Source organism: Mchenga conophoros, linkage group LG7 (genome assembly GCF_057382185.1).
Source record: "Mchenga conophoros isolate Kocher_MC1m ecotype Shallow Benthic linkage group LG7, M_conophoros_male_GT1.1, whole genome shotgun sequence".
Lineage (NCBI taxonomy): Eukaryota > Metazoa > Chordata > Actinopteri > Cichliformes > Cichlidae > Mchenga > Mchenga conophoros.
The window spans coordinates 5,290,296-5,412,387 of NC_140532.1; the positions used below are offsets into that span (position 1 = coordinate 5,290,296).

A 122,092-nucleotide genomic window follows, 5' to 3' on the forward strand; every position below is an offset into this window, starting at 1 on the left:
GAGGTCACGCTGCAGATGAGCGAGAACAGCAGTGCTGTCCTTAAAAGATATTAGAGGGGAGTGTGTGTCATCTTCTAAGTACAAAAAAAAAAAAAAAAAAAGAGTCAAAACTTGGCTTTAGGAGTATCATGTTGCAAGGATGCGAAAGATAATTTGACTAATTGTTACCAGAAAAGCAGAAAAGTGCATCTCAGGATCATACATCACTCTCCCCAAAGAAGGAACATCACATATTGCTTTGCTTGAATTTGTTGAATGTGTGTATTCGTTTGAGTGTGTGTTCATAAATACCATACAGCAAATAATAATAATAATTATAATTCAACAAAAGAAAAAAGAAATAAATCCACAAAACATTATATTATTTCTCATTACCAGAATGAACCAATACAATAAATTAAAACTATAACTAAACAGAAGTCCATTAAAATTGCTATATATATTCATATTGTATATATAGTATTCGTCTGTCTGTAGTCAGCCTCTCAGGTGCATGCTCAGTGGCGACCATAGGTGGTGACTGGAAGGAGTGGGAGGAGGCTCAGAGGGGGTCTAATAGCGAGCTGAGGGGTTATTAACGCATACCCTCATCAGCATCCTGAAACCTCAGTCCCATCACGCTGTTAACACTGGAAACAAGGGAACAAAGTCAGGAAAGGCGCACTGTGCTTTAGGAGGGGGAAACACTGCCCATTCTTCAAATAGTTTTTCATCAACAAAATGCAGAGGATCCTTCATTGTCAGGGTGCAGTACCGCCTTAATATTAAGTCCTTTGGGTCTCTCTGCCTTGTGCTGTGGCGATGTGAGGATATGGTGCTGTTAAGGAGTCCTTTATTGTTTTCCCTGTAGTAGGCAGAGCCACTGGGAAGGGGGACAAACGTAGCCGTGCGAGCTTATGAGGCTTATCGAAACCGGGGTGAAGCGTTGGGAGAGAGAACATCAGGCTTGGCTCAAATCACAAGCTATACACCCACTGAAACACGCTACGTTTGACCACAGGCAAGCAGTTTGTGTCTCAACTCTGTCAAAATAAGGGAAGAATTCTATATATTAAGGATGCAACATTTGCCCTGGGCTGTTTCATTTTGTCTGGGACAGAGCTCATAAACATAAAGAGTTCAGTACCTAGATTTGTCCTCTTTACCTCCCTCCCCCCCCAAGATTTTTCTTCATTTTTGTACAAGAGTTCAGGATGGTTATGGTCTGCCAAGCACCACATCTGAGGCTCTGTCTGTCCAGGTGCGAATGCTAACCTTTTCACATTAACGCTCAGCTTGCATTTGTCCTTCTCTCAACTAGAGTCTTTAACACTGTCTGTAAGGGGAGCTTAAAAAACCCCAATAACAACTCCTCGGCTCCACCTTGAATGTCCTCTTCCTGTGCTCCCTCTAACTAGGTCCATTTTTGCCCCCAAGGGGCAGCTCTGATGATGTCATTATCTGTCAGGATACCTCTATGATCTCCATGCTCCCAGAGAAGCTTGACTGCTTCCCAATTTTCCCCAGTTCTTCCCTGGACCTTGTCTCGGAGATGCCCTCCTCAAACTCCATCTGACAGCTGCGCCGCTTGAACTGCTTTTCAGATGCAGCCCCACTGTGACTCGAGCTGGTGGACATTGTCACTGCTGAAGACGACGAAGAGTCTCGGAGGTCTCGCTGCGTCTGTGGTGCTGACGGCTTCTCCCTCTGGGATTTGTCTCGTAACCGCACACCTTCGCTACACCCAAATGCCACATACGCCGAGCTGCTACCGAACCTCACCGACGACTCCTGTCCCCCTACCTCTCCTGCTCCCAGCTCCATCTCTCCCTGACCACCTTCCTCTGCTCCAAAGTGCCAGGGAGCATCTGCAGTCGGGGTGACTGGAGTGACGGGGGTTGTGGCTTGGACAGTGTCTCTGTGTTTGGTCCACATAGCCCCAGAACCCACAGTGGGCAGGGAAGGTAATGAGAGGAGCAGGGAGCCCTTTAGGTTTTCTTCCAGGCTGGGGCTCTTGTGGTCCAGCAGCAAGTTGAGGGACTGCGGAGGCTGCCGTGGTTGGGAGTGGATCGGCGAACTGCTGCAGTTTTGTTTGGTTTTTCTTCTGGGTCTGGATGAGGAAGAACCAGAACGATGGACTCCTTCACTTCCACTGAATCCCAAGCCTCCTATGCTGCCCCCACTGCCCGGTGAGGGGAATGGTGAATCAGAGGAGCTGGGGCTGTCAAGGACGGGAGACTGAGAACAGACACCATTGGAGATGCCTGTTCCTGGGCTGTCAAGCTTGCACAGCTTGGGGACGTCTTCAGAGTGTGTGGGTGCCAGGTTGGGGCAGTGGGGACTGTTAGGGGAATAGACAGACTTAATGTCTAGGGAGAAGGAGCGTTTGAGTCGATTAGTGTCCATGATCCTCTCTGCAGAGAGGTGCAGGCCATTGAAGCCTTGCTGGAGAGAGGTGGGTGACGACAGCTTGGGTTCCGGTGGGATGCGTGGCTCTGTGGTGGATGAGTCACAGTTGCTATGATGACCATTCATCTCGAAACCTGTGATGACTCCGTTAACCTCTGAATTCTGCTTAGTGTTGTTTTCAGATTTCTTGTCATCGGAGGTTAAAGCTTGGAGTAATCGCAGGCCCTTCTCAAACTCCAGCAACTGACCCAGGAAGTTAAAGTTGGGGGATATGGACGGTCTTCTGTCCTTTACGAATCTGTCAGCAGAAAAAATAAAAAGTTTGAAAAAAATAGGACACAACTAAGCAATTGTATTCTGAAGTGCGGTAATGGTTTTATAATAAATCACATCTGAATTCCTAAGATTAAATAAATGACCTATATAAAGGGTGTGAGCCCTTTTACTGATTCACAATACATAATAGTGTGCCAGACTTGTCCTGACAGGGCAAAGCTAAGCCTTTTGTATAAACTACGCTTGCTGGCAGGGATCTAAGAATTAGATTCCACCTGACAACAATGGGATGTCTTTCTACTGGTACTGACACCTTAGCTCAGCTGTTAATGGGTGGGAAGTGCAGGTGTACCTGTAGGCATCATCTGATGATAGGCCCATTGTCTTCATGATGTATGCTATGGCGATGGTTGCTGAACGTGAGATTCCAGCCAGGCAGTGCACAATGACTCTGCAGTTTGATACCTTAGCTTTGTCTGTTGATAGGTGGAAACAAATAAGTATGAATATATAGAACTATATGAAAATACATGCAACACTGCATACCACTGACAGGTCTCCTTTTTAGTAGGAAGACTCGGGAGAAAATCAGTGTCTACTGAATAAAAACAGACATATCCTGAAAGAGTACAAGGGTTCATCTAAGCAGACAGTTTACCTATATTACATGTGCATGGTTACATAAAACACAGAACATGCCCTTACCTATGAATTCGTTCGTTTTGTCCAGCCATGGAAGTAATTTCTCACAGTAGTTGTCATTTACTGGGATGCGCATGAAATGGCTTTCGCTGATAAAGTCTGGCTTGGGGCAGGTGTTGCTGGCATTCAGCACATAGGTGATGCCATTCTGAGCCATCAGATCCTGCAGAGAGGGACATGTACGTGGTTTAGCATCATGCTTTATTGCGAGTAAGAGCAAGTCAGACATTCTTTACTGGCAAAATATCCAAAATAAATGATACCTTATTGAGGACGTCTTTTTGTGATCCCAAATAGAGGTGAGGCAGGATGCGAGTAGGCCCTACGTTAGCTACAGGCAAGCAGGGCTGGGACAAGCTCATAGGTAGAGCAGTGGCGGGCTTCCCTTCACACAGGCCGGGGAAACAGGAGGAAAAAGCTGCAAAGCCTCCTGCAGGGAAAGAAGAGATGGAGAGAAGCGGTTAGGCATATGAATGGTTTTCCATTTAGACACACACGAACACACACGCACTGGGAACTCTGCAAAGACTTCCATCACGAACACTGCACCATCATTAGCAGACGCTCAGTAGTCTTTAAAAGGTGAATCTGGGCTACAAAGTCTGGGTCCCTTTAGAGCAGCAGGAGCTGGAAAAAAAAGGGGCTCTCTGTGCTTCTGTGAGTGAGTTACGTTAACTGCTGGGTGGCCAGGAATGCGCGTCTGGCCCTTTAAGAGGCAGGCGGCTCCACTTTTGGCATATGTGTATGCGTGCGTGTGTGTGGCTCCGTTTCCTGCATGAGCTCATGTCCTGTAGCAGAGCATTGCGTCAGGCTGAGGGAATGAGAGAGGCCACAGGTGCAGGGCCAGGACAGAGGCCCAGTAACATCTCCACTGACAGCTGAAAAGCACACACACACTAATGCATGGTCAAACGCACACCCACACACACACGACAGAAGACGAAGAAGATATGATCTGAAGAAATGATCTCATACTGTTGCGGTCAATATATCCCAATATTCACTCTCACTGACATTAACACACTCTCCACTCAATTCACACACACACACACACACACACACACACACACACACACACACACACACACACACACACACACACACACACACACACACACACACATACTCATTAATAGTCTGTAGTACTGCAGTTGTACAACTACAGGGAGGGGGACAAGGAAAAGAGGTAGGAATCTTCTTTGGGTGCTGACCTCGCTGAGGAGTGTGGAGAGGAGAGGGAGTGCTTCAAGGAAACCTTGAGTCCCAGAAAGACGATTAGAGCCTAATCTAGGTTCAGCCTTCCCTGACCCAATCCTGGATGCAGTGCATGCACACACCTTAACACACACACATACATACACATTCACTTAGTGAGAGTGAGTGAGACATGACATCACTATCCCCAAGTAGCACACACAGCACAGTGCAAGCAGGACGCTGCCTTCCCCTGTAACACACACCCAGCTGCCCTACTCGAGTAACAACAACTGGCAAACAAACAGACGCACACATGTGGAGAACACAATTTCATGTGCGTGCACCCAACAAACAGGAGAGCTGCGTAAAAAGGTTGTGCAAATCCACAGAAGATAGCAGCTTTTGGTATGTGGTGCTATTTCACAACAGCACAGCTTTTGAGCGGTGAGTAGGCTGGGTGCATCCCGATGACCTAGTGCTATTCTGGGTGCAATGTTCCTTTAAGAGCAAAGTGAAGAAGGCCTGCCTGTTTCCAGCTATTAATGGCAACCAGCGGAGCGATGACATCAACAGTCCACATGGGTGGTGGAGTGTAGAGAGGCATTTGATGCAGAAAGAGCAATCGGATAACTTTCAAGAGGAGGCTGAGGGATTGCTGCCATTACGGCAACAACTCTATGATCAAACCTTTTCTTGGCCTATATAGCGTAGACTAAACAGACAGAGTGTGGAGTTCACACTAGACTGTTTCTCAATAGCTTCTCCCCTTGCAGCAAGCCTACGGGCAGTGCTACAGCACTGATAATTGATAAAGCAGAGGGAGGAAGGGATCTCTGAAGAGTTTCTTTCCTGGTTTCCTACTTCCCAGGCTGCTGGTGAAAAAAATTGCACTACATATAGCATATACTGTATCTGTGTGAGGGAGTGGTATGTTCCTGGAGACAGTCGGATCAACAGGAATAGCTACATCACACAGCAAGCATTTCCTTTTGTATGTGCTTACATTGTTAGAGAGTTGTTAGAAGGACTGAAGACAGGACATTCCACACGGTCTGTGTGTTTATGTGTGTGTGTGAGTGTGCAGGGAAATGAACACACGAACAGAAATATTCTGAATTGACTGAACTGATAATTGTAGTCCCGACTAGTGTAGCACGCCTAATCTCGTGTTAAATAAACACAAAAAAAGCACAAAGTTGGGCCAGCTAGAGTTTGCCTATGAGTGAGTAAGGGGTTACTGGCATAAAGGGTGACTGAAGTCAGAGATAAGAAAGCAGGACTGCGTGTGCCTTCCGGCTTTTCGAGTGCTATTACAGCGACATTACGTCAACACAATTACAAACACCTTCCTTGTAGTCAAAGCTTTACACGGTTGGTGCTAATGGACATTAGTCACACAGGAGATAGCGTGTTATTGCCACCTCGTCACCTGACCTTGCTCTACTTAGGGTTGCCAAGACAACAAAGAAAAGCAGTGTTGTTGATGACAATTTGCTTCCCCTCACCGACACCACCCTGCTCCAAATACTGGTAAGAAACAAGGGCATATGAGCACACTGATTTACGCACACATACACCAAAAAACCTAAAAGATGTGGCCTCACATTCTCCATTAGAAAAGGATGACACATCCGTTCATTCCTATCTAAGCACACATATAAACATACTGTACACTCACACTGAGGTCACTGAAAATACCCTGTGACACACACCAGCCCAACTGTCTGTGAAGATGACATCAGAAAGTCAAATGGGAGAGATGAGTTCACCTTCATGATAATCAGCAGAAACTGACACCCTGCATTAAACTCACGAGTTAAATTTCCCACAGACATACCAACCTAAACCTACAGTTTTGTTTTTGTGGAATAAAAACCAGAGCTTCTCACATTATTGTTCAAACACTGAAATCATGAAACCATACTCTGGCAGGATGTGACTAAATTCTGAACATACTCTTTAAAAGAAGAAAAGAAAAGAAAAAAGAAAAAAAAAGCAGTTTGGGGAGTAGGAAAACCCACAACCGGGAAAGAGGGCACTGTGTCGCCATCGGCAGCTCTCAGCAGTGGTGACTTCCTTTTTCCGTTTTTCTCTGCCCACTTCATCATTTAAGCAACTGCTTATTTTCCTCTCTCTTGCTCCGTCAGAGGCGAGCACTCAGGCCTTTCTTTGTTTGCCGGCAGCGAGCAGCAGTCCCTCTCCTCTCCCACATCTAAATTAATACCCAGCTTTCAGTATGAAGGCATGGGCTATTGTTTCGCTAACGTGAAAAGTGTGTATGTTAAGCAGATCAAATTCAGACTCTTCAGAGCTGTGCTGCTGCAGAAAACTAAAAGATGAATGGAGGGTGGAATAAGCGAATGAACAGAGGCACACAAAACACCTGCCTAGAAGTTATGGTTTAATGGGATCTCTGCTATTACATCACTGCTGTTCGTACAATTGACTTCCTTGCCAACACAAGCTCACCCCCTTTCTGTGTGTGTGTGTGTGTGCTTCAGCCTCCGTTTTACTCTTTTACTTGTCTGTTAATGGAGTAGGGGGGGCAATACACAAAGCAGCCGTGTTCATGCACACAGACAAGCTTTCAGGCCCAGGGGGTGGGGGGGGGGGGGTGGGGGGGCATTGAACGACTACCCCACTCCCCCTCCATCATTTTTCTCTTTGGCTGATATCAGGGGAGACATGACGCCATCCTCTGTGCCCCTCCAGCTGTCCCCTCCACTATGAGGGGACATTAGCATCTCAATGTACCCGCTCCCCTCCCCACCTCACCCTCCTCACATGACATCATTGCACACATGTCCCACTTCAGCTCCACAAAGGCTGTGCTGGGGCCTGACGATGCAATGAAAGTGTGTGCGCTTGTGTGGGTTTTTGTGACAGAAATGTGTAGACTGACAGAACATGGGTGAGATAGTAGGATGAGGTCATCGTTTTCATGCACAGCATCGGCTTTATGATGGCTGCGAATGAGAGCACGATATTTACGTCATATTAGCTGACGGTTAAACTTCATTGCTCTTTATCTTCCTGGACAGATAGCAGGAATATTCCACTTTGATCAACTGCCGTTTCAGCAGCACCGTGTTACTGCAATAAAAGACCATAAACCACCATATAATTTAGCCTGCATTGACAAATCTATTTCCACAGAGATGTGTTAAAGTGCTCAGTACCTGTGACACATATAATTCTATTTTCATCTGCTGATGGCAAATGTGTGATCCCCCACCCATCCCAGCTTTCTCTGAGTACATGAATTTGACACTTACAGCAGCAGAATCTGGTTGTGTAGATATAACCCGTACATGCACATGTGCACATGTGAAGAGTGACAGGTGCAGATAACTGCTTTGAGCCGGTGCTCTAAAATGCCCTGTGTGTACCGTCTAAATAGACGTACATCTGTTATCCAAAAGGTTCAACTACAAAACGAGCAAATTAATTTGAGCAAATGACGAGATATTTTGTGCAACGTGCACGATGCCGTATTGTCGTATAAAAAGGATTTTTCCATTGCTCTGCATTGCCTCATTGCTCTGTGTGAAAAGGTGTTATGTTAAACACCTGCAGTGCACACTGCACACATATTGATAACATAATCTCCACAAGACACCATTCTGCAGAGAGAGCGAGTGAGCAGGAGCGAGAAAGAAAAGCCAAGAGCAGAGGAAAAGAAAGAGAGAAAGAAAGAGCCTTTGTGATAATTTTACATCTCAATGACCACAGGCTGAGAGAGCATGAGCACTATGTCATACCATGGGTCACAGCTCTCATCCACTCCCCCACTAGCTCTTTTTCTCTCCTCTTTTCCCTCTTCATCGCTTCTCATCTTCATGATGTCATCTTCTTAATCCCCTTTCTTCCTATTCTATACCTCTAAACAAATTAAGTCCAAAAACAAAAGATGGGACAGCAACTCTCAGGTCTGGCTTGCTACGCCTAATAAATTCTTTTTTAGCCTGATGTAGAATCCCATCTCTCTTGAAAAAAAAACTCTTAAAAATTCACTTCACTGCTATGTTTCGTTCGGATAAAGCTTGAAATGGTAAATACCTGACAGTCCACTGTGTGTACTCATCTGCAGCGCACAAACTATTATCAGTGGCTTTCCACCTTGTTCGCACCTTTTCTGCATGTATTCAGCAATCGTGCATTTCATAGCCATGCAACTCAATGCATATCATAAATCACATTCCATCTTCTGCATGTATGCCAAACGCACAGGACTTCAATCCAAACATGTTGCATCTTATCACCTTGCACCCACACAGACACACGTATCTCTTCTCCTCCAGGTGAATACACACCTCGAAGCTCTCTCCCCTCCTTCATCCGGCGGACCCTGATCTTCAGCCTCATGTCTGTGTCCTGCAGGTCCGGCCAAAAACAGTCCTCTGCTGGGGCAATCACCACATCCAGAGGCATCCCCCAGAACGCACTCTGTTCTCCTCAGAAGAGTGACAAAGGTGAGCCCACTGAAAACCCCAAGTCCACAAAACTCCACTCAAGTCAAGTTAGCTGTTCCAGCTGTCCAGCCGGTGACCCTCGGCAAATGGACCCAGCAGAACAAAAACTAGTCCAAAATGTCTGTGGACACGCTCCTCAAGTCAACAAATGGCCAAAATCCCATGCAATGACCACAAAATTCCTAAAATTCTCCTGCGTCAATATTTGGTAATTCTGTGGTTTTGTGAAGAATGGTGACCACAGAGAGTGCCAGAGACAAAACAAAAGTGAGTAGCCTGTAACGCCTGTATGTAAACGCCAGTTGTAATCTGCCTGCAGCTGGTTTACAGAGCGTCTGTGTGTTCCTCTGAGCGCTCTCTCTGTCTCTGTGAGTCCACAGCCAGAAGAGCAGCCCACTATTGTTGTGCCGCTCCACTCTCCTTTCCTCTCATTCGCTCAGTCACTGGCTTACACTCCTCCCTCTCCCTCCCTCCTCTCTCTCTCTCTCTCTCTGCGAAGAGGATGACGGAGCTGCACTCTCTCCTCGAGCTCTGGGGGTGAATGAGCTCACTTGCCGTGAGCTCAGACTCTACCCAACCTCCCCTCCCTCCTTCTCTGCTACCTCCCTCTCTTGTGGAGCCAGTGCTCCGTCATAGCTAATGTCTAAGGCATGTAACCACATTCCTTACTCACCCAGCAAATATGCGGCCACCTCAGGGGCCTAGCTACAAAACAGGCCTCTATCAGGGTAGGATGGAAGCTAAACCACAGCTATCACGCTGTTAACAAACAGCTACGTTATAGATTTAACTGTCTTTGTTCTCAATGAAAGAGAGGAGAGAGATAATGCTTGGCTTTTGGAAGCCTTTCACTGACTGGCGTTACTTGTTTTTGTAAATGCCGTCATACATAACAAACAGAAATATGCTTTATTTTTATTTTTTTTACATGAACCGTTTTCCTGTTTTCTCATTTAATTCATTTGAGACGTTAGGGATGATTACCTGATGATAATTATATCATATCTACAATAATTAGACTCCTACAGCTATGCAGTACTATCTATTACTGAGTAGAAACTAAATACCTACATTAGGTTGATTGCCTTAAATGTACTGCATCCTCTTAGCACATTACGCTTACTGCAGGAGAGGGAATTAAGGCTGTGCGGTGCGCTGACAGCTGATTTGTCTCTCAAGGTGAGGGAATGTATGTGACTTCACCACTTTTCCTGCACTGGTTCATGTCTAACATGTTTGTGTTTGGACACTGCGATTTTGTCTGGAGGATGTGAAGGTAGCCAGGCGAGAAGAAAGAAAGCAAAAGCAGAGCAGAAGTATGGAAAAAAGAAAGAAATGAAAGCAGACAAAAGAGGAAGGAAATACTAGAGGTGATGAAAAGACCAAACAAGCTCGTGGTCAGCCAGCCACCATCCATTTGACAGGCCACAGACTCTTGGTACTATGGAATGACAAACACGTGGGCCACAAGTCCAATTATGGAAACGAGGCAGTAAAAAACTTCACAAAACTACTGGAAGAGACTCAGTGTTAGCAAACTGCGATGCAGGTACAGCTGTTTGTCGAGTTATTAATATGAGGCTATTGTGTTTTGTGCGTTTCTGCAATAAGTCAGAGCATATACAGACTTGCTTTCTCGTCTTTTTAGCACACGTTTATGCCAATCAACCTTTGGCTGAAAATAATAGATGTATGGAAACAACTATGTTTAGGCCAGTTGACCGTCCTTTCTATCTCTTCTGTCCCGTGCTGAGACTTCACAGTGCACTGATTACATTCAAACTAGGTCAGATGGACTTCAATGACATTAAGTCACCGCACTGCTCCAAAAAAAAGAGAGCGAGAGAAAAAAGGCAAATAAGCTTATACAAGATGTCCAGTTAGGGGGCCAGCTGCATGCTGACTGACCTCATCTCATCACTGCAGACCCCTGAATGATCACACATGGGTGAGAACAGCTTTACGTCATCCTCTGTTCAACTGCAAGAGAGGGCGCGAGAGGAAATGGGCCTAATGATGAGCTTTGTGAAAAATGCAGACACTGGTTTTGGGAGAGTGTCAAACTATGAATAAACACACGTCACCCCACAATCACCATTTTAACACACACTCATGCACTGTTCTCCCATTTGCATCTGAACAGGTGTGGCATGCCATGGTGGTCAGCCGGGGGTCGCTACGCTTTAAACCCACAGATCATCACCTCAGTTTGAATCCACGCCTCGGCTTAGTTGTTCTGGCTGTGTGGCTCGAAGCCATAAAGTAGCTTTGAAACACACGAGGCTCTAACACCTGCAAACTCTGAGCAGTGGAAACCGACAGCAACAAAACAAAGTAGCTGCTGGGTGATACCATGCTGAAATACCATGCTGTCGCTCTCTTTATACTCCTCTCCTCCTCCTCTGGTCCTCAGCAGGGTAACAAGGCTGAGAATAGTAGATGTGTTAATTAGAGGATTACAGCCAAGATGCTATAAATGACAGCCGGGCCTTCTTTATTGACTGCACATGTGTGCCCTGCAGCTACAGAAATAGGTGGGATGGTCACTTTGCTCGCCCCCTCCGCTGAGATTCTCTCTTAGATTTAGAGCATACTTTTATGGTGCAGAGCTTGTTACTAAGGCGACGCATGTTTACACACACATACATACACAGAGCCCAGCCAAAACTGATAATGAGCAGTTGGTATGGGAAGGAAACGGAGAAGGTGGGTAAAGGACGAGGAGCCCTGGGATGTCCGAACTGACTGGGAATGCCTCAACAAGAGATGGTGGTGTTGGGTTGATTGAAAGGAGAAACACGACCTTTGCACCTGACAACTGTAGAGAGTTGTGAGGATTATAGAGCTTGTAGTTCTGTGCTTACATGTTGTAAATGTATCATAAATGCAAACATACTGCATAGTGCAGGGTTCAGTCTGAACTCTAAACCCCTTTAAATGTTAAATAAAAGTCTATGTTTATTGCCCTTAAGTTAAAAAAAAAGACTAACTTAACTTTTGCCGTGAAATTGGTCGGTTTTGCACAATAAACCAAATCTTTATTACTAAATAAAAGGTAATTACTGCACGTACAAAGTTTTACTTTTCACCACATAGATAACAAAGACTAGATGGCCTATGTGGCCATAATAGGAACATAAAGATAAATTAGTTAATATTCTGAATCTTTCTTTCAATTATTTAATAAACTCTTTGAAATGTCTTTTAAAATATTGAACTTTTTGAAGTTAAGATAAAAGCACTAAAACACATTCTAGGCACTGAAAATGTATTAAGCTTAAATTATGAATAATTTGATATTAATAGTTAATGACTAATTATTTAATGGACTGAATGAGTCAACTCTACTCCAATATTGTTCTCTTTTATAACTCAGTATAAAGTTAATATATGGGTTTTTTTTGCACCAGCACAAATTTTAACATTTATCACCAGCAGCTCATCAAAAACGTATGACCGTAAACTCTGTTTGAACTGAGTTGCTGATACAAATATTTTCTTTAATATATTTTGTCAGAGCCCCCCTCCTTTTCCACTGAGACAGGCAGCAACAGGAGCGTCACTCTACACCGTGGATCATCTGTCAGGATATCACAGGAAAGAGAGACGTCATCCTCTGGATACGGCAGGTTAGGCTGATGAAGACTGTCAGTTAATGCATGTGTGTGTGTGTCTGTGTGTGTGTGAGAGAGAGAGAGAGCGGGAGAGAAGGATGACTGGTGCAAAGGTGAGAGAAAGGAGAGACTAGTGCTCCAGGGATAGGAATAGAGTAAATAGTTATTTGTGTCTGTGTGGGTAAATACAAGTTTATGCACCCTTGCACAGGTGTATGATCACTGCACATGTGTGCATGTGCGTGTGTGTGTGTGTGTGTGTGTGTGTGTGTGTGTGTGTGTGTGTGTGTGAGCAAAAATGTGTTGATAGTGCTGGTTGTCAGGGGATCAGTAACAAGGATGCTCTTGCAGTGATGTAATGCCTACAGGAGAACACAGCTGCCATGCCTGGGGGGTGAGGTAGTCACCAGGGGAGAAAGAGGGGAGGATGGATCGAGGAATGGAGCAATTGAGGGAGGGGGAAGTGCTGAAGAAGAGAAGAGGAGGGGGAGATTAAGTCATGGGAGGATACTGGCGAGGAAGAGGGGCTGTTTGAATCAATAGGGAGATAGCTGAAATGATGCTGTCATATTGCCAGGGGACATTAGAAATGTCACCGGTATTGTGTGTGTGCTCATCTTGACTCTTTTTCAAACATCTATAATTGCACCACCATTAATCTGCACACACTACTGAAATTTTCTGTTCAGCTTTTTAGAACAGAAAAGTGTGTAAATATGTGAGTCTCTCAGACATATAGAGAAGCTTTATGTCTTCGTTACATATGATAACATCAAAAGGGTTGAGGAAGTGAAAACAGGGAATCGGAGGGAAGGGCAGGTGGTGGTTCTTAGATGCAATCGAGAGAAGGAAGCACAAGATTAGGGGTGCACTGATGCACCACCTGGTCATGTGTGAGGCTGGGCATGAGGCAGTCTGATCTCTATCTGCACAGCCTCGAGGGATGCTAGCTCGTAGCACTCATTCGGCAGACCCCCCTACCCTCCAAACAACTTAAGCCCCTGGAGAAGCTCAGAACCCGGGGGTTACTGCACCAGTAAATCTCTCTCACTGGCAAGAAATTAGTTTAGACTTACTTTTAGACACTCACTCAAGCATTTCCACAAAGTATAAACACACACAGACACACAAAACGGGGAGAAGCTAAAAAGGGTAAGCTATCAAGCACACCAAAGGGGGCTTTCAGGACCAGACGGGTTTTCATAAACCAGATGAACTACTTAAAAATACCAGTTTGAGGTTTTGAATGGTGTGTGTGTGTGTGTCTGTGTATGCATGTGGAGACAAAGGGGGACTGTTAAGTTTCAATATGAATCGCTGCTGGCCACTGCATGTGTATCTTGCGTGCATATAAAGCCTGTGCATTCACTTTGAGTGCATATAAAATAAATGTTAACTTTATCTTTATACAGCGAGACAGCTTACAGCTGTTTTCTGCGGTTTTATATGGATGAATAATGTATGTGTGTGTGCAAAACAGGCTGAATATGTGCAGAAACCATGTCCATGACAATACAGTAATGAAAACATGAAGAACGCGAATGTGTGCGTGCATTAAGAGCACACACTTCACCCTGCTCTGATTTCCCCAGAGGTGAGTTTGTCTACACAGGTTCTCTTGAGTAGAACGGATGGCTATTTCATTCTAAATGCAAATGGCCTGAGCTGGAATGCATAGAATAACACCCCTCATCTCTCTCATTGTCTCTCGCATGTGGTATCAGTCTTATAATGGCGATACTGTGAGAGAGAGGAGCCGACACCAGATCTGTTTGTTTTTAATGGGCTTGTTTCACTGCTACGTGCAGACAGACAGGCAGGTCTCAGATCAGTTTAGTGTTAATTAGCTCCTACCAGCACAGCAGGCAGATTGACAGATCCACTGTCCTCACAACAGAGCTGGAAGCCACGCCATCTGCTCCTCTGTTAGCTCAGCGTCATGTCTACCTGTCTTACAATTAACTCAGACAGTCTCAGGCTGTACCAGGGCATCTCTCTGCAAACGATATGCTGTGCCTGTCTGTGCCTGTCACTGAGTGGTGTTTTCAGATTAAGTGATATTCTTTAAGAGGAAAACTACTATTATCTCATCAATGTGTTAGTGACTCCCAGGGTTTCTTTGACCATACTGAGGCATATTAGAAATGGAAAAGTAACACAAATCAGCTTATAATTCAACAAAAAGACAAAAAAAAAGAAAAGAAAACAAACAAAAAAAAGTATGTCATTCTTCCAGTCAATTCCCCTCCTGGACAGAGATCCGTCACAAGGCAGGGTGTAACCTGCAGACTGGATTTGGGTGTAGAGGACATGGTGACAGCGGCTACTGCAACACCCGAGGTCAAGGTTAGTTTTTCCGGCCATTACATGCCCTGGACACTGTGTGCATGTGTGAATGTGTCACATCCACAATGCGACAGTGACATCACTCCGTCAGCTACAGAAGAACAATAGGAAGGGAATGACGTAATGCCATGGAAGGAACTGGGCAAGCTGTTTCTGCGTGCACCACTGTGCCAACACCTACATCATGCCGTTTAATCATCTGTAAAGCTGGTGGGATTTCTGAGCTTCCCTTTTACTTTTTAGTCCAAATACAAAACAACAAAATATAGATATATAGAAGATTGGTGTGCATACATGTTCTCTAGACATCTTTTTCTTTTACGCTGGGGAACCCTGATGTCACTTTATCAGAAACAGGAAGTAGTTACACAACACAAGAGGAAGTGGCCTCTCAGTGCTGTCCAGCCTTCATCTCTGTATGTGTGTGTGTATAAGTGAGTTTTTTGTGTGTCCGCAGAGGGGGAGATATGAGGAGGACTGAGAATGATCACAAACTGCTGCATACCTCAATCTGAAGGTTTGGATTTGCCTGGAACTCCAAAATTAGCCTGTTGCTGTGGAGATAGAAAATCTCCCTCTTTTATCAGGAAACAGCAGCAGCCCTCGAGGTTGAACCCAAACATTTCAGTGTGTGATCAGCATGTATTTACGGTAAAACGACCTGTGTTACAAGTCTGTATACATACCAGGAAAAGTGTTAAACCACACAGGATTTAAAGTATCAGCACTGTAACAGGCAACTATTCTACTCCTCTGCTACTAGTCTGGAAAAGAAGAACCTTTCTCAACCCTTTTTGGAGAATAATTAGCAAACAGCATATTAAAGCAGATCATCTGGTGCTATAAGTTTAAAGGGAACAAAGTACAAGTCTGCAAAGACATGGACCTTGTCCACACAGTAAAAGTGGAGTCTTTTCAGTAGGTAAATAAGGAAGCAGCTCTGTGGCATGCCAGAGATAAAGTGCATCAAAGACAGCCCAGTGATAAACAGGAATCCACCATTGTTCCAAGGAATGACGTTATGACAGGAGCGGCAGTGGGCAGTCCGAGCATGAATGGAATCTGGTGGATGCAGTCCAGGCCTCGGTAGGATAAACTAGCATAATTGTTAGCTACTCCTTTCCCTTTTCTTCTGCCTTTGGAAATTTCCACTCCACATGTGTGTCAGAGACGTCAGGGTAAGCGCCTCAGCGGTAAGCTGACGGTGTAGCAACCAAACTAGCGAATACTTGGCCCAAACTCATGATGAGGTTTGAGTTATGAGGTGCTGATGGGGGTGAAGCGAGCTTTGGGTAGCACACTGTTCAGCTTCAGCTCCTGTTGACCCGATGTGTTGACACTGCCTAGGTAACAGTTTCAACAAACTATTTTTATCCCCTGCTGGATGAATGTATGACCGGGGGCAGGCTGGGACGTTCAAAAGGCCTCTAGATAGAGTCTAGAGTTCCAATGCAGCAGGACACAGAAGGTATGAACAGACTGTATACATAAACCAGCTTAAATACCTATACTATAAACAAGTATGTATTTAGGTCAACGTCACAGGATTTTGCCAAAAAGTTTACCAAGAGTAAAACATCAAAAAAGTAAGCAAATATTAATTCTGCATGTGTAAACAAAACCCTAATTTAAACCCTTAATGGTTATTTTTTACAGTCATGTTTTGTCTTTGCCACACATGTTATTCTGAATCACTGTGAACTTTATGTTAATTTCTTCCCACGATTAAAGTTATTTTAATTCTTCTAAGCTTAAGTATCAGTACCAGAGTCTCATTCACAGACATATCCACACTACTTGAAATTTATGCACATCTCTCCCATACCGGGATCTGGGAGAAACCTTCAGTCTTCTCCTTTGCATGTCAAAGTATATGCGTACAACAATGTGTTTCTCTTGTGCGTCTGTGTGCGTGTGTGTGTGTGTGTGTGTGTGCAAGGGACTCGGTGATGGAGGAGAAAAGGAAGAAGAGCAGAAGGCAAGCAGAGCAGTGAGATCACGTCATGGTGGAAACATTTGGCAGCAGCTCACATAAACACACGCACACACACACACACATGCGCGTGCATCACACTGTGCACACACATAAACATGCACATATGCTGGCCTGTTTTTGTTCTCCCAAATTTAAGGGAAAGAAGGGGAAAATGACATCAAGCTCATCATGTGAGGCCAATGAGACGGACGGGGGAGGGGGCGAGAACACTGGCAGAAACAGAACATTGTTACATAAAATGCAACTTGGTACTGACCTCCTCTGGGCTTTGTTACCATATTTATGTGTGTGTGTAAGAGTGTCTGTCCACATGTGCACGTATTTGCAAGCTTTCTTAAGTGTGTGCACAAGTTAAGGGTTTGCCCAATATCTCATCAAGGTCATTACCTACAAAGCAGAAAACTGAGCATTATGTCACTGTCCAGTTAGAGGGCTTTTCAAACTATGTCACACTTTTCTGAGGCGGGAGGTGATGTCATAGATATTTTATAGCCTTTATTCTTTGACCTTTGTGCTCCCGCGGTGCTGGCTGGGGTGGGGCCGGTATGTGTTGTGTATCTACAGGCCAGGGTGAGAGCATCGAGGCCACTGGCGCCAGATGTGACGACCGCAGGAGTCTGGGCCTAAAAATAGAGCTCTGTTCTCAGCACCATGAAACAGAAGAGAGGAAGGAGGAAGAGGAGGAGGAGAAGGGTATGGGTAAAGCGAAGTAGAAGTAAGGGGGAAGGTAAAGGGGGTTGAAGGAGAGATGTAAAGAGGACTGCTGAGGAAGGCGAGGTCATTGAGAATACTGTGTCAGTTCTCCCTGGGGACGGTGAGCTCACCTCCTAATGGCACCACTGGCTCCTTCTCAATGAAATCATTGATCTGCTAGAACTCCCATTGGCGTAATTGAGAGGTAGGAGGGGGACGTGGAGGGGCAGAAAGGAGCAGAGAGGTGCAGAAGGGGCAGGTTAGGAGGTTAGTATACACAGGAAAGAAGGGGGTGACGGAGAAGCTGAAGAGAGAAAAGTTGTAGGTGGGGAGAAAAAAATGGACCTCAGACACACATCCACAATTAGTCTGCAACCTCTGACCAATGATAACACACCTGGAGGCATAAAGCAGTAGGCAAATGTCATTCAAACACTGTTTACACAACTTGATCGATCACGTCATTTTCCATCACACGTTTATCTTTAGAAGCCGACAGAACCCAGACCCCCAAGCAAAACTATAAAACTTTTACAGCAGATACATTTTTAGCAGTTTCCGATCACATAAAACTGGTGATCCGCATCTGTTGAAGCATCTCAAACACACATGCGCGCTGCAGGTGTCCGCGTAAATTGTGTGTGTGTGTAAGCAGTTTCTTCACCTCAGGCTTCAGCTTCAGAAAGGGAGACTTCATGCTGGGCTCCAGAAGGAAAGAAAGTCTTTCATTTCTGTGGAGGCTCACAAACACCGAGCAGTGCGACCTGTCTCTCTGAGTGAGCTCTGTGACCACACAGGCTCTGACACGCACACGCATACTCACGCACACATTCAGGATGAAATAAGGAGTATTACCTCATCTCCTCAATTGCTCTCATTTGTCTATTATGTCTTTTCTCACACAAATACTCCAAAACATTGCCTCATACTCATTCGTGCTCTGCTTTATATGCACATATTCATGCACGCACAAAAACATGCATGCTCACAAACAGACCTCCTTATGTAGCTCATTGGAATGTCTGAACGGCTGCATTGTAAGGTTGTGCCTCCCATGATTACCTCACCTCTTCAGCTTCTCTCTAATGTCTGCACACACACGCACACACACACGAAAAACACTCCCCACACTGTTGTATAACAGCACACGAGAATGAGCCGTAACTTACTTGACCTTTGTACCCCCGTGTCTGTGCAATAACACCCTAACCTGATGTCATCAAAGCCCAGAGGAACACAGCAGCTCCTGTATGTGTCTGCATTATTTACAATGTGCATGACAAAGAAAGTGCAAGTGAAAGAAAATGAGAGAGAGGCACCTTTCATCTCCTGATACCTCCCATCAGTATGTCACTGCCTTGTCTCTTGTGTGCTTTTGCGTGGGAGACAGAAAAAAAATCAAAAACTGTGCCCCAGATCACATGCTACAGTATATAAATGAACTCTTTTCAATGCAGTTCATAGGACTCTGTATCAGGGACAACACTGTCCATCTACTGGACACTTAAAACTGTCGTGCAATACTAGAATAGCATAACTCATTTTGTCACATTTTATTGTGAAACAACGCAGTTTGATTGATGTGTGTGTCTTCAACGGAATGTGAAACAGCACAAACCTGACGAGGCCTGTTCATCTGTGAAATCACTCAAATATTCACTGACATCATCGCCCTGAACATGTCAGTGAATATTCTTAATTCACCTATGTAGCGAAATAGTACAATTTTTTTTAAAAGCTATATGAGAGTGAAAAGGCAGCAAACACTTCAAATTTAGGATTAATACACTGCAAAACTTTATTTTCCTTTGGCCACATAACTGTTTCAGGATTACCTCTGCACTATGAGTGCAGTCAAGTGCTGCCACTATAGACTATTTAGACATGTCCCTTGTCCCTTGTCACTACCTCATTTCAGTTGGTGTCCCCTTTCTCTCCTTTTTCCCTTTGACCTAACGGTGTGGTGTTTTAGTAATCCCACGAAAAACACTGGCAGATGGTGCAAGAGAAGATTAGAAGGAGTCTCACACATTAGAAAACTCTGTAGACTCACACATTACATGGATGACATATACATCTGCATGTTCCCGCACCTTCATTTCCTCTTTATGACCCAACTGCTGTGATGGTGCTTTTATAATGCTATTTTTGCATGTGTTTAATTTCCTAATTTCTAGCTGTCACCCCCTCAACTTAAAGTACTTGAAAAAAAAAAGGAAAAAAATGTGCTATGAATAAAACATATTGTTATTTTTATCTCCACCTCCCTTCCACTTGAAAACACTACCCAACTCTCTTTTCATCCACAGCTCATGAGTAGCCTTTTTGAAAGTTCTCTTTTTATTCTGTCTTGCATATTAGACTGCTGAAACTAGAACACGGCAGCAAAACATTTCATGCTGTCAGTTCTATAGCGGGGCTGCTGTGACGTATGACACAGCTGGCATCGGCTAACATACCACCTAGCCCCACACTAGCAGGGAGTGTTCAGCGTTGTCTCCAATTTGGCTGTGTGCTTGCAGATTGGTGGGAAATGCACAAACTTTAGAGCCACTGGGGAGGCAGCTGGCTCCAACCAAGTGATGATCTCTCCCTCTACACACACACACACACACACACACACACACACACACTATCAGAACTCTGAAAAAGGCAAGACGCATCAGCTTGAGCTCCAACTGGGTGAGATCACCACTGTGTTAAAAATACAGCTGTCCTGAGAGAGGCATGTTTCTCACAAACACTTTCACGCAATCAATGAAGTAGCATAACCTTAACCTTTGTGCTTGCATGGATTCACAAGGACACTCTCCAAGTACAACTACATCCAGCGTGAATGCATTCTTTAATACCGGGTGAGAATCTGCATTAGTAATTTCATTCACAAAAACAATTGCCCTTTTGGGACAATGCTACCAGTATGACGTTTTCCACATGTAACGACATGGTGTGCTTTCCAGTTGATCAATTACTGAATGGTGGAAACCTGAGAGGGGTCACAGATTGTTTTGGGATCAATATGTTCCCAGAGCATTCATTATGATTGTGTAACATTTCATTCAGGCAGCTTATCTGGCATCTCCTGTCTTCTCCTGTCTTATTTCCCCTAGTTGAAAGGAAATTTACGTCAATAAGCATTAGGTTTAAAAATGCAAAAAACATAAATCCCTTTCAGAAATGTTGCCTTAATCTCCCTTTGGCAAGCGTCTGCATAACTGACATTTAAGGTAGAAAAATCAACCTCCCCTCAGACAGGCAGCTTCATAATTATTCTCAAATTCACCCTGTTCATCCCATTTATGGATTCTTTTCATCTCGCAATCCATTTCTCCCTCCTTTACCCACCCACATTACCCCTCACTGGATTTGCACCAGTGCTACACTCTGCGTAGTGTGTACGTCTGGTGTGAGGCTGAAAATAAGTCCTCAGTCAGATATGAGGTCACCACGGGAATTATTAGTAGCATAAATCAGAGGTTCAGTAGAAGGGAGGTGTAAAAGCATAAGGTGGGCGGAGAGGGAGGTGTGAACTGGGATTATTTTTTTAAATTTGGGAGACGGGAGTAATGCCAATTAAAGTCAAGAATGAGGAGGCAGAGACAGGACAAAAAAATAAAGGATGGACAAAAAGAAGCATACGTTTTTACTCATTATTTAATCCATTACTTTATTTTGGGTGGGTTTCATTTTTGACATCTTCGGCTTTTATTTAACAGTAAAGTACAGAGAGTGGATGGGAAAGCAGTGAGTGAGTGGGAGGAATGGCTGGGAAAGGCTAGTGCATGTGGTGGCCTTTGGTCATTCACAAAACCAGGTGAGCAACTTTTTACTGGTTTTTAGGAGGCAAGTGTGACATCTTCAAATGAGTAATTCTGTCAAACCAGTGGCCCATTTCGAAAAATAGTTTTCTTGCATGCTTGCTTTCACTGCTCTGTGAAGAGCTCGAGATCCAAGATGGCACATCGTGACCCCTGACCTTTGAACTTTCTCTGGGCTCAGTTTGTTCACAAATCACACATTGTGCCACTGTGGGGTTTTTTTGTAACAGAAAAGACAAGCGTCCTTTTAGACACCAGGCACTTTGTTGCTGCAAACTGTGCAGACGCAATGAACAAGAATGCCCGTCATCCCCAATTATAATATAAACATTGTCACATTAATAAAGGCAACTTAACAGCAACACTTAAAAATCCTGACAAGCATATCCTATTCTTATCTCTAACACCTTCACACTGATGCTTTTTTCCCCACATAAGCAGATCCCACAGCAATCGTTCACATAACGTCATAATGCATGCAGGCACATGCATGCAACACCACCCACCTGCATGCATGCACTGCAAATACAGACAAATATTATGTATACAACGCTGCTGCTAGCTCCACTGACCCCAATATTACAACCACCCAAACAAAAGCGGACGCCATTGGCTGAGTCCTACAGGAGAATATTCTCTGCCACTGTTGTCGTGGAAACAGCAGAAAAGCGGGGACAAAAATGGAAGAGGTGTGATTCCTCTTTTTCTTCCTCTGTTGAAGAAACACAACGAGAACGAGCCGAGATTGATAACGAGGAGGGAGCTGCTGACAGGGGGTCCTTCAGTATTAACAAAATCCCGGCTTTTCAGTAATCAGAGAGTGTGTGTTTGTGTTCGTGTGTGTGAGGCATCAAACGCGGTCGTGTGTATGCACTTTGTATGCACGGGTGTGTCCACCCAAAGCATGCGCTCAGTACACTTCTGTGACAAATTGTAGAGGCTGTGTGCTTTCAGGCAATCCTAGGCATCCGTGAATGACTCATGAAAAAAGCACTAATCTCCCAGCGGAGGGAAGAGGAGAAGAATGGGGATGCAGAGAGAAGAGCCGAGATTTGCAAGAGCAGCATGCCTCCGCTGCCTCGTTTCAAATCCTGACTGAGGCAGATTACACTCCCCATTCTGCACTGACATATTTGGGACAGATTCATAAGCCTCGGCGGGCGGATATGTGTGTGTGTAATATCATCCCTTAAAAAGCTACAGCCACCACAATCAAGATGTTATTAACTCAACGACTATTAACAGTCTTGGTGGGGCTCAATTATAAATCTCAGTGTGCTTAGTGGACACTACGACAGGGTAATAACTGTGATAAATAAGGCCAGAGGATTGAAAGTTGAGCTTCACCGTTACTGCAGAGATGCTGGGTAAGGGGAAGAGTGCAGGGGAGTTTACTTCCCCTCTCCCTCCTGGGCTCACACATACCTGCAAACCTTACACCACGAAGTCAGAACACTAGTATAGTGTTAAGAAATGGGGAACTGACTAAGGGCTACATTGTTGTCCTGTTGTTCTCATGAGTGACATCTGCTGATCAAACTGTGCAACGACAACAGTGCACCTGTTCGGGCTACAATAAATAGCAGTGCATACACACACACACAAAGGAAAACAGGCTTTGAGATATACAAAGTCTGCTCTTTCCCCTTTTCTTTTGCACCACCACCAACACCACACATGTCTTACCGGTGAGAAGGGAGACTTTGTGGAAGGTGCCCTCCAACTTTCCCATGAGAATGTGCACAAAACCATCTTTGGACAGATGCCCTGCTTCTTTGGAACTCTGGTCATAAACCACCACTTCCTGCTTCCTGCCCAGCTCAACCTGCACAGAAGATAAACAACAAGGAAGAGAAGACAATTGATTATACAACAAAAATATCTTGTGTCAAAGCCAGCAAGGAAGTACAAGTTAGAAAAAACTGGAATTTCTATCTAATTGGCATCTTGGGTAATTTGGGACTTGGGACAACCCCAGCATTTGAATCTATGACATGTATTCAAACTTGTGGGTGGGGTTTGAGGAATATTTTCTTTCGCCTGAGTAAACCCAGGCATTGTAAGAGGGCATTCTGATGGCGCAGTGATGGTAAATGAGCTGCGGCAGGGACCAAACCTGTTTCCTCAAACACCTGACCTCTGTGCTGCTTTCACATTTTCCAGGAAGAAGCAACAAAAATAAAAAATAAATAAAAAGGAACTCACAAACACACTACTGGGTGTTTTGACAATAAACTTTTACTGGTGCCTGTGACTGCAACAGTAAACAGCAAGCACTGCGCGTGCTTATAGTTATAAGATAATGCACAGGACTATGAATATTGCATTAGGGTAGGGTATTGCACTGTTCAGTCATAATGTTTTGTTTTGGACAAATATGAGAAGGATGATTGCAGTAATAGAGGATAAAATCATGAAAGCTGGCTGCATAGCGAAGGGCGTGGACATCCAGTGGCTTCATAGTGATGCTGTTTATGTCAGATTGGGAGAAAGATGAGAGGATGTGAGCATGCGCTGATGCGACAAAGTATTTCTTTGCGTGTGTGTGTTTGCATGAGGGAGCATGTGCATGAGGCTGCACACAAACTAGCCAGACTGTGTTCATTCTCCATGTTGTCAGGCAGGCTTTGGTCACATGACCATCAGGCAGCGCCTACTGCAGCTATGAATCACTACCTCACTGAACCGCCACTGGACAGGAGACGGGAGAGGGAGCGGGAAGGAGGGCCAGCTACAGGGAGAAAAGGATGGAGGGGGATTGGGGTGAGGTGTGGGGGTAACTACACATTGGGTCAGTGAACAATAGAGACAAAAATTGAGAAAAAGAAAAAGGGGACAAAAAAGGAATTTAGGAGATGAAACAGAAAACGGAGAGCGGCGACAATGAAACGAGACGGGTCGTGAATTCTTTGTGTACCTCAGTAAACAACAAAAGCACATCATCCTCATGTGCAAAGTGTCGCTGAATATCTGCTAGCTTCCACTTCCTCAATGTCTCTTTGCTCTCTGTGCACATGAAGGCACAATGGCGATGACAACTCATGATATACACAGCTCCACAGTGCACCTGGAGCGCGTTTGCTAATGTTTCTGCTTACAGAGCAGCTGTAGCAGAGTGGCTTGGAAGACTGCCAGGCAGGTGATTTAGACAGGACAAGGTCAGTCTCTGAAGCATGCTAAAATCTCACTCTGGCTTAATAAAGGCTGACTTAGCTAAGCCTGCCTGCATCCAACACCAATACTGACCTAAAAGAATGAAAACCTGGGGTCTCGTTTATAAAACAGACTACCCATTATAAGCTCTCAAATGACTTATGACAGGGAACCATTTAGAAGTGGTTATTTACAGCAAAGCCTACACTTGATGTGTGTGAACATCAATATCTGCAAAAAAAAAAAAAACCCCAACAACATACATGATGTGATATTCTATAAATAGTTCATCCAATGTGAAGGAAGTAACCAGACCTATATTATGGGATTGCAAAAAGACACTGACAATTAGTGCTGGTTAACATCTTATAGCGACAAGCAGCCTACTGTTAACAGCTTCATAAATAATCTGCAACACAGACCATCAGAAAATTGCAAACACCCTGGTTTCTTTTTATTCTATTTATTAGCATTGCGATATTTAGACTTCTTATCTATATCACCTAAAGTGGTTGCAATAAACAACTGTTGCTAAAATACACTGCAAAAATAATAAGATCATGGTTTGTGTGCAATGGAGCTATGAGGCCATCTGGCCCAGTATACACTCACGTACAAAATATCAACCAGATTAAGATCAAAAAAAGAAAGAGCCTGGAGGTGATTAGCATTAATTTAACCGTAATTAAAGTGCACCATTTCTATGATTTCCTGTTTTAGCATTAAACTGCCCACAATGCACAATTTGTTATTTGCCCTGCGTCTCTTTGTCTTTGTTTTAAATTCCCTGCATCCTTCATCCTAACTAACCCTGGATATTTTGGCTAATAATCCTAATGGGATCAGATCTAATTTGGGAGTCTGATCTCAGTGCCTGAGGATTACAGGCCTTTAACCGTACAAACGTGCGTTAACACAAATATAAACACACCGCTCAATGCACACTTTGGTGTTGTTTATCAGCTGCGCAGTCTAAAAGGTTTACTTTCTAATGTGAAAACATGGAATGAATCTCATAAAGGAAATACTGTCGCTCTCTGTGAAACTACTGTGTTCATACATTACATAGAAAACATCATAATTAAATACTTTTCTCAAACAACCACAGACACTGCAGTTGCATTTTTTAACATTTTATTTTCACAGGTTTGGTGGTACTACCACAATATAGAAAATAATCTATAAATTTGCTGCAAATGATAAAATTAAGTGACAGTTAAATGCCATTTTGATGACTATTTTTTGATAAATTAGATCTCACCTTATTCCCTTATAAGACGAAAAGGAATGTCTAGATTTGTTAGAAAGTATAAATGGCATAACAGATAGAAGAATATTACACCAGATGCTAAAAACTACCCATCTGGCTAAGCATGTGAAACACATGGAGGTTGCTGCAGTGCTGGAGGTCAACGACCCAGGGCTGGGACTTGCTGTCAGACTGCAGCAGTAGTACAGATCCCTCATCCCTCTGCAGTGCTACAGCATCACTACTATTACAGTACTGGCCCAGGCTCTCTGACGCATGCACACTGCAGGTAAACAAGGAATGCCACTAGCAGAGAGGAAAAACAAGGGATGAAGGAACAGAAGAGGAAGCCAGGGAAAGGAATGCCAAGAAGGGGGATCAGACGGAAACTTGAGGGAGGATTAGATATAAAGCAAGAGAGAGATGGAGGGACAGAAGGTAGCACTAGCACACCAAATGCTACAATCCTGCTGCACCCAGGTCTCTCTAAAGGAGCTGGAGACCGGCGTCACAGCAGAGAATAAACAACAAACATGAGAGGCAAGATGCATAAAAGATGAAATTCTATTAAATGAGATACACAGAGCTAGAAAAAGGATAACATTTGACCCTGAAAGAGAAAAAAAATGAAGGGATTGGGCAAGAGAGTCAGAAGTCCCTGTACACTTCTAACTGACCCTGTTATAAAATATGTAAGGAGTGGAAGAAAAACGAGGTTGGAGACAAGGCTGCAAGTTAGGGCATGGACTTTGTGTCAATGCTCCTCTGAAGGAACAGTTTGTATGTATACACACACACACACACACACACACATAATGAAAGATAACTGATGGGTAGCTTGGCAACAGAAGATATCTATGAAATAAGGGAAACGCTGTCCTGCTTTACGGTAACAGTTTGTGCAAAAAAGTGACATACAACTTCCCTCTGACCCCTGTCTTGCTGCTGACCAGTGACAAGGTCAGTGCTGAGTGGGAGTATGTGTGTGTGTACTGGTCTGTGACACAAATCTAAAAATGGACCCACATTCCTGAAGCACAGTCTGGGTCCCCTCACGGTGTCCACTCTGGGAGGACCCACACAAAACAAGAGGAGTGCGGTACGAGCCATCTTCAGTTAACAGTAAATTCTTCAGTAACGAGGAGCTGAAGAGATACAGGAAATGGCAATTACGAAATCTCTCTTTAAAAAGACAGCACAGTGAGCAGGAGTCAGAGTTTGTCATACTGATTCACCAGAAAAAAATTAAGTACGTACCACCCATACGCCTATCATTTCAGTTGGTTTCTGGGTACATTTCTAACATTATTTCTATGCCGATGTGGCACCAACTGGACCAAACTTTCAACAGTATACACGGTATATTGCATGTACTCTAGTGTCTCCTTTTAAGTATTCAATAAGTCTGTTTAAGACCCCGGCTCACAGGTGCAAACTACACCTCTCGCGACTGTCAAGCTACCACCCTGGGGATGATGATGTCATTGACTGAAACTGGCAGCTGCCACCTCCATGTATGCTTCAGTAGGTGTGATATGTGTGTGTGAGACACTAACAACTGTGCTCATAAGATGTGGAAAGAGGTATATAATATGGTTCAACCTGGGTTCATAGATAATTTAGATTCTAGCCTTAGTATGGGGAATAACTGTGAAACATCCTTTAAAGTAAAACTTTACACCTGAATGAAAGTGAATCTGACTGGGATGTGGGTATGTGGCATGGTGGCGAAAGCTCCTGACGGCTCTGTGCATGTGCAGTGTGAGGTCATCCCTGATGATTTCTGAGATGTGGTCACCTGATCTGGTGTGGTCACACCTACATGTTGGTGAATATCAGGGATCCTTTAGCACACAGACACACATAAGGCCCTGTTCAGGGTACACATTTATATACAAGTGAATTTTTATACTTTTACATAAAAGTTTGTCTGTCTCAGTACACAGACTTCATTTTTGTCTGTAAAGAAAGCATTCATTCTCTTTATGTGGTAACACCTCATCATCCTCCCAATTCTTTATATAATGAAGTCATGTTTTGTATCCCAAAATCCTCTCACATGAACTCACACTAGAGTAAAGAAATATACATATATTATATTTTCTGTAATTGTTAGTTTTACTTTGTGATTAGATCTGAAACTATATACAGATTATGACATGTGTGTCTATGTTAAACAGTGGGATCTTAAAAGCAAACAATGACTCAGTGCATGACCTCATCAAAGCAAACATATGACATTATCCATCTCTGTAGAAACACCACTGCTGGCTTTAGCATTTCTGTTTAAATTCAGATAAATGTGAATGAAACACACGGAAATTTCCCATTTTTCCCATCTGGGTCACCTGGGAAATAACCAACACAGAAATTCATCATCTATGTTCTCAGAGTCCACTCTTGCAATCATGGGAGATGACACATGAAACACGTGTGATGTCCTTGATGGTAAAACACAGTCTGTGTCAGACACTAGATGACAAACACTTTTTGATCATAACAAAGTAAATAACTATTTCCTCTTTAGATGCACATTTGATTTATTCATGAAAGTGTAACTTTTTTCATGCAACACTGAATTAAGCATGAATTAAAGTAAACATGCTGTAAGAGAAAAATGGGAAAGTCACCATTTTAATAAGAAAATCCTATAAGAGAAATACAAAAAGATGAATTCTTGCAACTGTAGCTAATGAGATTTATTTTTTAAATTGTCTTTCCATATGGGGTTCCCTATCATGCATCATTACAGCCGCCTCCTAACCCTTGACATGGAGGATAAACACAACATATGGTGTGTCATCAGTGGAATTGATGGAGATCTTCTACATTGCATAAATCCATTAGTCACATGTTATCTCTCTCTGTTTGGCAGGACACTCAGCCGATATCACCAATTAAGATCACAGACAAGATTACAGCCTTTCTTGGCTTTATTGCTGCATGCCCATTATACCAAACAAAAAGAATCAGCCTATTGTTCATTATCATGTCTAAAATGTTGGTATCACAACAGCTGGAGAATATTTTCAGGTGTAAAATGAATGTTTCCATAAAGGCATCACATTGGTACGGCTGCAGCTAACAATTATTCAGTTATTTATTGTTTTTTGATTATACAGTGAAATTGGAGAAATATGTTTAAATCTGTTTGCATAATTTCTTCAAATTGCCTGTTTAGTCTGACTAATAGTGCAGAAATCACAAAAGGAAATCAGCAGCATTTAGAAAGCTGAAAGTGACTGTTAAGGGTTTCACTTGTTGTCATTCGACTTCCCAAAACACTTTTTCCCCCTCTCTTGATCTTGATTAAATGTCTCAACCAATCAGTTAATACCCATTACAGAGTCCAGTACTGGGGAATGGCTCAATATATTTATCAATTTTCTTTTTTTGGTTATCTATTTGTGCTATATTGATTTCAGCATTATTCTATTTTGCAAGCAGAAATCCTAAATTTTACAAGTTCACCCCGTCACATCTGTCTTAAACTTGATGCACTACATCTTGGTCAGTGTGCTGATACAGCTGGTTTCTTCACTTTACATCAAAAATGCAAAAATCAGCTAAATTTTCATCTGGAAACCTACTTGTGGTTATAAATATTTAAGTTCTGCCACATTAACAGATTTGACAGCTCATAAGTGCAACGTATCTATATGCAGGCATGCTATTTCGTTTAACAAAAGCGTGGGGTCCATGTCTATGTAGAAGAGGAAGGGTGCTTCCCCAGGCTGGTTACTGGTAGTGAAAACCTCTGGTCCATCTGTCAGGCCTGCCTGGCCGGCTGTCCCTGTCACAGCAGCAGGGATTAGCCAGGCTTAAGCCAAGAAACCAGCCGCCTGCCCTCTAGCCTGTCGGAAAAGGCATGAGGAAGCCCCATTTCCGACTAAGCCTGCGCTCTCCCAGCAGAGGTCGTCCATCATCTAGCCTACTGTGTCCAGTTCTCTACACCTACATTAATAGAGAGCATTAATAAAAGGAGCTATGAAGGGATGGAACGTGAAAGGCAGAAGAAAGAGGACACCATTTTGTTTGCTGCTGTTCTGTTCATTCAGCTCAGTTAACTGAAGCATTGGGAGCTTCGATGAAAGAGAGTGAGTGCAGCGCCTTGGGGGACGCAGGCTATTAGTTCTCAATGGGATGCGAGGCGAGAGGCAGCTGGGGAGGAGGCGGAGGCAACAGCCCATCCATGAATACTGTCAATGCTGCTCTCCTGCTTCCTGCATTCACTTCCCATACAAAGAGCCACAATGGTGTCCTTTGGCGTTTTGGCTGGCTGAGACAGCTCCTGGAGATGCTCAGAGCCATGTGGGGGGTACAGACGATGGTGTGTGTGTGTGTGTGTGTATGGGGGGGTCAGTCGGGAGCTGGCTTAAACACCACACAGCCAATCTGCACGTGCCCAGCCCGCGGCCTGCCAGTGGCCACACAAAAGGGATGATGTCATGCTTAGCCAATAACAAAAGAGTCTGGGTCCGTCAGGCCCTCCTCTCTAACCCGGCTAGTTCCAGCTTTATCCAGCCTAGCATTAATCGCAAGCCTTATCCTCTTTACTGGGGGTGGGGAATGGATAATAACAAAGCAGGCATGGGACAACACTAGACAGTGAGAGGAGAACTGGAATAAACTAATAAGAATCGAGGTGGTTGCGAGCAGCTGCAGGCTATGGTTGCAAAACAGACAGACAGAGCTGTCATGAGAATGAAAGTGAGCGAAATCAGGAGGAAGCATGGCTCTGTGGGGTGCCACAGTGTGAGATCTGCCAAGCACAGAGCCCCACACAGAGATGAACCCAGAGACGGAGCACAGAAACACGCTCTAGCGCGCTGCACTCAGGGCAAGTAATGAAACTGAAACTCTGACAGTGATCCAAAGCCTCAAATAAACATTTCTCCAGCAGCAGCTAATTTAAATCCATCGCTTTCTCTTTGTTGTCTACATCTCTAGTGTTCAAAAGATTTTATTTTTGGGTGTGTAAGATCTCGGCTAAAATAAAACCATTATCGGAACAAAACTGGATCTTTTGGTCGGAATAATACAAGTATTCAGATACAGAATCTTCTGGCTGATAATGGTTCATGTTAGGTGAAAAGGAAGGCATGTGGGGTCGACTCGCATTAAAGCATTAGAGCCAGGGAAAAACAGCAGGTATATAGGGACTCGGTTAAATATCCCAGGTGCTATTAGTGGAACTGAAGTTCATTTTACCATGTAGACGCTGTCTGTCATCTACAAATGCAATAAAGTAATAAAGTCTAAATATTTGCCTTTTTTTTGGGAAGTGATGTTTTTAGTTATGAAAGATGTACCAAGCAGGTAAATACATGTCAGCCAGTTTGGGGCTGACACACAATGGCATAAAATGGAAGCTGGTCATAAATCACTCTTATAAATAGGCTCAACAGAATAAGATGAGTGGCAGGCCAGACAACCAGACCGCCTCCTGGCAACCAGGAAGTAGAACAACAAAAAAGAAGTGTGAACTGCCATTCTGAGTCACGCCTAAAAAAAAAAAATTCACTCACCTGGCAAGTGTCATGGGTTGCTGTGAATCATTGTTTTATTGCACTGGGTGTAACTAAAAAGTTGAATATCTAAAAATAACATTTGAAGCCAGGAGGCAGAAAATCATCTCCCATGTCCTCTACAGCTTTTTTGCTTTCTGTATTCAGTCAAGTAAAACTGTTAGCTGATGAATGCATGCGCAAACATGACAGCACAAAAAGCACATACCGCACACAAAACACACTGATGTCAACCCTCCTCCTCTCCCCTTGCTCCCCCCCCCCCTCAGAGATCCTTCAGTTTCACACAGAGACTAAAAATACAGGAGTCAGCATGCCGCGGCTGGACAAGCCATGGAAAGAAGGCTGTCATATTCAGAGGAGAAGTCATGGAAACCAGAAGGATCCGATTTCAGGGCCACTGATAAACAACAAACATACAGTATGCGTGCCTGCCCACCAAATATAGCATCCACTGATGTGCTTGGCTAACACAGAGGAGGCTAGTTTGGAACTACAGTGAAACGCAGGTCAGACTGTTGGTAATAATCTCATACAGCTGGCGTAAAGTCAGCATCTTGCATGACGGCACTTCAACGGTGTGACAGCGTGCTGACAAGGGAACCTGAATCTGAGACCCCAGGCTCAAAGAAAGTCCTCCTATATCAACCCACTGCACCTACTGCATAATGAAAACATGCTACAAGCAGAGCTGCTATACTACTAAACTCTAAATGTGAGCAGACGAACAAACAAAAATTTGTAAATCACCAAGGTGTGCTTGGGACAAGTCAATCAGTTGTTTAAAGGAGTTATTTCAGTCTGTGGGTTGAGGGAATTTATGAAGCACAGAAAGCACTAAATATAAAAACGCTAACCATTTTTTGAAACACTCAAATTTTTATTTTGATCAAGTTCAATAAGAATATGAATACCACTCATGTTCTTCAATACGAGATCAATATGAGTTTCGTAATTGTAAAACTACCAGTATCTTAAATTTGGCTTGGCACAAAGACTGCACACAGGGGAAACGGCTAGTTTGGCTCTGAGCAAAAGTGACAAACTCCACTTACTGGCACCTCTAAATCTCAGCAGTTAGCATGCTTTGTCTTATTTATTTGTGAGAAGTGTAAAAACATACAAATGACCATTTTAAGATGTTTTAAGAGTAGATTATGAAGCAGGTAGGAATCAAGTGTCTCACCGTTATCAGCAAGGTAGGAGCTTGGCATAATGTCAGCTTGGCACTTAAGTGAATGGCTCTCTAATCACATTCTACCACCCAAAAAGCATCAGCTGTCAGGTAGCCTTAATTGAGCTTTAACTCACCTTCACTTTGCCATTGGGTTGAAGCAACTCAGTGACAGACACTTTGTCCTGCTGCAGCCGCCTCTTCACCAGCTTTGAGCAGCAAACGTTGACCGCGCCTTGTACGTGTGACGCATTGTACTCAGAAAACGTCCTGCTGTCAATCACCAGCAAGCGGCCTGTCCCTCTCTGGATGAGGCTCGCCAGGCGCTTGATGTCCATGGCGCTCTTCTTGTTGGGCCCTTTCTCCCCTGCCATGATGTAAGACGGGCTGAGTGGTAAGCTAGGGTCAAAGACGTGGGGGTGAGGGGTAGTGGGGTATGAAGAATGAGGGGTAGATGAGAGAGGTGGAGGAAGGAGGAGATAAGGGTCAGTGGAGAAGGGCTACCACTGGAGCAGACGCTGGGAGATCCATGGTGCCTAAAAGAAGAAGCGACAAAAAAAAAAAAAAGGAAAGAGAATTAAGTAAGCAAAGCATTCATGGAGAAATGTAAGAACGCGACAAACATGTGATCATAAAGGGCACATGTTGGTCTAAGCTTCACTCAATCACTCCATGGCAACAAATAAAGCCCTTCAAACTCAACTGCTGCAAAGTCACAACAACGGATCCATTTCACACACATTTCCAATCCTGACTCTAGCACAAGAATTCACACGTACTTTTGATCTTTTGCATTATCTTTTATTAGCAGATATTTAGCACCTGGCATTTTAAAATAACCACAGTGCTATAAAGATGAATACAAAAGTTATTTAAAGACTTAAAAGCTGACCGGATCATCCAACGAGATTTAGCAGTCCTGGGATCTGAAGGAATATCACACATCCGAAGACAAAGACTTAAATTCGACAAGTGTGAGTGCCTGTGTAACTGTGTGAAGGCTGGTGGTTGTTGACCGAGGGTCTCTTGTGCAGTAGCTCGTGAAACAGGAAACTGAGAGCGTGCGATAAATTAAGCCAGGGGAATTCAAAGAGCAGGTCTGGACACAGGCAGAAGGCCTGTGTGACATCCTGTGCGTGTGTGTTTGTATGTGTGTTTCAAATTAACCATCCACAAACTTGATGAACTGCCTCCGTCTATCCGTCACTTCTAATCACTCTGATCTCCTCCGTGCTCACATTCACCACAGCCCTTTTACCTTTAACATGGGACACACACACACACACACGATCAGTCGTTTATTGGGGTTGTGAGAAACAGCATGTGTGCGCGTGCTAGACTGCACATTACAAAACCACTGTGCCATTTAATTAAGTCAACATGCAAATGAAAAAAAACCCAGCGTAGTTTGAGGTCCATTTCATTGGTCAACCAGGTGTCATGCGACAAGTAAAAGGTCAGAATGTGAATGCAGCCATGTTGTTTTATTCATCTACAGGCACGTGGTGTCATTAAAAATGAATGGGCCTCTTCTCGCTTACCCCAAAGCGTAAATGGAGGTTTAAACCTCAGCTGAAAAGGAAGAGTGTGAGTGACAGAGGTGCAGTAGCCAAAACAAAAACGATGATAAGGCTATGTTCCTCTTGAGAGGATGGGCAGAAAAGAAAAACAGTTAACAACACTGGTGAGAAAGTGAGAGAGGGGGTTAAACTGGGGAGGAAATGTATCTAATCACTTGTGTCCTGCAACTTTTCACCTGTGGTCTGGCAGCGCCACAGAGGGAGGGAGTAGAGCGAGAAAGGAGAGCTGTGTGGAGGTAACGAAGGATGTTATTCAGCCAGGATCTCTCCAGCCTAGCAACTTAGCCAGCTCAAGGTGAGGGAGAGGGGATGATTGTGGAGCAGGGAAGAAACAGATGAAGGAGAATGTGGGTGAAAAATCAAATCTCACATGCAGACGACCACATCAAACATATGACATGGAGGTTGAGTAGTGCTTCACTACAGCCTACAGCTCGTCTCCTATTGACTTGTAGTCTGCTGGATGAACTGAACATGCAGCCGATGTACACATGCTTTCGCTGCCTGGCAACACGCCTGATGCAAGAGGAGCAGCACAAGAACATGAAAGAGAGTCTAGAGAGACAGTAGCAACTGCTTGCACTGTTAAACAACAAACTGCTGCTGAATCAGAACGTAGATACCGGCAAGCATTGACATAGATAAAAATTTAGATAGTCAATGAAGGTTGAAGGCAAAACGCCCACTGGCTTGCACAACATATAAAACACAGTCCACCTAAGCTTAGCTGATCTTTTCTTTAACTGAAAAAGTGAATCCCAGTTTATGTGTAACTAGCATGCTGACATAACTTCACATTATAAGCATCCGGATATGCTTATAATATCCGGATGCTTATAATGTGCTTTCTACTCTGCAGAAAGCTTTGCTGCAATACCAGTTTGCCCCTGTACAAAAAACATCCGCTGCCACATTACAACCTGCCCCATCACCTGTTATACCGTACCTTATCTGGCAGGAAGCCCTTCGGTCGTGCAGCTAACAACACAGCTTCGAGGGATGTGAATCTTTTGCTGTCTTTCTCTGTGTCCCTGCCGCTGCTGAGCACAGCATCTGATGCTGCATATGTCTAATGGCGACTGCTCTCCCACCCACCCAGTCTCACACTTTTTCCTCTCTGAATCTCTCCTTCCTTCTCTATCACTCTCTTTCTTGCTTTTGTGCAGTGAACAGAGATGGGGAGGGGATGAGTGTGCAGGTTTACATGTGTGGTAGTCAGAGACGGAGCGCTCTGCATCTTTATGTCGCTTGACAATTGTCCCATGGCAAACTCAAAAAAATCCCGCTTCTATGGACAGAAAGGGGGTTGGAATAAAAGGTTAATAAGAGAAAACAGCAAGAATATTGACAATAAAATATGAGAAAGGCAGAGAAATTAAAAGAAGCAACACAGCCATCCACGTGATTACTCAGCATAACAAACATCGCCCATCTCCTCATGCAGAAAAAATGCCCCTCCACATCACATCCAAGCAGGAAAAAAAAGGAAGAATCATTAAATAAATAAATAAATAAATAAAATAAGCTCCTCACACTTAAGGAAGCAGCACTAGGCTGTGATGCTCCGACTGAACAGAAGAAAACAAGCAAAGAGAAGAGAAAGCAGAGAGACAGACACACTGTGTACAGGCCTGGAGCAGATTTGGTTGCCATGGAAACAGCCCAGGCTGGGGTGATAAGGGGGCACGAGAAGGGTGATTGTGATGGGATGCTCACTGATGCTGATACAAGATAAAGCTAAAACAGACAGTGGAGCTCAAGATAGATTCTCCAAACCTGAGCTGTATGTGCACCTTTTATTTTACTCACTTAAAAGAAAATGACCACAAATTAGCCTAAAAGCCACCGACCGAAATTATTTTAATATATTTCTATCTGATGTTTCCTCTAATGTAGCCCAAAAATCTCACTGCTTTCCCAAAAGCAAGTTCACACAGTCAGAAGATCCACACAGACCAGGTTATGCAGATCCAAGGAGTCAAAACAAAATAATTACACCACGACAACTTGCAGAGAAACTAGTCTGACTGGTCAACTTTGAGGAAATTTTTACTCCAGGTGGGATTTTTTTTTTATAAACCCTACACATCCTTCGGATTTCTGGAAATATTAGCTGTAAATGAATGGTACCCAGAAATTTGACGCCCAGCTGTATCTCTTCACCAACCAGTCAACTTGCTGTTCACATGCAAATTTGGCGAGACACACGTAAGTAATGACTTTAAAGCAATTCAATAGGTAAGCACAAAGATGAGTGTAAACACTTCAGCATGCAGCCAAATATGATGTCAACTCAAATCATCTTTCTTTCTGAGTTATGCTGTTGGATGATGGCCAAAAAGGTGTTTTTTAAGGACATTATGATGTCACTGTTAAGGATGGCTATTGAGAACCGGTTCCAAATACTTCATGATCATATGCCTTTGAGCTCCACCTATCAATGCTGGTGTGGTTTTCTACATTGCAGAACAATGACGCTAAAGCAGTGGATCTTTTCGTAATTCCTCCCATTCAACCATTTGTTTATACTATGAAAACTTTAGATAATAACACACTGCGTTGACGATAAAAATCCTGCGCTGACCGACATTTCTCCACAAGGAAAATTGATTAGACGTCAACAAGGAAAATGATAAAGAATCAGGGCAATATGCAGAATTGATAATGGTGAAAATCTTATCAACATCCCTCCCTAGTCACAGTGGAACTGACCTATTGGATATAACTTGTCATCGCGTCATCATTTTATGCTAGTAGGATTTTGTTGTGTTTTCTAATAATTAAGGTGCTTTGTGAGGTCACAGTGACGTCTGAAATCTAATGAACTTCCTCCAGACAAAGACAATTAACAGACTCCCAATCAAACATCAAACAAATCAAACATTTTCCCCTCTTGTCATGCAAAACACAGCAACACAAATCATTGACAGACTCTACTGAAACGGTTCAATAAAAGACTGATAACAAAAAAGGTTGGTGCATATTAACATCAAGCTGAGGAAGTAACTTTATCTCAATAAAATGGGCAACACACGCAGGTGTATTCACAGCCTTTCACCATGGGGTGAACATGAAGGGCCAGCTCCATGATGACATTATCAGACATCAGGGACAGAGGCAAACACAAAGAGAGTAACTGGAGGGCAACCAGTGGTGATGTAATACCATCCAGGTTATTCATTAACTCCCTGCATAACGTCACCTGCGGCCACAGCCTTGAGTAGGCTGATATGAAGCGAGCAAGGTTCGCACAATGACAGGCACGACTGGTTTGTTTAGACCACAAACAATTACATCACCAGTGCATCTTGTGCCCTTTAGTCTGTGCAGCAGGCCCTCTCATGAACTCAAAGTTTGCATATATATGTGTATGTAAGCTGTCTGTCTGTCTCTCTCTCTCTGGAGTGTTTCACTTACACTTTAAAGGGTGACCACAACAAAGCACTGTTCAGCAGAAGTGGAAAAAAAGACGAACCGATACAGCATAGCATCGTATTATTTTTATCAAGCCACGGACACTAATTCAAGCAACATTACATCATATTTGCTCAACTGAAAAAGGCATTCAAGAATGGACACACTTGGCTTAGCTAATAGCTCAGTTACACTAGTAGTAGTACAAAAGCTGGACAACAACCTTGTATCTGCCAGAAACAAAACAAACCTGTGGTTGCCTTGTGATTGTACTGGATTCTTTTCACATTCTGGGACCAATTGCAACATGCTGCTTTTTTCAATGAACATAACATGAGTGGACTCGACTCAGCTGGCTGCCAAACAGATGTATTCTGGTTTTATTCATATAGAACAGGAAGGTAGCTAAACACAAATGTGAATTTCTGCTAAATGTGTTTTTTTGTCTGTGTAGACAGTAACAGATTGATAGCACACTGACGCTGTCTAATAGCAACAATTATGGCAGATTTTAGTGACAGTGTCTGTGCTTTCCTGCTTTATCTTATTGGATTAACTTTGTGGACATAATTTGCAGTGAAATCACAATCTATGCTATTGAAATATTTACCCTTTCAAAATGCCAAAAACTGCAATAATATCAGAATATCAAGTATTCTGATATTATTGTATCATGGGATGTCTGGTGATTGCCACTTCTAATGAGCAGGTACAGGATCACCTGTTTATAGTGGAGAATTTTAGTAGAAGTTCTTGCAATTGTGTTAAAAGGCAAAATATTAGCATATCATGCAAAATCACGACAGAATGAATAAAAGTATTGTCAGTTAAAGATTAATCTCTTGGTCTGTACAAAGGCCCAAAACAGTTAGCATTATAAGCAGTGTTGTTTTGTCTCACAGTCCAAAACCAAAAGATATCTAGTTGACTTTCACCGGTGAGAACCTCCGACTTGATTAAGAAAATACTTTATCATTAATTTTCTGTCAGGTAAATAAATGAAAGCATGACTGTTGTGAGTTCAGTGGCATTCACTGCTTTTAGCTATACAATAAATGTAGTAAACAATTAATTTATAGCTGTAATCAATTATTATTGTGGAATTTAAAAAGAAACAGTTATTGGCACACCTTAAATCATCAAATTTTTAACAATGCTTACAATTAATGGTTAATAGTTGATGATTGTCTAACCCTGAGTGTTTACCACGACTAATAACCAGTGTAACATGCTGTTGCAGCGGTTCTGTCATTTTAAAAAATCGATTTCTTGGTGCAGCTGGACAGCGCTATCATATTGTAAACAACACATCCAAGCATGAAGCCTTCCGGCGTCCTCTCATCAATACTCCCTCAGTGCACTGACTGCTGTAAAATGCAGGGTCATACATAGCTGGGACTACCCCCAGACTCAACTACAACAGCCACATGATAGGTAATGTAAATGTAAATAATATCGAGAATCTCTGATACAAAAATACATCGTCAAATAAATATAATGTGTACATATAGAAATGCTCTGAAAAATCAAATCATCAGAGATGGGGGCGCACATACACATACACACACAACACAAAAACAAAAAACAGACAAGACGTTGTGTATCGTTTACCAGCGTTCAAAATGATGGAGGCTGAGCGGTCGCAGCGCACTACAATAAACCGACCTACATTAGAAATAAGAATAGACTCCAGTGAGGACAGCAGGCACTGCTTTTAAAAAAAACGCCGGATATAGTCAGCATCAACTATTGTTATACCCCACACTTACAGAGAGGTTGTTTTGAGTGGGAAACCTGGCCTGGGTTTGTTATGACGCGTGGATATGTCCGCATGCGAAAATGAGCCCTCTCCATTGATCGGGAAGGCTGTGATGACTTTAACCAGCGCGAACATTAAACAGAAAATTCGGGAAGAAACCTAATACACCTACCTTACAATAGGAAACCGGCACAGCGATTTTTTTGCATCCCAATAAAACGATCGATAACTTGAGCATGGACGAGGTTTATTCCCATTATGAGACGGGCGCGCACTTAAAGAGGGGGGGAGGAGTGCGAACTGACGGGCTCGCCGCAGCAGCAGCGAGCTGGGCACGAGCACAGACAGCGAGCAGCCGATTCAAACAAACAAATGTCCTTTCTTGCTAATTGACAAACACACTCAAGCACTCACCTCGGGCTCCATGCGTCTGCGGTGTGTTATTCAACTGGCCTCCATGTGTGAGGGGACAGTGGCGGAGTCTTCATGGGGGCTGGCCGGTGTTTACTTGGCGGTGTTGCGGGGTGTACAGTAAAGACCTCAGCTGACAGAGGATGACAGCGCCAGGAGCAAACCAGGCATGAAAGCGCGCGGTGATAGGCTACAAACGGCCTCCTCAGCCGTTCAGCTGGCTCGTGGAGAGCAAGATTAGCTTTACTAGGCTAGGTGAAGGCTAAAACTGTTAGCTGTTATTGTGTGTGTGTGTGAGGAGGAGGAGGAGGGGGGTGGTTAGGTACGGAAGGTGCACTTTAGCACTTTCATGAACTAAAGCGATGAGGTCATGGTTCAGGAGGGAGACGGGAAAAAAGGAAACTGTGAGGTTGACGTCACTTCCAACCAATCAGCGGCGACGGTTTAGGACTAGGGTGACGTCAGTGATCTGATCTGCGAATTAAAGGGACAGTCCGGCTTTTTTTTCTTTTTTTAAAGGAGACGGACTCACGTTGAGTGTGTGTGTTTTTTAAAACTGCCTTACACACAGAAAAAACAGGGATAATATGAATCTTTATTTATTTCCTTATTTTATTATATTCAAATAATTATTATGAAATACAAATCACATAACACCTTTTAAATGTCTCATTTTGTTTTATTTTTATGTGCTCCTTTCTGTTTCTGTTTCTCTTTTATAATAATAATAATAATAATAATAATAATTTATGCCTTATTGAGCAATATTGTCTCGTTATGTTGTAGGTGTGTTTCAGCTATTCTGCCTCATTTACGCTATGTTGCTGCAGGTTATCCTTATATGTTTTGGCTTCTGCGAAATAATCATTTCCCCCGTTTTGGGATTAATAACGTGTATTCACTTAGACTACACTGCAGTCTGATCTTAGAATTTAAATGCAAAACAATTGCAAGTCATTTTCTTAAGCATTAATACAGTTTTGCAGGGAACCACTATATCTTTTTTTATTTGTAAGTTTTTATTCTATTTTACTTTTCTGAATTTCTTTCGGTTCGTTTCCTGAGGTTAGGCCTACGGTAAAAATGTAGAGCTTTAAAAAAAAAAAAATACAAAAAATTGAAACTAAATCCGAGACAAACGATATGAGCATGCAGCTCAGACTCGTGTCTGTGTTACTTCATAACAAGTAAAAGCCAAATTTTGTAAAAGTAGATTTTCTAAAACAGGCTCACCCAGTGTTAGCAGCCCTGGATGGTTGACTATTACTATTATTAATATTTCAAAATCTATTTCGTATTTGCTCTTCGTCATGGACCAAACGATTTAAGCTGAATTGCACTTGCAAACTACTGAGCTGCCCGTTTCTCTTTGTGAAAGATACAGGCTACGCTGAAGTGTCATTTGGATGCCACTGATTTAATTTTGATTATGTTTTTCAAGATAGTGTTTTAAAAATAATGTGCAAGAAACGAAAACTGATCGATCTACAGTATCGCATTCTCACTCAGCCCGGTTTCTGCAATGAATGGATGATTGGTGTTTGAATTCACCGCCAAGTAAATTCACTGAATTCATTGAATTCATCAGCTCTCTATTGTTAGATTAAAGCCTTTGTTTTGTTGCTTTGAACAATCTGTCAGCGAGCAGTTGCCTGCAGGGAGGTTTGGCAATGTGTGTCATTTGATCGCATATACTGACCCCTAGCGGTGAACGTGTGCGATTGCAGCCTGTCAGCATGAAACCAAAAAAGACTGGGGGTGGAAAAAAGACTGATCAGATGATCAGGGCAGAATAACTCTAAAAAAACAACAACACAAATTCATGAAAATCTATCTTTATTTGGATGCAAAAAGTCACAACTTAAAGCGATACTGTAGCAGAGGAGAGGAATACTGATTGCTGGTTGGTTGTACGTCTGACTGTTTGGCTATTAAGTTATCCCCATTTTGATCTTCAGAAGAAGTCCAAGTAAGCACGGACAACAAACACTCAAAATAGAAGCTTTTCAATCAAGTAGACTGGAGATTATCAGAGGATTATGTCACATGCCTGACAATACACTGTAGCCTTTCTTGTCTGTCTCAACCAGGTGCTGCTGTAAAAGGTCATTTTGGCAGTTATATTCTCCCGGCTGATGTCTTATTTATAAAGCGGTCCGAGCCCACTCTGGTAAGTTCATCCTCTGATAACGTCCGGGGCCACTGATCTGAAGCGTCATGATAGTCAAGATAGAAGTTGTTTGACTTTTTGTAGAAAACTGTCTTCACTGTTTTAGCTGCCTTACACATAGCGATTATTTCTCGTGTTGTCAACTGAGAGTGGCCTCGAGTCACAGATAGAATAGAGTGGGGACTGTGTGAAAACTCAGTCTGAGGTAAAATTCTCCAAGAAAACGATAAAAACGTACACAGAAAGCAAAGCATATTAAAGCAAAGCCTAAAGACCTAAAGTAATAATACTGAACATAATCTATTTATCTTCTGTACTGTAAGGTAACTTAGGTAGTTGTCACATTTTGTTCCGTTAAATCTTGCAATATAAACCGATGGTTTGATCCACAGTATGAGCTACATTCCATCATGGTGTAAACGGAAATATACACAAGGCATCTACTCGAAAGGATTGTATCAAAATGTTCTAAAAATATCTCTGGTTGGTTTCACAAAAGCAAACTGTATCAAAAGCATTGGCCGAGAGCAAGCAATAATAATAGGCTTAAACCCTTTTACACAACAAAAAGCAGGACAACCAATCACGTCGCTTTGATTGTGGACCTATGGAGTCCCATACAGCACATGCAATCCATTAAACTCAACACAATCAAAACACAATACAGAAAAAAGAACTTTTACAGCTGAACATCGGAGAGACAACCTTTGTTGGTCTATTGTGCTTCATACAGATTAGGCCTGGCCTGTCTATACAACAATCATGGGCTTCTTACTTCACAGATGTGTTCAAGCTACTGTTTAAAGCAGAGGCATTGCAGAACTTGAAACTCTGAGGGCAACAAGCTTCATGATAGAAAATTGGACATTTACAAGAATATCCTTATGTTTATGGTGTATTGTTTATGCAACTTTTTTTGTTTTTTGCTTTCCTCTTCATTACATCCTCCCGTGTGTGTCACTGGAAACGTCGATTGTGCACAATGGATTCTCCGGAGCTCCTGCATTGATTTTTCTAATGGTGTGATTCTATTTCTGGCCTCTGTCCCCTCAGTATCCCTGGCTCTGTGACGCCTCTGAGTTAACGTCTATGTGGCCTTAATGCAGAAGTTGTTTACTGTAAACATCATGGGCCATGAGGACTGCACAGGCAGCATGGTAAAACTGTAATACTGTAGATTGCACAGAAATCCTAATTAGTAGTGATGGGTCGTTCGCGAACGAAATGGCTCTTAGAGCCGGCTCTTTGACGTGAACGACGCGAGCCGGCTCCTTATCGCGAGCCGTCACGTGGGTTTTCTTTTTTTTTTTTCTTTCTCTCAGCCTCTCTCTCGCACTTTTTTTCCGCTTCACTCTGCACGCGGGCCTTGTGCTTTATGCTGGGCAGAGGGGGGAGGGGCGGTAGTTACACTCAGTAGCACAGGAACAGAGCCAGAGAGAGAGAAAGAGAGGCAGGGACAACAACATTAGAAAGGTATAGTAATCATCCACAACTATTTTCAGTTGCAGATGATAAAGGATTGAGAAAGTTTATTCATGCAGGTCCATATGACAGAGAATATGCATGTTCTTTTAGTTTTCATATTATAATTTATATTTAATTGTGTTGTGGTTTGCAGTGTTTTGTGTTCTTTTCACTTTAAATTTGTGAAAGGAAAAAGCTGAAAATTTAAATAGTTAAAAGTTGAAATGTGAATAGTTGATTTTTGTATTATATGATTTATTTATTACATTTTATGTGGAGTGAATAAATAAAAGTATATTTACGGTGGCCCCTAGAGACAAAGCACATATAAACTTCAAATCACGTACAAACTCTGAAGCATGTACAAACTCCAAAACACGTAAAAACACGTACAAACTCCAAAACACGTAAAAACTCCAAAACACGTAAAAACACGTACAAACTCCGAAGCACGTAAAAACTCAGAAGCACATAAAAACTCAAAACACGTACAAAAGACAACAGAAGTGCTCCAGGATGCTGGGCGCAGTGTTGAGCCTTTGTTATCTTGTGGCTACACAAGCCAGCAAGTACCAACGACCGGATTTGGTGTGTGGTAATAACAGGTAAATGAACTTTTTTTTAAATTATTTGAATATATATATGAGTGCCTGTGTATAAATACACAAACAATACACACATGCTTTCAATTGTGTAATTTAAGTGATCTAGTAGCTCGGCTTTGGAAGTTCAGTTCATGCTAGAAATGTGTTTTGGAGTTTGTACGTGTTTTGTCTCTAGGGGCCACCGCATATATTTATATATAAACATATATAAATAAAACCACTTGTTTTTATGTTAGTAATTCCTTTTGTGCATAATTTTATATTATTGTTAATAATAAATTAATTAAAGCAACAAAACAACCTGAAGAGCCGGTTCGGAGCCGAAAGAGCCGGCTCTTTTTAGTGAGCCGAACCGAAAGAGCCGGATCTCTAAAAAGAGCCGGAAATCCCATCACTACTAATTAGTTAGTTAATAACCTAATCGTTATACATTCCTATGTTCCATAACATTGCACATGCCTTTAATGAACACTTAGCACCATGCAACCTGAAGATGAGGTGACTCTTGAATGCAGCAAAAGTTGAGACAGGCCTTCTGTAATGATTTTTTTTTTTTTTTTTACATTGAAATTGAGAGAAAAGGCTAGACGTCATTTACTTTTACATTTCATATGAACTTTTATATCAGTATAGTTAAATATTAGGCTGGCATTTGATTATCTCTGTAGATTTAAACGATGCTGACACTTATACTGTAAAGGGCCCTTATTGTCAACACATACTTTCTTTCATTTCCTTACAGGTAAGTCACACCACTGCAGGCGATCTGATTATACTTCACTTCCAGTCTAACCTTTCGATAACTGTACAATCATTACACGAGGAAGCTGTTTTAGACCAAGTGCAAAACAAGGCCTCGATGACGGAGACTAATGTGCAGTGGTGTGATGGAAACCTTAGCAGTGCAAATGAAATGAAGGCGAGAGTGCTGGCTTGGATTATTTTAGGTGTGACTGCTTCAACTTATCAAGAACATGTGGATCGATGGGACTGCGTTACTACTATTTTCAGGTGAGTTATCTCAAATCACACCTCCTCTATATTTGTTCTACTCAACCACGCACAATTAGCACAGATTCAGTTCTGTTTGAGTGACCCTGCCTTGAGTGAAGAGAATAACATGGTTTGAACTTGTTAAAGGGTGAGATTGAGATGATGTTAGGTACAGTGGTGCATACCACCTGAGGCGGTTACGTGTACAGTGGTGTGTCTCGGTCTGGGTGTGGCTGTTGGGCTCCATCTACTCCTCAGCAGTTTGAGAAAGCTGCTTCTCATACAAGCTCAGGACGTGATGCACAAACTGGTACTGCTCACACGTCTGTATCATGCCACCCCTGAAAAACACACACACAAAGAGATACCATTAAATCTAACACTTCACATAGTAATTATAACAAAATTAAATGGAAAAATTTCGTTTAAAGTCAACATTTGTTTATCAGCTCCAGCAAAAAATAAAATGTTTATCACATTTTTTCAAACAATGAATGAAATACATTAGCCATGACATCTTGACTTATTAAACTCAGATGTATCCAATAACACTAATAATGACTGCTTTCATTGTGGGTGTTCTAATGTGCTTGATGGCCGGCTGGGATTGTACCTCACATAAATAATATTACTAGTAGCACCCATGCTTGTTGTTTTCTGACTCAAAAGTGAGTAAAGGTAATCATTTCCTTTAACACTCACAGAACCATGCATGGTTTTTTGAAGTGTGTAATTAATGGACTATAATTTTAAGATCCCCGACCCGGTCCTGAATTGGATAAGCACAAGACGGATGGAGGGACAGATAATTTAGAAGAAGGTTTGGTGACCTTCTTTTTGGAACTAAATCAAACTACGTCAGCTGAGCTTTTATGCCAGAACTAAAGATAGGCACGAGCACAGATAAGAGCTCTAAGCATATCTCACCTGTCCAGACGGAGCTGGCAGGTGGTTCTCAGGATGTCAACTACACCCTCAGTCCTCAGCTGCTTGCACAGGATGGAGGTGGCAATGAAGCAGCCAGTTCGACCAATTCCAGCACTGTAAAGAAAAAGTTGGAGAAGTAATGTGTTGGATTTTTGTATTCACTGAAATTTCAATTTCAGCGAAGGCACCATAAATCGAGGAACTGAATTGATTTGTGCAGTGACAAAAACCAGCAAAACAAGATACTGTAATATAAAACTAAAGATGGCTTTATCTTCTAAATATGAAATCTTTCATGCTCCCAATACTACAAACAAGTTGCTTTAGCCCTGTACCTGCAGTGGACAATTATAGGGCCACTGGAGGGCAGGGCTTCCTCACGGGCCCTTTCCACTTCCTGCACCAGCTCCAGCAGGGGTGGAGCCTTGTCTGGGGTCTTCTGATCAGGCCAGGAAGTGTACCAGTACTGCCGCAGAGTGCGCTCCTCTTCCCCGCACTGGTGCATGCACACAGACAGTGACACAGATGTCATTATACCAAGCACACAGAGAACACCTGTTGCTCTTCATGCTTGACCAAACAGTTGCCTTGGTTTAGTAGTGAACGCAGAACAAACATTAAAAAAAGAGATTGTACAAAAACAGACTATTTGTCCTGGTCTGTACTGAGCATAAACAAATTTCTGAAAGTCAGTCCACCAATAATTATGAATCCTATAGATAAACAACATAACACGAGGAGATGAATAATCAACAAGCTTTTAACTCATTGCAGTTACATAATGATCCCCTGGTGCTTAGCAATCGGATGCAGGCTGCATTTACTGAATTATCTTGTTTTGTTTGCTAAGTGCCGATGCCACCATGACCTCAAATTAAAAATAAAGCACCCATCATGAACACATGAATGGAGCGTTGAGCGAACCACCTTCCAACACCCATATCTGTTGTGATAAATTACTGGATAAAATATGACTGTTTGATACACATAATTTTAGAAACATGTTTTTGTTGAGTCTGGAACACAAAATAATAATCTTCTGCAGTGTTTTTGTGACATTAATCGAGGGATCATCATGTAAACAGTGCATTTAATCGTGCACATACGTATCAGCAGATGCAGGTAAAAGTAGCTAATTAAAACGCACGGATTTATGGCTGATATTGTAGCCATGCAGATAGTTCTGATCCACATCTAACATCTGAATTTAAATTGGCACCTAAGGGATGAAATTTAATTTAAGTGCCTTAGATTGAAAGAATAAAAACAAAAATGTAACATATCTTTAGAGAAATTTCCACTTTGAATATAACATAAAGCACACTTTTAAAATTTTTTAGGGTGTTACGTGGAAAGACGTCTGCTAACACAGATGACATATAAAGTAAAGGTGGGTAATCCTTTGGAATTAGCCACGTGCAGGATTGTCAACTTTGCCACGGCTTATCGCCTTTGGGCCAAGAGAGAGGAAAATGAATTCTAAAGTTTATCAAGGCATCATTCAGGACAATGATACAGAGGCTTTCTGATGTTACCTGCTCATGAAAGCCTTTACTGCTTTAAGCACATTAGCATACAGATGACAGGGTTTAACTTGCACACTTCTGTTCCTAATTACATGTTAAGAACCTGGCTGTGAACCCTTAGTTTTGTTTTAATTCATACTGTATATTTGACAGTATGAGCACCAGAAAAAAAATTAAAATAACTTGTAACTAGTTCTATATTTTTGTTTCGTTCACTTATTTCTTTGTGCATCCCTCTCAGTATGTATTCTGTCATCCCTTTAGGTCAACTTTCTTCTGATTTGCTGCCTCTTACAAACAGAACATGTGAACAGCAGATGGGTGGGGCTTATGTGCTCACAGCCAGACCTGTGCCTGAGACCGTATTAGGGATATCCACTCCATTTGACATCTGTCTCGAGCAGACTATTTGGAGCAGACCTGAGCTTTTGGCTCACCGGGATTAGTTTTACATATGTTGACCTAAATGAAACTTTGGCCACGCTTAACATGAGCATCCACCACTGTAACCCCATCCCGCCACCCATCCACCTCTGTATAAGGTTGTTTCCATTTTCATGTATGCATATCATTAGAGGCAAACAGCTTTTTGGCATTACTTGAAGCTAAAACATTAAAGTGGTGTTGTTGTGGTTCACCCTTTGTATTTCACATATTAATGCATTCTCTGTCGGTTACCTTCAGAGTAAACACCCTCAGACTGTAGTCATCCTCCTGGGTCACCTTGACCACAGTGATTTCGATGCCTTCGTGTGTCACAGTGTCCTCGGGCCAGTACTCAGCACATTTCTACAAGAAACAATAGACACAGCAGATAATATAGCTGGTTAATATTTAGGAACATTTATCAAAGAATCCTTTGAACAGTTACCTCATTCTTCTCCTCCAGGTTGGTGATCATCACTATGATTGGGGTCCTCTCTTGCCACACCATCCTCCATAAATCCCCCACTGTGTTCACAGTGGGACCCTGGGTAGCAATGTATGCACGCTCCTCGCCCCCATAACCCTGCACATGCACACACTCGTTGTTTTGCTACCATTACATATCAAAGCCATAACAAATCGCTGCATCAGAGTGCATTTGAACTTACTTTGAGATAATTAGCGTTGATATAGGTAAAAAGAAAATCATCTTCATCCTGTGACTTCAAGATCACTCTGCTGTGCGTGTCTGCAGGTGGACAATGTGACATTATCATGAGAAAGGGAGCTGGTTACACATTCATTCATTCTGTATCTCATCCTACAGCTCAGTGATACAAAATGGTTGCACCCTTATGTGTGTCATTGTGAACATAAATACTGGAAATTTGATGTCTTGCAAACACATTTTAACATTAAAGTGAAAGAGGATGCAAAATTATTTAAGATAATCAGCATAAAAATAGTTTTAAAAATTGCTACCTCAATATTATGTTTATAGTAACTGATGTCACTAGCTTGTGTTACAGCTCTACTTACTGGGTAAAATTGTTTTGTAGCGATTCTTTCTCACCAGCCCTGGGTAATTGTACTCCTTAGGGTCCACAAAGTTCATGGGAGTTTCCTGCCAATGGACACAGAACAATGAAGGCAAATGAAAGTGAAGAAATGGGGAAGTCCAAAAGTCACCTTCTACATAACAACCAAACGGTGAGGAAATAATATTAAACACGTGAAGTCATTCACAGCCTCTCACACTCAACCATTGCTGTATTAGTGTGTGTGTGTGTGTGTGTGTGTGTGTGAACGCGCATCCTTCTTCCTAACAGACACAAGAATTTTCTGTGGGTTTTTGTATGCAAAAAGAAAAAAAATGCTTGCATCCCTCCATCTTCCGCCCACTAACAGAAAGTAGAAAAGCTTACGGGCGTGTGCAGAGCACCGATCGGTGTGTGTGGCTGCATCTGTGTGTGCGTGTACGTCTTTTCCGGCGAGTCTCTGTTCATTTCATATTAATCTCGAGAACGTAGGTGGCTGAGCTACTGTTGCTGCACTCACATAAAACTCAGCCTGCAGGCTCTGGTCGTCCATGGCCCTTGTGTGTAGCATGGCAGGGGTCAGGACGTGCGTTCCCTGTCGGAGATACTCCTGGGCCGACTGGTCTCTTGGAGAGAGTTGGGCTCCGTAGCCATAGGGCTCTGTGCAGCCTGGTGTGCACATGTCCAAGGTCAGGGAAACATTGGAGCCTCTCCTGTTTTATTCAGACAGTCAGACAAATGCATATATCTGCATTACAAATGAATGAATAAAGTGTGAGTCTCCCTGCTGGAAGAAAAACAAACATAAATGCAAACATTTCCACCTGCTGGATGCTCTTTTCTAACCTCTCCTGAAGCCCCACTGGTGTGACAGTAAGGGTGGCAGCATCTCCCTCCGTCCTGGTATCTGCACCTATATCAAATACTGGAGTCTGGGGCACCGGGTCCAGGTCTATCAGATCCTCCTGGGCATCTGTCCACTCTGACAAGGTGAAAGAGGGCTGACGGCTCACAGACTGACGTCGATCACCAATGTCCCTCGACACAGTTCCTGATGACCACAAGCCAGAGCCATAATTCCACTTGCACACCAGGTGGATGATCTAAGGATAGAAAAGAAGACAAAAAAGAAGCAGTCAATAAGTAAATCAATCAAACACACAACAACAGGTCGCTACGTTAAGAAACAACCGATTCAATCGATCTTGTTTCCTTTTAAGATTATTTTCCATCTTTATAGCAAATAACACCAATTCAGCATGCATCATGCATTAAATTCATGCTGAAATGACCAAAATTGTGAAATGTTTGCATAAAAATAGAGCTTAAAATAAAGGATCCAGCCAGTGTTTTACCATGACTACACAGATGGCCACGCCGATGCCTGCAGTGCCATGAACAATCCAATTGTGCTCTGTGGTGTTTACCACATCCCTCATCACCACTGACTGGCCAATAAAGGGAAACACAGAGAGAGAATGAGTTAGTCAGACATAGTTGAGTGCTTCACATCCTGTTAAACAGCTGTTTATTCTCCACCCAGACTTAAAAGCTGTCAGCCACATCTAGGATTGATACTTACATCCGTTCCAAAAATAGGGTGGCAGGGTAAGATGAACCCCAGGTAGAAGTCAATGACCTGCAGGGCTTTGTAGATGGAAGAGAGTGGCCCATTTCCATCCACCACAAAAAATATCCAGTACCCCTGGGGGGAGAGAAGAAGGAAGGCAGATTGTCACCACTCCAGTCATTCATGCACTGGAAATCGGACTGCAGCCATTCTCAGGTGAAAAGCGAAAAGGAAAGAAGATGGACCATTACACAGGCATAAAAAATATGTAAATTGTCCACATAGAGTCTAGTGTCGTAATCGTGGCTGCATTTACGAGGCTCTTTTATTTACTTATGGTAATGTTGCACCTGTCCTTTTTTCTGTTTAAATGAATCAAACATGAAGTCAACAATAGACGGAAACAGGAAGAGGGAATTAATGGTGAAGAGGTGTCAAATTTTAGCCTCATCTAGCCACCCCCAGAAAAAGTATTTTCCAAGCCTGAAGCACTTGAAGCAAATATGAAAATGCAATCATACATATGAAAAGATAAACCACTGTGGAAAATTAAAGGTCAAGCTGAAAGAAAACCTCAAGCTTAAGTGTTGACTTGTCATTTGCAAGGCGGATATTGCAGGTGAAACCCAAAGACGACCTAAAAACTTACTCTGATTAAAAGCAGATGATAGAGAGCCTGGAACACATACCAAGATTTGGGAAGTGATAAACAGTGCTGCCCAGCAGTGGAGTTCAATCACCAGTGTGTACACCTTGCGTAAAAACACTTCCTCTTGGGGGTTTTGGCCCTCAGCGGTTCCATCTTTACATTCTAGGAGCCCGTCTTTTTTAAGGGCTCCGTCGCCAATTTTTTCAGTCTTTGTGGGCTCGTCTAGCCAAACGGGATCCTCATCAGGCCTCAGGAAGATGGAGTCCTCGGTGTGGGAACGAGTGGAGCTACTCAGCCGACGGGTCATGATGCCCCTGTTGAACGAGGTTCCTTTGTGTTAAAAGGCCTTTCATATGTTATAAATCAGATTTTAAATGCATTTAGTTTACACGTGTTTATCATTAGGTGTTCGGTTTTATGTGTGCCATTATCTGAAAATCATCCCATCAAATACAAACTCCAGTTTTTAACCCTTTAAAAATGTAGACAAATGGCAACACATTTACTTATACTTTGGAGATCTTTGATAGGATCCTAGACTCTGAAACACCTACAGTACCTGGTGTTTGAAACATACAGATGTTAACATGCAGGTGTTCTTCTGTACTTACAACTTATTTGCGATTTTTCTGCTTTTGTGTACAATAAAATGTCGAGGCCATAATTTTCAGCCACACTGGGACTACATGCTGATTTTCATTTCAAGTATGTGCTATCTGTGTTTGTCACATTGCGTGTGTCTAATGTGTGGTTCTAAATGAGCGTGTATATGACAAAAAGGTTGCGTTTATTCTGCAGGTCTATTCAAATGTACAGCTAAGCAGCACAGAGTGGCTCTCATCTCCGGATCCTCTTGTCTCCCTTAGATTGGACTCCATCGTGTGTGTGTGTGTGTGTGTGTGTGTGTGTGCGTGTGTGTGTGAATTTGACAGAGAGAGAGAGAGAGAGAGGCTCCATTGTGGAGAAATGAGTCAGGGGTAGCGTGTTTACAGCCCTGTCCGTCACCTTGGCAACTGAGTGGCTCTCATCCCTCTCATCCGTCCTGAGCATTATCATCTACTGACAACACAGTCACACACACACAGTCAGCAGTGTATTCAAAGCTCTTTTCCGCTCAGCACTTTCAATATATATATATATATATATATATACATGAGAGAGAGAGAGAGAGAGAGAGAGAGAGAGAGAGAGATAGATAGATAGATAGATAGATATTGTCACATGTTTCAGATAATCAAAACAATGTTATTATCAGAGTCAAATATAAGCAGGGTAAATACAAAATGCAGTTTTTAAATGATGATTTCATTGATTAAGGGAGAAAAGTTATCCAAGCCTACCTGGTCCTGTGTAACACAGTGATTGCCCCTCCTGTTTAATCATGAATTAACTGTAATTAACCACATTGTTTTGAAAGCTAAGTTCAGTTTCACTAAACATACTCAGGCCTGATTACTGGCAGATCTGATGAATCAAGAAATCCCTTAAAGAGCCTGCTTCAGCAAGATAAAAGATCTCAAAAAGCAACACATCGTGCCACGATCTGAACACAAAGACAATGCGTTGTGTGTTTTCTAACATCAAAGGTCAATAAAGTCAAATGACTGACTGACCTATGAGAGATGGCAACGAACTGGCAGGGGAGTCACATCACATGATCAAGGTAAAACCTGTATCCTCGGGCATCCGGTCACAGTCAGCCATTGTGAGGCAGAGTCAATTCTAAAAGACACAAGACAGTAGCTCAGGGCTTACATTCAAAGGTTAGCAAAATGATAAAGCTGTTGCAGATGTACTAAACATGCAAATCTCTCCAACCTCTGGAGCAGAAAAAAACAACAAACAAACAAGTAAGAAAGTGTCTCTTCCTCAAATAGCCAGGGATAATACAAAATAATACAAAACTGGTGCAAAAAATACAGTTTTATGAGTCACCTGCATGGTTATACGTGGTTCACGGTGTGACCATTTTAAACGATCACTTGATAATATGATATGTTAACACTACCACTTAAGCAGTGAACCTTTCGGACTATTGTTAATACAATTAAATCGCAGAAGTTTGCGCCATTTATCCGAGTCTGTGTGGTGTGAGCCCTATACCTCCTAGATGCAAGTCTGGGCATCAAAATATCAGTTTACGAACCAATGAGCGATGACACGGTGGATACATCCATTAGTTTAAAGTCTATGATAGACAGTAGAGTGACAAATCCAACTGGTAACATTGATAGACACTGAGAGAAGGTTAATAATTCAGCTTTCTCTAATGATGGATCAGAGTAGCACCCTTGTAGACTCCCAGCTGTGCGCTCATGAGGGGAGGATAGTGATGTAAGGTGACACAGTAAACTGTCAATATTTCTTCCCCACTCTTTCTTTCCCTGCCTCTCTCTGCATCCCGAAGAGGCAGGGATGATTCAAGCCAGACTAAGCAGACACCCTCAGAAATACATTCAGATTGCTCCAGTCGAATCAGTATGCATGATGAAGTCGAGCCTTCTCTGCCCTCCTCTCCTCTCTACCATCTCCCCCTCTCTCCTTATGTGCCACTGGACCCTGTTGAACGAATGGGGTGTGCTCAGCGGAATATGAGACCACACCAGTAGCAGGAGCTTAGTGTGTGTGTGTGTGTTCACTTTGAGTCCGTTTCTTTCTCTTTGCTTGCTGTGAAGGTGGTTTTGAAGTGATGACGCCAGTTAGACTGGCTTGTAGCCATGGCAATGTGCATACATGCAACGTACACACGTATGTTAAGTACACACACACACACACACACAGGCATGGATTGTGTTGTATAAGAGTGCTTCAATGTGTTCCATTTTTCAACAATAGGTGGACAGGTAGAAGAGTGGATGAAGGGATGAATGGAAGGAAGAGCAACTCTTTTTTTTGTGTGAAGGTTGTCTGAAGCAATGACGCAGTGAGGTTGGCGTTTTGGTAACTGTGGCAACCAGCATACTGTAGCGTGTGTGTGTGTGCGTGCGCGCACATATACACAGACTTTTGTCAGATACCCCGCATGAAAAATGAAAAACACAAACACACATCTGCACTGGGAGAGCAGTGACAACATTCACGTTTGCCCTAAGAAAAAAAAAAAATCGGCCTCTCTTTGCTTTTATTCTTTGAGGTAAATATTTCTGTTTTTCTGCTACTTGCTTTGTCTCAGCGCTTGTTTGGCAAACTGTCTGATATATTTAACCCAAGCAGTCGCTGGGATCTCAGAAATCCTGAGGTCACGAGTCCTCTTCTCCTACTCATTCATTACTCATTACTCCAACATTAGTGAATTGTACACGCTAAATACATCAGAAGTTTCTCATTACTTCCAGATTATTGTACAATTTCTGTTCCTTCCCTTTTTAATGTTTCTAACGTTGCAGAAAAAGACATGAATTTAAATATTGCTGTTTGCGTAGTCTGCAGATGAGAATTAAAATACTCGCTGCAACTCCGGATTCAGTTAAACTGATGAATAAATAATATATATCTGGTCAGCTATATTATATTGCATTCTGTTTCCAAACATGTTGCATGTACATGTAAAGGTATATTTAATTACAGTTCTGAAGATAGAATTTATTCATAATAGAATAAAAAAAATCAGAAAGTTTATGATAAGCTTTTCATTTACACTATAATCATTTAACACAAACAAAAACATCAACCCAGAGCAATTTACTGTTCCCATTCCAGCTGTTTTGTGCATGATTTTATCTGCATTTCACAGTCATATCTGGTATGTTTGCAAATTTCTCGAAAAGAAAGCTTTGTTTCAACTGATGCTTCTATAGAATATATTAACACAGATAGTTCAGGAGCTTACAATGAAAATTAAAGATTTTATTACAAATCCAAAAAGATCAGAATCATTTAGCTGAGGATTGAGCTCAGGCCGAGTGAATTTAAAGCAAATAGGTCAAACCTGATGACGGATTGAGCCTCATTCCTCATTGAAGGTGTACTGTCCTTGGGTCTTACAAACACCACCCCCTCAGTCTTCAAATAGAGTATGCGCATACTGTTTCCATTGATCTGCATCCATTCAAGAACCCACCATCCAATGGAGTCTAAAAGTGGGCCGTACAAAATGCCTATTGCCTCTGTCCCAGAAGGGCTCGAGGACCAGAAATGAGAAGGGGGCTGCCAGCTGTGTATAGCTTTTTCCTACTGTCGGGAACAGGGGGAATTAAAGTGGTGACAGCTGGCGTGCGCTTTAATGGATATTTCTGATGCTCCCAGCGTCTCTGTGTGGAAAAACAATAAGTCCAAATCTGCTTCTTTAGTCTGTTATTTAAAAAACAACCTGTTTCCAGGAGAATCAAAGTGAATAAAGGGCGAGTATCAAGTGTGTTGCTGAAGTGCTCATATGGCAGAGAGACGAGGTAAGAGGAAGCTCTTACTGAAAGTGATGATGAGATGGAAACATGAGATAAAGTCACGAGGGCCAAGACCAGCCTCATCAACCTTTATCTCCCATACACACACAGAAAATCTTGATATTAATACACACATAAGCCAGCAATGACCTTAAAATGAAATGCCCAGCAAACCTGCAGCCTTTTCTTGTATATCACAAAGACAGATAATCAATCAGCTCTATTGTTTACATACACTCCCACGATCGCTCGTAGCTGCTCCATGGGTATTTTTGGAGAGAAATCTCATTAAGGCACATATAAACTTACAATTCAGCCAAAGCTGTACTGTATGAATAATTAAAATGTGCTGCATAGCAAATTGATTTACAGGCTGCTGGAGATAAATCTGGATTCTTGGTGACAAAAGATTGTGTTACATGATTGCACTGCATCAAAACACCAGTGCAGGAATGGCATTCTCTGGCAGTCATTCATACTAAGACAAAACACCATTCATATCACGTACATGGCTACGGTGAGCTAGAGCGACCACACAGTGCAGAGCTGGATGGATTAGTAATGAATCACTCGGGGAGGTGGACTGTTGCATCTCTCTCTGGTAACTCCCACATTGTCACATAGACATGATACAACACAGAGGAAATCAAGCTTTGAGTGATAAACGAGAAGGAAAATACACAGTTAAAAGCGCCATCGACGGACCAACCTGTTGGCAAATGATCAGTTTCAATGATCTAAGAATAAACACGCACATATACACCTCCTACATCACACATCTCCTACCTTTTTACAGCACAGGAAAGCGCAGCGGCCATGTAAACCGTAGGGGCTTTGCTGAGGAATTGGTATTCACCTCGTGTCATACAGCCACGCAGGGGGAAAGAGCGAGAGACAGCGGAGAGGCGAGGAGGGCTGGAACGGTCACAGTCACTCAACCACAGCCTTAAGTCTGGTTAGGATAAGTCCTCTTACCTGGCTGAGCCCGTCTTCACATCGCCATCTGCTGCTCTGCTCCCTGTGAGCCAAACCACCAGGAGCCAAACACCAAGAACCACGCCAATCCCTTTACTGCTTCTCTGTCTGGGAGATGGAGGAGTGTGTTTGCATGTAAGAAGGAGACAGACCGACAGTGAGAGACACAGAGAGTAAGAGGACGCGTGTGAGCCTAGGAAAACAAGAAATTGCAAATGTAAGGGGTGTGTGTGTTTGTGTGTCCGTGAGAGAAAGAGAGACAGAGGTATGAAAGTCTGATGGGTTTTCTTTTGTTTGTATCCTGAAGGAGAGAGAGAGAGATCCACAGGCGGCAGCTTCGTCTAGGTATATGCAGCAAGAGGCTGTACGGTAGCCTTGGCAACAGAGCCAGAATAAGGGAGAGCGAGGGAGGGAGGGAGCTAAGGAGAGAGCTAGAGCAAAAGAGAGAGAGAGAGAGAGAGTGTGTTTATTAATCTTATTGTGGGGACATAAATCTGTTAATACAGTTATATCAGGGGGGCTCACCTCTAAAGGAAGGTTTCAACAAGGTAAACCATTAAGTTTTAGTGGTGAAGGATAAGCCTGGATATATTACATATATTTTAATTATAGTTGGCAAACCCCACTAAAAATGCCAAAACCTGAAGCAAATGCATGCTGCCAACAGACTCTAGGCTTTGATTATAGCTCAAAAAAGGTAAAAAATAACTGAATAAATGAATAAATAAATAAATAAAATACAGGCATTGTTGAGCCACATTGCTTCTTCAGTGTTACAATGAAAAGGGTCACTGGATCTGTCATTTAGCCACCTTACTTAAAAAAAAAACCAGTTGATAATCTGCAGCTGAAAATACATCAAATTTATCTAACACCAGAAACATACCAACAAACACGAGCTGTTTCTTTGAGAAAATACATTTGCGACCAATTTGTCTCTGAAGATTTGCATCGTCTTTGCTACTGAAGGGTGATTGGGGTTTATTGCAACAGACAGGCTGGAGGACATCATGAAGCTCGAGGAGATAAATGCTTTGCTGAATCTGTTTATAATAACGACAATAAAGAAAAAAACTCTCCAGGAAACAATAAAAGAAGAAATCAACATCTTCTTAAGTGACAAAAGACGTGTGTCTCTGTGTGTGTAGTGGGGGAAGTCGGCTCATAACACATCACTGAGCAGCGAACACCCCCCACTGTCACCTCCTCTGCTTCCAAGCTGTACGCTCTGCCACCCACCATCTCTCACTCATCTCAGTCACCACCCCCCACCCCATCATCATCATCACCATCGCCCAGGTCTATTCTCCTTTTCCGGTCTCTATCATTCTCTGTCGTCTTAAACCTCTTGTCATTTCCCATCCCTCCTTCTTCAATGTGATGTGCTCTCTCTCTCTCTCTCTCTCTCTCTCACACACACACACACACACACACACACACACACACACACACACACACACACACACACACACACCCTCCTTCCTGTCTTGCCATATGGTAGCCTTTCCCTGTCATGAGCTCTCTGAACTCACCAGCAGCACAAACAGCCTCTATATGACCAACACAAATCACGGGGAAAACAAACATAGACTGCATACAATGTTTATATTATATTATTTGGAAAAAAGATAAAGATTGTCACACATGAAAGAGTAATTAACATGTTACACCAGAGCCCTCTGCTAAAATGTGCTTCTGTACACAAGACAAATTGTTGCAAAGAGAAAATTTAAAGGCACCAAAGCTTGTCTGATTTCCCTTTGGCCACTTGGAGGCAGCAGAAACAAGCTGTGAAAACAACATACAGGTTATCACCTTTGCTACCTTTCCTACCAGTATAATCTCAACATTCAGCTGAACAAATATGTCTGTACTGATGAATTCAAGTATTCACCCTGTTCCCCCTCTATTTAAGTTAAATTTCTTCTGATTGGCTGCTCGGCACAAATAGAAGGTTTGCACAGCAAGTAGAAGAGGTTGTTGTGCTCACAGCCAGAGTTGTGTATATTAGGGATACCTGTACTCATTTGTGTAACACAAACCCAGGAGTTAAAAAAAAAAAATAGTGATGAAAAACAAAGAAATAAAAACTCACGGTCTGAAAACATTTCTCTTATAGCTGGTGTCACAACGGGTTCACACCAGTCTCTCCAGTTTCCTCAATAAAATTCAAGTGACTTGCTAAACTAAACCTTGTGTCCTTAAACACTTTCTCTCTTTCTGCCCTTTCTTATTTATGACCCACTTCAGAGTCCTCTCCTTTCCATCAATATATCTCTCCCACACATCCTCACCTTTCTCCTACTGCAGTCAGCTAAATGAACTCCTCTGTCTTTCATCTTCCCATTCCCCTTTTCCTTTTTTCACCATTAAGCTATGATCTAATCTAATTAATGATACAAAGAAAGATTTATCCTTGAACTGTCCGGTTCACTAGCTGCCACGCAGAAACATCAAACTCTGACATCACTTCCTCATTCTCTCTCACACAATTGATACCACACAGCAATTTTACTGAAATGTGATGTAATCTCACAGAGGTGTTAAAATGCTTACTTCCCGGAAAGCTTAATGAAGTGCAATGTAGAACTTATAAAGAACAGTAAGAAAATTATTAAAGTGGGGTTTTTTTCCATATTAAAACAGATTGTGGAGCAACATTCTTGTGGTAACAAATGGAGGCATCTAGTGGTCCTAGTGACTCACTGCTGGTGTCTTCATAAACGTACCCAGTAGACTCTGTCTCATTAATACTTGCTGGAACATTTAGCCAAGTGGTATTTTGTGTGGGGAGTTTATTTTTATTTATTTTTTTAGCACACTAATTGGGTTTAAAGCCTTCCTGTCTGTTACCAAACAGATGCCAAACTCAGATTTGACTGTGACTCATCGTGTCGCATTCAGATGAATGCAGCAGTTTCCAGCCATAAAACACAGCCCAACACAAACCGGCAGGATAATCTTGCTGCACATTTGCATTAGAGAGAATCAGGGAGCTATAAAGTGCTCATCTGATGAACGCAGCCTGCAGCAGGCTCACTTCCTGTTTCATAAAAGAAGACACATTATTTGTTGTAATTTCACAGGATTAGGTAAATCAAATCTAAAGAAATTCTAGAGAAAATATTTGTTTATTGTCACTGGTATGATGGTGACACTATACAGCAAGTTAAATAAACTTGTGAAACACAGCTGAAATGTGCAGGGTCAAATGTGCTCTCTGACACTGCAATCCTGCGAGACCTTGCACCAAAAAAAGTGCAGTGTTCATGGACTAACTTGTCCATGAACACTGCACTTTATTTTGGTTTATAGCATCTGTTGCAAATCAGAGATGACTATTACCAGGCAGAGCAGGTTTAACGAATAAGGGCAGTATTAAACGTTTTAAGACCAAGTATTTTTAGTGTTTGATCAACTACATGAAATAAATAATAATTTTTGTACTTTGCAGCTCGGACTCATGTTTCACATCGGTTTTACTGAAATTCTACTAAAATGCTGAAGTACTTCCTGAATGATATGATGCTTCCCATTCCTAGAAAAAAAAAAAAACAGAAAAAAATTAGATTAAGTATAATATGTGAAATTTGGCAATAATTTGCTATTTGTTTAAAGTCAGGGTTTTTTTTGTAGATTTACAGTACTGAGAGATCTGCTTATAAATAACTGATCTTTCAGTGCCAGTAGTCCTCGACTTGGTTATACTTTAACTTTTGCCTTCAGATAGTAATTTATTCCTAATCGAGTGGTCACTCGTTTCTCGGTTCGCCCTTCAGATATTCCATTAAAATATTACCATTTGATGTAAATGACATTATTCACAGGAATTTACCCAGAAGACTTATTTTTAATGCTGTTTGTGCCAGTAAATAGTGAGAAAAACACCTCCTCCCAGTTCCTGAGCAGCTATGTAAAAAAAACTTTAACACATCTGTGTCGCCTGGACTGGCGATATGAAAATGACAGCGGCAGTATTACCAAAATGAAAGTGTTATTCCACTCATAATCATTTAGACTAGGGAAAAAAATAAACCATTGCTAGTTGTCTGCCAGTGCTTGCAGAGGACCTCAGTTTTTTCATTCGTTTATGTGATGCTATATGGGAAATGAGCCTCATGGGAGGTTTTTGTTTATCTGTTAAACACTGAATGTGGATTTGTGTGTACGTGCTCAGTCGGTTATTTACATTGGATGCAAAATGTGTTTTGTACACGGATTTGTTTTAACATGAGCATTTTTGAGAGAAAGAAGAGACATTAATCTTGAAAGGAATTATAGTAAAATCAAATGTCTTTGATGAGCTTTAAATGGGGTGTGCAAACATTATGTTTTTCCAGTGCGTCTCCACCCTCGCTGCAGGGCCCGGTCACAGCAACCTAGCCGCACCATCACTGCTAAACTTCAGATTGGATGTTAGATTAGAAATCTATGTTTATTCTAGGGTTCAAATCTCAAGGCGCCCAGACAGTAGAGATGGACAACCACTAGTTCATGACCACAACCTTAATTGTGTCCATTTACTCAACATAAACAAACAAACAAGTAATGCAGAGATAGTAGGGTATGGAGGAGAGTTCAATGCTTTGGATAAAACAGTGCACAGTCAAATATTAGAGCTATGGTGTGTACTTTATTAGTGCTTTGCATACAGCATCCAAATATACCATTAAAAAAATGCTCATGTCAAAAAAGTTGGGATGGGATCATGTTTACACTATGTGCCATTCCCATTTCCTTTACCAACTGTAATCAGCTGCTGGTCTTTCCACATTCTTTAAATGTTTTAATGACATTGTGCTTTAGCTGAGGAGCTATTTACAGTACCCAGTGATATTTTTGACCTACTGCCATTAAGTCTAATTAACTGCAATACTTTGACTGCACAGTCAAATAGCTGAGCTGCAATGACAACTTTTGATGTGTGTTTCTGCATATTAAAATATTTTTCTGAAAATTGTACATTGTCTGTGTTCAAATGTTTGACATGTTTTCAGTTTGTCACTGCATTGTGTTTTTGTTTACTTTTTATACAGTATGAATTAGAGGAAGTTATTTGAACTGGTTAGTTCAAACCAAAAATGTGATGGAAAATGAGAAGGTGGACTGTATCGGGGGAAGTGCAAACAAAAGACTCGCTACCCGTCATGTCGTCCATTGCTTTTTCTTCTTCTTCTTCTTTTTTTAAAGCATTACAAATATGTTTATGTCAGCTTGAGAAAGTTTGTATTTCTATATCTGTTGGCAGAAGCAACAGGCAGATATTTCAAAGAAAAGGTTTAACTGCACCTCACCTTTCAACAACAAAGCAATACAAAAGTACAACAGAGCCTTTATAAAATTTAACACAGTTTAAAACTTAAGTTTTATAAAACTTAGTTTTGGTTGCGTATTTTTCAGAACCATTTAACCATTTATTTTCTTCTTTAGAGTAACTGGAGCGTTTTCCAGCTCTCATAGGGTGTCACAGAAAGAGACATGGAAAGGTCACCTGTATGTTGAAGAGCCAACACAAACTGCACATACACAGGTTCCAGTTGTTTAAATCCATGACCTTCCTGCTGTCAGGCAGCAGTGCTGCACACACACAGCTAGTGTTAAGATCTGAGAACTAATCTTAGTGAGCATATTTAGACTTATGTATGGCTTCATAACTGGAATTAAACTATAATATAGAGAAGTGTTATGTTTCTGTATACAGTCCTAAAAATATCACAAGAACAGAAGATAGGGACATTTAATAAGTTAGAAATCAGCTGGCTGTTACTGAACACAAGGACAAACCTTCACCTGATATGAAGGAACTAGCAGTTTATTTAACTTTGTGAATATTGTCAAGCAACCTTTTTAGTAGAATTTTATCTCAAAGATTTAAGAAAAGTATTTGTCAATTGCTTTTAGTTAACTATTTCAGCCTATAGCAAACTATTTCTGTTCCTTTTAATAGCAATAGCTGGAAATTTAAAATTTGTCTGTCACTTATTAAACATCTCTGCTGTCTAGTTTTACCATATTCTCTGACATCAAGGTTAATGTCACATTTAAATTCAGGTATTTATATATTTATCCATTTTCATTAACTGTAAGAGTGGGGACACTAGGGTTTATCCTGGATGTAGTGTTTAATTCAATTCGATTGACCTTTTGTTCTGTAGTGCCAAATCACTATAAAGGCCCTACAGTATTGGAGAGAAAGCCATCAGATGATCCCCTGTGAGCAGCCACTAGGCAGTGGTGGAAAGGAAAAATGCCTTTTTTAACCAGGAAGAACAACCTTTGTCACATTTTCCCTTAATTCTTTATCAATTGCAAGGGCTGCTGTTTGGGAATCTTGGAACTGAAGATGTGATTAATTCAAACTGATGCTGACTTTATAATTCTTGTGTGTTGTTAAACAGGTCTGACCACATCAAGTATGGTCACCTAAATATAGGAAGTAAATAACCAAATTAAGTTATTTTAACCATGAAAGCATTCTGCACGCAGCACAATGTGGATCTTTTCAATCACACCATGCAACCTTCTCTTTTAACTACCTAAAGCAGTTAAAAGACACATTTGTTCACACTATAAATATTTTTCTTTGCAACCAGAGGACAGAGTGGGTTAGGAAAAGGCTCAAAGAGAAGCTCTTTTGCAAAGATGAAGCAATGTTATTGTTTGCCTTCACATTCAGCAAAAAAAAACACAATCATTTTACAAGTGTGTGTGTGTGTGCGTGCGTGCGTGCGTGCGTGCGTGTGTGTGTGTGTGTGCATAGCACAATTATAATCTTTCACAAAAGCTGTGCTCATTGTTTGTTTTCCCTTCTTCTAACATGAGTATTTGCACAGAGTAGCTGTACTGTAACCCTCACAGTATATTTGCTTAATTGATTTTGTTCCTGGCCATCAATGCCAGCGATAAGCTATATAACACGGCAATGTTGTTACTGGAACAGCAAAGGGTAAGAGGAGTAAAACACATCTGGAAAAGGAGAATTCATCGGTCATTTCCTTGGGTGTTTCCTATGGAACCAAAGAGAAACATTATCTCAGTTGGTAGAAGATTGTGTGAGCAAACTTCAAACACTTGATCTTTTTTTTCTTCTTCTGGCATTTTCAAAGATCATCCATATCAAAGAGATGTTTTATCACTCAGAGGGCTAAGGAAGAGGTGCGGCTCACTCAGGGGCTCACTCCCAGTTCAAAACTGTGAATAAAGTCAAAAGATTGTTCTTACAACTTCTTAGAACTGACGTCACTTCTACAGTAAATACAGTTTCTTCTCTTTATTTCTGGTGAAGATCTTCAGTATAAGTTTTGGGCTAAGAGACAAGTATGTAACAACTCCGGCCTCTAGGAAATCCATCCATTGTTTTCATTATTTGGACTGGAAATCAAAGTGCTTTGCTTTCTTTCCTGCTGCCTATAACTTTTTCAGCTAAATTAAACATTCAAAGGATATATTTGTTTAAGTTTTAAAATTAAACCAAGGAGCATTTTTCTGCTTTTGCAGTTCCTTGAAGCTCTTTCCAATAACTTTGACTGTGTCACGGCGATAGAGATGAGCCGTGTGGAAGTAATAAAGGAAAATCCAAACGCAGGCACTTGTAAAGGTGTGAAGGTGGTTTATTAAACACAAAATAAAAATAGACAAACGGCAAACGGAGAATGAACTAAACGATACTGGGAACAACTAACTACAGAACAGGAACCTGAACATGAAGGAAGATAGACGATGGTATATGATGGTGACAGCAGTGCAAACACATGACTGGAACATGGTAGACAGACAGACCAGCAGCTACTACAGCAGAGGACACAACTTAAATACACTCAGAGAAACACAGGGAGATTACACACAGGTGGGGGACACAGCTGGGAGTAATTAACGAGACGAGACAAGGGAGGTAAACTGAACACACCCACATGAGACGCAGACCTTCACAATAAAACAGGAACAAGACATCACTACACAAAGACGCAGACCAGACACAGAACTAAACCCACACAAAACATGAGAACACAAACCCTGTGAACAAAACCCTAAACCAGAACCACAGTAATATAATCTTTTGTAAATAATCAAAACACCAGAGAACCCCAAAACACTCCATAATGCAAAAATAAACCCAAAACATAATAAACTTAAAATGCTGGGTCGAACCGACCCAGAACCATGACAGACTGTCAGTGGACCATTATTACAGTAAAGAAGCAAACATTACAAAAAGCCAACAGCTAATGAATCTGCTCAGATAAATTCTAAATGCATTTACGTACTCTGCACCATCACAGTAGCAATGAAGTTTCAGTAAGTTATCTGAAAAAACAGCAGGTGACTTTCCTTGTAATGATGTATAATTTAATCAATCAATACTTTATTTATATAGCACATTTAAAAGACCAGAGATACTCCAAAGTGCTTCTCAATAATAAAATATGAAATAAAATTAATTAGACATGGATACAGATACATGCATTCCCAGTTAAAACAAAGCACTAATTAACCCGTGAGTACTATGCTAAAAGAAATATTTCACACCTAGTGTAAAAGTTAGATAAAATCAGCACAGAAATATAAACTGGAAGAACCCAGTAACACAATAATTTAAAATTACACACAAATGCAATTAAAGTACAAAGTGCACATCTGATAAATCCTAACTAATCTGAAATGCAAGATCAAATAAATAAGTTTTCAATCGTGTTTTAAAAGGAAAACTGTTCCAGAGGTTCGGTGCAGCAATGGCAAAGGCACGATCACCTCTGGTTTTCAGCCGGGACCTAGGTTGCACCAGGAGCATTTGACTCAATGATCGAAGTGCTCTCCTAGGAGTATACCAGCTGACAAGTTCAGTTAAATAGCACGGTGCAATATTATTTACGATTTTGAATGTAAGCAGTAAAATCTTAAAATCAATCCGATATTTGATGGGCAGCCAGTGTAGGTCAGCAAGGATCAGGGTAATAAAATCAAACCTTCTAGTACCAGTTAAAAGGCGTGCCGCTGCATTTTGAACAAGTTGTAGTTTATGGAGAAGGGCAGATTGGAGGCCCAGGTAAAGGGAGTTCCAGTAATCTAATCTTGAGGTAACAAATGCATGTATAAGTTTTTCCAGATCCATTCGCGGTATGTAATGCTTAGCCTTCAGAGATTTGTCATAGCTGGTAAAAGCTAGACCGTACCACAGAGGACACTTGCTTATCAAGTTTAAAGGAGCTGTCCAAAAGAACACCCAAGTTGAGAGTTGAGGCTCAGGTGTGAAATTTATGGTTTTCAGGGTTTTTATCTGTGACACCTTAAAGGCCGGCCTGTGAAAACACAAAATAATTAAACAATCTTGAAACACCCCCCAGGCAATGAATCATGTGATTTGATCCAATTAGGCTGTCAGCAGTACTTCAGCTCTCCCATCCCTTTGCCACACCTTTTGCCAACCAGCAAGGAGAAGCCAAACCCCAGGTAACTCAAACAAAGAAAGATGTATTAATATAACATAAAACAGAACTTTGACCTTGTAGTGTTAATGTGTGTGCACTCCATATAAACACTGGAAGGTGTGATAGAAAAAAAATTAATTTAATAAAGAAACAATACATTGGACAGTAAGTAGAATATATTTAAAGTAGTGACTGCAAAGTAAACGAGAGTGAAGCAACTAGCGGAGAGGTGTGGAGCTTACCATGTGTGGATTGCACCATACTGAACTCTAAAGAGAGGATTATATGTTTAGGTTAGGTGCAGTTGTCTAAGTGGAGCTTAGAAAGAAAAGCATCTGGACTTCTTTAAGTTGCTTGAAGATGTTTCACCTCTCATCCGAGAAACTTCTCGAAGTCCAGAGACTTTTCTTTCCAAACTCCTTAGACTACGATGACCTGGATGACTGAGAACCTTCACAGAAGTTAGGTGCAGTTGTTAAAAGGCATTGTTGTGCTAAGAAACTTTGCATCCTGGCATTCACGCGGCTGGCTTTACTTGCTACTGACGAAGCACAGCAATTGAAAAACCTCAAGCAAAGACGAGTGTGATGCTCTTCTCCATTTTACCCAATGCATTTGTAATTTTTCAAGTAAAATTAACAATTTTTTTTTTTTACATGTTGACAGCTTTATTTTTTACCAAGTACATGTTAACACTTGTTTGCAGAAACAAGATAAGAAGACCAAAAAAAGAAAAAGAAAAAAAGTTGTCTCAAGTGGAACTTTGCCAAAGGAGGCCTCACATAAAAGATGGGACCGGCTGCCTTAATTAGGCTCGGCTTGCTAGTTCTTCGGCTGCTTTAATTCATCATGCCATAGATTCAGCGAAGTCCTGGATATATCCCTGAGAGATTTTGGTCCATTATGACATGATAGTATCACACATTTGCAGCAGATTTGTTGGCTACATACCCGTGATGCAAATATCCTGTTCCACCACAACCCAAAGGTGCTCTTGGAGATAAAGATCTGGTGACTGTGGAGGCCATTTGAGTACAGTGAACTCATTGTCATGTTCATGTTCATATCAGACACCATAGCGCAGTTTCAGAGGTCCTGTGTCTATCTTTAGGTCAAAGTTGTTTTTACAGATTGAGAATGCAACATTGAGTAGGTGGTAAGTGCATGTAAAATCTACTTTGGACCTATCCTATCACCCTGGCAAATCGGAACATGAAGCTTTCTAAATAGTAATTGTCTCACATGAGACTCTCCTGGCTGAGAGTTATAAGCCTCGTGCAACACCACTCTTCCAGCATTCTTGTGCAGATTTTGTTGCTTGTTTTCAAAGTGGAAACACTTCTTTGAGTAATTCTACCCACTTCTCATTTTCAGAGCATCAAATTCTGCCATATTTTAAGAAGCTGCCGCCCTCTCCAAATAACACAGAAGGTGTTTTTTACCATCTGAGCCTGATGCGCTTAACTTATAATAAGACAGGTTTGTGACAACTGTATATATGACATTTGCATGCACTGATCATGGGCATGAATGTGCATGTGTTTGAATTCATGGTGGATTTTCTCTAATCTACACAGGGTCAAAAGTGTACATACGAGCTTAAATGCATATTCTCTGTGACTGTTTTGCTGCACATGGTGTTGGTACGTTGCACAATTTTTGGTGTCTAAATCTATCAATGAGCTAAAAGGGTGTCAAATTTCTGTCAGTCCATCAACCCAATAATGATTTGTTACAAGATCTTTTAAATAATTTTTTACAATACTATAATTTAATTGTTTTAAACTGTTACTTGCTTAAAGAAATCTTGTCTTTATGGGATAATACACTAATCTTTTTGTATAAAAAATGTCAGTGTTTTAATGAACAGTTAATTTCTGTTAGTATTTAGTAAAAATCAGATGCCTGAATACTCTGTGTTGCATGAATCGATGATGATGACCAGAAAGATGAAGAGTCGAGAGGCCTTTTAGGGATAATAGAATGCCATCGCTAAGAGTTGCGTGTTCTTACAAAGGTGCTTCATTAAAAAACTACAGGATGATTTGCAAATGTTCTGCAACTCTCTGTGTGGAAAATAGAGATCACTTTATGTTGAATGGGCACATGCTGGTTATGCAATGATCGGCAGAGTTAAGGCACTACTAACGGTAGTATAGTCTACACCAGAGTTACGCTGCATGTTTGACGACTGCACTTTGACTTCAGGTCACTCAGACTGAGATATTTAAGTCTAATGCATGTTTCTTTTTTATGAATGCATGCAGATAAGATTCCTTCTGTCCCTGTGGTCAAATGCTATCACCAACATCTCTCAAAAGAAAACATCTGAGTCTTGATCTCCTGACAGAGCACAAAAAAGGAAAAGAGCAGCAGGCTAGAAAGAAAAACAACATATTAGTTAAATTTATAATGGCTACAGGAAGAACATATGGAAGGTGCGGCTTTAAAAAAAAAACAAATTGCAACAATCCGAGAGCATTATGTAACACTGAGAATAATACGTCACAGTGACCAGTTCACATCTTCTCTATCTCCATTAGACATCATTAGTTGGGCTCTTTTAACAGCCAGTATAAAACTGTCTGTCAAAAAGCGGCTTTGGCATCCAGTGTACTAAGAGGTCAAAAAAATCACCCACTTAATAGAGCACGTCTTTAAAAGCACCAGTATTAAAGAGCGTTAATTATACACGTACACATGAGAGCGATTCATGGCTAGCCAGCTATTCTGGAGTAATGAAAATGAGGATTTCCTAATTTTGGCAACTTTAAAATAACATAAAACTGAGAATGTGTTTTTTGAGTAATGAGTTCTAACGCTGTAGTAGAAAGGAGATTTACGTGTTGCTCACATATGACATAAGCTTCAGTCTATGACCACGGTTAACTGAAAAAGACAAATTTCCTGCTTGTGTCTTCTTCTGTGTTCTAATCATCAGGATGCAATAAGGTTTGCGCTGAACAACGCATAATTCACATTTCAACTGTGAAGTGACCTCCCAGCTATGCCACTTTAACTCAGAATGTTCACTTCACATGCGCCGTGAAGGCCTAAAAGGTATTATAAAGCTGGCCCGAGGAAAATGGTGAAACAGGGGTGTTATGAAAGCCACCTTTCAACGACACAGCTGAGACTTGGTCTCAAACTGTTTTTATTTTTTTTGACAGTGAGATCACTTTACTCAACTAACTTCTAGTGTCGCTAGATCTCAATTTAACACAGCACCTTAGAGATGCAGCAGCATGTTAGTATATTTCAAACACTTTGATATAGCTATGGCATGAAGAATTAAAGCAGCTAACCCAGCACTAACAAGGTGCACAAAATAAAGTAGTCAGTCAACTTTGAGCAGACAATTTACATGAAGCCTCATCGGCAAAGTGCCACTTTAGAAAGCTTTTTCCTTTTTTGTGTGTTTATAGAGCAGGCTTCTTATATCCACAAACGAGTGTTAATCTGTACTAGTTAAAAATAAATCTATTAACATGTAAAATATTTTTGTTTTACTCACTTAGCTATGAACGCATTTGTTTAAGTGAACAAGGACTTCATGCAGGTCTTTGCTTAAGGTCTCTAAATTATCATGCTTGGTCAATAGCCAGGTGGGGATATAGAGACCACGTGATTTACATGAATTGTTATGTCAGGACCCAACATTTCCTGGCATAATGATGCATTTAAACAACCTAAACACGCAACATGCAGAGGGTTCCTAGTTTAAACCTCCTTGTTGGCTGGAACCTTTCCTTGCATGTCCTCTCAGTGCCAAATAAAACTATGACACACTGTACAACATTGTCATACATCAGGCCAGTCTGTGTCACTCAGAAGAGCTTTTTAGAGACGGGAAAACAAACAGGAAGTTGCTGCAACATTTCTGTCGCCCATCAGTATTCATTTATTTTAAATTATGTTGTTAAGTTGTAGCAAAAATCTACCATTATTATTTTCAACCAGTAAAACCCGACCAGCCTCTGGTGTTCACAAAACTAAACTTCTGTCTTCTTCTGTGTTCCAAGTTTGTTTCTAGGAAGTGCAACTTAGCAGTATTTCTATAGAACATGAGAACATCCTACAACGTTACACAGTAAGTGCTGACAAGTAACAGAATTTTTTTTTTAACATGTAAAAGTGTGAAGGTGATAAACAACACATTCCAAAAAGTTCAAAACGCACTTGTGAGAATGTCTCAAAAGATGAGCAGAACAAGCACAAGACAGCAGCATAAAATTCAACACGGGATGAACACGCAGGATGCGTAAACATGTCTGCACTCAACATAAAGGATGTATATTCATATATGCACAAGGCACATTAAGAAAGTCTATTTAGGGCAGTGAAGTTACATGCCTGAAATTTTATTTTGGTGTGCAGTAACTGGTGTATGTTCTGAATTACAATAAAGTAGCTTTTCTATTCTATTTTTTAATATGGGTTTCTGTGCATATTCATAACTTACACACAATACTTACACTAGAAAAGGGTTTCATTTTCAAGAATTAAGTATTAAATGTTTATTTATTTTGGAATTATTCATCCTAAGTAGTGTGACAAGGAGGCTTGTTTTTTTGCTTTTGTTTTACAGCCACACACACACACACACACACACACACACACACACACACACACACACACACACACACACACACTCTGTTATAAACTGTTTCCTGTCCATCCAGCACTAACAAGAAAAACAAAGCTGATAAAATAGGCTATAAATAAGCTTTACATGAAGACTGGCCCTTATCATTCATACCATGTAGTTTATTTCTTTTATCATTCATTTGAATTGAGTTTACATGGAGAAATATAACAGCAGCCAGAGCTTCCATTTAGTCCTTCAGCAGACGATAAAAAAGTTTTTGTCATGATCCTGCATTTTGTCTGCAGTGTTTTATTTTCAGACTCTCTGTTTCTGTTTGACTTTGTTTTAGTTTTCATTTTGAATATTACCTTTGCTCTGGTTCCAGTGTTTGTAGCAGTGACTCTACATTGAGCAGAGTAGTGGTGGTAGTGAAGGCTAATGAGATAGGGTGAACCATCCAAAACAGTGAACAGGGCAGAAGAGAGATGAAGACCGCAGTGCAGGGAGGGTGCAGCGGGTGGGGATGAGTGTCAAGGGTGTTTTGTGACAGCAAGATAGCAGCAAGAGTGAAAGGGGAGATTTACAAGATGGTAATGAGACCTGATGTGGTTTATGGTTTGGAGATGGTGCTGACAAAAAGACATGAGGCCGAGCTGGAAGTGAAAGTGTTGAAGATACTCAGGTTTTCATCGGGAGTGAGCAAATTATCAGAGGGTCAGCTCAGGCTGAATGATTTGGAGACAAAGTTGATCTTGATGCTCACAGTTTCACAGCTGAAATAAAGATGTTTATGGCATGTCACAACAATTATCTTCATTGCTTTCCTAGTCTGAAAACCATCCCTGACTGAAACACCAACAAAATGCATTAAGTCACTTAGTCAAAGATTATTTAAGCACCCTATGTCTGCTTTACTGTGAGTAATAATAGTGTTAGTGGCAACATACTTACTGCACATGTGGGAATACTGTAAGTTGGAATCACCAACCAATTGACATTTTCCAGCTTTCTTCCAGAACTCTTCAATTTTGTGTCATGACAACTGTGTGTCTCAGTATGTGGGTGGGACCCACTAGTTAGATACTTTAGACTTTATCTGTATAGACTATAAATAACTGAACTGTTGACCATGTCTTTTTCAGTATTATTAATGGAAATTTCTCACATCTCTATGTTCCTTAACAGCTATCCGCAGGCTAAATGCACATCCTTAGACTGTATTAGTGGTGTTAGCGCATTCAAATAAAGTCACTTTTGTGGCCAAAGATGACTAAAACAACAAGACAAGGTCAAGCCATGAGTGAATATATTAAATTATAAACGGGTTTTGAAATTGCAGGTTTATTTGTTTTTTTAGTTCTTTAAACTAAGCTGTTCTTTTGTCTCGAGTCTTCAGGCATGAAATATCCCTCTCACTGTAGTCCCCCTTATCTTTGGCCTAATACTCTGTTTTGTTGTGAAATGACTGAACCGCTTTAGAGAGGAGAAACCAGGCCAGTGATATTAGGGATCTTTCCCAGTAACCTTGGCTTTGGAAAATGGGATTTCCGTCGTGTTAGAAACGGGACACTGCATTCCTTCGACCTGCTTGGCAAAGTTATGGGAAGAATGTTGGATTTCTTCGAGGAAAGAGGGAAGGCAGACTTTTAGTTGATGAGGAAGTAGTTCGAGCTGAAGTGAGGAAAAACTGAAGAGAGGCGGACTACTCTGAATGACGCGCCTCTCGCCGCTGCTCCTCCCCGTGAATTCAGAGGAAAAAGTTTCATTCTCTCACTTTAAACTCTCCTGATGTAGCAACGGTTTGACTCAGGTGTTAGAAGAAAGTCCAGTCGTTGTTTGTTTTCTGTTGTTTTTTTGCAAGCGAAAGGGAAGTTTGGACATGAAAGTGTGCAGCGGGTAGAAAAAGCACTAGAATCCGTTCTCCCAGTGTGCGGCATCATGAAGCTCTCAATGCGCTTCAGCGTCCCTCTGTGGACTCTTCTGGTCTTCAGCGCCTTCCTCAAGGTAAGAAAAACTTAATTTTTACAATATGAGCAAAATTAAACACGACACCACTGCACTTTTCCAACTATTGCACTGCGCTCTGTTTCGGTGATGCGCACGGTTTTCATGAGTTCGTGGTTCCTGCACCTGTTGCGCAGGTACGTCCCCTAAGTCAGCAATCGGTAGAGTGTACCTCACGCTTAAAGGGAAGGTTTATGGAAAACATTTCTGCTGTTATAACACATTAATTTTGTGCTGATACCAACAAAGATGTAATAGTACAATAAAACTTGGTCCTTTGAAAGTTTCAACTGCATAAAAAATTATAACGATGGGTAATTAATATGTCGGACTTGAGCTAGAGAGTTTTAACAGTGAAGCAATATTAAAATGCATTGCCAAAGTAGACTAAATGACTCACTCTCTTTGTTGGTAAACTGTTTGTTCAAGTGACCTGACCTGTAGTCTGAAATCCCCTGAAATACATTCCTCTGAAAAGAGGCTCAACTAACGGATAGACTGTGGCATCCAGCTTCCACAGATCCACCTGTCCCGTGTCCCACTGATCAGTCTGCCCAGAGAGAGGGGGAGAAAAGATGAGAGAGTTTGAGAATGGCATGCGAGGATGTGTGTGGCCAACACAAAGGGGTCAGGAAAGGAATGTGGTGCAGCTCAGTGTCCCCTTCACTTCACAGACCCAGGGACTTGCCCAGTTACTTGTTCATCTCTAATAAGTGATAAGTGGCTTAACTACTTTTTTGTTTAGAATCAGAAGACAATTGAACAGCTGTGTTGCATATTCCAAGTTTAATATCAGTGCTTGATGAAAAGGCACGTTCTTTATGCAAATATTTATTCCATGGTGCCGTGATGCTGACTCTATTAATACACTTCAAAGGACCTGATCTGATACCTCTGCCACCCCGGCTCGCTTCTTTCCGTATGTGATCCTCACCGTTCTTCAGTGTAAAGTAACATGGAACCAATGATTAATGTGGAGCTGTGTCAGCACCGATCAAACGACAACAGAGCAAAGTTTTATACTGAGAAGGAGGATGATTTTAAATGCGTATCTGTGACATTGTTGCCGATGCACATTTAGATTGATAAACTGCGGAATTGTTCCTTTGCACATTGTTTTTTTTTTTTTGAAGGGTGGAGCTGTAAGCCCATTCTGTAAGTAACTAAGCAAGTAATAGAAAATAAAATAAACACACACACACACACACACACACACACACACACACACACACACACACACACACCCTTTCATTTACTGGACAGATCAGCAGAAGTGACATGATGGTTTTGTGCTTCTGAAAGAGGAGGTGGATAGAAAAGCATGGGTGGATAGATTATGAGTTTCACACCAGAGATAGCAACTGTTTTCACTTTTCCCATCAGCAGTCAACAGTATCTTTTATTTATTTATTTTTTAGATACTCAATATATTGGCAACACCTTAATAATAATAATGGATTGCATTTATACAGCGCTTTTCGAAGCCCTCAAAGCGCTTTACAATTCCACTATTCATTCACTCTCACATTCACACACTGGTGGAGGCAGCTACGGTTGTAGCCACAGCTGCCCTGGGGCAGACTGACCGAAGCGAGGCTGCCATATTGTGGCATCGGCCCTTCTGGCCATCACCAGTAGGCGGTAGGTGAAGTGTCTTGCCCAAGGACACCACGACCGAGACTGTCCGAGCCGGGGCTCGAACCGGCAACCTTCCGATTACAAGGCGAACGGCCAACTCTTGAGCCATGATCGCTTAACTTTAACATAGATGTTCTGATTAAAACCTCATCATCATCCTGTTTTTGTATTCAGTTATGAGAAATGACCACTGCTTAATATTTTCCCCTGTTAATAATTAAATGCAGCTTGTTGAAGTGTCCTGTTGAAATACACAAATGTTCTGTTAGCACATCACATGATATCTCTTATTTCCATTGGGGAAGTAAAGGTACAGAGACCTGTTAACTAAGTCAGCTTCTGTGCTGCTGAGTACACAGGTTGAGCAGCGATGAACTCTGGCTGCACGCTACACATGCAAATAAAACCCTGACACGAGTACAGTTGTTTTCCGTAGACTAAAGAGAACGGCAGACTTTACATAAGGCTTTAACTATGGGCATCAGTTTAGAAATTTGTTGTCAGTTTCTTGAGGCCAGAAACTTGTTTAACTTAATATTTGTGAATACTACGCCTCAATTTGGAATTCTTTCCAAAGATAAGAGACACGAAAATCTTCTCATTTCGCTCAAAACATGTTTCGTTTGATTCCTCCGGGGCTAAACTAAGAGTGCTCCTCACTCCACAGAACAAAGAAATCTAAGAGAAAGTAATTGCTAGCTTAGGTGTGATGCTGGAAAATTCCCCAGTTGGTTTAATAAAAAAATTAATAATTATATATTTTTTATTATTAATTGAAAAATTCACAAGAGTTAGTCTTTTAAAAAAAAATCCTTGCATGACTTAAAATATCAACCCTTGTTTTCACTTTTATGAGATATACTTGTGGTTCTTATGGCAAGTCTATACAGTATACATGACCACAACACAGATATGTAAAAAAGACATAAAAGCTTCTTATCGAAATCTCTGTCTGACTCTCTTCATCTGCTGGCAACTTCCATTAGAACAGTTTTCTTACATTTTACTACAACGTCCAAATATAGATATTACAATTTTAACCATTCTGTGTATTTTTTTTTAAAACTTGACTGGAGCATATGAAGCATAAGGGTCAGAGGACAAAATCGGCCTAGCAAGGACTCCAATCAGGCCCAGTGGATGACTTTGAAAAATGTGAAGGAGGGTTAAAAATGTGGATTTTTAGCTGTATTTTAACAACAAAATTTTTTTCTTTAATTTCTTACATTTTAAACCCAAACACAGATGTCTTTCATTCACCCCAGCAATATAACAAATGAGATGAAATTTTGAAATTGTAGGTTTTTAATATCCTAAGATATCTCAAGGATTTAATGTGTAATTAACCATCAGATAGAAAGGGGAGTTTCACTTTTCCGGCGCGCTAGACATCAAAGTAAGCTGCGTGAGGCCCTCGATATAAAATGACTTTGACAGTATCTACTATTTAAGGATCTACTCTTATAAATGCTTTTATAATATCTTTTATCTGTACCAACATTTAGTCCTAACTTTAACTTTCATAGAAACTTTTTTGCTTGAAGGATTGCAAATATAGCCCCTGGTCTTTTGATGAAACAGCGGTATAAACTTGGGGCCGTGTTCACAAACATTTTAAGAATCCTCTGACAGATGAAGTGGGCCTTCATCTGTCAGAGGCCTCGGGGGATGTGACTTTTCTAAGCTATGACTGTTGGGCCTTGTTTATGGGCAAAGAAAGGTCTGAAAGTCACAAGGTGTGGTCAAACCCTATGCTGCGTATGACACCTTTAAAAAGGTGTGATTACATGAACAATAAAAGAAACAAACATACAAAAAGCTTACAGCCTACAGACATACCTGTTTGCACAATTGCAACACCCACTCACATGCTGACAGTTACTTTAATTATTTGCTAACCTTATTATTATCTATTTATTGTTAAAAGGGAAAACAAGCTTTCATCACTTACATTTGTACCGTGTATCGGGAATGTAAAGTATGTATGCACATACTTGAGTAGTGGCACTTAAGATTATGTAACTGAGGCTAGTATGTTTACATACATTAGACAACTATAACCACACAATCAAATACCAGACTCCATCTCTCTCCATCCTCGTCTCCATCAGCAGTTACATGAACTACATGACATTTCCATTAAATGTGTGGTAATTATGACCATGTCTGGCAGCGCTGGGCAAAAATTAATATTAGTTACTTAGATTACACAAACATTAATTTAAAAAGTTTAAAAAAATTATTTTAAAAAGTCACAGTAAAAAAATGTAAATTCAGACACATAATCCCTCTAAAGAGAGAATGGAAAGGCAAAGTAGAAAAGGGGAAATATTGTGCTTCCCTGTAACTTTTTTTGCATACAGATATTTTCCATTAGTGGAACTTAATCTGTCCACCGTAGCTATGTCTAGTGTCAGTTTTGGTTTAACTACTGATTGAACCATATGAGGTATCTGAACCCACTAATGCTGAAATATCTATGGGTAGCCTCGGTAAAAGCGGGCTGTATGTTTGTTAACAAACTTTATTGTAATGTCATTGTATGGGCCTACATTTTTTGGGGGGAGGGGCTTAAAATATATAATATGCAATCATTTGTTATTAATTTAATTTATAACTATAACAGAAATAATGGAAGTAAAAGAGATTCAAAATAGGTTTAGGTGGTGTGCTCCATATAGACTGCATCTGAGGTCATAGTCTGGCACACATCCATTAATGAACCAGGAAAAGTATAATACTTTGCATGTGTATATGGTTGTGTGCATCATTTCTTTGTCCTCCCCATGTCCTGCATCTGCGTCTCTCACTCTCTTTCTTGGCTTGCTTACCAGAGAATTGTGGCATTACTATTAGTTAGAAATGTCTTGGAACAAGGAAATGTGATGTTTTTTAACACTCTAAAAGAACTGGCTCGTCTGTGGTTGTGGACATTGCGTGAGGAGCGCTGTCTTTCCGGCAAGCTGCAAGCCTTATGCCTGAAATGTGGGTGACGTTTGATGACGCGCGGTATCTCAATGACGTCTGATAAGTTTCTTTCTCCTGATGCATCCTGCTGGCTTTATACAAATTAGAAAGCCTTCCAGTGTTTTGAGTCCCATTACTGGTCTAAAGTGCAAAAGTCACAAATCAAACCCTCCTTTGTAGAATGGTGCACCCTCCACCCACTCCCAGGCCCCTTCATCTGCATCAAGACTGTCCAGTTTCAAATTGACATCCCCAGACCTTCTGCATTCAGCCAGCACTGCGAGTCGAAGTGCAGCTTGTACAATTTGAATTACAAAGAGTCACAGTTCCCCGTCCATGTAAATGAGACACAGGCTCCTCTCCGAGCCTGAAAGGCCTTATTGTCAGCAGATAACTATCTTTTTATCATTGGCATTTGAGCAAGTTATAACTAAACAAGGCTGTCGGAGGACAAAAATATGATTATTTTGCTGTTGTTTAATTTTTGCATCATAATGTCTTTCCAGAAAAGTGATTAAAATCAAAATACTATACAGCTGCCTACGTCAGTCAGTTAAGGCTGTTCATCAGCATCATGGGTGGTAAAATGTATAGCATTTATAATCTCACATAACTAAATATTCTATTTCGGTAACAATTCTCTAAAGAGTTCAATAAGTCAGTCAGTTACTCAACTACTGTTGGTAAGATTGGTATAAAAACGTGCATAGACTGGTTTGCCCATTAAACAGGTTAAAAAGGCTTGTTAAGTGATAACTGCTGACCACAAAAGGAGACTTTTGCTAATAAAATAAACCGCAGAAAGTGTTGCTTTACACCCAATGTTTCACTTTCACACATTTCAAATATCAAACTGCTCACACACACTGGTGTGATGAGTGTAACGCACTGGCCCTCTGTGCCCAGCATTTTGTGGGTGTGGGTATGTATGCATTCATGCACTGTTGCATTACGAGGAAGCTCTTAACGGTAAGAGCATTGTGCTCAGATGGGTATCTGCAGCTGGCAGCTCCACACTTGGCAGAGGGCAGCACAGTGCTGGGGACCGTAAATGCTACGTAACTCATTTCCGTATATTCTGATGTGGCTTCTGATAGGAGCTGCTAAACAGCGGTGTGGGAGGCTGGTACCTGGAGACAAACACCACTGATAGCAAAAGACAGCAGCTAATTTTAGACGCAGCATTCAGCATTATTTTATGATTCATCGTCCTATATTGTCTGAAAGGATCATAGTTATGTAGGAAAAGAATAGAATAAGCAGCGCATCAGATGTTGTTACTTGTTGAGCTATGTTGTGGGCCCAGTTCACACATGATATGATATCTCACTTTATATTATTAGGCAAGTAGTGTGGTTATCAGTTCCCCTGACATGAGCTATAGAGTGTTACATTTGTTCGTCATTTATATCAACGAAATTTGATGGATCATGATCTTTATTATAAACGTTTAACTTGTGGTTTTATATAGGGTTAAATGAAGTATCTCGCAGTCTTAAAGAAGAGCAGTGTTGATCACTAAAGGTATGTTGTGCTTTGGATGTTGGTGAACTTACAGCTTTGCTGAATTAACAGCAAACGTTCAGGGTTAGCAGGCAAAATTAGTCACTCGTATGTATGGTGATAATCTGAATTATTTTTATGGTGATTGCAAAATATGTATCCCAAGGATGAAAAAATAAAAGTTTAATATATGACTTAATTTTTTAACTTTTTAATCTTTATATTGTTTTAGTGTACACTGAGGGCCATGGCAGCATTGCAATGTCAAATTCCTGTGTATGACTGTACATATGGGCACTGACAATAAAGCTGACTTTGACTTTTGACAAAGCTATTAGTCGACACAAGTAAGTGATGTTTTGGCAACAGCAGCGCTTTAAGTAGACACGGTGAAGTTTTGATTTATTGGCTCTAGACCTTTGCATGACTAAACAGGCTGTAGGTATGAAGTAAAGCCAAATGCCTGACCTCCCTTAATATGGTCTAAATGTCTTATCAGGCATCTCTGGGTGGGCTCAGGAAGTTACATTAGAACAGAAACAATGAGCAGGTCACTCATATGCAGGCAATGACCTTTTAAATAGAGAACAGTCTGCCAACTTATTGCTAGAGAAAAATAGCAGCTTGAACAAAACTTGTCCACGTCATGCTGTACTTTAATGTTTGTATCACAAAAAAACTGCTAATATCACAATCCACTAACACACTATATACACACAGAGGTTTTAAATTACTCTGGATAATCAGACCTCTACTCAGGTTCAGGTTAAGAGGTGCTATAAAAGGAAATACCAGATCACACTCAAACCTATTAATCAATAACAATGGTAAATGGATGCACTTTGTCTCACCTTACCAGACACAACAAACCAAGGTATTGGGAGCTACAGGTCAAGTTCAGTCACATAAGAAGAAGATTCAAGTATTACCCACATATTATTTTACACTCTGGGATAAAGAAAAAATCTGATCTCACAGAATTATATGAAATGACCACAATATATTTATTATTGCCAATTGTGGTCAACAGGTCAAAGTAATTTATTGACTGGCTGTAATCATGCGATTGGACGTCTTTTATAGGACAGAATTCAGAAAGAGATCAGTTTAAGGTAGGTTTTAATTTGTGTCCAATTTTTAATATAATAGGGCAAGCATTGCTTGGCTTACTTGCTCTATAGTAAGTCTTAACTCACACATACTGTTAGGACTACATAATCAGAGCACGTGTTAAGTACCAAGAAGTTAGCATACCCCTGCCTGTGATAAATAATAATACAGTTAAGGACAGGAGATATCAAATAAAGAAAAAAGAATTTTAAAAGAAAGAATAAAGTGAAGGATCACTTTCTAAAAAACTGATAAAACACAAGAGTGGAAAAGGTCAAACAGAGAAGGAGCAAAATCAGAGGAAACTATCAATATTTAATTTGTTCCTTGTCAATCGAAACACCTAATACTAATCTTCAACACACACAGACCTGCACACATAATCGTTAGAGTCAGATAACGTGATTTTGCAGAATTTACAGCTGGAGAGGAATCTACTTTCTCCACTCAGCAGGTCAGCAAGGGCACAAGACCCATTTTTAATAGTTTGTGTAATTTGAGAAGTAGAAACAAAGTATTGTGCAGTATTATGTAAAGTAGTGAAGTATTATGAGCGTATAGTGTTAAAGGCTGATTCTTGAACAAACAGCTTTAGAGGTCATTTCTTATTATGCAGGAAGGAACTCGGACATTATCAGGAGGTACAAGGAATCATAAGGAATCAGAACGTGGTAGGGCGTGTTTAGGGGTGATGTAATGTTTACACAGTGGTCAGTACAGCCATTTCCTCCTCCTCCTGCAGAACGGCCCAGTCAAAGGGCCTAGATAGTGTACATGGTGAAAGGGTCATTGCCACATGGAGAACTACAAGAAGAAACTGAAGATTGTTTCAAACAGCAGTCTGTCGTCGCACTGGAGTTGTTTAAAAACGCCCATCAAATGTAATATGAGTAGGATAAAAGACTTAAACAGCAAATTTACTGTTTCTGCACAACAGTTCTCTAACACTTTTCACATAGAAGAGCCACAAATAATACCAACAATGAAAAACAAACCTGAGATGGGTGGAGTCGCTGTGGATTCAAAAGGAAAATGAACCATTTCTTGGGCACTATTTCCCAAACGGGACTTGGAGCTTTGGTTATTTTTGCTCTCTGAGTCAGTGTCAAGGCATAATTGCTTAAGATGATGCTTTGTTTATTTACTCAAGAGAAAATAAGTGATTCTTAGGAAGAGGGCCAAGGGAAATACAACTCCAGGGAGTCATAGCTTAGAAAAGTCACATCCCCCGAGGTCAGCTTTGCATGAAAACGTGAGATTGTCATAGTATTAAGATGCAGCTCTTACACAATGGTATGTGACCTTTACCATATTCTTCTGATGCTGGAAGAAGTTCAGTTTTTCGTTTTCGTTTTACTTAACACAGTTTAACATGTGTTTACTACATTTACTTACTGTACCAGGGCATTGAAAACATATTTTAAAGTACAAACCGCCTATTCAAAAGTACTTCTTAATATTTGTATTACCACAAAGTCCTATTTGTAGCATCTCTGGTGTCCATCTAAAACAGCTGAAGGGCTTTCACCCACTATTATAAAACTCTACGTGTTCCATTTTCTTAAGGGCCTCTTCCTTCTCTTCCATGTCTTTTTTTAAAAGTGAACTTTTTTGGGTTACTAACATTAAAAACTTGGTTTTTAACATGAGCTCCAAGTGGGACATTTAGTCAGTAATCCCCACCCCTCAACAGCACCATGGTAACATGCCAAATTCAAATAATCTTATCTAAATCTAATTCATAAAGCCATTTAAACTCAAATTTGTTCTAAGATCATTTTTAAGGTGATCTGTTAATGTGTAACTTTGGTGACCCCCAGTGGCATTATGAAGTACATCCAGAGAATGCAGACTTTAGAGATTCTTCATGGCGTCCTAACATGTAGTATGGCTGAAAAAGAAACATTTCAGTATAAACTTAAAGTCATGGCAATTGTACAGAAAGATACAAAGTTAAAAGACTCTCAGTGTTGGCACAAGATCACTGTTTATCTAAAGAGTTTATCTAAACAGGTTGTCCAAACCCAACCCCAACATTAGCATGGTGTGGAATGCTTTTCTATTACTAACAAACTACCTGTGGTGGAAAAATGTCACTAAATTAGAGATGCTTAAAACATTAACACTCTCTCAGAGTGTTTGTCCTGTTAGGCAGAAACAGCAGAAGTGTAGTCATGCACATATATATACTTCCTCATACACTCTGTTCTTCCTGTTAAAGTGCAAAATCCACCCAGCTTACTTGAGTTTTCATTTCACACTACATGACCTAGTGTAGTGGTTGGTTGGGTAGTTAGTCTTTGGGTTTAGGTCAAAAAGAAAATAGTTGCAGCTTTAAAATATTGTTTACTGAGCATTGTAAAAAAAAAAAAAAACTAAATAAAAGAACATCAGACAAGTCAGGCTTTACTGAATGTTTATATATTAGATCCTGGGGGGAGACACAAATCCTTTTTAGGGTGCGCCAGAAGGCCATCTGGCGTAAAAATCAAACATCCACATGTGGCGACCCTTTGTGAATAAGGGAGCAGCCAAAAGTAGCTTTAATAATACGTTAACACCCTCCATCTGATCGTGAGGCTTTTGAAACCTTTAACTTTGACGTCAGTGTGCGAAACCTTTGTTCTTCAGAAACAAGAACACTAGCAAAGAGGACTGAAAAGGGGCAGGGTCACTGTGAATAGAAAAGGAAACGGTAATGGGTGGGTTGCTCATGTGTATCGGCAGGTGAATGGGGCGACTTTGAAAACTGGGATGGATTTTTTTAAGATTCCTAGTCTGATGATTTTCAATTGTTTGACCCATTATTAGCATACTATGATTCAATATTTACAAATTTAAGAAAGAGAGAAGTATATATATATTAAGTCGTGGCTAATAAAATAAAAATGTGCACTTAACTAGCAATTTATGAGAATGTAAAATACAACTTTTGACACTAAGGACTGACTGAGTCTGATGGACATAGTCAAGACAGAAAATGTTTAAAATATTAATAATTTTGCAAACGCTGCAAATTAGTCTCAACAGATCTGGTGGTTTGTTGTCACCAAAGCTGAATAAAGTTTTTCAGAAGGTGCAATATTCAGAAAAATTTGCAACTAACACATTGTTTACAGTGGCTTGCAAAAGTATTCGGCCCCCCTGAGCTTTTCCATATTTTGTCACATTACAGCCACAAACATGAATCAATTTTATTGGAATTCCACGTGAAAGACCAACACAAAGTGGTGCACACGTGAGAAGTGGAACGAAAATCATACATGATTCCAAAAACTTTTTATAAATAAATCACTGCAAAGTGGGGTGTGTGTAATTATTCAGCCCCCTGAGTCAATACTTTGTAGAACCACCTTTTGCTGCAATTCCAGCTGCCAGTCTTTTAGGGTCTGTCTCTACCAGCTTTGCACATCTACAGACTGAAATCCTTGCCCTTTCTTCTTTGCAAAGCAGCGGCCACACATAACGTTTTGTATTTTGGCTAAAAAGTTCCATTTTGGTCTCATCTGACCAGAGCACCTTCTTCACATGTTTGCTGTGTCCCCCACATGGCTTGTGGCAAACTGCAAACGGGACTTCATATGGTTTTCTGTTAACAATGGCTTTCTTCTTGCCACTCTTCCATAAAGACCAACGTTGTGCAGTGCACGACTAATAGTTGTCCTATGGACAGATTCCCCCACCTGAGCTGTAGAGCTCTGCAGCTCGTCCAGAGTCACCATGGGCCTCTTGGCTGCATTTCTGATCAGCGCTCTCCTTGTTCAGCCTGTGAGTTTAGGAGGACGGCCTTGTCTTGGTAGGTTTACAGTTGTGCCATACTCCTTCCATTTCTGAATGATCGCTTGAACAGTGCTCCGTGGGATGTTCAAGGCTTGGGAAATCTTTTTGAGGCCTAAGCCTGCTTTAAATTTCTCAGTAACTTTATCCCTGACCTGTGTGGTGTGTTCTTTGGACTTCATGTTGTTGTTGCTCCCAATATTCTCTTAGACAACCTCCGAGGCCGTCACAGAGCAGCTGTATTTGTACTGACATTAGATTACACACAGGTGCACTCTATTTAGTCATTAGCACTCATCAGGCAATGTCTATGGGCAACTGACTGCACTCAGACCAAAGGGGGCTGAATAATTACGCACACCCCACTTTGCAGTTATTTATTTGTAAAAAAAAATGTTTGGAATCATGTATGATTTTTGTTCCACTTCTCACGTGTGCACCACTTTGTGTTGGTCTTTCACGTGGAATTCCAATAAAATTGATTCATGTTTGTGGCTGTAATGTGGCAAAATGTGGAAAAGTTCAAGGGGGGCAAATAGTTTTGCAACCCACTGTACAATATTAGAGAAGTGAGTTCTCCAAACTTAAAATATTTTATTTACCAAGAATACCACAAGGATGAAAATGTCATGGTATCACAAAGGGATTTGGAATTTTAAAAATAAAGGGATTTGATTGGTTTTAACATTGTAACAGTCACTGAATTTGTGTACGTTAACCCATCTTTTTAATGTGATGTCTTTTCTAAAATAAAACCTAAATATTTATCTTGTGTTATATGATAAACATTTACAAGGATGTTTATCAGTTTTATGGCACAACTGCTTTTTTGAATAAATAAGGAAATACTCACACAGATGCATTTCTAATTTAGATGATAGGTAGTAAAGAAATATCGTTGTATGTTGAAGAGACAGACAGTCAAACGCTAAACTGTCATTTGCCTCTCACTTTGTTTGTGATCTAATCATTTTTTTAGTTACCCACTTTGCTACTATAAATGTACTTTTACATGTGACTTGTGGCTACAGTTAGTAAATATTTCAACAAACCTTTACTATCATATCATAAAACCACAAAGATTCACCTCATAATTCTGTGGCAGATGCAATAAAATACTTGCTGAAATGATTTGCAGCGACCATGACTGTCGTTTACAATTATGAAAGAACCTTATTCTGAGCCTGAGTTGCCTCTAATGCATCTATCGGGGTGTGAGTTTGTGCGTGAATGGTTTAGAAAAGTGCTTGTATAAATGTGTGTATGATCGGCTGAACAAAGCTTGTAGTTTAAAGAAAGACCTGTGATCAGGTTATATGTCTTTAGAACGTGTTTATCTTCGTGAAGATTCCCTCTGGGATTAATAAAGTCTCTCTGGTTAAGTCTGTCTGGTTTTAAATTGTTCTGTAAAACATGTAGCATTTTGCCAGCATTTTACTGAGTATCTGGAACTTGGAAATGAGTAGTTTCAATTTTCTCCTGTGTGTTTTATCAGGCCACTTCATTCTCAAATAATCAAGTTTGGAGTCAGTCAGCATTTTAAGTTGTTCAAGTGACCAAGAACCAAAGATCATGAGACAGCTGTGCTCATTATTGGACTGAATGTAAAAAAGGGTCACGATCGGTGAAAACAGAAAGAAACTGTTATGATTTTTTTGCAGGGTAAATATTCACATAGTGAAGAAAAACCTAAAAGCAAATAGGTTCATTGTGCAGTCAAGAACAATATATTCACAAATCAAACCATATAAACAGACGTCAAACAAAAAACAAATCTAAAGCCTCTTTAACTGAAAAAAAAACATATTTCCTCTGCTTTCAGCATCTGAATGTTTAAATTAGTAAGTTTACTAGTGTAGTTCATAACTAGGTTAGAACAATATCATTTCATTGCATTATGGCTTCCAAAATTGTCACTAGTTGACTGAAAAACTTGCTAAACTGAACACTAAAACATTGTGCTTTAAGGTCTGTTCCGCCATTATTAGAAGTTAATAATTGGCCATATCTGTGAGCCTTGTGAGGGAGACAATGATGCAGGTTTGAGCTATGATGCCATGAGTTTAATATTTAGCTGAGTGGGAAACAGTTTGAAAGGTAACATATCAGCAAGTAACTGTGAGCTATTTAAATTTTGGCTAATAAGTAATGTGGAATCAAAGCTTGGTATTTGGCTCGATACCAGGATACAGATGAAATACAAAGCTGACGTGCATGTTGTATTTATATATGCTGTGAGCAGCTTTACTTTATCCCCGAGGAATCAGATATCATCATGAAATCCAAGGAGGAGGAAGAACAATATTCAGAACAGCAGTTCCCCACATTTCTTCGTACCTTCAAGGCTGTTGAAGGATTAGAGATGGTTAGTTATTAGCGGAGTCTACTTCCTTGTTTGTACTAACTAGCACAAAATCGTGTTCTTTTCAGCTGTTACAGTGAAACTTTATCACACGCTACTGAGCTTTTGTGTGTTTTTTTTTAACCATCAAAATAGAAAATGTGATACCTAAACAGATCTGTGTGTAAACATTTTGAGGTTTCTAATTTAATTTCTGGTTCCTGAACACTTACACATTATGTGTAGGAAAATGTACAGATGAAATAATTCCCCACATGAGTGTGATTTGCAAGGAATTCTGGTCGAGAAACAGCTTGACGCTGCCATCAGGTCAAATCATGTTTTGGCTGGTTTGACCTGATAGCAGGTTCACTCTCCTTTCACGCAGAAGGAACAAAAAAATCCTGCATACACATCCAGCTTTGAATTTCAGCAGTGACCTGTGACATCGAACAGCTGGTTGGTTTTGATGCTTTGAATCTGTTCAAAACTAAATGCTGACCTCTGCTGGTGTAAAAATGATTTACCTTGTTTTTTTCTGTGTTAATCTCTGCAGAGCACCCAAGCACAAAATATCTGTAAGTACTGGTTCCTCATTTATTCATGTGCTCTCTGTTTAATATTTTGACTTTTTATAGCTCAAAACTGAAGTTTTGTGAATTTCTCACTGTTGTCTTGAATGTCTTGGTTTTCTTGTTCTTCTTTTTAGCAAATTGTGCAACAGGAACCTTAAATATAACAACCACCACAACAACAGCAGATGTCAAATTTCAACTTGACTCAAACTGCAGCTTAACAGTTGGCGGTAATATGTCTGAAAAAGGTTTAATAACTGGTCTGACTCCTGGAGCTGTCTATCACATTGTCTTAAACTGTTCAGGCTCCTGCAATGTGTCAAACATCGCAACAAGTAAGTCATTTTATTTTTCTTAAATATATAAACTAATGATTCTGTGAGTTGGATGATAGTGATGTTAATATTAGTTTATAACCAATAATGAGAATATGATGAACTGATTTGTTTCCTGTTGACGTATCTCTAATTCACAGAGCCAGAAACGGTCAGTTTAACAGTCACTGATATCACAACATCCTCTATGTTTGTGAGCTGGACTAAACCAGTGGGAAACAGCTCCTTCTATAAAGTACAGTGGACAGATGGAGGAACAAGTGCCCCTGTAACTGTCAGTGACACGTTTAAGATCATTACTAACCTGACTGCTGGTGTCCAGTATGAAATAAATGTCACTGCAGTGGCAGATGATAATCATACTGAAGGACAGAGTGCTACTGTCACCAACTACACAAGTAAGCGAGCATTTACATGTTTTCATACTGTGAATTAGTGACTGTCTGCTGAGAATATCTGGTAAAATAAGGAGTCTTCTATCATCATAAGATAAGTTAAATTGAAAGGAAAGTAGAAGAAGAAATCCAGATGTAGAAGAAGAAGCCCTTTGAAGTGAGAAGGTTGGATCTCTCACCGATGTGTCCTCATATAACAGCTGTAGTTGTGCTCGCTCTGTGTTTGAGTAACAGCTCCAATAATGGTTTGCATTTCTTTTGTACGTCTAGTTTAGATCTTCCTCTGAACTTCCAGCTGCATGAAATGTTACAGGGTCAGCATGTTGCTGCTCGTGTGTTTTTACTGTAACTTTGAGACAGAGAAGACTTGAGCCAATATTTTAATTGTTACCCATGTAGTGACTTCTACCTTACAGAGCCTGAAGTAGTCAGATTACTCAGTGTTACTGCTTTCACAACGTCCTCTGTATCACTGAAGTGGACTGAAGCAGAGGGAAACAGCTGCTTCTATCTTGTAGAGTGGACAGATAGACATTTAAATGAGAATCACAGTGTGAATAACACATAAATAACCATCAGTGCACTAACTGCCTGTATGCAGTACAGATTTAGAGTTTCTGCAGTGGCTGGTGATGAGCAAACTACGGGAGCTGCAGAGTTAATTTCACTGTATACAAACAGGATGTGCAGGAATTCCCATGCATTTTTTGCTCAAATAAATTCTACAATGAATTAATGATTCAGTCTAAAAAATGATCAATCTGTCTCTATTAGTGTTGTATGTAACACAGGCCTTTAAGGTGGCAGATGGTTGCCACTACCTGAGCCTGTTTCTGCTGGAGGTTTCTTCCTGTTAAAAGGGAGTTTTACCTCCCTACAGTCGCCAAGTGCACAAAGGAGGCTGTTTGATTGTTGCCGTTTTCTCTCTTTTAGTGTAGGGTCTTTACTAAAGTGCTTTGAGCTAACTAATTTGGCTCTATTTAAAGAAGATAAAATTGAATAGAATTGACTTCTCATGCAATTACCCTCTACTCACAGAGCCTAAATTAGTCAGGGATCTCATTGTCACTGAAACGAAAAACTATGAGAGCTGCAGAGTTAATTTTACTGTATACACATAAGATATGCAGGAATTCAACATCTGAATGAATTTGTAATCAGTGTTTTTCAAATGCTGTCCCTTAGGTGTTCTTTACTAAATTTGCTTCATATTTGATGGTGTCATTTTCTAATTTTAAAATATATTTGTCAGTTTTCGTGTTTTTGCATCTTCCTCTCTGTAACACACAGAACCTGAAAAAGTGAATGATCTTACTGTCAGTGAAACCAGGACGTCCTCTATATTTCTGAACTGGACTGAGCCACAGGGTCAAAGGTCATTCTATAGAGTAGAGTGGACAGATGGAACAATAAACATGAATAAGACTGTGACTGAAACTAAAGTAAATGTCACTGAGCTGACTCCTGGAGTGAACTACACTTTCACTGTCACAGCAGTGGCTGGAGATAACAGTACACAAAGTGACGTAGCAACACTTTCTCAATACACAAGTAAGATGAAGAGTATGACCATTTCTGATCTGGGGTCTCGTGCTCTGTACTGTGTCACTGTTTCATTTTATCTTGTAGTTTATTATTTGTCAACTTTTTAGGATAGTTTTTTTTCTAGTGAAGCAGTTACTTCAAAAATTATAGAAATTATTGTGACTTGAAAGACTTCAAATCTAAAAACACTTTTTATTCATGTGTGACATGGGTTTTTTGTTAAAAAGAATTTTATGATTTATTCACATATCCTCTCAGGTCTTTCTTAATTCAGTCCTCTTGGTTCTTACCTGTTGCAGTCACTGCTTATTGTTCTTGGCTCAGCAGTTCTTTTGTTTTCTTGTTCCTCCTCATGTACTCTCCACTCATAGAGCCTGAAGTAGTCACGAGTCTCTCTGTTGTTAACGTCACAACATCGGCAATTTCTGTGAGCTGGACTAAACCAGTGGGAAACAGCTTCTTCTATAAAGTACAGTGGACAAACTTCTCTGTAAATGTCAGTGACACGTTTAAGATCATTACTAACCTGACTGCTGGTGTCCAGTATGAAATAAATGTCACTGCAGTGGCTGGTGATGGTTCTACTAAAGGACAGAGTGCTACTGTCACCAACTACACAAGTAAGCGAGCATTTACATGTTTTCATACTGTGAATTAGTGACTGTCTGCTGAGAATATCTGGTAAAATAAGGAGTCTTCTATCATCATAAGATAAGTTAAATTGAAAGGAAAGTAGAAGAAGAAATCCAGATGTAGAAGAAGAAGCCCTTTGAAGTGAGAAGGTTGGATCTCTCACCGATGTGTCCTCATATAACAGCTGTAGTTGTGCTCACTCTGTGTTTGAGTAACAGCTCCAATAATGGTTTGCATTTCTTTTGTACGTCTAGTTTAGATCTTCCTCTGAACTTCCAGCTGCATGAAATGTTACAGGGTCAGCATGTTGCTGCTCGTGTGTTTTTACTGTAACTTTGAGACGGAGAAGACTTGAGCCAATATTTTAATTGTTACCCATGTAGTGACTTCTCCCTTACAGAGCCTGAAGTAGTCAGATTACTCAGTGTTACTGCTTTCACAACGTCCTCTGTATCACTGAAGTGGACTGAAGCAGAGGGAAACAGCTGCTTCTATCTTGTAGAGTGGACAGATAGACATTTAAATGAGAATCACAGTGTGAATAACACATAAATAACCATCAGTGCACTAACTGCCTGTATGCAGTACAGATTTAGAGTTTCTGCAGTGGCTGGTGATGAGCAAACTACGGGAGCTGCAGAGTTAATTTCACTGTATACAAACAGGATGTGCAGGAATTCCCATGCATTTTTTGCTCAAATAAATTCTACAATGAATTAATGATTCAGTCTAAAAAATGATCAATCTGTCTCTATTAGTGTTGTATGTAACACAGGCCTTTAAGGTGGCAGATGGTTGCCACTACCTGAGCCTGATTCTGCTGGAGGTTTCTTCCTGTTAAAAGGGAGTTTTACCTCCCTACAGTCGCCAAGTGCACAAAGGAGGCTGTTTGATTGTTGCCATTTTCTCTCTTTTAGTGTAGGGTCTTTACTAAAGTGCTTTGAGCTAACTAATTTGGCTCTATTTAAAGAAGATAAAATTGAATAGAATTGACTTCTCATGCAATTACCCTCTACTCACAGAGCCTAAATTAGTCAGGGATCTCATTGTCACTGAAATGAAAAACTATGAGAGCTGCAGAGTTAATTTTACTGTATACACATAAGATATGCAGGAATTCAACATCTGAATGAATTTGATATCAATGTTTTTCAAATGCTGTCCCTTAGGTGTTCTTTACTAAATTTGCTTCATATTTGATGGTGTCATTTTCTAATTTTAAAATATATTTATGTCAGTTTTCGTGTTTTTGCATCTTCCTCTCTGTAACACACAGAACCTGAAAAAGTGAATGATCTTACTGTCAGTGAAACCAGGACGTCCTCTATATTTCTGAACTGGACTGAGCCACAGGGTCAAAGGTCATTCTATAGAGTAGAGTGGACAGATGGAACAATAAACATGAATAAGACTGTGACTGAAACTAAAGTAAATGTCACTGAGCTGACTCCTGGAGTGAACTACACTTTCACTGTCACAGCAGTGGCTGGAGATAACAGTACACAAAGTGACGTAGCAACACTTTCTCAATACACAAGTAAGATGAAGAGTATGACCATTTCTGATCTGGGGTCTCGTGCTCTGTACTGTGTCACTGTTTCATTTTTTATCTTGTAGTTTATTATTTGTCAACTTTTTAGGACAGTTTTTTTTTTCTAGTGAAGCAGTTACTTCAAAAATTAATGAAATCCTTTTTACAGGAAGACTTCAAATCTAAAAGCACTTTTTGTCCATGAGTGACAAGTTTGTTTGTTTTTTACCAAATTAAGTTTTTGATTTATTCACATATCCTCTCAGGTCTTTCTTAATTCAGTCCTCTTGGTTCTTACCTGTTGCAGTCACTGCTTATTGTTCTTGGCTCAGCAGTTCTTTTGTTTTCTTGTTCCTCCTCATGTACTCTCCACTCATAGAGTCTGAAGTAGTCATGAGTCTCTCTGCTGTTAACGTCACAACATCGTCAATTTTTGTGAGCTGGACTAAACCAGTGGGAAACAGCTTCTTCTATAAAGTACAGTGGACAAACTCCTCTGTAAATGTCAATGAGACATTTTATAATATTATTAACCTGACTGCTGGTGTCCAGTATGAAATAAATGTCACTGCAGTGGCTGGTGATGGTTCTACTAAAGGACAGAGTGCTACTGTCACCAACTACACAAGTAAGCGAGCATTTACATGTTTTCATACTGTGAATTAGTGACTGTCTGCTGAGAATATCTGGTAAAATAAGGAGTCTTCTATCATCATAAGATAAGTTAAATTGAAAGGAAAGTAGAAGAAGAAATCCAGATGTAGAAGAAGAAGCCCTTTGAAGTGAGAAGGTTGGATCTCTCACCGATGTGTCCTCATATAACAGCTGTAGTTGTGCTCACTCTGTGTTTGAGTAACAGCTCCAATAATGGTTTGCATTTCTTTTGTACGTCTAGTTTAGATCTTCCTCTGAACTTCCAGCTGCATGAAATGTTACAGGGTCAGCATGTTGCTGCTCGTGTGTTTTTACTGTAACTTTGAGACGGAGAAGACTTGAGCTGATATTTTAATTGTTACCCATGTAGTGACTTCTCCCTTACAGAGCCTGAAGTAGTCAGATTACTCAGTGTTACTGCTTTCACAACGTCCTCTGTATCACTGAAGTGGACTGAAGCAGAGGGAAACAGCTGCTTCTATCTTGTAGAGTGGACAGATAGACATTTAAATGAGAATCACAGTGTGAATAACACATAAATAACCATCAGTGCACTAACTGCCTGTATGCAGTACAGATTTAGAGTTTCTGCAGTGGCTGGTGATGAGCAAACTACGGGAGCTGCAGAGTTAATTTCACTGTATACAAACAGGATGTGCAGGAATTCCCATGCATTTTTTGCTCAAATAAATTCTACAATGAATTAATGATTCAGTCTAAAAAATGATCAATCTGTCTCTATTAGTGTTGTATGTAACACAGGCCTTTAAGGTGGCAGATGGTTGCCACTACCTGAGCCTGTTTCTGCTGGAGGTTTCTTCCTGTTAAAAGGGAGTTTTACCTCCCTACAGTCGCCAAGTGCACAAAGGAGGCTGTTTGATTGTTGCCGTTTTCTCTCTTTTAGTGTAGGGTCTTTACTAAAGTGCTTTGAGCTAACTAATTTGGCTCTATTTAAAGAAGATAAAATTGAATAGAATTGACTTCTCATGCAATTACCCTCTACTCACAGAGCCTAAATTAGTCAGGGATCTCATTGTCACTGAAACGAAAAACTATGAGAGCTGCAGAGTTAATTTTACTGTATACACATAAGATATGCAGGAATTCAACATCTGAATGAATTTGATATCAATGTTTTTCAAATGCTGTCCCTTAGGTGTTCTTTACTAAATTTGCTTCATATTTGATGGTGTCATTTTCTAATTTTAAAATATATTTATGTCAGTTTTCGTGTTTTTGCATCTTCCTCTCTGTAACACACAGAACCTGAAAAAGTGAATGATCTTACTGTCAGTGAAACCAGGACGTCCTCTATATTTCTGAACTGGACTGAGCCACAGGGTCAAAGGTCATTCTATAGAGTAGAGTGGACAGATGGAACAATAAACATGAATAAGACTGTGACTGAAACTAAAGTAAATGTCACTGAGCTGACTCCTGGAGTGAACTACACTTTCACTGTCACAGCAGTGGCTGGAGATAACAGTACACAAAGTGACGTAGCAACACTTTCTCAATACACAAGTAAGATGAAGAGTATGACCATTTCTGATCTGGGGTCTCGTGCTCTGTACTGTGTCACTGTTTCATTTTTTATCTTGTAGTTTATTATTTGTCAACTTTTTAGGACAGTTTTTTTTTTCTAGTGAAGCAGTTACTTCAAAAATTAATGAAATCCTTTTTACAGGAAGACTTCAAATCTAAAAGCACTTTTTGTCCATGAGTGACAAGTTTGTTTGTTTTTTACCAAATTAAGTTTTTGATTTATTCACATATCCTCTCAGGTCTTTCTTAATTCAGTCCTCTTGGTTCTTACCTGTTGCAGTCACTGCTTATTGTTCTTGGCTCAGCAGTTCTTTTGTTTTCTTGTTCCTCCTCATGTACTCTCCACTCATAGAGCCTGAAGTAGTCACGAGTCTCTCTGTTGTTAACGTCACAACATCGGCAATTTTTGTGAGCTGGACTAAACCAGTGGGAAACAGCTTCTTCTATAAAGTACAGTGGACAAACTTCTCTGTAAATGTCAATGAGACATTTTATAATATTTTTAACCTGACTGCTGGTGTCCAGTATGAAATAAATGTCACTGCAGTGGCTGGTGATGATAATTATACTGAAGGACAGAGTGCTACTGTCACCAACTACACAAGTAAGCGAGCATTTACATGTTTTCATACTGTGAATTAGTGACTGTCTGCTGAGAATATCTGGTAAAATAAGGAGTCTTCTATCATCATAAGATAAGTTAAATTGAAAGGAAAGTAGAAGAAGAAATCCAGATGTAGAAGAAGAAGCCCTTTGAAGTGAGAAGGTTGGATCTCTCACCGATGTGTCCTCATATAACAGCTGTAGTTGTGCTCACTCTGTGTTTGAGTAACAGCTCCAATAATGGTTTGCATTTCTTTTGTATGTCTAGTTTAGAGCTTCCTCTGAACTTCCAGCTGCATGAAATGTTACAGGGTCAGCATGTTGCTGCTCGTGTGTTTTTACTGTAACTTTGAGACGGAGAAGACTTGAGCCAATATTTTAATTGTTACCCATGTAGTGACTTCTCCCTTACAGAGCCTGAAGTAGTCAGATTACTCAGTGTTACTGCTTTCACAACGTCCTCTGTATCACTGAAGTGGACTGAAGCAGAGGGAAACAGCTGCTTCTATCTTGTAGAGTGGACAGATAGACATTTAAATGAGAATCACAGTGTGAATAACACATAAATAACCATCAGTGCACTAACTGCCTGTATGCAGTACAGATTTAGAGTTTCTGCAGTGGCTGGTGATGAGCAAACTACGGGAGCTGCAGAGTTAATTTCACTGTATACAAACAGGATGTGCAGGAATTCCCATGCATTTTTTGCTCAAATAAATTCTACAATGAATTAATGATTCAGTCTAAAAAATGATCAATCTGTCTCTATTAGTGTTGTATGTAACACAGGCCTTTAAGGTGGCAGATGGTTGCCACTACCTGAGCCTGTTTCTGCTGGAGGTTTCTTCCTGTTAAAAGGGAGTTTTACCTCCCTACAGTCGCCAAGTGCACAAAGGAGGCTGTTTGATTGTTGCCGTTTTCTCTCTTTTAGTGTAGGGTCTTTACTAAAGTGCTTTGAGCTAACTAATTTGGCTCTATTTAAAGAAGATAAAATTGAATAGAATTGACTTCTCATGCAATTACCCTCTACTCACAGAGCCTAAATTAGTCAGGGATCTCATTGTCACTGAAACGAAAAACTATGAGAGCTGCAGAGTTAATTTTACTGTATACACATAAGATATGCAGGAATTCAACATCTGAATGAATTTGTAATCAGTGTTTTTCAAATGCTGTCCCTTAGGTGTTCTTTACTAAATTTGCTTCATATTTGATGGTGTCATTTTCTAATTTTAAAATATATTTGTCAGTTTTCGTGTTTTTGCATCTTCCTCTCTGTAACACACAGAACCTGAAAAAGTGAATGATCTTACTGTCAGTGAAACCAGGACGTCCTCTATATTTCTGAACTGGACTGAGCCACAGGGTCAAAGGTCATTCTATAGAGTAGAGTGGACAGATGGAACAATAAACATGAATAAGACTGTGACTGAAACTAAAGTAAATGTCACTGAGCTGACTCCTGGAGTGAACTACACTTTCACTGTCACAGCAGTGGCTGGAGATAACAGTACACAAAGTGACGTAGCAACACTTTCTCAATACACAAGTAAGATGAAGAGTATGACCATTTCTGATCTGGGGTCTCGTGCTCTGTACTGTGTCACTGTTTCATTTTATCTTGTAGTTTATTATTTGTCAACTTTTTAGGATAGTTTTTTTTCTAGTGAAGCAGTTACTTCAAAAATTATAGAAATTATTGTGACTTGAAAGACTTCAAATCTAAAAACACTTTTTATTCATGTGTGACATGGGTTTTTTGTTAAAAAGAATTTTATGATTTATTCACATATCCTCTCAGGTCTTTCTTAATTCAGTCCTCTTGGTTCTTACCTGTTGCAGTCACTGCTTATTGTTCTTGGCTCAGCAGTTCTTTTGTTTTCTTGTTCCTCCTCATGTACTCTCCACTCATAGAGCCTGAAGTAGTCACGAGTCTCTCTGTTGTTAACGTCACAACATCGGCAATTTCTGTGAGCTGGACTAAACCAGTGGGAAACAGCTTCTTCTATAAAGTACAGTGGACAAACTTCTCTGTAAATGTCAGTGACACGTTTAAGATCATTACTAACCTGACTGCTGGTGTCCAGTATGAAATAAATGTCACTGCAGTGGCTGGTGATGGTTCTACTAAAGGACAGAGTGCTACTGTCACCAACTACACAAGTAAGCGAGCATTTACATGTTTTCATACTGTGAATTAGTGACTGTCTGCTGAGAATATCTGGTAAAATAAGGAGTCTTCTATCATCATAAGATAAGTTAAATTGAAAGGAAAGTAGAAGAAGAAATCCAGATGTAGAAGAAGAAGCCCTTTGAAGTGAGAAGGTTGGATCTCTCACCGATGTGTCCTCATATAACAGCTGTAGTTGTGCTCACTCTGTGTTTGAGTAACAGCTCCAATAATGGTTTGCATTTCTTTTGTATGTCTAGTTTAGAGCTTCCTCTGAACTTCCAGCTGCATGAAATGTTACAGGGTCAGCATGTTGCTGCTCGTGTGTTTTTACTGTAACTTTGAGACGGAGAAGACTTGAGCCAATATTTTAATTGTTACCCATGTAGTGACTTCTCCCTTACAGAGCCTGAAGTAGTCAGATTACTCAGTGTTACTGCTTTCACAACGTCCTCTGTATCACTGAAGTGGACTGAAGCAGAGGGAAACAGCTGCTTCTATCTTGTAGAGTGGACAGATAGACATTTAAATGAGAATCACAGTGTGAATAACACATAAATAACCATCAGTGCACTAACTGCCTGTATGCAGTACAGATTTAGAGTTTCTGCAGTGGCTGGTGATGAGCAAACTACGGGAGCTGCAGAGTTAATTTCACTGTATACAAACAGGATGTGCAGGAATTCCCATGCATTTTTTGCTCAAATAAATTCTACAATGAATTAATGATTCAGTCTAAAAAATGATCAATCTGTCTCTATTAGTGTTGTATGTAACACAGGCCTTTAAGGTGGCAGATGGTTGCCACTACCTGAGCCTGTTTCTGCTGGAGGTTTCTTCCTGTTAAAAGGGAGTTTTACCTCCCTACAGTCGCCAAGTGCACAAAGGAGGCTGTTTGATTGTTGCCGTTTTCTCTCTTTTAGTGTAGGGTCTTTACTAAAGTGCTTTGAGCTAACTAATTTGGCTCTATTTAAAGAAGATAAAATTGAATAGAATTGACTTCTCATGCAATTACCCTCTACTCACAGAGCCTAAATTAGTCAGGGATCTCATTGTCACTGAAACGAAAAACTATGAGAGCTGCAGAGTTAATTTTACTGTATACACATAAGATATGCAGGAATTCAACATCTGAATGAATTTGTAATCAGTGTTTTTCAAATGCTGTCCCTTAGGTGTTCTTTACTAAATTTGCTTCATATTTGATGGTGTCATTTTCTAATTTTAAAATATATTTGTCAGTTTTCGTGTTTTTGCATCTTCCTCTCTGTAACACACAGAACCTGAAAAAGTGAATGATCTTACTGTCAGTGAAACCAGGACGTCCTCTATATTTCTGAACTGGACTGAGCCACAGGGTCAAAGGTCATTCTATAGAGTAGAGTGGACAGATGGAACAATAAACATGAATAAGACTGTGACTGAAACTAAAGTAAATGTCACTGAGCTGACTCCTGGAGTGAACTACACTTTCACTGTCACAGCAGTGGCTGGAGATAACAGTACACAAAGTGACGTAGCAACACTTTCTCAATACACAAGTAAGATGAAGAGTATGACCATTTCTGATCTGGGGTCTCGTGCTCTGTACTGTGTCACTGTTTCATTTTTTATCTTGTAGTTTATTATTTGTCAACTTTTTAGGACAGTTTTTTTTTTCTAGTGAAGCAGTTACTTCAAAAATTAATGAAATCCTTTTTACAGGAAGACTTCAAATCTAAAAGCACTTTTTATCCATGAGTGACATGTTTGTTTGTTTGTTTGTTTTTTACCAAATTAAGTTTTTGATTTATTCACATATCCTCTCAGGTCTTTCTTAATTCAGTCCTCTTGGTTCTTACCTGTTGCAGTCACTGCTTATTGTTCTTGGCTCAGCAGTTCTTTTGTTTTCTTGTTCCTCCTCATGTACTCTCCACTCATAGAGCCTGAAGTAGTCACGAGTCTCTCTGTTGTTAACGTCACAACATCGGCAATTTCTGTGAGCTGGACTAAACCAGTGGGAAACAGCTTCTTCTATAAAGTACAGTGGACAAACTTCTCTGTAAATGTCAGTGACACGTTTAAGATCATTACTAACCTGACTGCTGGTGTCCAGTATGAAATAACTGTCACTGCAGTGGCTGGTGATGGTTCTACTAAAGGACAGAGTGCTACTGTCACCAACTACACAAGTAAGCGAGCATTTACATGTTTTCATACTGTGAATTAGTGACTGTCTGCTGAGAATATCTGGTAAAATAAGGAGTCTTCTATCATCATAAGATAAGTTAAATTGAAAGGAAAGTAGAAGAAGAAATCCAGATGTAGAAGAAGAAGCCCTTTGAAGTGAGAAGGTTGGATCTCTCACCGATGTGTCCTCATATAACAGCTGTAGTTGTGCTCACTCTGTGTTTGAGTAACAGCTCCAATAATGGTTTGCATTTCTTTTGTACGTCTAGTTTAGATCTTCCTCTGAACTTCCAGCTGCATGAAATGTTACAGGGTCAGCATGTTGCTGCTCGTGTGTTTTTACTGTAACTTTGAGACGGAGAAGACTTGAGCCAATATTTTAATTGTTACCCATGTAGTGACTTCTCCCTTACAGAGCCTGAAGTAGTCAGATTACTCAGTGTTACTGCTTTCACAACGTCCTCTGTATCACTGAAGTGGACTGAAGCAGAGGGAAACAGCTGCTTCTATCTTGTAGAGTGGACAGATAGACATTTAAATGAGAATCACAGTGTGAATAACACATAAATAACCATCAGTGCACTAACTGCCTGTATGCAGTACAGATTTAGTTACTGCAGTGGCTGGTGATGAGCAAACTACGGGAGCTGCAGAGTTAATTTCACTGTATACAAACAGGATGTGCAGGAATTCCCATGCATTTTTTGCTCAAATAAATTCTACAATGAATTAATGATTCAGTCTAAAAAATGATCAATCTGTCTCTATTAGTGTTGTATGTAACACAGGCCTTTAAGGTGGCAGATGGTTGCCACTACCTGAGCCTGTTTCTGCTGGAGGTTTCTTCCTGTTAAAAGGGAGTTTTACCTCCCTACAGTCGCCAAGTGCACAAAGGAGGCTGTTTGATTGTTGCCGTTTTCTCTCTTTTAGTGTAGGGTCTTTACTAAAGTGCTTTGAGCTAACTAATTTGGCTCTATTTAAAGAAGATAAAATTGAATAGAATTGACTTCTCATGCAATTACCCTCTACTCACAGAGCCTAAATTAGTCAGGGATCTCATTGTCACTGAAACGAAAAACTATGAGAGCTGCAGAGTTAATTTTACTGTATACACATAAGATATGCAGGAATTCAACATCTGAATGAATTTGATATCAATGTTTTTCAAATGCTGTCCCTTAGGTGTTCTTTACTAAATTTGCTTCATATTTGATGGTGTCATTTTCTAATTTTAAAATATATTTATGTCAGTTTTCGTGTTTTTGCATCTTCCTCTCTGTAACACACAGAACCTGAAAAAGTGAATGATCTTACTGTCAGTGAAACCAGGACGTCCTCTATATTTCTGAACTGGACTGAGCCACAGGGTCAAAGGTCATTCTATAGAGTAGAGTGGACAGATGGAACAATAAACATGAATAAGACTGTGACTGAAACTAAAGTAAATGTCACTGAGCTGACTCCTGGAGTGAACTACACTTTCACTGTCACAGCAGTGGCTGGAGATAACAGTACACAAAGTGACGTAGCAACACTTTCTCAATACACAAGTAAGATGAAGAGTATGACCATTTCTGATCTGGGGTCTCGTGCTCTGTACTGTGTCACTGTTTCATTTTATCTTGTAGTTTATTATTTGTCAACTTTTTAGGATAGTTTTTTTTCTAGTGAAGCAGTTACTTCAAAAATTATAGAAATTATTGTGACTTGAAAGACTTCAAATCTAAAAACACTTTTTATTCACGTGTGACATGGGTTTTTTGTTAAAAAGAATTTTATGATTTATTCACATATCCTCTCAGGTCTTTCTTAATTCAGTCCTCTTGGTTCTTACCTGTTGCAGTCACTGCTTATTGTTCTTGGCTCAGCAGTTCTTTTGTTTTCTTGTTCCTCCTCATGTACTCTCCACTCATAGAGCCTGAAGTAGTCACGAGTCTCTCTGTTGTTAACGTCACAACATCGGCAATTTTTGTGAGCTGGACTAAACCAGTGGGAAACAGCTTCTTCTATAAAGTACAGTGGACAAACTTCTCTGTAAATGTCAATGAGACATTTTATAATATTTTTAACCTGACTGCTGGTGTCCAGTATGAAATAAATGTCACTGCAGTGGCTGGTGATGATAATTATACTGAAGGACAGAGTGCTACTGTCACCAACTACACAAGTAAGCGAGCATTTACATGTTTTCATACTGTGAATTAGTGACTGTCTGCTGAGAATATCTGGTAAAATAAGGAGTCTTCTATCATCATAAGATAAGTTAAATTGAAAGGAAAGTAGAAGAAGAAATCCAGATGTAGAAGAAGAAGCCCTTTGAAGTGAGAAGGTTGGATCTCTCACCGATGTGTCCTCATATAACAGCTGTAGTTGTGCTCACTCTGTGTTTGAGTAACAGCTCCAATAATGGTTTGCATTTCTTTTGTACGTCTAGTTTAGATCTTCCTCTGAACTTCCAGCTGCATGAAATGTTACAGGGTCAGCATGTTGCTGCTCGTGTGTTTTTACTGTAACTTTGAGACGGAGAAGACTTGAGCCGATATTTTAATTGTTACCCATGTAGTGACTTCTCCCTTACAGAGCCTGAAGTAGTCAGATTACTCAGTGTTACTGTTTTCACAACGTCCTAGTATCACTGAAGTGGACTGAAGCAGAGGGAAACAGCTGCTTCTATCTTGTAGAGTGGACAGATAGACATTTAAATGAGAATCACAGTGTGAATAACACATAAATAACCATCAGTGCACTAACTGCCTGTATGCAGTACAGATTTAGTTACTGCAGTGGCTGGTGATGAGCAAACTACGGGAGCTGCAGAGTTAATTTCACTGTATACAAACAGGATGTGCAGGAATTCAACTTCTGAATCAATTTGTAATCAATGTTTTTCAAATGCTGTCAGTGTTTTTCTCTCAATCTTGTTATTTTTGCATCTTCCTCTCTGTAACTCACAGAACCCGAGAAAGTGAATGATCTTACTGTCAGTGAAACCAGGACGTCCTCTATATTTCTGAACTGGACTGAGCCACAGGGTCAAAGGTCATTCTATAGAGTAGAGTGGACAGATGGAACAATAAACATGAATAAGACTGTGACTGAAACTAAAGTAAATGTCACTGAGCTGACTCCTGGAGTGTGCTACACTTTCACTGTCACAGCAGTGGCTGGAGATAACAGTACACAAAGTGACGTAGCAACACTTTCTCAATACACAAGTAAGATGAAGAGTATGACCATTTCTGATCTGGGGTCTCGTGCTCTGTACTGTGTCACTGTTTCATTTTTTATCTTGTAGTTTATTATTTGTCAACTTTTTAGGACAGTTTTTTTTTTCTAGTGAAGCAGTTACTTCAAAAATTAATGAAATCCTTTTTACAGGAAGACTTCAAATCTAAAAGCACTTTTTATCCATGAGTGACATGTTTGTTTGTTTGTTTTTTACCAAATTAAGTTTTTGATTTATTCACATATCCTCTCAGGTCTTTCTTAATTCAGTTCTCTTGGTTCTTACCTGTTGCAGTCACTGCTTATTGTTCTTGTTCTAACAGTTCTTTTGTTTTCTTGTTCCTCCTCATGTACTCTCCACTCATAGAGCCTGAAGTAGTCACGAGTCTCTCTGCTGTTAACATCACAACATCGTCTATGTTTGTGAGCTGGACTAAACCAGTGGGAAACAGCTTCTTCTATAAAGTACAGTGGACGAACTTCTCTGTAAATGTCAGTGACACGTTTAAGATCATTACTAACCTGACTGCTGGTGTCCAGTATGAAATAAATGTCACTGCAGTGGCTGGTGATGGTTCTACTAAAGGACAGAGTGCTACTGTCACCAACTACACAAGTAAGCGAGCATTTACATGTTTTCATACTGTGAATTAGTGACTGTCTGCTGAGAATATCTGGTAAAATAAGGAGTCTTCTATCATCATAAGATAAGTTAAATTGAAAGGAAAGTAGAAGAAGAAATCCAGATGTAGAAGAAGAAGCCCTTTGAAGTGAGAAGGTTGGATCTCTCACCGATGTGTCCTCATATAACAGCTGTAGTTGTGCTCACTCTGTGTTTGAGTAACAGCTCCAATAATGGTTTGCATTTCTTTTGTACGTCTAGTTTAGATCTTCCTCTGAACTTCCAGCTGCATGAAATGTTACAGGGTCAGCATGTTGCTGCTCGTGTGTTTTTACTGTAACTTTGAGACAGAGAAGACTTGAGCTGATATTTTAATTGTTACCCATGTAGTGACTTCTCCCTTACAGAGCCTGAAGTAGTCAGATTACTCAGTGTTACTGCTTTCACAACGTCCTCTGTATCACTGAAGTGGACTGAAGCAGAGGGAAACAGCTGCTTCTATCTTGTAGAGTGGACAGATAGACATTTAAATGAGAATCACAGTGTGAATAACACATAAATAACCATCAGTGCACTAACTGCCTGTATGCAGTACAGATTTAGTTACTGCAGTGGCTGGTGATGAGCAAACTACGGGAGCTGCAGAGTTAATTTCACTGTATACAAACAGGATGTGCAGGAATTCCCATGCATTTTTTGCTCAAATAAATTCTACAATGAATTAATGATTCAGTCTAAAAAATGATCAATCTGTCTCTATTAGTGTTGTATGTAACACAGGCCTTTAAGGTGGCAGATGGTTGCCACTACCTGAGCCTGTTTCTGCTGGAGGTTTCTTCCTGTTAAAAGGGAGTTTTACCTCCCTACAGTCACCAAGTGCACAAAGGAGGCTGTTTGATTGTTGCCGTTTTCTCTCTTTTAGTGTAGGGTCTTTACTAAAGTGCTTTGAGCTAACTAATTTGGCTCTATTTAAAGAAGATAAAATTGAATAGAATTGACTTCTCATGCAATTACCCTCTACTCACAGAGCCTAAATTAGTCAGGGATCTCATTGTCACTGAAATGAAAAACTATGAGAGCTGCAGAGTTAATTTTACTGTATACACATAAGATATGCAGGAATTCAACATCTGAATGAATTTGTAATCAGTGTTTTTCAAATGCTATCCCTTAGGTGTTCTTTACTAAATTTGCTTCATATTTGATGGTGTCATTTTCTAATTTTAAAATATATTTATGTCAGTTTTCGTGTTTTTGCATCTTCCTCTCTGTAACACACAGAACCTGAAAAAGTGAATGATCTTACTGTCAGTGAAACCAGGACGTCCTCTATATTTCTGAACTGGACTGAGCCACAGGGTCAAAGGTCATTCTATAGAGTAGAGTGGACAGATGGAACAATAAACATGAATAAGACTGTGACTGAAACTAAAGTAAATGTCACTGAGCTGACTCCTGGAGTGTGCTACACTTTCACTGTCACAGCAGTGGCTGGAGATAACAGTACACAAAGTGACGTAGCAACACTTTCTCAATACACAAGTAAGATGAAGAGTATGACCATTTCTGATCTGGGGTCTCGTGCTCTGTACTGTGTCACTGTTTCATTTTTTATCTTGTAGTTTATTATTTGTCAGCTTTTTAGGACAGTTTTTTTTTTCTAGTGAAGCAGTTACTTCAAAAATTATAGAAATTATTGTGACTTGAAAGACTTCAAATCTAAAAACACTTTTTATTCATGTGTGACATGGGTTTTTTGTTAAAAAGAATTTTATGATTTATTCACATATCCTCTCAGGTCTTTCTTAATTCAGTCCTCTTGGTTCTTACCTGTTGCAGTCACTGCTTATTGTTCTTGTTCTAACAGTTCTTTTGTTTTCTTGTTCCTCCTCATGTACTCTCCACTCATAGAGCCTGAAGTAGTCACGAGTCTCTCTGTTGTTAACGTCACAACATCGTCTATGTTTGTGAGCTGGACTAAACCAGTGGGAAACAGCTTCTTCTATAAAGTACAGTGGACAAACTTCTCTGTAAATGTCAGTGACACGTTTAAGATCATTACTAACCTGACTGCTGGTGTCCAGTATGAAATAAATGTCACTGCAGTGGCTGGTGATGGTTCTACTAAAGGACAGAGTGCTACTGTCACCAACTATACAAGTAAGCGAGCATTTAAATGTTTTCATACTGTGAATTAGTGACTGTCTGCTGAGAATATCTGGTAAAATAAGGAGTCTTCTATCATCATAAGATAAGTTAAATTGAAAGGAAAGTAGAAGAAGAAATCCAGATGTAGAAGAAGAAGCCCTTTGAAGTGAGAAGGTTGGATCTCTCACCGATGTGTCCTCATATAACAGCTGTAGTTGTGCTCACTCTGTGTTTGAGTAACAGCTCCAATAATGGTTTGCATTTCTTTTGTACGTCTAGTTTAGATCTTCCTCTGAACTTCCAGCTGCATGAAATGTTACAGGGTCAGCATGTTGCTGCTCGTGTGTTTTTACTGTAACTTTGAGACGGAGAAGACTTGAGCCAATATTTTAATTGTTACCCATGTAGTGACTTCTCCCTTACAGAGCCTGAAGTAGTCAGATTACTCAGTGTTACTGCTTTCACAACGTCCTCTGTATCACTGAAGTGGACTGAAGCAGAGGGAAACAGCTGCTTCTATCTTGTAGAGTGGACAGATAGACATTTAAATGAGAATCACAGTGTGAATAACACATAAATAACCATCAGTGCACTAACTGCCTGTATGCAGTACAGATTTAGAGTTACTGCAGTGGCTGGTGATGAGCAAACTACGGGAGCTGCAGAGTTAATTTCACTGTATACAAACAGGATGTGCAGGAATTCAACTTCTGAATCAATTTGTAATCAATGTTTTTCAAATGCTGTCAGTGTTTTTCTCTCAATCTTGTTATTTTTGCATCTTCCTCTCTGTAACTCACAGAACCCGAGAAAGTGAATGATCTTACTGTCAGTGAAACCAGGACGTCCTCTATATTTCTGAACTGGACTGAGCCACAGGGTCAAAGGTCATTCTATAGAGTAGAGTGGACAGATGGAACAATAAACATGAATAAGACTGTGACTGAAACTAAAGTAAATGTCACTGAGCTGACTCCTGGAGTGAACTACACTTTCACTGTCACAGCAGTGGCTGGAGATAACAGCACACAAAGTGACGTAGCAACACTTTCTCAATACACAAGTAAGATGAAGAGTATGACCATTTCTGATCTGGGGTCTCGTGCTCTGTACTGTGTCACTGTTTCATTTTATCTTGTAGTTTATTATTTGTCAGCTTTTTAGGATAGTTTTTTTTCTAGTGAAGCAGTTACTTCAAAAATTAATGAAATCCTTTTTACAGGAAGACTTCAAATCTAAAAGCACTTTTTGTCCATGAGTGACAAGTTTGTTTGTTTGTTTTTTACCAAATTAAGTTTTTGATTTATTCACATATCCTCTCAGGTCTTTCTTAATTCAGTCTTGATTCTTACCTGTTGCAGTCACTGCTTATTGTTCTTGTTCTAACAGTTCTTTTGTTTTCTTGTTCCTCCTCATGTACTCTCCACTCATAGAGCCTGAAGTAGTCACGAGTCTCTCTGCTGTTAACGTCACAACATCGTCTATGTTTGTGAGCTGGACTAAACCAGTGGGAAACAGCTTCTTCTATAAAGTACAGTGGACAGGTGGAGGAACAAGTCCCTCATTAAATGTCAATGAGACATTTTATAATATTATTAACCTGACTGCTGGTGTCCAGTATGAAATAAATGTCACTGCAGTGGCTGGTGATGGTTCTACTAAAGGACAGAGTGCTACTGTCACCATCTACACAAGTAAGCGAGCATTTAAATGTTTTTCATACTTTGAATTAGTGACTGTCTGCTGAGAATATCTGGTAAAATAAGGAGTCTTCTATCATCATAAGATAAGTTAAATTGAAAGGAAAGTAGAAGAAGAAATCCAGATGTAGAAGAAGAAGCCCTTTGAAGTGAGAAGGTTGGATCTCTCACCGATGTGTCCTCATATAACAGCTGTAGTTGTGCTCGCTCTGTGTTTGAGTAACAGCTCCAATAATCGTTATAGTTTTATCTCTAATAGGGTGATATTTTAAAACTTCTATATTGACATTTTTTGCAATATAGGCTAGAAAAAAATAAAAAAGACTGAATAATACAGAGGATGAGATTGTACCAGTGCTGATCTTTAGTCAGATTGTCTTTATCTAATTTTTATGACTTAAATGAAGGTGAAGCTTAAACTGCAAAGTCAAGTAGCTGCTTGTGTCGTTACTTTTAAACTCCCCTAAACAATGAAACAACTAAAATCAATCAACTTCTTCTTTAAATGTTAATATAAACCTACTCAAATTAAAGCTCTACACTTTATGCCTTATCCATAATTTTGAGTAGTGAAGGAAATTAAAATATATTTACAGTATAGCTGTCCAAACGTTTGGACATTTGTTGTGTTATTAAAATGCCATTTACATCTTTATTCTACAGGGCCTGAAAAGCCTGGGAACATTAGTGTTACAGAAGGAACCAACACCTTAAGCATCAGCTGGATTTTGCCTCGAGGAAACATTAGTTATTATCAGGTCAATATATCCAATGAAAACTTAGTGTTTACAAACTCCAGTCAAACAATGGCCACAACAACCAGTTTCACCTATTTAAAACCCGGGAGACTCTATAATATCACAGTGACTGCTTTTGCTGGAAACTTCTGGAATACATCTGACCAGGTGTCATTTGCCACTGGTAAGCCCAACAACCTAATCTCTTTTCTTTATCACCATGTTTTTGAAGACCCTGAGAACAACTCTGGATACCATTAGAATGCTTCAAACATGAATAATGAGATTCTTGTGATAATAAATGTTAAATTGGGTACAAAAATATTATATTCAATTGCTGTTTTCAAATGCGTTATGCAGAAACACCTAAACAGTTAAAAACAGAAACAACAACAAAAAAACATCACATTGAAATTATTTGATCCCTTTTGTAACTGTGTAGATAAAGGTTGGCATCCTATCTGGAAACATAGGAGTATACTTATTTTATTACATTTTTATGGGACTGAACTGTTTTGTACTTCTTTAAAATAGCAAAATGACTTTAAGATGGTGTTATTTGTACCCTTTAGTTCCCAAACCTCCTGGGTCCATCATCTTTAGTAGCCGGAGCAACTCCTCACTCCAGCTGCAGTGGGCAACACCTGATGAGATGATCGGCGCTCCAGGCATCATATACAGTATCACCTATCAGGCTGTGGGTGGTCTCAGTCAAAACACAACTTCCACTCAAAATAACACTTTGCTTTCACTCCTTGACTCTGGAACCAATTACACTGTAACAGTAAAAACTACTGGACCTGGAAATTTAAGCAGCACGATTGTTCAGAATTCTTCTTTTACCTGTAAGTACAACAAAGAGAAAAACAAAGCCGTCAGACTGTCTGTTTTTAATGCATGGTTTTACTGGCTAGCACCTAAGAACAATTCATATTAATCAACATATAATATGAGTGTTAGTGTTGGACAGTTTATTGTTAAGATATAGAGAGGAAATATGGTGTGAAGAGTTTGGTATGACATGTAACATGGATCTTTGATGTAATAAGTGCAAATCATTTAACTTCGGTTGTTTAACATTGTTTTCCAATTTGTCTTTTTTTAGTACCAAACCCAGTGAGGAATCTAATAGTCAGCCTTGAATCTACTACTTCACTAAATGTGAACTGGTCAAATCCACTGGGGGTCAAATCGTATTATATATACTTAGTTGACACTTACAATGACACAGGAGGACTTATTTACTCAACAAACATCACCAATAACAGCATTTCTGTACTGAATCTAAGCCCAGGAACTAACTACAGTGTCACAGTCAGAACGAAAGCTGCAGAAGGAAGTGAATCTACGGTGGAGAAGGGATTCAGTTACACAAGTAAGAACTAAGATATAAACTCAGTCAAACTGTTGAAGTATCAGTGCTGTTTGGTCTGTGTTTTGTCACTTGAATACTTCAAACTGAAAATTTCTACAGTGCCCAAACCTGTGACCAACATCACAGTAGAGAGTGTGACCACGACCTCCATCAAGCTAACGTGGTCCAGACAAAATGATTACAAGCCTTCCTACTCCTACCTGGTCATAGCAAAAAAGAGTGGCAGCGAGATAAAGAATGATTTGACAAAGAATGAGACGTACACCTTCTATAATCTGACCTCTGGAGAGCTGTACACATTTTCTGTGTTCACAGTTATAGCAGGGGTCAAATACACAGAGTTACACAAGTATGTCTTAAAAATCTCTGAAATGTGCTTCAAAGTCAAGTCTTCCTAATCCATCTTGCAATTTATAGTGATCCCCAACAGACTGTCAGAGCTTGGTTATATGTGATATTGTATTATTTATATGGATAGCATTTTTTTTTCTTAAAGGGGAACTGATAAGAGAAAAGAGTTCCAGGCACCGCAGGCAGATATAGAAGCTTCAGTAAAGCTGAAGCCTACAATTTTCATAAAAAATTTTCCTCCCTGTTTGACAATCAGTAGCTGTTAGCTCGATACCTTTGCTCTTTAGTTTCTATCCTTTCTGTGAAAGGTCTCAACCCCGAGCCAAAATATAACATCATCAGGGTTTTAGTGATGGTATATAAACTTCTAAAAGTAAATCTTTAAACATGTTTTTGGTCAGAAAACAAGTAATTTGGTCGACATTTTCTTTGTGTTACTACTCAGCCCCTATTAGTCCAATACTAATGTTCATTTAATTTGAATGTTCTTTTTTTTCCAGTGCCTGAAGCAGTCTCAAACATTACAGCCGTAGGAACCACAACTAGCCTTTCAGTGAGCTGGACACTGGTGACAGGGAAGGTCTCCAGTTACAGTGTTGTGCTAAATAGTGCTGGACAGTTAGTGAACAGCACGGATGTAAACAATCAAACTACAAACATAGTCTTTGTGGACTTGACACCAGGAGTAATCTACTGTGTCCACTTGATCACCAAAAGTGGACCTTTTCAGAGTAACAGTTCACCTGTCTGCAGCGCAACTTGTGAGTTTCATTGACAATCTGACTTCTACCTCAAATTGTATATTCAGCATTTTTTATCAACACCTATTTTAAAAATGCATGTATTGTTTGAATTAATTGAATTAATCAATCAAATAATCAAATCCTTCTCCTTCTTCAGTTCCCAACCCTCCTGGCTCCATCACAGTGCAATCTCAGACTGTTAATTCCATCAACTTCACCTGGGCCCTTCCACAGAACATGAACCACAATCAATACAACTTTAGTGTCACCACCACTAACAACACCTTTGTGACAAAAGACAACTGGTTCCTGCTGGGAAACCTCACATCTGGAAGCCCCTTCCATATCTCTGTTGTTACTGTGGGTGTGATGGGATATAAAAGTACATCAGTGACAACAGTAAACTATACCAGTGAGTAGACATACAGCTGATGAGATTGTGATTGTTATGGTGGATTTTCCTGGTTTTTTTAATTATTTTATTTTTATTGAGTTTGTCAGAGTGAAAGAAAAAGGATAGAGTTTATTTTGACTGGTACACTTTGTATTTGTTTTTGTTTGTTTGTTTTTATTTGTTTTGTTTACTTTTTTGGGATGTAGTGACAACAAAATGTCATTCAGACAGATTTTAAAATGTTTGGAATCAATTGTCTGTGTACGACATGCTGAGTACATAGATGTAATGCAGGTGTCCTTTTTCTAAAATAGTAATATTGTTAATACTATTTATCGTATTTCTTTTTCCTCTGAGTGTGAGGAACATGTAGCAGCAATCACAGGTTTTTCATCTGTCTCATTTTCTCAGGACCATTTCCTGTATCCAATCTGACTCAGACAGAAATAACTACAAATGCAGTGACCTTGGTGTGGGCACAGCAGGAGAGCAAATTAAGCTACTCTTACTGGGTGCAGGTCACCAACGAGTCCAATGTTACTGTAAACGAATTAAATGTGAACATAAAAAATGCAACAATCAGAAATCTTCGTTCTGGGAGCAACTTCAACTTCACTGTCACTACACTGACAGCAGATGGCACTCAGGCAGATCCTGTGACAGTGTCTTACTTCACACGTATGTACAGTATATGTTGTCAGAATCTCTGCTTCTCCTGGAAATCCACGATACTAAACTCAAACTAAATCAGTAAAAACAACCAAAGTCAGCAACCATCAAAAGCTGAGCTTGGGTAGTTTATCATTATTCCAGTGAAAGAGAGCTGTTATAAGAAAAGTGCTGTTCATGTGCCTATAATACTGCTGTTGTTATTATAATAATAATAATTCCTCCTGTGTTTGTAGGGCCATACGGTATTACTGAGTTGGAGGCTGAAACCATAAACACAACTGCTATAAATCTGAACTGGACGAAGCCAGCTGAGTACAGGGCTGACTATAAATATCGAGTTGCTACATCAGGCTGTGCCTACAAAAACAACACCCTGGGACAAGAAACCATACAGATCTCAGGCCTCGACCCTGGGACCAACTGTACCTTCTGTGTTTCTGTCATGGCAGCAAATGGCATTGAAGGACAAACAGTCTGCACTTCTCAGTACACGAGTACGACTCAGCTGCCCTTTCTAGTTTTCTTTGTCAGACTATCATTGTTGACATGTTTTAATCCTTTGTTCTCTCATCACATCAACAGAGCCCGAGACAGTACAGCCCACTATCTCAGGTCATTCGAATAGTTCCATCACAGTGACATGGACGAAACCTAAAGGAAATGTGGAGCGTTACAGTTTGCAGCTAATACGTAATACAACTATTCAATCCCTGAACTCTTTGAATACATCCTATCAGTTTGAAAACCTGTCAGCTGGACGAGCGTACAGCGTAATGTTAACCACAATAAGTGGACCCTTCAATGCGTCATCTGAACTTGTTACTAACGCCACTCGTGAGTAGAATAAATGTCTTCAATTTTGAGTGTAGTCACATTTATGTTAATATGTATGTATGTTTTTATTTACTTCAGCAGGTTTTGAGAATTTAGCTGTTACTGATAAAGTTTAATTTGACACTACACTAAACAACTGTAAAACAAAATTAATTAAAACAGTGAGCACTTACATAAGGTAACATGTTGCATCCCCCTTCCTCCAGTCCCTAACCCTCCTGGGACGATTGAGATCCTGAATAAAACAACGAGCTCCATTGAAACTCGATGGACAGAGGCGCCTCTGATGACCGGTGCTAATTTCTACTACCTGCTGACTTACACGTCATCCCAGAAATCCAACAATATAAATACCACAAACACCAGAATGAACATCTCTTCCCTGTCTTCTGGGACTTCCTACAACATTTCTGTGAAAACTGTGGGGGAACTGGGATTTCAGAGTGAGACAGTTTATGTCTACATGGTCACAACAAGTAAGGCTTTCATTTCTGTAAAGAAGTATTGGAGAAGTTTGGGCAGTCTCCTCTTTCATTATTACTGTATGAATTAACTTTAATATCTCTCTAATGTCTGACAGGACCACAGGCAGTGCAGGAGCTCACGGCCACTCCAGGAGAGACATACATCACAGTCAACTGGACCAATCCACCTGACTACAAGAACAGCTATAAATACGTTTTGTCCTGGAATCAAACTAATTCCCAAATGCAGAACCTCATAGTTACACAAACTAATTATACTATCATTAACCTGGAACCTGGTCAGTGCTACAGTATTTATGTCACCACAGAGACCTCTGATGAAACACGGGGTGCACCAGTAATGATCACCAAATGCACAAGTACGGACACTAAGTAATAATTCTGCAAAATTTTGTCACCTATCTTTTACATGTGAAAAATGTAATTTTGATGATTCCACTGTCACCAATATCAGTGCAAGATAACTGAACAATCTGTTTTTGACAAATAAAATTTTGTCAAAAACATATTTTGTATTTTCTTTAGATATTTGATAGAAATATTATACTTTAATAGAACTGACAGATTTGTTCATTAGAGGTGTTCTGTTTTTTCCTTATTTCTGTTTCATGCTACAGATGCAAGCCCAGTGACAATCTTAGGCTGTCAAGGTCCAAACGACAATACTGCACAAATCATCTTGTCATGTACCACACCCCATGGCCAACACACTGGCTTCCAGATGATTGTAAATGGAAACAACATCAGTGCAACTGCATCTTGCAATTATACCATTTCTGGCCTTAACCACAATACTATATATAATGTGACTGTGATAACTCTAAGCCATGGAAATCCCAGCATTCCTGTGTATCGCGAGTGCTCAACAGGCATAGGTAAGGCTTTGTGTAATAATATTAGTGTTCTAATGTACTTAAAAACTAGAGTTTGAGATACATAGAGAAGCCTTTTATAGAAAATACCAGTTCCTAATAAAATCCTTTTTCCTTAATGGTGCTCAAAAACATCTATGCATTCATTTGTCTGTGACTGCTTTTATTGGTTGAGCTGTAGTTGATAGTACACTTTTATTTTTTTATCAAAGAGCCAGTAAATTCTGCTAGCTAGGTGCAATCGAATGGTGTCACACACAATAGTTTCATACTACAGATTGATCCAAGGATGTTTAACGACTCTAATTTTACGACTGCCTAATGAAATCTTTCTTCATTTCTCTGTTACATTTTTTCCAAACATTGTAGCTATCACTACTATTGCTGTTGCTGTATCAGTAGCAGTTTTTCTCATTCTCTTCAGTGTCCTCATCGCCTTTATTATCTACTGGAAAAGGTTTGCCACTATCACCAGTGATAAAAACATGTTCATTAAATATCCGTGTATATGAATAAATTCTATATTTACAGTTTATATACTTTATCTGCTCCTATAGGCTAGCCAAAAAAGAATCACCAGACATCCAGATTGAATCTTTAAGGTAAAATTTGTATTTTTATCATTTTGTTGTACTGTATGTATGATATACTTAGACAACAATTGTTCCTCTAATTGCTACTTATTCTTCTTTTTTGCATTTTTTATAGAGCCAAAGTGTAAGTACAACATTTTTTAACTCTCAAAGCTTCAGCATATCTTCCAAATATTAATTCTTTCCTGAAAGCACCTTATCACTCTTGCCTAAACTTTGGTTTGAGCAGAAGTGTGGCCGTGAGTGTGGAGGACTTTGAGGCTTATTACAAGAAGCAGAGAGCAGACTCCAACTGTGGCTTTGCAGAAGAATTTGAGGTAAATCCCCAAAACTGAATATATTAACTGACTCTTGATTTGTAAATATACTTATTCATAGTAGAACAATTTTATTTTTATTTCTTATTTTAACAATTTGTGTTCTAGACACACTCACCAGTGTCAATGTCAGTATAACAGCAATAAATCATTCCTGGTACAGCTTTACAGTATTACTTACAGTGCTCCAAAAGCTTTTTGCTGCCTGAAAAGAGACATCTTGGAGAGGTGCAACTGAAACAAAATCAAATGTAATTACTGTTACCAGAATGAGCCAAAATAATACTGAAATGTAATGCAAAGGGCAAAAAAAAGAAAAACTACCCGGAAAAAGTTTCATTTGCTTCTCTGGTACTCCACATGTAGCCACCAACTTTTTTTCTCTGTATTTTAAAGGACCTGAAGGTTGTTGGCACAGCTCAGTCAAAGTTACATGCACTGAATGTGGAGAACAAGCCTAAGAATCGCTACAACAATGTGCTTCCATGTGAGTCACTTTAACAAATCCATCTCTGCTGCTTTGACCATAACACCCTCACTCTTTAAACAATATCATTGCCTGCCTTACAGCATCTGCTACCATTTTAGTTTGTGCCTTGAACCAAAAAATAGCATGCATCTATTAATGCATAACAGTGTAGGAAAATAATTTCTAATACTTTTTTTTTTAACAATAATAATTTTTAATTCCTTTCATGCTCATTACATTTCCCTTTAATTTCATCTCTTACATTTCATTTACCCTCTTGTTCACCTCCTAGATGACTCTTCTAGGGTGAAACTTTCCATTCTCCATGGAAGTCCGTCTGATGATTACATCAATGCTAACTACATGCCGGTGCGTACTGACACTTTTTGAGGCAGCTCTCTGCCACAGTCATTGCAGCATCAGCAAGCATCCTACTGAGCAATATAACTTTGCTTCTTGACATTGCCATTTGTTAAACGTTTCTGCCTTCATGTAAACTCTGCTTTGAAAAACGTCTCAGAAAAATCCAACTTGCTGTTTCATGTGGTTGAGCTCACATTTTATTTGGCAGGGTTACAACTCGAGGAAGGAGTTTATTGCAGCTCAAGGTCCTTTACCCACCACGGTCAACGATTTCTGGAGGATGATCTGGGAGAAGAATGTGCAGACTCTGGTCATGCTGACACGCTGTAATGAACAGGGACGAGTGAGTATTAACAAAAACACCACAACTAGCAGGACAAGCATGTTTACAGTAGGGATAGACTGATCTGATATTACGTGTCTGAATCGGTCCAATACTGACCTAAATTACTGTATCGAATATTGGAGAGAAATAAAAAATGTAATCCGATCCCTTAAATCTCACAAAACTTGCGACGTGGCATAACTCAGCTCATAACCGTAGCACGTTGGAGCACGTGATAGAGCGGCTGTGGCGTGCGAGACCTGTTGGTGATCTGGTTGAGCATTTGGAGCCTCGCTACCAACCCGGCATTTCATCTCCGTGGAAGTTATCCCAGAGAGAAGTAGAGCAAGTGTTTAAGTTCATCTCTGAATGTTAGTAAATGTTAAAGCATTCCCATGTTAAGCTTATCAACCGATATACATATATGGAGCGACTGCCTCTTTCTCCCCCTTCCTCTCCTGCTGCTACTTCAATCATCTGATCTTGGTGGATGTAAGCTGTAATTTAATGGCAGGATTGCATAACCCCACTCTATACACCTGTATGATATCAGTGTGACCACAGTAATCCCACCCACTTGCTGCCCAAACTTTTTGTTTGCAATGGACAGCTAATCAGAAGAAAGTTGTCATAAAGGGAACGTGACCACGAAGGGACACCGTTTAAGACATGGGTAGTATCAACACCAGTTGTCAGATAAACGAGGGTTATTTTGATCATTCAGAATGAGTCTAATAGAGGCCAAGAATGAAACAATACAGCTGAGGAAAAAGTTAGAATCCCTGTGATCTATTCATATGTTTCCATCTATACCAGGGGTCGGCAACCTTTTTGATGATGAGTGCCGTCTAAAATGTCCTCAGAAGTCAATGTGCCATATGATTGCATTGGCAATAAATTTAATAACGCTCTATACAGTCATGTGATGTTCCCCTGTAGCTCTAGTAGGGCTGTGCGATATGACCAAAATCTCATATCCCGATATAATACATCTATCGTCCCGACTACGATATAAATCACAAAATTTTAACATTTTCTGTAAATTCTGTGAATCTCGGGCGACTTGCGTGAAGTGTTTACAGCTGGACGTCGTGTACCTGGAGTCGAGTGTTTTAACAGATGCATAAACGACACATTTTTAGTCATAAGTTGTAATGGCTGCCGTTTTCTTTGTGAGTATTTATTACACGGCGTGCTGTGGTGAAAGCCTGTTTTAAGGTTTATTTTTGAGCTTCTGACAGCTCTTTTTAGCTTCTCATCCGTAAACACTCTGCAAACTATTTCATGTGATTCAGTTTATTTTGAAAAGTCTCAACAGGATCTTGAGCTTTCTTGTGAAAGGTTTGTATGGGAAATAAACAAGCTGACACGCGATGGTTTTACCGTCGTTGTTGCTACGACAACGCGTAAAAACATGCTCTTTTCCGTCTGTAGTGTGGTTATATTAAATATAAGAGAAAGAGAGAACTTTAAGAAATTAATATAGCCACTGCAGTGACACAAAACGTTGAAAAAATATTGCCTTAAACTTTTTATTTTGCGACACCACGAAATAAATGATAGCGTAAAATGAAACGATAGATGTTTTTACAGTGTTTTTTTTTATGTAAATGTTATTTTTACAATGTTTGCAGGTTTTTTTTAAAGCTAAAACATTTCCTTTCCAGGTAAAATGTGAGCAGTATTGGAGTTCTGGTACCAAGCGGTATGACAACATCATTGTAAAAGCAACCTCTGAAATAACACTTGAGGACTGGACCCTCAGGGACTTTGACATTAAAAATGTGAGTGGTTTTCACATTGGTTTCAATATTGTTTTGTCTATATAGTGTCAGTGCTAAAGATAAATATACTACAATAATAGAAGAAAGCCCAACAATTACACGACCCCCTATCACCAAGCATTTGGTAACAATGGGAAGGAAGCATACTTCATACAGCATATATCCATATTTGTAAATTATTTTTGTAATAAATATTTATCATTTTTCAGAAGTATTTTTAGGAAAGGGAGAAACCTTTAGATTGGAAAACCCTATGGTCCCTGAATATTTAACATGGTTTACAGTAGGCGTCCTGCAACCAAAATAGACTACCTATTAAACTTTCCAATGTCTTAACAAATCTATGGTAATAACAAGGTCAGTGTTGACTGAAGTTCTCTCTGTTTACATCTATATAACTAATACTTTGTATCTTTGATTGTTGTAAAAAGGCACTTTTGCTTTTGCTTTAAAACATAAATCCTTGCAACACATTTTTGTCATGTTGTCCAGTTACCGTTTGAGGTATGTGGTAGTGATGTATCAGTCGAGTATGAATCGGGTCTTAGAGCCGGCTCTTTGAAGTGAACGATGGGAGCCGGCTCCTTATCGCGAGCCGTGTTATTTATTTATTCATTTTTTTCCTTTCTCTTACCCTCCCTCTCTCTTACCGAGCCCTGCGAGGGACATGGGAGAAAAAAAATTAAGATGAACTCGCAAAACTTCAAACTGGTGCAAGAACGTGTCCGAAAACGTCGGAGCACTTTTGTCAATATGTGATGTCTTGATAAACCGAGCAGATATTTGAAGTTTACACAGCTACGTTCTTGCCTTATCTTAAGTTTATTTTGTGAGCCAGAAAGTAATATTAAAACTAAGTAGCTATCGCCATAGTTGGAAACTGGAATTGGCCCGGCCTATCCCATAATTCATAGCGCGGCCCAGCCAATTCCAGTTTCCAGCAATTGCGGCATCTTCTATATTTTATTGTGTTGTGGTTTGAAGTGTTTTGTGTTTTTTCACTTTAAATTTGTTGAAACAGAAAAAGCTGAACATTTAAATAGTTAAAAGTTGAATTGTAAATAGTTGTTTTTTGTAATATGTTTATATGTTTTAAAATTTATTTTTTACATTTTATGTGAAGTGAATAAATAAAAGCATATTTATATAATAAACATGTATAAATAAAAAAAACCCGCTATTTTTTACATTAGTAATTCATTTTGTGCATAACTTTATATTGTTATTGACAATAAATTAATTAAAGCAACAAAACAACCTAAAGAGCCGCTTGGGAGCCGAAAGAGCCAGCTGTTTATAGTGGGCCGAGCTGAAAGAGCCAGTTCTCTAAAAAGAGCTGGAATTCTCATCACTAGTATGTGTTATTGTGTCTTGAGGATCTTCAGCTGTTTTGAGGTGCTTTGCTGTTTTGTCCTTCAGGTGAAAACAGCAGAAACCCGAGCAGTTCGTCACTTCCACTTCACAGCATGGCCAGATCACGGGGTACCAGAAACCACAGAGCTCCTCATCAGCTTCAGACATTTAGTCAGAGAGCACATGAACCAGTACTCAAAACACTCGCCCACAGTGGTCCACTGCAGGTTTGACAGAGCACACATGCAAATACACTCACAACTTTGTATTTATCCAGTGTGACCTGTTTTCAAAAATATATATATATATATATTTATATATCTGTGTTTCTATGTTCTTTATGATTAGTGCTGGTGTGGGGCGCACAGGTACCTTTATAGCCATAGACAGACTGATTTTCCAGATTGAAAGAGAAAATACAGTGGATGTGTTCGGCATTGTTCATGATCTGCGCATGCACCGACCGCTTATGGTGCAGACAGAGGTAGGAATGTTCACATTCACTGTAGTGTGTTGTTTGACGTGATGAGTAATATGCCATATCTCAATGAACTTTTGCATTTGACATATGTGCAGGACCAGTATGTGTTCTTAAACCAGTGTGCTTTGGACATCATCCGGTCGAGAACGGGGACCAATGTGGATCTAATCTACCAAAACACCGCGGCAATCTATGAAAATATAGGCCCAAAAAAGGGGGCTCCCAAAAACGGATACCACAACTCATAGGCCCAGAAGTCCATTAGTTCTTCCATCTCTCTTCACTTTTAGAAAGAAACTGAGCAAATATCTGTGAAGGAGAGGCTGTGAGCACATTTTCCTGGATTTATTTTTATACCTTTTAGGCTTTTGATAACAGTCATCTAGCTTCCTGGATTCAAACTCAGATTATTTGATATTTATTTGTTACGATTTATGAATGTTGACAGTGGACGAAACTGTACGTAGAGCTGCAATAATGGATTATGTGTCTTGGACACTTTGCTATAATTGTATATTTTTGTATTGCTCAGATGTTTTATAAATGCTTCTTAATAGTGTATATGACTCACTGATAATTAGATCTTTTTGCTCAGGTAGTGTGATGGATGCTGTACAGGTATTTTTGATCAGGAAAAACTTATAATAACCTTTGCCTTGTATAAAACAAATGCTGTTATGAAGACAGTGTGCCTTTTAAAGAGTTTTTTCCACCAGTTCACCAATAGGTGGCACTCTTATGTCTTCAAATGGAAAAGACAGACATCTGAAATTCAGCTGTCTGTTTGTGCATATTTTAAGCCAACATGAACTCTGCAATGTGTTTAAATGAAGGAGCCTTTTGCACATGTATGCACTGTATTGTGAATAATGCACTGGATGCATTTGTTTTCTACACTGTCTACTATGGAGATGTTTTTTTCAGTAGCATTAATATTTTGGCCAGTGCTTTGTAGACTGTTCGGATTATTTCTTTATACATACAATACTTTTATTACAATTTTATTTTTGCAATTTTACTTGCCTCAATAAAAAGCTCAGGAACTCAATTAAACTAAACATGTTCCTAGCATCTATGGTGTTTGTACTTTGACGAACTTAGTCCATTTTTTTCCTTATTTTCTACGTTGTGCATTCCTCACGGAAACTGTAATGTTATGTCACTTCCTGCTACATATCCGATCCTTGTATGGAAATACTGTGATGTTAAAATGGCCAGAGAAGTGCAGGCTTAAAGGACAGGATTTTCCATGAGGCAGATACTTTACTTTTTTAAAGATAATTTAGTAAAAGAGTACGCCTGTAGATATTTTTTAAAACGTATTTTTATTTTATCATAGTGTATTTAAAGCTATTTTAAGCATTTGGGTTTTAAATGAAAAATATGTATAATAATTACTAAGGTTTTAGGATATTTTATATGATGCTTGATGGTACAATGTGAAAATATATATAGAAAAAGGCAAGGATTCAAATTTTGTATACATTTTAACCTGTCATATGAAATGGGATTATATATATTATAAATTCTGGAAAATAGGGGCGTAATACTCCTCTTATTGTTTAAATCCCTCAGCTTCAATATGATTAAAGATTCATATGCTTGCTTTAATGTTACCTCTGGACAATTGTGAGTTTGGATCTATTTACAAAGCTCATCACTCAGAAAATAAACAAACTGCACACTGTGTCACAGCTACTGCAGCATGTCTGATAAACTCATTATGTATATAGTTTCCAAATTGTTTGAGTCAAATGGAAGGATCAAAAGGACCAACACAATACATGACTGCATGCTACAGAGCAGGATTGAGGTGTTACACCTTTGAATTATTCAATTTGAGGTTGCAGGTAGATAAATGCACCCTCAACGGATGAATAAATAATACCATGTCTGTTTCTTACTTTGTAAGGAAAAAGCTTTTCACAAGGAGACTTTGACAGTTTTACAGCTCAGCACATCAGGCCTTCTGTTGCAAGACTTTGTACAGTATTGAGGTGGTTTAAAAGACCACTTTTTGTACACAGCATTGTTTTTCTACAAATGTAAGATTTTTTCAGCATGTCAGCTTAAATAGGCCTGCAGTTTCTCAGGCTTCTACTTTTTTCTCCCCCACTTCCCGACATAATTTCTGTCTCATGCCTCTCAGGTCCATAAGTTCGATGTTTAAAAAGTAGATCTGGCATTTGAATGCCCCATTTTGAACATAAATCCTGACCTGCAATTGGAAAATTAAAATAGAACAAAAGATAACTGGGTGATCCAAATTTAATAATAAAAGACCTCAAATGCTTATATGCCACAAATCCACCATAATGGATTACACTAGGATGTTTTTTCTAACCTTCTCTGAAATTGAATATAAAACAACAGTAAAGAGAAAATGAAATATTTGTCATCTGATCTAGGCAAAGGTACTAGACCACTCTTTTTCACTACAGTTTAAATATGGCCATTTCTATGTAAAGACCAGGGATTAGAGTTAGGTCCATATATATATTTGGACATAAGTTCTGCTTTTTGCCTGTTTACTAAGACATTTTCCGAATATAGTTAATGGACATGGACATAATGTGCAGACTCCCAGCTTTCATTTGAGGGTATCCACATTGATATTGGATGAAGGGTTTAGGAGTTAATTTGAGGTGTGGTGCTTGCATTTTGGAAGATTTTGCTGTGAACAGACAACATGCAGTTAAAGGAGCTCTCCGTGCAGGTGAAACAAGCCATCCTTAAAATGCAAGAAAAGAAAAGAAAAACATCCAAGAAATATTATGAGTGGAAAAATGTAGAGTTTGGTACATTCTGAGAAAGAAAGGAAGCACTGGTGAACCAAGCAACACGAAAAGACCTGGATGTCTATGTCTATCATCCACCATCATCTATGGTGGATGATGGTGGATGGCAAAATCATTTCCTTGGTCAAGAGAAATCCCTTCACAACCAAGTGGCCAATCAATATCCAAGTCTAACATAAAGAGAAGACTGCAAGAAAGTAAATCCAGAGTTCCACTGCAACTGCAAGCCACACATAAGTCTCAAGAATAGAAAGGCTAGGTTGGACTAGGCTAGATTTGCAGAGGCAGTGCAAGGGCTTGGGTGTGCACGGCTGCCAGTGGCACTGGGACGCTAGTGTTCATTGATGATGTGACACAGGACAGAAGCAGCTGAATGAATTCTGAGGTGTTCAGAGACATGCTGTCTGTTCAAATCCAGTTAAATGCAATCAGATTGATTCGGTGGTGTTTCATAATGCAGATGGACAATGACCCAAAACATACAGCAACCCAGGAGTTTGCTAAAGCAAAGAAGTGGAATATTCATGAATGGCCAAGTCAGTCATCTGATCTTAACCCAATTGAGCATGCATTTCACTTGTTGAAGACTAAACGTCAGACAGAAAGGCCCACAAACAAAAACCAGCTGAAAGCTGCAGCAGTAAAGGCCTGGCAGAGCATTAAAAAGGAGGAAACCCAGCATCTGGTGATTTCCATGAGTTCAAGACTTCAGGCTTCAATACCAGCAAAGGGCTTTCGAGTATTAGAAATGAAATTTTTATTCTTAGTCTTTTAATTTCTCGATTTACTTTTGAAACCCTAAAACTAAGGGATTGCGTTAAAAAAATTCCTCACACTTTTATGCAATGTTTTTATTCTACCTAAAAAATTAAAGTTGAAAGGCTACACTTAAGGTGCATTTGAGTTTTTTCATTTGAATTTCATTCTGGGAAATCTGTCCAAATATATATGGACCTAACTGTATGTGCAAATATGAATTATACATTTATAATAAAAAAAATTGTGTGAAAATGTTTGCTCTTATAATTTTTCTGCCAAGCTATATGAACACTTCACTGAGTCTGAGAGTCTTTATCTTTACTATCTACATTTATCTAATATGAATATTTAATGCTAAAATTCTCTGCAACATCTTGATGAACTGAGACTCTAGATTTGAGATCGAACCAGATTAGCATGTATAGATCTTATACTTTATTTTTTCTAATTTCATTTAGATTTTTATTTATAAAAAATATGCCCAATATGTGATCTGGATGAACTTCAAATGCCCACCTCTGGGACATGAAATTAGCTACACATCAACCCCGCAAAAGTAAAAGTCTTCATCTGTCATTTTACTACAACAAAATGACATACACTGGCAGGGAACAGTGTGCTGCCTAAAGAGTATCTGATATTGCATGTAAACTTATTTTATGATTGTATATTTTTATTTTCTACATGGAG

The 122,092-nt window shown here is 40.1% G+C and overlaps 2 protein-coding genes and 1 pseudogene across 11 annotated transcripts; 1 reads left to right on the forward strand and 2 right to left on the reverse strand.

The window, feature by feature from the left end:
• Positions 1-817: 817 nt before the first annotated feature.
• On the reverse strand, positions 818-40,100 carry dusp8a (dual specificity phosphatase 8a). Of its 4 annotated transcripts, none has more exons than XM_085281695.1 (7): positions 39,774-40,100; positions 32,744-33,142; positions 23,189-23,327; positions 3,630-3,796; positions 3,370-3,529; positions 3,017-3,140; positions 818-2,686 (listed from the first exon to the last, which is right to left on the reverse strand). In XM_085281695.1, exons 2-7 carry the CDS (start codon positions 32,978-32,980, stop codon positions 1,444-1,446), a joined length of 2,070 nt encoding a protein of 689 aa, XP_085137821.1. In that variant the 5' UTR covers positions 32,981-33,142; positions 39,774-40,100; the 3' UTR covers positions 818-1,443. The 4 variants fall into 4 exon arrangements, with proteins under 4 accessions (XP_085137821.1, XP_085137824.1, XP_085137822.1 ...); XM_085281698.1 differs by lacking the exon at positions 39,774-40,100 and adding an exon at positions 39,532-39,651; XM_085281696.1 differs by lacking the exon at positions 39,774-40,100 and adding an exon at positions 35,133-35,314.
• A 1,489-nt stretch (positions 40,101-41,589) lies between these two features.
• Positions 41,590-57,400, reverse strand: LOC146569414 (tyrosine-protein phosphatase non-receptor type 5-like). 6 transcript variants are annotated; one of them, XM_085281700.1, is made up of 16 exons: positions 56,495-57,400; positions 52,751-52,859; positions 52,478-52,508; positions 52,143-52,196; positions 51,178-51,451; positions 50,501-50,623; positions 50,274-50,366; positions 49,765-50,021; positions 49,439-49,631; positions 48,920-49,004; positions 48,550-48,629; positions 48,327-48,464; positions 48,134-48,244; positions 46,265-46,425; positions 45,930-46,043; positions 41,590-45,343 (listed from the first exon to the last, which is right to left on the reverse strand). In XM_085281700.1, the coding sequence occupies exons 4-16, from the start codon at positions 52,172-52,174 to the stop codon at positions 45,250-45,252; spliced, it is 1,755 nt and encodes a 584-aa protein (XP_085137826.1). In that variant the 5' UTR covers positions 52,175-52,196; positions 52,478-52,508; positions 52,751-52,859; positions 56,495-57,400; the 3' UTR covers positions 41,590-45,249. The 6 variants fall into 6 exon arrangements, with proteins under 6 accessions (XP_085137826.1, XP_085137828.1, XP_085137825.1 ...); XM_085281702.1 differs by lacking the exon at positions 56,495-57,400 and adding an exon at positions 55,066-56,274; XM_085281699.1 differs by lacking the exon at positions 52,478-52,508 and having other exon boundaries at positions 52,143-52,193.
• An 8,518-nt stretch (positions 57,401-65,918) lies between these two features.
• ptprjb.2 (protein tyrosine phosphatase receptor type Jb, tandem duplicate 2) lies at positions 65,919-119,539 on the forward strand (annotated as a pseudogene). Its single transcript, XR_014893258.1, has 46 exons — positions 65,919-65,941; positions 67,294-67,398; positions 69,942-70,009; positions 72,369-72,511; positions 86,404-86,425; positions 86,557-86,757; positions 86,898-87,155; positions 88,443-88,703; positions 89,069-89,317; positions 90,607-90,918; positions 91,169-91,489; positions 92,779-93,039; positions 93,413-93,664; positions 94,952-95,212; positions 95,578-95,826; positions 97,114-97,374; positions 97,756-98,004; positions 99,292-99,552; positions 99,918-100,169; positions 100,957-101,217; positions 101,595-101,843; positions 103,131-103,391; positions 103,761-104,009; positions 104,800-105,060; positions 105,431-105,691; positions 106,361-106,618; positions 107,007-107,279; positions 107,540-107,809; positions 108,661-108,921; positions 109,061-109,315; positions 109,709-109,975; positions 110,203-110,463; positions 110,552-110,803; positions 111,010-111,279; positions 111,384-111,647; positions 111,906-112,163; positions 112,530-112,617; positions 112,718-112,771; positions 112,983-113,070; positions 113,467-113,557; positions 113,832-113,908; positions 114,111-114,245; positions 115,895-116,011; positions 117,431-117,591; positions 117,713-117,848; positions 117,941-119,539. The product of XR_014893258.1 is annotated as a protein tyrosine phosphatase receptor type Jb, tandem duplicate 2 (transcript).
• Positions 119,540-122,092: the final 2,553 nt, after the last annotated feature.

What these genes read in the sequence shown, in the direction of transcription:
- dusp8a (XM_085281695.1), bottom strand. Translation starts at nt 32,980, where the DNA reads ATGGCAGGGGAGAAAGGGCCCAACAAGAAGAGCGCCATGGACATCAAG. An exon ending in AACCCAATGGCAAAGTGAAG is followed by an intron (nt 23,328 to 32,743) that starts GTGAGTTAAAGC and finishes TCTTCTGTGCAG; the next exon opens with GTTGAGCTGGGCAGGAAGCA. An exon ending in CAAAGTCTCCCTTCTCACCG is followed by an intron (nt 3,797 to 23,188) that starts GTAAGACATGTG and finishes CTTTCCCTGCAG; the next exon opens with GAGGCTTTGCAGCTTTTTCC.
- LOC146569414 (XM_085281699.1), bottom strand. Translation starts at nt 52,174, where the DNA reads ATGAGAGGGATGAGAGCCACTCAGTTGCCAAG. An exon ending in TGGCCATCTGTGTAGTCATG is followed by an intron (nt 50,022 to 50,273) that starts GTAAAACACTGG and finishes TTCTATCCTTAG; the next exon opens with ATCATCCACCTGGTGTGCAA. An exon ending in TGCCAGCTCCGTCTGGACAG is followed by an intron (nt 45,344 to 45,929) that starts GTGAGATATGCT and finishes TGTGTTTTTCAG; the next exon opens with GGGTGGCATGATACAGACGT.